This window comes from Athene noctua, chromosome 2 (genome assembly GCF_965140245.1).
Source record: "Athene noctua chromosome 2, bAthNoc1.hap1.1, whole genome shotgun sequence".
In the NCBI taxonomy this organism is placed as follows: domain Eukaryota; kingdom Metazoa; phylum Chordata; class Aves; order Strigiformes; family Strigidae; genus Athene; species Athene noctua.
In genome coordinates, this window is record NC_134038.1 from 149781056 (window position 1) to 149904667 (window position 123612).

General features: G+C 39.0%; 1 protein-coding gene and 1 pseudogene across 1 annotated transcript; both read left to right on the forward strand.

Annotated features, from left to right (window-relative positions):
* Positions 1-381: 381 nt before the first annotated feature.
* LOC141956707 (collagen alpha-4(VI) chain-like) lies at positions 382-44200 on the forward strand. The gene is given in 39 exon segments (XM_074897511.1): positions 382-414; positions 531-768; positions 1365-1427; positions 1430-1758; positions 1761-1888; positions 2214-2257; positions 2260-2674; positions 2676-2724; positions 2726-2765; positions 6517-6866; positions 9889-9967; positions 10561-10706; positions 10798-10890; positions 12325-12378; positions 14638-14709; positions 15195-15221; positions 17660-17704; positions 17941-17994; positions 18240-18302; positions 19281-19346; positions 20466-20519; positions 21451-21486; positions 25520-25582; positions 26404-26466; positions 27354-27416; positions 28993-29055; positions 29497-29547; positions 31441-31476; positions 31594-31656; positions 31971-32033; positions 34264-34299; positions 35129-35165; positions 35702-35713; positions 35822-36315; positions 38254-38344; positions 39551-40222; positions 41098-41191; positions 41413-41684; positions 43588-44200. Coding segments are annotated over 39 exon segments (4824 nt in total). The 3' UTR covers positions 43761-44200.
* A 12506-nt stretch (positions 44201-56706) lies between these two features.
* On the forward strand, positions 56707-92602 carry LOC141956708 (collagen alpha-6(VI) chain-like; annotated as a pseudogene).
* The last annotated feature ends 31010 nt before the right edge of the window (positions 92603-123612 follow it).

The following is a 123612-nucleotide window of genomic DNA, read 5'->3' on the forward strand; positions in this document are numbered from 1 at the left end:
GCAGAGGTCAGTGTGTATACCTCTACTAGTTTTTCTCAATGAAGAGAAAAGGTCAGGGGTTAGAATTTATGCTGGTAGTTAGGCACTTGGCGTTAATACTCTTCTCCATCACTGTTACACTGAAGGATGCATTTAGGTCCAGTTTCATTTGTCTTGCATCTGATATGCCCTCCAGATACATACATCTTTTTTCGCTGACTGTAAGTGAAGTTAGAATCAATTTGTTCATATTCTGGTGCCTCCTCTGATATTCAGAGGGACTGTCTTTGCTTTGCAGCAGCTCTTCACGGACTTGTCATGAAGGTAGGAGTATTCTGAAGTGCTCACATGGGTTGAGTTCTTAATGCAACCTAGATTCCAGTAGTGATGTAGAAGACACTAATGGAGTTAATGGAGGATCAAAGGAATGGAATGGTAAATCATGCAGCCACACTCCTACAGTCAGAAGTAGAGAATTTGGTGGAAGGAGCATGAAACTTTATCTACATAAACACTGTCAGATGTAGAGTTTCTCAAGACATTTTTCTTAGGACTGGATCCAGAGACAGTATCATGGAGGCAGCCTAGAAGTTAAAAGAGATGAAGGTAAAGCTGTCTCAGCTGATGTTGGATTCTTTTATATGGAAGAAGAAAAGGTGAGAGTCTCTTCTAGCATGAGTTCCCAGACTTATGAAGGGGAGAACATTGACTTTCTCCATCAAAACATTGTCAGTGATATGGAAGCCTCACTTCAGAAGCTTTATGACCTTGGTCCAAATGTGTCAGCTGGTATGAGGTATCACCAGAGCAAAACTAGCAGCCTGAGTAGCTTCTAACTCATGGTAATCCAGAATACCTTCTCAGGTGGCTGTGAGGGAAGATCAGAGTGCAAATGGCTGGCAGCTGTGCTTTTACAGAGGCGCTATGGGGACAAAATATTTACCACCTTTGGCTGTGTGGTGGCAATACTTGCCTATGCACAGTTTGTTCTAATTACCTGCACTAACCAAGGGGAGCAGGGCAGTAGTCTAGAGGGGTTGGCTGGTGTGGAATTGCCTGTTCTGACAGGATATTTTTTTTTTTTTTTTTAAGTAAATGTCCATAGGAGAAATTGTATTTAACTACAGAATAACTTTCCTAACATCCTGGGGTGTCCTGATTAGCAGTCACTCTGCAGGAGAGTAGGAAAAGCATTTGTCTTGCAGACTTTCCTGTAGCGTGGCCAAGGGGCCAGATAAGGTATGGTGCTTATCATCAGGGTAAGAGGTGCCCCGCTTAGAGCAAGGCTCAGGGGTCAGGCTCAGACACTGGAGGTCACAGTCAGAGGTCAGGGTTAAGATTTAGGATCAGGCTTACAGGCTAGGGGTCCCATAGCCCCCATGTAGTGCATAGATCATATAGTGTTACAGACCTGCAATTCAAAAATGTATAGTGACTCAGAGTAGTTAATGAGTGGTTGAGGTGGATATAGTTCAGTTTGGTGTTTTGGTCTGTAGTTCCAAGTGGGAGATGCGTTTCTCACTGAATTCATCTTCCCCTGGGTCTCAGAGCAGAGAAGCCTCTGCCAGGTCAGCCCTTCACAGCTTTGCCAGGCAGAGTCTTGGTGGGCATGCATCTTCCCTTGCTTCTGCTAGGATCCTTATTCTTACTGGTGAACCAGCTGTACCACTGGATAGAGCCAACCTTCCCATGGCCATGAAAGCTTTGAAAGGAGGTGGAATCAATGTAACTACTGTTGGAGTGAACAAAACAAGCAGAGCAGAACTTGAAGAGATTACTCTGAAGGTCACGAAAGATTGCTCTTTGCACCGGGCTGTGATGCATTGCCAATAAAAATGCTAGGGAACCCTACTTTTGCAAGGAAAATGACTTGCCAGAATTCTCTCCACTTCAGGGTTACCAACATGCTGTCTTTCTCCACGACAGTCATGCAGTTCAAGCATTTTTTTTCCTCACAATGGCCCTTCAGGTAGCAAGAGCATGAGTGTGGTGAGTGGGGTAGTTTGACTTACTACTAGGTAATGTCTGGTCTTTTGTTACAAACTCTGTCTTGTTATGATTCTCCCAGCTGTTCTTTTAGATGATATGTAAAGATCTGTGATTTCTTCTGCAAGTTAATAGTGGAAAAGGATGGATTTTATCTATGCGTGGAAGGTCTCTGGTAACAGAGGTCACGGGTTGGCCTTGCATGGCCTTACTGTGAACAGCTGCTGTGACTAACTGCAGGGAACAAGGACAGATTTGGTATTCCTGATAGACAGATCAGAAAGCATATCAAAATATCTGTCATGAAGACCTTTGTGGTGGAAGTTGTGGACAGCTTTGCTATCTCTAGAGACAGAGAACATGTTGGAATAGTCCAGTACAGCCAAGAGCCCCAGAAAGAATTTTCTCTTAATGAGTTTTATACTAACACTATGATAAAGGAACAGATCAAAAGAATAAAGCAATTGCAGTCCTCTGTGTTCACTAGAAAAGGGCTGAGGCTTGCCCAGAGCCTTTTCCAGCCTGCTGATGGAGACTGTAGGAGCCGGGGAGTCTCACAGAACCTTGTAGTAAATACAGGTGAGTACTCTGCTGACATGGTGGAGGATACAGCAGTGACTTTGAGAGGTGATAGGATCCATGTCTTTGCAGTTGGCATAAGGATTTTAAATTCCTTTGAGCTGCTTTTAACAGCTGGTGGTGCAAGGACAGTTCCCAGTGGAAAAGCTTGATGCGCTGAAAACCATCAAGAGGAGAATTTTTCAATCAGGTCTGTGAATCCAAACATCTCCCTGGCCAGGGTAACTAACATAAACATTTTGTTGGGTATATAATGGTGAATATCCACAAGGCTACATGCAGTCCCTGATTAAAGTACCTGAGCTAGTTGGACAGCAATGCAACTCCTTTACCAAAGAATACTGCTCAGGTTACTCCGTCTTGCAACTTTCTAGACTTGTACCTTGCTTCAGTCAAGAACTGTTACATTCTTTCCTATGGTAAATAGCTTCTGAGGTAAGACAGTGCTTCACATCTACTATTCATAGCTCCTCAGTGTCTGAAAGGAGCCAGAGCAGATATGCCCAAGGTATCCTAATCAAAAGAGAGTAACAGACATTTTCATGATATTTAAAAAAGAGCCTTCCAAAAACCTAACTTTGTCATCTACAGCTGACCATACTGCTTCAGTGGGACTGTCAGCAGCAAGTGTTGACAAAAAATTTAAGTCTCACAGAGGCACTGTGGAGAGGGGGTGTGAGAAAATCCATCCTTGGATATGTGGGACGTGCGAGCAGCAAATCCACAGTAATGCTGAGATGCTACCCAAAAGCTTTCCCTATATATGAGACATCAGGTGGTGTCTCTTACTACATCTTCTTGGTAGCAACAGTAACTTGGATGCCACAAAACCTGAGAAGCTCCCAGCACCAAAGAAAATAAAGGTTCAGTATTGCCTTTGATTAATGTAGCAACTTTTATCAAATGTCAGATGCTGGTTTTATTCTGACTTGGTGTTGCAGTATCAGTCACCTTGTCATGTGGGAAGATTGAAGCAGAAAACATACACAATTGCTCTTTAAAATGACACATTCATGCCAATTATGTAGTAATACAATACTGTAGACGTGTTTGTTATGTTGCAAAAAGAAAAAATGTAGTGAATGGCAAATCAAAAGCTGAGCTCTTAGTCTGCTGAAGGTGAGGGAGCCCTACTGTGGTATGACTGGATGGCATTGATCGGGGATAGCAGGAGACAGTTCTGGAGCAGTTCTCTCTGTGCCCATCCTTACAGGGACTGTGTCTGTCCTTTAAAGCTCCTTGTTGTCTTCCCTGTGTTTTCACCATATAGGTGATGTTTTATACATCTTGGATACATGCTCACTGTTCTCCTTGTTATGCCATAAAATTGATTCAACCCAGTTGTCTGGGTTCCATTCCTTTAATGACCAGAAACTTACTGCGGGAAAAGAAAACTGGGATGACCACATTGCTTGTCTAAGGCTTTTTGTAACAACAGCTGAACAAATAGGTAACTTTGCTTTTCCTGCCCTCTGGGCCCATGAGATCTTAAACATCCCAAAACTGGCTGGTGTTTACTGGGGTGCTGGGGGCCAAAATGAAGAGTTGAGCCTCCCCTCCTAAAGCCAGAAGCTCCTCTCTGTGTGAATTATATTTACTCGAGTGGTTTTCAGAGGAGGACAGCTGGGCCTGTTTCAGTATGAGCTCTGCATCCCCACCCCCTCTTTTTCCCATCAAGAGCTGAACAAACCTCTAGCTGAAAAGGCATCCCCCGGCTCCTGAAAGCAGAGAATGAGAGAGGGCTGCTGTGGGAGTGCAGTGCCATGGAACAGCGTGACCGTGGCTGATGCTGTAGCACCTCCTGGTGTTTCGTGGCCAGAGAACAGGGAGATTTAACGAAAGATACAGCAGTAAACTATATCTATACAGGCACACTTGTTTAGATAGAGAGAAGTTAAGGAAAGCACATTGCTTTGATCTCACCGATGCATGTAATTTTTGTTAATTTCTGCATAAATTTGTCTCATAAAGCAAAGATCAACTTCCCGTGAAGCCTGTTTTATCTTGTTCTGTCATCTGTTTTCCTATATTTGCTGACCTTCTTTTCTGTAATAAGTCTTAGTTCCCCTTTCTCCGGTCACCTTCTCTTAAACTGCCAGATTTTTTAGATTTAAAAAACTGTAATCAAGGTACCGAACATCAACAGAGGAAAAAGATACCTTTGCAGCAGTTAAGATGGGGCAATTTAGCAGTGTGGATGTGTGTGGGAGAACAGATGATTAGAAAAAGATTAGTTAGCTGCACAAAAGTGTTTACCACAAAAATAAATAGACATTGTCAACAGAGTATTGGGTACCTGCCAGAAGCTGTTGTACAGTCTCACGCACAAGATGGAAGCACAGAAGGGAATGCTTTACTGCTGTTTTCGTATTATTGCTGGTACACTGGGGAGTTGGCAGGGAATGTTTTAAGACCTAGGCAGTGTGGATGACCAATTGTCAGGGCTAAACTACTAACTCCAGGGTTGCCCTTTGCACTGCCTAGAAACTATGCGATTAAAAAGACCCAGATGTTAGAAAAATGTTTCTCATTGTGAAAACATACTGTGTATGGGCTGGACATGAACACATACTGGAAGAAATAGCTAATAAAATTTATGTTCATGGAGATGTTTAATAAGAACCATCCTGCACAATTAGAGAAGTGTTGTTCCCTGAACTGATGATAGTCTTTGTATCATGGATGTTCTGTCAATCTTGAAATCAGATGTGCAGCCTTATGACCTGGCTAAGGGGCGTGTCTGAGGGGGATGTGTGCAGACAGATATGTGTGTATAGATATATTTAACTGTTTAAGAGAAGTTTTTTCTTTCCAGACTAAGCAGAAAAGCTGTATAGATTTCTTATGTTGCTCTGAGGCCTGAATGTTGGATTTTTTAGCCATAAAAGCTCATTCAATGTGACCTTTTACATTTAAAGATTTTCATGCTGCTTATCAGCAAATCACACCCTCTAGGGGGCAGTTTGTACTGCAAGTGAAAATACTGAAACGGAACAATGGCCACTCAGATAAAATTATTTCTGGATGTATTTGGTTAGAGCTGAACACATTAATCTTTTTCATGAGTGAGGGAAAACTTGGAAAACTGTAATGAAGCTTATATCAAATAATGGTCGACAGGAATTAGCCCAAACTAGCAAACATGGAAAACAATCTTGTGTTTGATAAGTGTTTCAGAGTCAGTAGGTGAAGAAGGAAGAAAATTAGGGAGAGTACTGTTTTACAGATAAAATTGCATGCCTCTCACTTCCTTACAGAGATACAACAATAGATGATACTTTATCTGGGGGCACAGAATAAGATTGAGCATGACACATGAAGAATCGAGGTACTGAAGAAATAAGCCAAGTGGTTTAGCTGCTTAATGAAGGCAAGATGATTTGGGATGGGGGAGGGATTAACCACATCACCGTATTTGCTGTTATTATCAGGAGCTATGCAAGCAATTCTGTAACTGAGGTAGCCCTCACCATACAGCAGCTGTAATTCATAGTGGATATATGACATTGCATAGGCAATGCTGCCTCTTTCTCTCATGTTTGTTGCTTTGGTCTATTGTTCTACATTTGTGTGCATCATCTGGTCTTGTGACAAAGTGATAAAGTCATCAAGCTTCCCATTGGAATTGGAATATGTGTTGCACATTCTCAGTTGGTAGCAAAGCTCATGGAAATATTTGCAAGTTTAGGCCCTTTGAGGACATTTGACAGCTGGACAACAGTGACCTGTTCTGCAGTTTGGGTATGTATACACATCTAGTAACGTAGTCCTTAGTATCTGCAAATTCATATAGCCCCACTGAAACTGGTGGACTGATGGTATTTTATGTTTATGGAAAACCTTTCTCACTGATTCTGACTTCTGGTTTTAAATCTACCCTATTGAATTTTGTTCCACTCCTGTGATTCTTACAAAAGACAAGATCATAAATAGTGTATGTTTGTGGTTTCTCCTTTCTTTTACTTTTTTCAGATTGTGACATAGATCTTTCTGTAGCAATTGATATTTCAAGGCGTATGCAGCCGGCATCCACAGTGCTTCTGAAACAGAAATTGCAAGCATTCCTCCCCAAGCTTTTACTCCAGATGAAATTGCTGCCAAATACCAGCTGTAATGCTGGTTCTCCAGTCAACATTAGATTCAAATTCCAAGTATTGACACAGACCAGACAATTCATCTTTGACTCTGATTTTGAAGACTATAATGAAGAGATCATCCAGAGGTTCTTAGATGCACAGGCCACTGTGGACACCTACCTGAATGCACACTTCTTCCAGGCACTTGAGGAGAAGTTCTTTAGTGTGACCTCTGCTGAAGTTAAGGTAATTTAATGGTATGAACATATAAGTTGGAAAAATTATGCAGTTTGATGTTTACAGACTCTGATGCTGAGTGCTTCAGGAAGACAAAAAGTGAGTTCGGGAGCTGGTGAATCCAATAAGCAGAATCACAGAATGGTTGAGGTTGGAAGGAACCTCTGGAAGTCACCTTGTCCTCCATGCTCAAGGGAGGGTCAGCTAGAGCAGGCTGCCTAGGACTGTGTTCAGATGGCTTTTGAGCGTCTTCAAGAATAGAGACTCCACAACCTCTCTAGGTAACAAGTGCCCATGCTCAGTCACCCTGATGGTAAAAACATGTTTCTTTATGGTTATATAGAACCTCCTGGTCTGTCATTCCCCCTGATATAACTGCATATATCAGTTCTGATTCCCTAGGCACTCCTGCAGAGAGCTGGTATCCAGAATGTTTGGGTTAATACATATGATCATGAGTATACATACAGAAAACTTTCTTATATCTACCACAGAATGTACTTTGAGTAATGGAAACAGTTCTCCTTTAGAAACTCTAAATCCTGATCCCAAATCTCTGTCCAGAATAATGACAGCACTAAGAAGAAGGCGCAGAAACCATCATTCAAGAAATTTGTTTACAGAATTTTATTTGTGTAGTTAATTTGTCAGATAATTTCAAATAACAAAGCTGAGTTCTGCTCATGGATAACCAATGATCAGGAAAACATGCATAGACGGTGCAGTTAATTCATCCTTCTTGAACCAGGGTGAAGGAAGAAGCAGAGTTGATCGAATGCCTTCTGAAGTGAATGGGGAATCCTTCCCCTTAGGTGAAAGAAAGTTAGATCTCATCAGAGTGTTTCAGGGTCATTGCCCTCACAGTTTATTTTTAATAAGACACTGACTCAGTAAACACTGAGCATGTTCTGTAGTAGTTGTTTGAATATTATCACTTACTAAGGTCTCCATGCAGGAAGACCTTCCTAGTGAGGAAGGACAAGTTAGCCCTTGCAAAATACGAGGGGTTTCCTCTGTGAACCTTATTTTAATTTTCAGATGTTAATTTTAATCTGTTGTGGAGCAAGAAAGTCACATTGTTATGAGTTCCCCTGCTTTCAGATGAAAGTTGGTGATCTGTTTTTTACTGCATTTGCATACATATAGCTTACTGATTCAGGCTGTAATTTGGTGCATATTTAATAATAATTTTTCCCAAAAATTTCTTAAAATGTAATTTTATTCTGAATGGGGAACATGACCACATACGATTTTGCTTCTTTTGGGCCTTAGTAGAGAGAACTTGTTTGACATACATGTAAAAGTCGTGATTTTTAAAAATTTTTCTTCTAATTGCCAATTCTGTTAGATCCCTGAGGAAGATTAGAGTTAAGCAAGGCTTCTTTCTGCATTATTACTGTAAATAAATAAGCTGCATATCTCAACACTTTACCAGTGGATTAATATTCCTTTCTGATGTTGTTTATGTGCAAATTGAAAATACAAGACTTTATCATGTACATGAAATCACAGTCTTCCTAGGATCCTGAGCGGTAACATGCTTGTCCTGTAAAGATTATTAGCTATCAACTTCATCAGGTATAGTGATTCACTGTTGTTTGCATTTCCTCTTTTCTTTATTATTTTTTTTCAGCACAAGAGTTAGACCAGCATGTTTGACAAAGTAAGACTCAGATATCTTCCAACAAGAGTTTTATATAATAAAAGCTTTGTAAACATATACAATGCTGCCCACACTAACACTTCACATTCCCGCCCCCCCCCCCCCCCCCCCCATGTTTTTAAAATAAAAGATTGCCAGAAAAGAAGCATCAAGACCAAATCTGCAATGTTGTTTCTAACAGTCTGTGATGTGTTTAACCATTTATGGTCCAGCTCTCCACTGCATCACACTCTGCTTGAGCAAATGTAGAATCAATCCCAGGGCATCCATATTGGATGTTTGGGAACTTTCCACTGCCAAAAACAGTTAACTCTGCCCATTTTTAAACTCTGGTCTCCTTGCTGCTTTAGAACAGAAGTGGGATAATTGATCTGGCAGTCACTTCATTTGCCTTTGTCACCTGTGAAAAGATGTACCTTAACAGAAGTGACAGATTTCTCACTGGTTGAAGCTGTGCATTGTATAGGGAATGTAAAATAAGGATGGGAGGGATGGAGCTCTAGCTGTGCTTGTCCACTTGTGTGTCAGAGGGTTTAGGAGGACTTAAAATCATTATGACTGGGGACAGGAGACAGTCTGCACAGTTAAGTGCAGCCTCTTTCTGAGAAACCTAATCCACTGGATGAGCAAGGCCTGAGAAGATTTCTGCTGGTTTGAAGGGGGAAGCTGAGCAGAGAAATGGGAAAGGACTGGTAGCTTGAAGGGGAACTGTAAGAAATTGTACTTTCTTCAGCCTTGAAAGAGGCTTAACTATAGCTCTTTGGCCTGAAAAGGTGGGAATGTAGCCAATACAAAGGGTCAGGATTAGTGTCCTTGTGTGAGCTAAGCCTTATGTGTCTTAACAAGGAAAGATATGGCAGAGTGGAGCAGGGTGATGCACGGCTGATGTAGAAAGGGCAAGGGGACATAAGCATCTGTGGGGAGGGAGGATTGGACCCAGAGAGGACGCACTTCCTGGTGTGGTTCGGTTAGCCAACTGGAGCTGCTCTTGCAGAAAGGAAAATTTTTGTTTGCTCTAAGTTCTTCTCCACATTCACATATAGGAGAACTCTTCTGATATCAGAGAAAACTCTTCAGTGGATAAGTCACAGCAGAATTGGCCTTCCACCTAGCATACTAAGTGAAGACAGATACAATTGAAAGCAGTGCTATGAACTGGTCAGCAAGACAAGTCTCTCAAATGAGAACGCTCACAGGGAAGAGAGGCTTTTATGTTCTGTTCTCCTTGCTCCTCAGCACTTTTTCCAGCACATGTTTCAGATGTACCATGGTTCAGTGCAATTTGACTACCACATAGCCCGTTTTCAAGGCAAACTGTACTTTTTTGTCTCTTCTCAATTGAATTGGCATTGCTCCCTTTTCTGACAGGTTCTGTTAGTATTTTCAGATGGGCTGGATGATTCTCTGGAAGATCTCAGAGAAGCAGCTGACTCTCTTCGCCTTAAAGGTATTACAGTACTGCATTGATGCTCCAGCCTCCTACTACCTGTGGCCCAATGTATTGCTTCCATGCTGCACCTTTTCCACACAACATTACCTCCCCACACTCACATGGCATTCCTCAGGGGTCACTGGGAGAGTGTTTGCTTCTCCATGTGAACCAGTGTACACGATGGCTTGACACTGTTTGGCAGATGATGGCAGAAACATGCCTAGGGGTGCAGAGGGCCTGGGATGGTTCTGGTTTCTGGAGTCCAGATCCAGCAGCTGGGGCAGTTCAGGGCAGCCCCTCTCACTGATGAGCAGAGCACCAGAGGTTAGACCCAACTCTGACTTCTGCAGGAGCAATCAGTTTTACACTTCTGTTTGGGCACTGAGTAGCAGCCTGGTCTGACAAATGGGGAGAGAATTTGATTGGAAAATTACTGGTCTGTTTTTTTCTCTTGTACAATGTTCTCAATAACCTGATTTGTTTTAACATACTGTGTTGAAGCCATGAAATGTAATTCTTTCAGAGAACTGCTGTTATTCACAATGATACTGTTGGTTAAATAATATAGTTCAGGCATTCACCACTTTATGTCTATGCTTACATTGAAGGTCTTGATGCGCTTCTATTAGTTGGCCTGGACAATACGCAGAACTTGACTGAACTTCGAGAGATAGAGTTTGGCAGAGGGTTTGGATACAATGAACCTCTGAGTATTGGGTTTGCAGAAATTGCAAACATCTTGCAGAGAAACCTTGTAAGTTCTGTGATATAAACTAAAGGGAGAAAAAAATCAGTCTTTGTTTTATGATTAATATACATAAATGAAATGCTTCTTGTCTTTTCAGGATACTGTTGCAGAAAGGAAATGCTGTAAAGTTGTTTGTAAATGCCTTGGAGAAAACGGTGATCAAGGTGGCCACGGAAGTCCTGGAATAAAGGTAGGAGAGCTAAGATAGACATTACTTAAGATTTGCTTTATTTTTCAAATTTTTGTAATGTTTCAGAGCATGCATGCATGTGCCTGTGACCTTTGCTATTAGGAAAGATGAAGGAGAAACATGAAATGTGATCATTTCTCTGTTGCATGTTCCTACTACAAAAGTATTTTTGTAGTGAAAATCATTCACACATATAAAAATCATTAAGCACTCTGCTTCACCAATTCAGTAGAAAATGGAGAGAGATTAAAAAAATTATGTCTGATTACCCAAGAAGCTTATTAGCCATTGTGAATGAGAAACTTCCAGCTGACAAGCTAAGAGTAGAAAATAATTCTTCTTTGCCACGTGTGAGCCTTATCCTTTTGTGCCTCTGGTTATTCCAAATGTTTCTTCTTATCCAATACAGTACTAATTGACATTATTTCCTTTAAAATTTGATACTGTCTGTTTTAAGCATTTTGAATATTACAGATATTGCCACTTCTACACATCCTAATTTTTATTTTATTAAGGTTTTTAGTGTATGTAGTTTCCATTTGACTACTATTCATTCCATCGTTTCTACTTATTCCAGTAACATACTAAGTAAATTACACCTGTAGTTCACACTCTTCAGTTATGTGCTTGCAGATAAATGAATTTTTGGTTATCTGTTAGCAAAAGTATGATCTTCTAACATTTATTTATAAACCAATTTACTGATTTCTTCCATTTCTCTTGTTGGTTTTCTTACATTTTTCTGTTTTACTAAAATGTCTAGATTAACATGCTTAGACAAAACCGTGTTCAGAATATAGACATAGTTGTTTTGCAGGTGGACAGGCATGATGCCTAAGTTGTACAGCCTCCAGTTGTAGAAGCCTGTTTTTGCACACAAATTCACGTCTCATTTTTGTTCATTTTCATTCCTAGAAATTCCTTTTGTTTTTGCCCTGAGGGTATGGGTTTGCATGACTTCAAATACAAAGTTGCAGTATTCCTAGAAGTCTTTGTGGGATATTGCAATATCTTCGTCCTAACAAGTTTTCAGCTCCTTAATTTTTTCATTGCGTCTTAGAATTTCATTACTGTGTAATGCTTCCTTTTCCAAATCACTAAGGAAGATTTTTAATGTGACTAAATATCCAAATGAACTTTGTTAGCCCATCAGGCAGTTTCCTGAAATAACATACAGAAATTTTGTATTGAACATTATGGTCTGAGTTTTTGGGGGGATTTTTTTAGGTTTTTTTATTTGACAGCCATGTCAAGTATGCAGGACTGTGCAGAGTATCTGTGTAAATGTAGCTGATGCAGCCTACCCTCCTCAGCATAGCCAGTTCTAATTTTCAGGAAATGTTTTCTATCTCCATGTGCAGAGTAATCTGATAGAAAGTAACCCTGTGTGCTTGGAGAACAGTGTTACTTATCTCTTAAGTTCCTGTTTTTCAGGGAAGTACAGGTTACAGAGGATCTCCTGGCCATCCTGGTGAGGAAGGTGGGATTGTAAGTAAACATTATTCCTTCCTGCTAAAATGATGTTGGTTGGTGCCTGAACCTGTCCGCACTTACTCATTTACTCAGTGCTCATCGATGTGTTTAAGCAAGTAAATATATAACTTGATTCTCTGTGCATTTGCACCCCACCATAGTTAGTAACAACTTCTAATGCAGAAACAGAATCAATTAGAAAGAATCACACAACAGCATTTTATGTGGCATATTTATGACTAACTCGTACACGCATTTTTCATGACTGTACCAGATTCTGTGCTCATAGTTCTTATAGAAAAAGACATCCCTTCCCTTCTTAGCATGAGTGAATATCTTATGACTGGATAACAAAGCTAAATTTTGTCGTGTGTTTTGCTGATATACAAATCTTTTATGGTGTCCTGTTCCTGACATGAACATAATGTGCATAAGCCACAGCTCAACCCACTAGGAGTATTACTTTCTCTTTTGCTGTCTAGAAACAAACAAATATCCTGCAAAGAAAAAGACATATTTTCCTTAGCACCATAAGCATAGAACTAGATTTACAACACTGCGCCCGTGACATGAATATTACTCTTAAATACAGGTGAGAAGCCTGCAAACAAAAGAATCAGCTGGGGATTTCTCTCTGTATGTAACTGTAAAATCCACATTGGAGTAGTCCCAGTTCTCACAGTAGATTGGTCAGTCTGAATTTGCCTTTGGTGAGGCAGCCTGGGACAAGCCTACTGTATATTCAGAGAAAGGAAGTAATGGAAAAGAACAGTTGTTATCTGGTGTTATCAAGAAATGGTGTTGTGGTTTTACTATTTCTTTGGAATCACTGGCTGTAACTACTGGAGCAGTTTCCACATTTTTTTTTTTTTTTCAGGTGATCTGAGTTGCTGAACAATAGAATAAAATGTCACATAAGCAAATTCCAGAATGACTTTAAAATATTTATGTTATTCAGAAATAGGACTACTTTCACATCCTTTCACAGTTAAGAATGACATGATAGAAGTAGAGATTAAAATTCAAACCCTGAGTGTTTTTCAAAATGGGAAACATTTTGAACATATTGAAATGGGATGCCCCAAACTTTTCACCACAGCATTTTGAATGGAAAGATTCTAAACCTTGTACTTTTGAAGTGGCGAAGGGGTGAAAACAATTTTTTTTGTGTGTGTATGAAATTGAATTTCTATTTTTTAATTTCTGAGAACCCAGAATAATATTCTAGAACAGATAAATTATGGAAGTCTTGTTTCTGAGTTTTCAGGTCCTTTCATTTTCCTTCTCTTTACTGTGGAAGGATGAGAAGTTATGTCTACACTTTCAGAAACTTTCTTCATCTCTTGTGTGTGAAGCCTATAAATTGTACATTTTCCTTGTTTAGCTAATTTTTTTTCCATCCACAAGATAAGAATTCAAAACATCCAAACCACTTGAATGTAGTGAATGCACAGCAGAAAGCAGACTGCTGATAATGGGCTACAGAAGATGCCCCAAGGAAAGGAGGTTGAAGAGATCATGCTGGACAGCTTTAGTTTATCATGATGTAGTACATAGCTCAGGAATTAGTCTTAATGTTTCACATAGGCAATGCAGCCAGCCCAAAATGCTTAAACATCTGTTTTTTCATACTGTAGTGTGGTTCTGTGGCACCATTGTCTAACCTAAGCTAGAATGTGATTCATGTTGCTTTTCTGCTAGTTTCAAGGGACCTTCCTTTAAAGATGAGAAAAGAAAGAGAATGGTCTCTGTGCTTCTGATCTTAGGCTCTTCAAGTTTGTCTTCCCTTTTGCATGGTAGTAGAGGAAATCTCATGTTTACTGTGTGTTCTCATTTTGTTTATCATTGTTTAACTTTTTAGACAGCAATTTTAAGGGAATCTGCTGGGAGATGCTGCTCTGTTTCCAGTTTTTTAAGAACTTTTATCCTAACCTGGTTGATAATAGGTTCAGAGATCAGTGACTAGAGGAAAGTCATTCAATATTCAGCTAAACAACAACCCACCAGAAGGCCTACCTTCAAGTACAGAGATTTCGGTCAGGGATTGGTGGTCCAATATACAACATGTCAGGATAGGGAGAGCAGACAACCAGGTGCAACTCAAATTAGTAATTGACTGTTCTCTTATGACCCGTATGAACATCTCATCCTTCCAGTTGTGTCCTCAGTGCAGTGAATGGTGATATAATTCTGTCTTGCTTTAATCTTATATGATGAATTAATGAGTAGCCATCATTGTATGGATGAGTTTGAATATTCTCTTCTGTTTCTTAGGGGGAGAGAGGCCCAGTTGGTTTCAATGGGACTCAAGGAGACAGGGGATGTCCAGGTGCCAGAGGCCATAAGGCAAGTATATCACTTTGAAGTGTTTCCTAATTTTGTTTTCCACAAGGCTCCTTTCTGTACTGAGGACAAATGCCTGTGCTGTCTTCCCGAAGCATGGATGGACAGCAAGACCCAGCTGTGAGAACAGCAGACAATTTTTGCTGTCTTTTTTTGAGAAGTACTTTGTATAACTGAAGCATGGTCAAATTGCTAAGGAGTTTGCTGACTCAGCAACTTGCCAGTGACTTTTTCCACCACCAAATCCAGACTGGCCTTAGTTAAAGCTATAAAGCTTTACATAACGGGAAAGAAAATGAAGGCTATACTGTCTTCTCACAGGAAAGGGGTCAATCCCGTATGTGGCAGTAGGGGGTTTTACAGTAGGGACTACAAATACTAAGCCCAGCATGCCTCTGCCCAGCAAGCAGCATGCTGTTGTGCTCTTATTCTCAAGCTTAATAAAAACACTTTCACCAAATTTCATCTGTGTTTATTTTCAATTTCAGGGGGCCAGAGGATATAGAGGAAGTCAGGTATGTGTTTTCATGTGTGATCAGTTTTCTTTGAGATCAGCGTTCTGCTTCCTTTTAAGTTCATATTACCTTATAATTTGAAAATATCAGCAAGGAAGGAAAACAGTGTAAGAACTTCAGAATATTTAATGTACTTTTGCTATGGTTGTATAAAAATGGATTTAAGTGAGCTGTTAGGTTAAAAACTGTCAGCGTTGTATTTTTAGCATGGTTGCAGTCATAGTTGATTTAGTCTGACAGGAAAGGAATTTATTTACTGGCTATTTTAATAATCTGTCAAGGTAGTAATTCTTGTCAGCTGAATCTCATCCTAATTGTTGAGGAAGCAAAGCAAAAAGAGGAAAAAAAGATTGTGACTAATATTTATTACTGATTTAGACAGCATTTTCACTGAATCGTTATTGGCCCTTTTTTGATATCTATCTTATCTTCAGCTGTTTTTGTCATCCATTGATCTTGCAATTCTGCTTATTTAACCTTTCAAACATAGCTGTTCATCAAATATATTGTCACCAATTCATTAATAAAATGTGAAGCCTGGAAGACAATGATCTAATACGACAATATTAGTTCCCAAGAGCAATTCAAATGAATTCAAATTGTATTGGGTATTTTGATACAAAACCACTCCTAGAAAAGATTTAAGAGCCTCAAAGACTCAGAGGATATTTGCTTCCAGACCTGAGCAGCTGTACATGTGAGAAAGTTCAGAGGGTGTTTCTGATACCTCAGCTCTATTTAAAACACTGCTCTGTACTGACTTTTTAAATCCTCCCATGTGTTTTTCTTCTGTTTTCCATTTTCTGCTCTGTTCCCTGCAGTAATTTGTCCTCCTTTAAAATATCTGAATTACCTGATTATGGAAGAGGGAGAGTGCTTGATAATGATTTTGACTAAGTTGAATTTTACAGTAGAACTTACTAGGAGCACAAACTCTACTGAAGTCCAATGAATATGTAAATGTCTTCACCGTGTTGTGTCATTATATACACTAATTTTATTTTAACTAAAAATATGAAGCTTTCAGCACATGAAAAATGTGATTCAATACTGCTAACTTAGTAAGGTTATGAGGCAGTTTATTGCAGTTTGCAAGGCATTTTAGTACAGCTATTTAGAGAAAAAAAGACAATACTGAATATTTAGTACTACAAAGTTTCGCTCAGATTTTGTGAAGCAGAACATGAGTGGGGGAAAAATGAAGGCTTGTATAAAAGTCACGATTTCTTACTGCTCAAAATTTTTCTGGAATACTTATTCAAGAAATTCTTGTTAAGTATTACTCGTACTAAAATGTACAGCCAGCTAATTTTTATTGTAGTGAATGAAAAATTTCCTCAGGAACTTTAACTAAGTGGTTTTGTAAAGTCAATATACCATCAAAACCTACAAAGCAATTGTGTCCGTAGTCTCTGTCAAAGTGAGACTCTTGTTGGTTTAGCTAGCATTTACAACATTCTCTTGTGCCACTTCCAGTGATTTGTTGAATATCTTTTCAGCTTTCAGGGTAGTGGTCTCTGCTGATTTAGTTTCGTACTGCAAATAAAAACATCACAGTTAATTCCTTCATTTTTATCCTAGTAAAGAAAGACAGAAACATCACTTCAAAGTATCCTTTAAAAGTTGAGTGTGTTGTTTGGCCAGGTCTAAAACATTGTGGAGCATATATAAACAAGATAAGGTTCTAGCAGTTATAACTCCATTCAGAATCCTCGCTCTTCATCTGAACAACAAATTAACATCTCAAACTCCCTAAGGTTAGGATGGGTGTTTTGTGAGAAAATGGCTTCCACAAATGGTTGCAATGTGATTTGTTTTTGCAGACAAAGGAACAAGAAGAGCAGTGTGTGTTTGAGTGGGAATGTAGCTGCTGTTTATGTAGCAAGCATCACATTGCTGAGGCAGTAATGAAGATTCTTTAACAAGTCCTAAAGCCTAAGATTAGTCTCCTGTAATTGTTTTTATCATGGTTATTCCTTCTAGCTTTTCAATGCACTGTTCACAGTATAAAATTATTTAAAAAAAAGAAGCACAATACACACACATGATGGTTGACACCAGAATTAGAAGATTATCAGATACTAGTAATTACATTTTGGAATATATCTAGATTTTGAAGGCGCTGCAGTTGGGAAAAAGATCTGAAAACTAACAGATGGAAAAGCAGAATTCAAATCCTGATTAAGATCTGTAGTTTTAATAACCATTGTTCTTATTAAGTGTTCTTAATCATTATTTGTTTTAGAAGTTAATAATTAATTAAAAATCGGAATTATTAATTCCTATTTTTAATTATTATTCTTTCTAGTCATCAAAAACCACTATTCTTAATCAAGTTTCCAAAAGCAGGGTGAGCGCTTCTTCCCTTGCTCAAAGGGGCAAGTGGACTGATGCTAATGGTTTGTTGTTTGTTTTTTTTTTTTGGCTTATTGCTACAGGGTGAACATGGTGAGAATGGATTTGATGGCACTGCTGGAGAGCAGGTAATTGTTGCTTTAAATGTGCAGTGCGATTAAAGACACCAACCTCAGGGTTCAAAAGTACAGATTTTTATGCCTTTGAATGGGCTTTAATCCTGAACAGAAATTCTGTTGTTTAGTATTTAGAGTTGCATATCTGCCTGAAGCTGGATTCTGCCACACAAAATTTGGGAACCACATTTCACAGAAGGAACAACCATTAATTTTTTTTCTTGTTTCTTCACCCTTTGTGAGTCTAGGGAGAACATGGATTTCCTGGACCTTCTGGAGAGAAAGGCAACATGGGAAAACGGGTGAAGTATCCTTTATAGTAATGTTTAGATTTTATGGAAACATATTTCCAAAGTGTAATGCTGTCTGTAATGCCTATGAGTTGTTTCTAATAGCTGCCTGTTCTCTAATATGATGTGGCTCCTGTTGTAATTCTGTGTAGCTCCACTGGCTTAAACAGATCTGTGTTCTGTTATCTGGTCTTCCTCTACCACAGATACTGTTTCTACCTGTATCCAAATTGCTTGTGCTCTTTTTATGAATTTAGGGCAGAAAAGGCCCCAGAGGAGAACCAGGTGAACGAGGAGAATCTGGTCTAAGAGGAGATCACGTAAGTGTATTCCTTCTTTTTTCTTAGGTTGCACTGATTCATGTCTGGATTTTTGTGATGTACCTGCCTGAAATATATGTGGTTTGAAAAGTTTATCACAATCCTAGATGTTGCAGTACTCTGCAAGAAGTATGGCATATTCCAGGAGTCCTGAATGCCTTAGATGCAGATGGACTGAAGCAGGTGTTTAAGCCTTGGGTCTCCTGCTCGTTTCTTGCATTTTTAGTCATTTGTTTGTTTATTTTTACTGTGAGCAACATAACTCCTTTTGGAGCTATTTAGTCCTCCCTGATGGTCCCCACCCTACAGATGAATTTCTGGATCACTTGAAAACCTTGTGCACTGACTCTTGGTTAGCAATCTATAACGCTGCAAAGGCAAATTACGTCTTCATGCTGACGTATTTTTCCTTGCATGCTCCAGAGCCCTGTATAAATGTAGTCTCTGATGACTAAAATTTCAATGGAGACAACACATTTCTTGTATCACCACTATAAGTTTTCTCACACATATTCCAAAGACCTTTGTTACAAACAGTCAAATATAGTGTTGACTCCTGTCTTCTAATGCTTATTAAAAAAGAATCAGGTGTCATGGTAACTTGCCTCTTTGAGAGATCAGGATTTCACCTGTGTCTAGCATTAAGTGGCTAAATGGAACTCCATTCTAGTGTAACCCCAACTGACACTAACTAGTTGTGATCTTGATTAACTATACCCAAACAACCAGAACATCTTCACATTTTCAGAGTTTAATTTGTTGCCTATTAGTAATATTTCTTTGCAAAAGAAATTGTGGGCTTTGCAGAACTTCCTATATAGTGTTGTTCCACGTATCTTCATTTAAAATAGTCTTTGTATTTTTTGTTGGCTGCAATGACAAATCTCATTTAATCCTATTTCTTTATGTTGCCCCTGTACTCAAAGTGATAAAGGTGCGGTCACTGAAAATGCTGAGCTTTCTGCTTAACTTTTCCAGGGAGATCCTGGGACTACCAATAATGTCCCTGGTCCTAAGGGTGAAAAGGGAAACTCAGCACGGCAGGTAAGCAAGTAGTTCTTTACTATGGAGGGAGAATTTGGGTAATTGATAGGTTCTATTGGCTGTCCAGTGACTAAGCAGCTCTTTTCCTGTTTTGTATTTTGCCTTTAGCGTATGTCTGCAACACAGAAAGCTTTGAGAAGTGCTTGGTAGTGTAAAAAAAAAAAAAAAAAAAGTTACAAAGACTATGGAAATATTCCAATAATATAGAGGTAAGGGAAGATAGGATTTAGTATAAATATATTATTCTACCACAAATTTGCATCACCACCCTCAGAGGCTTCTAGTAATGGGTTGTATGGATGCCATTAAAAACCATGCTGGGAAAAATGCATTGGGTATCAGCAGGCTGTACTCATTTTACTATGGGGAACTGCTGTTTCCTCAGGGTGGTGGATAAACTCCATTTTGACCTGTATCTAGAACATAGGATCTGGGATGTGTGCTTATACAGTGATATCTGAATTTTTAAGAGGTGCTTGAGTGATACTGCAAGAAAAAAAAACATAATAGAAAAGCACAGCCCATTTTACCAGTGCACTTTTTGGAAAGAATAACCAAAGATAGTAAATATCAGACAGTAGGATATAGGTGATGGTGGATGAAAGCTTAAGAGGGTGAGAACTAGCAAGATGTGAGAGAAATCCTCTATTTTACAAGTTTGTGTCTGAACAGCTAGGGTTGTGTGAACATGTTCAGACACGTGTGTGCATATATGTCTATGAACAGTGTGTTGAAAGCAGCAGAAAAACTGTGAGGGTCACTCTTTGGAGAATAATTGCGTTTTGATGACTTTTTGGAGAAAATTTGATGATGTTTGTTTCATCTTAAGATGTCCGTCTGGAAGGCTGAAGTCAACAAAAATGATTTCACAAAAGACTTGACCAAGTATCAGCTCTTAGTAACTGATGGATTGGAAATCCAAAGCAAGCATTATCTCTTTGGTTTATAATTTTTCAGTGTAAATGATTTGCAGAAAGCAAGAATCGGCATTTAACATGTTACAACTGGTTGCAATGGAATTACTTAGGAGAAGAAACAAAGAATGAATGTATAAAGAATGTGTAAGTATAAGAAAAAGAAAGAGCATTTCAAGAACTTGTTCATTACTTTGTTTTGCAGGGAGACCCAGGACCACATGGACTCCAAGGAGAGCAGGGTGATGATGGCCCTGATGTAAGAACAGTAATCAGTACAGGGCAGAAGTAACTGATACAGTGGGGTTCCCATTGAGAAAACCAAATTTTCTCTCTTCCTTTTATCCCACACTTAAAACTCCTGCACAGAAAAGGAACATAAATCTTCTAAAATTTTCATAGTGAAACATATTTGGCTTTGAATTTAGTATCTTATGTGTATTGCAATGTGTTTTGGTTTTTTTAAAAATCAGGAATTTACTGTCCTATAATTTCAGGTCTAATTCATGTGAAAGTTACAACCCTTAAACTCAATGCAACCTTTTCTATGAGCCTTAATTGCGTCATAATTTCACCATAAATACATCTATCCCTTCTTCCTCCTTGTGACTGCAAGTTCCCTGAGCCTGTTTAAACCTATATAAAGACCGACTAGCAGCTGAGCTGCCCTTTTCAATCCACTAGAGACTGGATCTTATGAAGTCACCTCTGCTAGTCTGTCAGAATGGTGCCTAATGCCAAAGTCTGGAGTAATGATCACTCCTCAGTTAGGCTGCAGAAACATCCTAAAGGCCTCTAGTGATGTGAGGTTTAACAGTAATGTTCACTAGTACTGCTGAGCAGTGTGCAGTGGGAAGTGGTGCAGACCTCATAACTCAGAGGGAGAGAAGAGGGCTCTTGTTCTTTTATTTCAGCCAAGGGGCAACTAACCTGGAAGGTGTTTTCCAGAATTTTGTTGAGATGGCTTTCCTCTGCACTCACTGAGGGTCTAAAGCCTTTTTTTTGGATAAGGCTTACTTGTGTAAGAATTTCTGTCCAAAATCCACCCTTTTCTCATTGTTCTTTGGAAGTAATCTCTGCTTTCTATAACCTGTATTTGATTGTATTTTGTAATGTATTTTATTATAAACTGTTGTTTCACATTTTGCTCAGTGTTCTGGATTGTAATCTCTCATGCTGCTCCTTTCTAGGGTGCAGCTGGTCGAAGAGGCCCCCCAGGTCTAAAGGTGAGTGGCTGACACTGCTGCTACATGTCTATATGCAGCTACATGTGCACTCTGAGCATTTGCCCCTCTTAAGGGAGAAATTTCAGTGTGATTCAAGACACATATGTTTAACAATCAAAAGTCTATTTCCAGCCAAGGTAGCCTTTGGATCTCAGGTATATGTACCAGAGGCCATCCTGACTTGAAGGATTTAGAATTGGAAAGCTTTCATTGAAATAAAAGGACAGTTACTTTTATTATTATTGCAAATGTGGGAGTGTAAATAGAGAAGACCATTGCTAAAGATGACAGGAATGAGTAGTCAGGCTGCATTCTTGCAGCATAAGGCCAAAAGTCTGACAGTTTTTTTCCTCCTTTGCTGCCTGCACAGAGATACATTCATGACGCGCATATGCAGCAGAGGCAAAATTAAGGCAAGTTCTAAAAAATGCTTTATGAAAATATAAACACAAATGAGTATTATTACTTGAAGCTCTGAAAATTGACTCGAAGCATATAAAAGAATCAAGATTTTGAAAACAATTTAGTTTCCCAAGTATATATCTAAGAGAATATAGTGTAGTTTGAATGCTTTTATAGGATGTAAGGAATAGGTGAACCCCAGTACATGCTGACTGATCATTCCAGAAAGATCCTCTGGTGGAAAATTCTCCCATGTCATTGTTAGGTGGTAGCCCTGGTTTTCCTAGACTTACACCCATGAAACCACTATGAAAGGAAACTTTCCTGAGATGTAATTGATAAAGATATCACAGTCATTCTCTTCAGTGAAGTTTTAGATAATGTTCTTGGAAATCTTGTTTGTCTCAATATAAATTACAAAATATGGTTATCAAAGAAAATGTAAAAGCAGATATATTCAAGAGTGAAAGTAAAAAGATTCTAGGAACCTGAGAAAATGAAGATTTTTAAAATTTATTTTAAATTTTTTTTAGGAAAGGATAAACATTTTCCTTTGTCCATCATCCTGGCAGGAATCTATAACATCTAAAACCATGACTCCCATACATCTGCTTGCAAGATCTATCCCTTATCTCTATCCTATTGCTTGCTTTCTCAAGTACAGGTTGTATGATCACCCCAGGAAACACATTGCTCTTGTACAAGTAGTTTAAATTTGACCCAGTCTCTCTGCAAAGTTAACACAGATAAGGAAGATAATGTATGCCTTGGTATAGCATTTCCCCTTTATCTTAGTGCATGTAAACCCAGGGAAACGTCACAATTTCATCTGTGACACTGTTATTACCTGCAGGATGAAATACGTCTTGTAATTCTGCCCTGTGTTGGAGAACATAAGAAATCCATTTCTTAAGTAATTATGTAGCTTTGTGCTTGCTTTTTTTTTTTTTTTTCAATTTGATTGCTGCTGAACTCTAAAAATTTTTGTTTGCATTTTTCTGTCAGGTACCAGCAGAAAGAAATAATCCAAGTGAGCTATGAGGGTAACAGGTCAAAAAATTTAAGTCTGTGGAGATGGATTTGTACCTTATCTTTGTTGTACTAACAAGCAGGAGAACTTGGCCCCCTCCCCCAGTCACGAGGCTACCCTTTTGTAATGTGGTAGGGAACAAGAGAGATGACTGAACCTTGTAGCAGAAATCCTTTTTTGCAGGACGAGGCCAGAGTCAAGACACACACCAATATGGTTAACAGTCATGCTCCAAACTTCATTAGAAAGCAAGTCTTTATATATTCTTGTGCATGCTAAAAATAGCAGCAAGCCCTTATATACTTGTTGCTACCTTGCATTACTCTGCGTATGCTTATTTCAAAAAATAGCTCTCCTCGGTACTTTCCACAAACATTGCTACCCACACGCAACCAGTAGATAAGTTCCTGCTTTTGGTAATTCCAATGAGTCCCTTCTTTATCACTTTCTTCCTTAATAAGCACTTTCTTTTCTGAACCTCACAGCAACAGAGAACTTCCAAACTGTTTACATTTAAGTACTTGATGACCAGCTTTAACTTCTAAAAGCATAACAAAAACCATCTGTGTGGGTCAGTAGGCATTGGAAGCTAGGTCCCAACCCATGTTCAGAGCACAGTTTGTGTAAATAACCTGTACACTGAAGAGGTGTAAAAAGTGAATGACAAAGAGAACTGCCCTCTTCTGTCTTCCACATCTCCTGGAGGAACTAGATGGAATGTAAACCCTGCAATATGACACTGGCATCCATCCTTGGGTGAGATTTTGGGTACGGTGTCCTCCCACCAAGATCTCTTGTATGGCAGGGTGTTGCAGAGCTAGCACAGCTTTGTGAAAACTTCACTGTGCAGGCTTCCTGGTGTCCCAGGGCCCGGAAGCAGAACTGTGCAGTCCTAATGTTTGTAGGGTCTTTAAGGCCCTTCTGTGGACTGCAGGATCCAGCTCTAAGGAAATATGATACAGCCAGTCCTTCTGGAGAGGAGAGTTTTGTGGTGGAGTGGAATAGAATGGCAATGAATCCCTTTTTCAGACAAAGATAGGTATTGGTGGTGATGTACTCAGAGACAAATAATCAAATTACAGGCAGTCAGCCAGAATTCACCCAGCTAATGCTTAAGGACTTGTAATGGGTTTGGCTGTTAATAAAAGGCACTGAAATAACTCTGTCATCAACAAAAAGTTGTTAACTTCCCTTCCAGTCATCACGAACACACCACTTTTCATCATATCCTGAAAAGGACAGTTTCCCAGGACTTCTAGTTCCAATTGTCTGTTGCTTTTTCTGATAAAAGGGAGACTAATTTTTTGAAATAGCTTAAAAAAAAAAAGCACAGCTAGCCATTTTACACAGTCAGTAGTAGTCAGCGGGTGGAAGGATCAGAAGGTGTGGTGTAGCCTGAGAGTCACAGACAAGGATAACACTGTGTTCTGAAAGCAAAGCAAAGCAAAATACTGAAGACACAAAGGAGAATAAACTAAAGGAACACATGACAGAGAGGAAAAAGAAAAGGGTGGTGGTGGTGGAGTAAAAGCAACAACAACTCTTCTGGGTTTGATTCAAAGTTAAAGTAGCTGAAAACTTTCTATTGGTTTTTGATTCCAGTAGAGTGTGCCTAAGGAATTTTTTCTTTTTCTTTGCAGTCAAAGTGATTTTTGTGGAAATTATTTCTATTTGATTTTTTTACAGCTGGCATAAACTTGGCATCATTCTAGTAACTGATTTTTCATTTTACAGTATTGTTACTGTGGCTACAAATAAGTCTGCTAAAATGCCATTTTTTTCTTTTTTTCTTTTTTTTTTTTTTTGCTATTGCTATCTTTCATTTCATTCATATGGTAGAGAATGGAAGTTCAGCCTTTTGAATGAAGTTTTCCTCAGGAGATTTTTTCCAGAACCACCTGTTTCCCAAGAATCTTCAGACATACGTTTATAATTTCTCCAGTGAAAGGAGATCTCCAAGGCCTGGAATATCTTGGTGCTAATTATCACAATTTTACTCAATCAAGCAGACAGCACATATTTCTTATGGATGTCAGTCAAACTGGCTCATCCTCAGATGGCAACTTTATGTAGGTGGGAACTGGGAAAGGATTTTTTTTTTCCATCATCAAGGAAGATTTGACTTACCTCACTGAGTAACCAGAGTGAAAGATGGGGAGTATAAAGACATCTAATCCTAGGATGAATTGTGAAGTCATGGTTTCCCCTCAGAGTAGTTCTCCATGGATAACAGTGAAGACGCTCTGGCCTCGTGGTTCTTGCTTCATGACTTCTCATGGGCTCTGCAGTGAACAAGTGTAATGCAGGAATATTGCGGAGACCATGGTGTAAAATGCAAAGCAGATAGAACAGACCTCTTGCACTTCAGCTTTCATATTCATCATGCACTCTAAAGAACAAAAAAAGCTACTCGACTCTTGCTTTTTAATTGAGTTTTCTTCAACAGGAATTTGAAGCTGCTTGAAAGCTGTTTGGGAGCATTGAAAAACATTTTATAAACTGAAACTGCGCAGATATTAAGTTATTATCTGTTGATGTACATATGACAGGTGTTAATTTGTTTGGTTTGTTGTTTTTTTTGTTTTGTTTTTGTTCTGGCAGGGTGAGCAAGGAGATTTGGGGGAAGCAGGTTACCCAGGAAACCCTGGTCTTCCAGGCCCACAGGTAACTAAAAGAACTTCTGAGTTGTTTTTATATTAACTATGGAGAAGGTGATTTGTCTGTCTTGATCTTTTGTTCTTCTTTCGAAATAATTTGTTTACTTCAACTTGTGAATATCATGAGTAAAATTCTTCCTTGGCAAATCTCCTCTGTAACCCTATGGAATTAAATGTGGTAAGTTTCCCTTTTGGTTTATGTGGGTGCAGCTTCTAGTGAAATGAAAATAGGAAAGTGAATATCAGAAATAAGTAATTTAACCAACACATTTCTAGCTTACAGGATATTATCAAGCAGATATCTTCAAAATGAATTCATTAGAAATTGCTAGCAATAAGTGCATAAAACCTATTGCACTTTTGAGTGTACTGTGCTTACAGCATGCATTAAATTATGAAAATAATATACTGATTGACAAAACCAATGAGGAAGGCTTTGTGTTTTAAAAATTTGCTCGGCGGAATCATTTTGAAGAGAATTATCATCATAGACTGCTTACAATAGCTTCCAGTTTTAAGATGCTCTTAAATGCTCTAAAGATGCTCTTAAGTTTTAAGATCTAGGCATCTGGAGAAAGTGTGCCTAGTTGATATGCTCCCTCAGTATCTTAGACCACAGTGACTCTCTGAACATGGTCCTCAGGCAGTGACCATCTCAGCTGTGCCACACAGGCAAATCCTTACAACCAAACAGCCAGAAGTTTCACCTGTGCATTAAGGCTTTTGAAACAGACACTTGGATTCTGGTCATTGCAACAATCTAATCTTTGTTGTAAGGCTATCAACACTGAACTGACTTTTTTGTTTTCAACGGCTTTTTTACACCAGGGCCCAAGAGGACTACAAGGAATCAGAGGACCTCCAGGACCACAAGGCATGCCAGGCCCTCTGGTTAGCTTTAAATATATTGTGCTGTACACATTAGGGCTTTTCATTCTCAGCATTGATATTATTCTTATAACAGGTTTTTTTTAAATGAAATTTGTAGAAAGAAGAAATGGGGGATTTTTCAGTGTAGTACTTAAGGAAACATTTGCAACCTCATATGATAAAATAACAGCCTTAAAAAGTTTAGGTGGGTGAATAGGAAGTGAACTTCAGCATTACCAAGATTTTTGCATGAGTGCACAGAAAAGCCTTAGCTCTAGATTACACTTTCAGTTCTGTAGTACCAGGACTATTACCATGGCTTGCAACATGTATAAATACAAATGTACGGTGGTGTAGTTGAAAGCAAAGTTAGATAATGATCAGGTTCCATTAAAGTGTGGCCTGTGAGGTTTAATGCTAGGGTATGATGAGGTTGTATCTATTGAGCACTGCCTGCTGAACTTCTCACTTGTGTGATGCTGTTGATTTTGGGGGCTGATTTTGGGTGTAACTCAGGACTAGAATGTCCTACTCTGTCAGTCTTGGCCATCTGCTTCGGTCATGTAATGATGCTCGTGCTTACACACCCATTTGTATGTGTGTATATATATATATATATTCATCTTGTTTGTGCAACTGTACATGTATTCACTAGGAATCTATGTAGACAGAAAATAACATTCATGTCATACTTAATAACATTTTGAGAATTTTAAAGAAGTCATAAAGAAAACATGCAATAACTGAGTTGATAGCTTGATCAGGAACTCTTACTGTCCTCAAAAGCCTGTTAATGTGCTAATATTTCTACTGATTCTGTAATAATTTCAAGTGGCATTGAAACTTTGAGTGCAGTGAGCCCTTGATTTCTTCATTGTGCACCTTTTAACTGATACTTCTGATTACAGGCTAGTCTGGGGGCTCCGGGTTCACCTGGCTCTGTTGGGAAGTTAGGTGCAAGAGGAGCAAAGGTAAAGATTTTTAAAGTACCTTATTGTAGCAATCTAATAGTATCATTCGTTCCAGAATATGACTGAAGGAGCATGAGCTAACACTTGTGTTGTTCCTATGGAATGTGTGAAGAATGTTAAGTTTTATAGACACTTTTAGACTGCATGGGAAGGCAAATGATGTGTTCAAGGTAATCTTGCAGGTATTGGAGCTATACTAAGAAGATTTTAGTGTTGCCATGACTGCTGTTCTAATTGCTGTTGTGGTCATGGTTCTCAGTGGGGCCTGACTTCTCACCAAAAGCAGTAGGGATAAGGCAGTGCTGACCCTTGAGCTTGTTTTATGATTCCTAGAATCTGTCCAACCCATTGAAAATATGTACCAGGTAATCATAGAATCATAGAATATCTCCAGTTGGAAGGGACCTATGGGAGTCATCGGGTCCAACTCCTTGCTCCTTGCAGGGCTGCCTAAAACTAAACTGTATGATTAAGAGTGTTGTCCAGATGCTCCTTGAACTCTGACAGACTTGGTGCTGTGACCATTCCCTGGGGAGCCTGTTCCAGTGTTCAGACACGCTCTCGGTGAAGAACCTTTTCCTAACATCCATGCTGAACTTATCAGTTCAGTGAAGCATAGTTGCTATTTTAACCTTTTGTTCCAAAGATTCTTAACGAGTTCAAGGAACCTTGGCTGTTACAGTGTCTATTGTACAGCAACGAATATCTTGAGAACTGAATCAACATGAAGTTAAACAGGAAATCTTATACTAATAGGTGGTCCACATTATGGTTCACTTATAATAAATGTTATCTCTTACTTTCATTAATGTGAGATTTACTTTATTTAATCAAAATAATTCATTTTAGGTGTTGTTGCGTCTTTGAATCTAAAAGGCATAAGTAATAACAGTTAGCTAATCTTTTCAGTCTCTTTGAAGGGTTATTACATTCAGTGACAGAGAGGTACCAGAAGGTCAAAGTGCTACTATGAAAAGAGTCACTGTGTGAAAACATACCGTGAAACAGTGACAAAAATTGGGAAGAGGCATAGGAATTTAATCCATCATAAATTCAGTTTTCTCAGTCTGGTTTTGTGCTTTTTAATATTGGGGTTATTGTTAGAAGAAAGTTCATTAAGAAAGTGAGAACTAAAACATGAACTGAAAAAAAGAAAACTTGCAAGAGGACTAAGAGCACAGTGCAGACAGCCTGCCTGAGAAATATTATCTTCTATCAGCTAATGCATCAGGTTGGTAGAATTTCAGGTTATGTCCTGCTACCATTAATACAAGTTTTTCCAGAAAACACTCTTTTCACTGGTAATTCTATACAACAATGGGAGTTTTCTTGAATGAAGGCCTTCGGGGTTTAGCTGCATGAATGCTCAGCTTATTCTGATTTGCCAAGTGCTTTCCAGTTCCACTGCCAGGAACCTTCCATGAGACACAGTCTGTAATGAAATGCTTTCAACTGGCATCAAGTAGTTCACAAAATGTATAAGCACACTTCAGTCTAGCAGACAAGTTTACATTTCAGAAAGAAGAATTCTCCTGAATGAGACAAACTAATGCCTTTTATTTTTCAATTATAACAGGGTGAACCTGGTGACCCGGGAGATAAGGGCCCAGTGGGACCAGCTGGATGGAGAGGCAAGCCTGTGAGTCTTTCTGCCCTAATTCAGGGCCCCTGTAGTTTAACACCCATCCAGCTGAATCAGTACAGTTCATTCCCTTCTATTTTCTCTATTTGATACTACTAAAACTATTTCACATTTTGTTCTCAGTTTCCTTATGGACTCCAGATTCCTTGTGGGCTAGAGAGAATATCTTTCCCTTTAGGTTCTCTGGGACAGAGAGAATATGCTATGGGTAGGGCACACAGTGGGGAAGAATTGTGGCCTTGATCCTTGTTTTCTCTCTACAGATTTTGCCACCACTTGCTACTGGTTTTGAACTGTGTTGTGATAACTTGTTCTGTTTCATCAGTTTTAGCAGCCTGGGTACCTCATTGTAACAGGATGTCTTTATTCTGAAATGGAACTGGATGTAAATCAAATCCTCTATTAAAAGCTAATTCATGATATATTCAACCTGTGCAGGGCATGGATGGCAGAGACGCCTATGGTCCTGAAGGAAGCAAAGGAGCAAAGGTGAGTGCTTAGAGTCAGGATGTCTCACAGTCTTCATTCTGCAGTGTCAAATCAAACATCATCATTCGTAGTTGATTCAAAAGCAATGTAAGACACAGTCACAGTGCATTTCTGAGTTTCAGGAAGAGGCTCAGGCTTCCCACGACCATCCTTACAATAGGATATTCTTTTGAGAACCTCTCTCTCTTACTCTTTCCCTTGATGTATGTATATGCATTTTGGGGATTGTACTTGGAGTACACAGTGCTTTCTCCCCACTTCAGTCAGCTTGACTAGCCACTCTTGTTGGCAAGCATTGGTGGGCCAGCCACTTTGGACTCCTAATTTTTCTTTCAGAGGAGTAATTCCTTGACTACTAAGGTGAGGGTAATACTCTCCAAACATCCTCCCCGTTTTAATGTGAAATATTCTTATGCTCCTGTGGTCAGCAATAAGCTCTGAGGAATAATCTCTGGATAGCTACATATTTAGAAGTTCTTATAATTCCCTTCACAGCCCTGAAAAAAAATAGCAGTGAAATGCCTACTTCTCTAAAAACATACAAGAATCCAGCTAAAATAAAAAGTATGCAGAAAAGATGAGGTCAGAATCATGGTACCAGTGACATCAATGGGTCAGTTTGTGAGCAAAATGGTCAGGATGCTGGAAACAGCTGCAGTCCTCCTTTCAAAGAGTTTGTGTAGTGTTACAGTACTAGTCCTCTCCTGTTGCTTGTGAAAGAGGCCCAGTGGATCTCACAATGAAGGCCTATCTGTTTCACTCACCCTTTTTGTGGGAGAAGCATAGTACTGTAGAAAAGGTATGTAAGGCTTCCCAGGAGCCTCTCCAGCTGATGAGCTCCTTTTTCTAAAATGTTTTTTTATTAAAATGACTCTTGGTGCTTCTTATTATCCAATCTCTTTCCTTACCTTCTTAGCCCCAACACTTTCCTTTGATGGGAGAGTTTCACAGGTTACATGTATGTTATATGCAAGACTAATTCTTTTAATCTTTTGGAATTTCCCACTTGGTCATTTCAGGGAACATTCTCTTTGTTACAAGAAATGAGGAAAAAAGCTTTCTGCTAAAACTTCTTGTTATTATTCATCATTTTAAAGGATTGACTTAAAGCCTTTCTTGTATACTGATGTGTCTGCCCAAGGTTTGTCAGGGCCTGAAATAATAAATAAAAACAAGCAAAACCCCAATTCAACACAGAATAGTGATCCAGAAAGAGTTGGTTTACCCTGATAGCTAAGAGAATAGCCTTTAGTATAGGTTTTACTTCAGGTTTCTATTAATTATACAAGTTTACGGCCACATTACACTCTCTTTGATGTAATGTGGGATCTATGTGCATGTAATTTTCTAGCAATTGTAGGATAAGGTCATATGATATTTGACAAGCATGTCCACCTTCTCTAGAAAGAACTTTTAAAACAAGGACATACATTAAGTAGAGTAAATTCTGACAGTTATTCTAATGTCACTTAATGAAGCAACTTCTAATATGCCAACAAAATACTATGGTATCACTATTTAGTATGGAGGGTACAACATTTTGAAACTGCATTCGGACACTGAGTTATCAATGTTATATTTATGCTCATTGATCGTGAATTCCACTGTATGTTACTAGGACGCATAAATAAGTTTTGATAAAAAGCTTATTTGAGAAATGAAATACTCTTGAAAATTCAGAAACTTGGAAATTTTTAAAATGCTCTTCCTTTAAATGAACAGGGTGTTAATCTAAAATGGTGTCATTTGAGACCAGATTAGTAGCCACTGTTAGTTGAGCGTGCTGTAATGCTAAGAATAATTGTGAAATTGGTTTTGATTTTAAGGCATCAAATGCTAAGCATATCACAATGTTCTAGATTCTTATTAAGTCTTTGTCCTTTCTTTTGGTAGGGAGAATCTGGATTGATAGGATATCCTGGTCCAGAGGTATGATTAAATGGGCATGTTTGCTTTCTTTATGTCTTGTTTTGCATTATTGTGGTTATCTGTCTTTCTATCTGTCTTCTCCTTTCCTATGAAGTTTTGGATTTCATTAATTTTCAGGGAGAAGATGGAGACCCAGGCATTCCAGGAGCTGAAGGACCCAAAGGAGTTAGGGGTAGAAGAGTAAGGATGATTAAATCTTTTAACTCTGTGAAGACATCTATAAGTAAAGCCCTTATGTCTTATGTGTTTCCTCACTAAAAATGTTTGAAATTGATTCCCACTCTGATCTTTTATTGCCAAATCCAGGGGAAGAGGTCTTGAGAAAATACAGGTCTAAGTCTTTAGAGATATTAGTTGTTAATAATTCTTAGGGGTAGTAGTCTATGTAAATGCAGGATCAAACTCACAGTTTAGTTATAGAAGTTTTTCCTCTTCTGAAATTCTGCACCTGTGTGGGCAACTATAAAGAATAAAACTTGTGTTTCTGTTTTTAGGGTAATGCTGGCACACCAGGTTCCCTGGGAGATCCAGGGGACCAAGGGCCATCAGGACCTGTGGTAACATATTTTTATTTTAAAAAGTCACTCTTAGATTGCTCTTAAACTTGCTATTAGACTAATGAAATATTTAATAATGTTTCATGTGGTAAACTGTGCGTGATCAGTCTGGCAGTTACATCTTCCCTGTGGATGTGTGTGCACAAGAGCACCTGTTGTTGGAAATGAAACTTCAACAATACAATGCAGGACAGAATTTCTTCCACAGTATTTGGTATTGTCTTTAGGCTGAGTAAATATCTAAAAAAGAAGAGAGTACTAAAATGCAGAACTGGATTGTTCTGCAGAAAGTCAATGTCTTTTTCATTTAAAAAGAAAAGCCATTTAAAATCAGACTTGCAATTGCAGGCGTGCACTTAAAGCTTAAACTGACTGTAACATGTTAATCCTTATAAACAAGTAGATATCTTGATGTATTTTTGTGTGTATGTACTTTTGTGTGTTGTACTTTTCCAGTGTCTGTGATCTGCATTTTATACCACAAAAAGTTTTATTCTCTAAGCAGGGAAAAGGATGGTGGATTTCAGTAGGATTTAGGACTAACACTGTAGGCAGTTGGGAAAATCCCTGTATGTGTCTGTTTTATCTTGCAGCAGTTCTGCAAATCAGCTCCATAGTGACCAGAAACAATTCCTACTGTTAATTGTTTTCTTGTTAAACTTTATTAAGCCTACTCTTTCAGTTTAAATGTTGAACATTATTGATAACAGTATCTTTATATACTTGCAACTTAAAAAACAGTTTAATTTTTTTTGTCATTACACTGTGCTGGTCAATGAATGTACCTGGACCACTTTGTTTTATGATGCTGGGCACAAGAATGGCCAAGAGTGTCTGCTGGAATGCATTGCCCTCCCTGCTGCTTGGCTGCTCTCATACGTTAAAAGACAGACCTGATGTATGCTGATGAGTCCAGCTGTTGGCTTTGCCAATCCATGTTCAAGAAGTCTTCAGAGAGATTTTAAGCTCAAGATCTCCTCTTTAGATGTAGAATTGAGAGTGGAGCCTGGGAGGTATGGGCTTGGTAGGATTGTTGTAGTAGCAGTGCATCAGTGAAATGGGAAAGTGGGAATTCTATGGGAAGTGGAAGAGATAGGGATGAAGGAAGAGGTACAAGTAGTAGGCAGGGCCAGACAAAACAGGCCTGTTTTACCCATCCTTCCTAACTTAGTGGCATGATTTATCCCTGTAGGTCAAGTCTGCACAGCTCAGTCACCACCACTAAGCTGCTGCAAAAGCATTCATTAGGGCTCAGGCAATTCACAGTTAACTCTTGCTGAATAGTACAAGAGAAGAACGGAGACCTACTGGGAAATGTAAGAAGATAAAAGCATGGAATGGCTGTGATGGTGCTAGCAGCAAGACAGCAGAGGAGACAAGGAAGGTAGCTCAGGTGGGAGATGGAGGCATGGAAGGTTAACTGCAGGGGGAAAAACTGAACATGGAGATGAGGTTGTAATTTGGGGATGTGAGGAGGTATATGATTTTGGTAAACTGTAGTGTTATGGTAGAGAGAGGCTAAGGTAAAGGTTGTGGGATGTGGAGTTCAAGTTTTTCTGGTATATCTCATAGCAGCCCCTTGAAAGTAAGTGAAAATTTTCAGTAGTCTTGCTACACATCTGAATTGCACACATGATGAAAACTCTTAAGCTGCCTTGAAAAAAGGTTATTTTCCCTGTATTTTGTTCCAGTTGCAAAGATTAAACAATACTTTTATTTTGAAAAAACGGTACTTGGAGTCCTGGCATTTGCCTACAGCTCCCAAGGAAAAGGCTGCAGAGTAGCCAAAGCTAGCTAGACTGGTTGAGCAGTCATGATGTATGTATGATCTGCAGGATTTTACCCTGCAAGAGGAGAAGGCAAGCGTATCACATGTCAGAGGTCAAAAAAACCCGTAAGGTGCAGATTACTGAACCACAGACAGAAATTGCTGTTTTGAAGAGAAATCCAATTCTGAATTATACTGGTCCTCAAGGGCAACAAGTATCAAACATTTATAAAACCATTAAGGCAACTGGACTGAGAAATAGGTCTGAGAAGTAGTCTACAACTCTGTTTGGAACAGGTCCACAGAAATCTGTGCTGGAAGCTGATGTCTCCTCATCATTCACGTTCACAAATGGTTGTCAGGGAAGCACTGTATGCCTGCATTTTTTTTGGGCTACAGAATAATAGATGGGAATACATTATCACGGTCTGATTTTCTGGACCTATGTTTAATCTGTTTCAGGGTGCCAAGGGACCAATGGGCACCTTTTTAATGGAAGTAAGTAATCACCTTACAGCTAACTGCACACTACATGGAATTAACAGTTTTAGCCTTCCATTTATAAGCACTGAGTGTAGTGATCACAATTAGCTGTTATAAAACAGTATCCTTTTCAAATACTTGTCAGATTGCAGCGGGTTCTTCTGTTCTGCACATAAACAAGTAATGAGAAACAATTATGCATATGGATTAATGTCACATCCAAACTTTTACAAACTGTTAGATCGTTAATATTCCTTTATCTGTTTCCGTATTCACATTAGTTTACACACCAGCTCAAGTTTAGGGTTACTTTTTAATCCTCTTGTAAAGGCAGGCTTTTCCTCAGCAACAGCTGTTTTCACTGGGAATAGCAGGGCAGGATTTGCTCAGAATCCTGATCCCATGTAAAACAAACACTTCTGAGTAAAGGCTCCATCTAAACCTTACATGGACAACACCTGCAGGTGTGTTGTGGGTCCTCTACTCCTTTGTGGACCTCACTTTTGTGAGTTGGTGTTGAAATGCCCATTCTCCCATGGAAGTGCCATTGCCTGATGACCTCCTAGATCAGATTATTACACAAAATAAAGATTGGATAGCTGACTGCTTAATACTCCAGAGCATGATTAAATGCCAACAGAGCATGTCTGCAAAAAACACTTATTTTTTGCAGCAGGAGCAGTACTTGAAATAGAGAGGAACTGGAATGTGTGAATCTGGATTTATTGTAGTGAAAGTTAGTTGAGGGGCTGCAATATGACCTTCGGCTCAAACCAACAGTAAGATTCCCAGTCCGGGATTTGCCTTTAATTGCCTTTTTTTTTTTTTTTTTTTCCTCCTGCAGCCTTGTGAACTTGTGAATTTTACACGAAAAAACTGCCGTAAGTAGCCTAGTCACTCTTCTCAAATGGAATAGCCTCCATTGGAAACCCTGTAGGCTGGTAGTTTGTGTCTGGGTTCAATTTGATGATGACTAGTAGTTATTAACTATGAGGGTTTTTTCAGTAGGTGTGTGAAGCAGACTTATGCTTTTTGCTTATTTTGTCTATCTTGTAATTACAAAAGCTGTAACAAATGTTTCTATTCCTCATTTAAGATTGAATTTGGCATTATGCCAACCCCCTTTGGAGAATTCTCTGAGAGAAGACAATATTTATACATCACCTGACCACTAGATTTGGAGTATTCATTCTCTGACTTGTGTGCTCAGCAGAACCCAGAACAATTTCTTTAATTCTCATCCAGTAAAACCGCACTATTTTGAGATTGTGGAAGAAGAGCATTGTCTTTCACTGACAGATTCTGTCACTTGTCTGAGCTTTGAATTAGGCTCTTTAGTGAAAGCATGTGAATATGTCACTATTTTAATGAGTATGAGTCAAAAATAATTTATTTGCTCTCCAACTCTTCATTCCAGCTTGCTCATCAGGTAAGTCCACCTGGCCTTGGCATGTCCTTTTTTTTTTTTTTTATAGACTTGAAGAAAAAACTAACAATGTTTGAGTTGTGGAAAGGTTCTCACATTTTTTTTTTTAACATACAGATGCATGCCCAGTTTATCCAACTGAAGTGGTGTTTGCCTTCGATATGTCTGAAGATGTTACACCAGCTGCATTTGAAAGGATGAGGACCATTGTTATGTTTTTGCTGAAGACCATTAAGATCAGTGAAAGCAATTGTCCAACAGGTGCTCGTGTGTCTGTTGTTTCTTTCAACACCAATACACGCTATCTCATCCGATTCTCAGATTTTCAAAAAAACAACTTGCTGCTACAAGCAATTCAGAGAATACCACTAGAGAGATCCACTGGAAAACGTAATATTGGGGCAGCCATGAGATTTGTTGCAAGAAATGTCTTCAAACGTGTTCGTCAGGGCATCCTTGCAAGAAAAGTTGCCCTGTTTTTTGCCAATGGTCCATCGCAAGATGATGTTGCCATCAGCACAGCTGCACTTGAGTTGAGTGCCTTGGACATCACTCCAGTGGTTATTGCCTTCAGTGAAGTGCCAAATATCAGACGTGCCTTCTCAGTAAGTGGACGATAGAAAATTGAGTCAGTCACCCATTTGCTTAGTGTCTGCTAGTGTTTGAGTAAAGCATGCTCTCGAGCCCCTAAATTCTACAGGAACTGTCCAACCCCTTATTAGTAACCTTTAATATACCCCTTTTCATTTTAACAAAGAAACACTGATTCACTTGACCATAATGATCACCATCTGACCTCTTTCTGCACATGAATTATTTATGACTTGTGCTTTTAGGCCAGATCACAGAATTTCAATAACATTGTGTTAATTCCACTTGGTTACCTATGCCATTTATCTTTGGAAGTTTTGACATGTACTAACCATTTAATTAACAAACTGTGGCCCTAGTTTCTAGAAAAAGTAGTAGTAGAAGGCCTCAAGTACACCAGGGTTTTTTTCAAAAGAAAATGAAATTAAGCAAACCCCCTTTTGATAGCTGCATTGCCATTAGTACAGGAGAAAATTTATAACTTTTGTTTTAAAATATGACTTCATGTACTAAAAAATAATAAACAAAAAACCCAATCTATTTTACCAGGTACCAAAAGAAACAATTCTAAGTTTCTTTAATGTTTCATAATATGGGTACCAGGTTGTCTCTCTTTTCAATTTATTTTTGTATCATCTGTGCTGAGTTTTAACTTTTTCAAATAAAATCCCTTCCAGCTGCTGTTTCTTCAAAACTATCCTTTAGAAGGAAACTGTATTTACTTACATGTGACCAGAAGAGGAAAACTTGGAAGCTAAGTTCTGACCTAGTAGCATCTAAGTCAGCCCTTTAATCTTCATATTATGTTTATTCTCATGCAGTCTCATATTAGTCAATTCCCATATTTATCAAGCTGAATGTTAACTTAGTGGAATGAAAAATTTCTGCTGGCATATGAGAAGGAAGCTTATAGTTTATTCACTGCGTTGCTCCACAGGATAAACAGGAGCAAGCGTCAGTATTTTGCTTACTTAGTATAAGCAGATTACGAATCCGAATGCATATAACAACATCTGGTATTTACAAAGGTGCCGACTTCCCATAAATCAGTTTTCAGAGTAGAAAATTTTAAAAAAGCTGCTTAACAGGGGGAAAGGCAAAAAATTCACTGCCCAGATCTCCTTTAGGGTTCCACTGATGAGAAGACAACCAACTTCACCACAACCACCCCCCAAGAAAATAGAACTTCCCTTTCTTTCAGATGGACTTCTGCCCTTGCAGTTAGGAGGTGATTTAATCTTCATGATCCTACCAGCCTGTAGCCACAGATACTTACTGGCTTTGGTTAGTTTGCTTTAGGAGCCTCAGTTTAGAGATAAGTTAAACAGTCATTGCCAATTCTAATTGCTTTGAAGAGGCCTATATCTAACATCCTGTACAGACATTGATCAGAAGTTAATTGTGTTGTGTTTGTATATAACACACATAAAGCTTAAGTTTAATGAAAAGAAGTTATTATCTCTTTTCTCCCCATTTTGGCTTATCTGTATATATGGTTTGTTTCCTGCAATATTACGATATTTTACAGCCATTCTTATTTATCTTGGTCCACAAGGAAATGTTTTTTTTTCCCTTGAATCATGTTTGGATGGGGTTGAGTGGTCAGTGAAATTGTAGGATGTTGTTGGAGCTTCTTCAGGGTTCCTCAAGCACTTCTGTGGTCAAATCTTCTACTGGGCAAGACTGTCTTTCTTCAGCTGATCACAGGCTGAAGACTGTTCTTATGCTAGCATTTTCTCTCTTAAGAAAACGTTTTCACTGTGGAAGATTTCTCTTTATCCCAGAAAGAGCTGAGATAGGAGATCCTGTCCTTTTTTCTGTAACACCCTACTGCTAAAAGAAAAGAAAGTGATAGACCTTCACTGGCCAAAAAAAAAAAAAAAAGTCAACGTAATTTACCTATGCTTTGCCTATCTTTTTAATGTTGCTTTTGTACCTGTTTTAAAACATAGATCGATGATACTAGAAGATTTCAATTATTTGTTTGGGAAAGACAACAGGATGAAAGTTTGGAAAGCATCACATATTGTACACTTTGCTTCGGTAAGATATTTTAAAAATTCCAGTTTGTTGTATTGGTCCTTTTACTCTTTCAATAACAAATCCTGGAGATTTTATTTTGCAGTGTATTGGGGAATTTTTATGGTACCCCTTAAACACATTTGTGCTTAAATGTAAAAAAAAATAATAAAGTAACAAGCAATGCATTGGGCAGAGTCCTACTGCCACAAGTGGGACTACAAGTGGTCTGCAAAGATGCATTAAGAGCTAATTCCTTACGTATACTTGCACCAGCACCAATACCATCAGTGGTTGCATGGGGCAGCTCAGACCAGCTCTACTGCCCAAAGGTGGCCACTGAGTGCTCCCACTCCAGGATGGCTACAAGACAATGCAGTGTTTGTTTTTTGTCATTGCCAAGAGAAACTTCACTCCCTTACAGGGAGTTGTTCTGTCTCTGGCATTCCTGTTTCCAGCCAGTTTAACCCTTTCTGAAATAGGGACTTCTTGACCTCCATGCCAGGTTGTTCCTTGGTTACAGTTTACCACTGCTGAGAAGTTACAATTTGAATTTCCCCTTCAGTGGATGGTAAGAATTAGAATCTCAGACCCACAAAAGCTGTTTAATTAGTTGCTGTCTCAGCCATGTGAAATGAATTATTGTGTTTGGCACTTCCTTTTTAACAGAAATGTACTTAAAATAGCATTATGATTCTGGGAAACCAGGATCATTTACTGTAAATTTTTATTGTAGTTGAGAACTGTCAATGTTATGTTAATAGTTGGATTAGGTGATATTCAAGGTCTTTTCCAACCTAGGTGATTCTGTGATTCTGTGAAACTCTACATTGTGACTGGGGGAGAAGCCACTAAATTATAATATTTCAGAACTCTGAACAGTGGTCTGAGATGAAAACTAGAGGTTGTTGCAGTGTCCTTTACAGTGTTTAGATTTTGACAGAAGAAAATTCCTCGAGGGAGCTCTTATCTGTTAAAGTTTTACCTTATGAACATTTTTTGCTCTTATGCCTGAATAATTTCCCAGGGTATCTCAAAACCCTGATCAGAAAGACTCATCTGTTTTTCCCTACTAGAACAACAAGACTTCAGGTTACCAAATTGATTTTTTTCAAACCAAAATTTAAGAAAAATAAAATAGATTAACAGGACTGTGTGAATTTTTTTCTTGAACTTTTGCTTTTGTTGTATTGCTAAATAGTTTGCTGCCTATTGGCTCTTCCTCTCTAGACAAATGCAAACCAAGTACCAACTGTGAGGTGCCCTTTTCTCCTGCTGTTCAGATGGATATGGATATCACTTACATCATGGACAGCTCTCGTAGCATCAGCAGTGAAGAGTTTCAGAGAGCCAAAGACTTTGTGAGCAACATGCTGGATCAGTTTGTCGTTTCCTCACAGCCAAACGACTCTTATGGAGGCATCAGAGTGGCACTGGTGCAGCAGGCTCCCAGGGGCTTCTTGCCTGACAGAAACCAGACCCCTGTGGCCTTGGAGTTTGATCTAGTCACATACAGCAATAAAGATTTGATGAAGAAACATATTCAGGAATCTGTTCACCAGCTGGAAGGGCCATCAGCCATTGCTTCTGCACTACAGTGGACAGTTGAAAATGTATTCTTTAAAGCCCCCAGACAAAGAAAACACAGGGTCATATTTTCAATAGTTGGAAGCAAAACAAGCACATGGGACAGAGAGAAGCTGAGAGAGATTTCACTTGGAGCCAAGTGCCAAGGATTCACATTGTTCACTCTTGCGCTTGGCAGTGATGTGAGTGACAATGAGCTGATGGAGCTGTCAAGCTCCCCCACAGACCAGCACTTACTGACATTGGGCAGGGTTTCGACATCTGAGATGGTGTATGCTCAGAGGTTTAGCCGGACATTCCTAAATCTTCTACAACGTAAGTAGCACACAATGGCGTTTGCTTAAGTTATGAAAAGCAAGAGGAATGCTGCGTAGGAGAAGGTAGTCAGTATGTATGCACTATCGTATCAAGTCATAATTTAGCTAGCCAATCTTTCATCTTCAGTTTGCCGCAGATTCTGGACAGTAATGAAAGGGCCAGTAATGACAGAACAGCATTATATTCTAATGGTGCCTTAGGCCAAAGGCTTAAGTAGTTTTTTCCCTCAAGTTTCTATTTAACGTGTGACTTTGTTGGCCCCACTTTCACTAAAGACAGACCATTCTTCAGTGAAGAGAACAGAGTTATGTTCCTGATTTAGGTCTACGTTTTTCCTCTTACTATTGGCAAGTCTAGATTTACTGAGCTGTTTATGCCTGTTTAGACTTCGGGGCAGATACAGGTTTAAACATTTAGCAAATCTGGCTTTAACTGTCTACTGCAATTATTCCCCCTCTGTAGTGCAGAGAAAGAACTTCTTCACTTTTCAAGACACATTCATGCAGATTAGCAGGCCCTAGGTGCTTTGAAATACAAGCAAGAGAATATAGAGAAGGAAGTTGTCACTGATTTAAAATCCTCATCAGAAGCATGTACTTAGAGATGTCAAAGTTTCTATAGAAGGATCAATAGTGTATTACAGAGCAAGACAAAAGTAATAAAAGGTTGTTTCAGGAGTCATTTTCATCTAGCTGATCTCTAACATATTTTTCTTTTTCCCGGACATAGTGCCAGTCACTCTAGATATTGTTTGTTACTTATTAGAAGATGCAAATTCCAGTTCATAACAAAAAAAAGGTAGTACTTTTTATTAAACATTGGGGTTTGGAGGACTTCAAAACTCAGCCATGGTATCTGTGCTTTCCCCACAGAAGAAATTAACAGTTATCCTTCACCTGAACTTCAGGAAGAGTGTGAAAACTTAGATCAGGAAGACATACAACAGCAACTGTCTACAACTGAAAGGTTTGGAAATTCCTTTTAAGTTTTTGAGCATGTATCTCCGAACATAAGATTTTTTTCCTTTGGGTTAGTGGTTATATTCAAAGTAGCTTTAATAGAAACAGGATCAGGATCAAAAATGTTTTTCACAGTGTTCAGAAGGAATGAATCAGATGCATTTTTCAAGGCCATACTGATCCTTAAATACGTTTTTTTGTTTTTTTTTTTTCCCCTCTCCTTGGAAGGATGCCTTTTCCTGGAACTGATGGAACTGGTTATGGTCATGGTTTAGAAGACATTGAAAGAACTGAAAGTAGTGTCCTGGAGAATGTTATAGAGACCACCACAGAACCTATGTACACAATGCCAGAAATGAGATATGGTTATGAGGAGAATCAGTATTTTACAGAGGAAGATGTGGAAGGAGAAAAGCCACAAGAGTATGGAGAAGCTCAGGAGGAGAATGAGGAAAACTTACAGACAACGGTAGAAACTAGAGCTGCCTATAGTGATTATGGTATGATTTTAGAATATTAAAATCTTTTTTAATTCATTACAAAGACCCTAAATTGTGAAAGGCTCAGTTGAGTATTTATACATTATGAAGCATTTCTATTCATTATATTTTCCAAAGTGTTTTGTTACCATACATTTGTATTCAGTCCAAATCTATACGGTAAGAGTTTGTAATTAAAGGCTGAATTGCAGGTGTCATTATGGCTTCAGCTTTGATTTGTAACTTTTTGTAATAAGGTATTATTAAGTTCTAACCTGCTTTACTAAAACAGCTGATCATTTTAAGTCTCCAAGTTGCACTATAATCACTGAGTTACTCCTGTTGCTAACTTAGCTCAGCGTGGAGGAACTAAGTATATCTCTGCTGCAGTCTGTTCCCATATGAAGAACAGGATCCCTCAGCAGGAGGTATCCTATCAAAAGATATATTCTTCATGTTTTTTACTTTGCTTCCTAATTAAGCCTTTTTCTTCGCAGATTTGCCATTTGATACAATAGGTATGGGAGGCTGATTGTAAGACAATTTGCCACCCATTCTTCTAAAACAATTGAGTGTTTTCATTGTTTAGATTACAATTGGAGAGAATTTCTTTGAAAAAAAATGCCATAGCGTCTGCATAACTTTGGATGTGGCAGCTCATTTTTACAGTTGCCATCTCTTTGTTTTTCATCCCTCTCCACTCAAAAAATGATTCAAGAATGTCTGGTAGCCCCATCCTGATGAGAGAGGACCAATGCTTTTGCAAAACTGTGTTAATATTTGCTCTTTAATTAAGAGCTAATGTACCTCTGGGAATGCCACACATCCACAGTGCATGACAGACTTGCTCAGCACAGATGGAATTGGTCCAGTTACCTAACTGCATGTGTTCAGTCTTGAATCAGTGCTCCCATTAACCAGTTCATGAACACTGTGGTCACACAGAGGATTCAGTAGCATGAAGATATGTTATTGTTTATACTTTACAAACAAAGTATTTCCTGTGAGGAAGTAGTCAGGGTCATTGCACTGATGTTGTGAGCAGTGACCTAAGCCACTTAAGGAAGATGTATGAATGGCCATTCCCAATCCTGAGCTGTGATTAGTGACCCAACAGTTTACTTCTAAAAACATGTAGCACAGTTCCAGAACTTGCTTTTTGGGAGATGTGATCTATTGCTTGAGATTACTGTTGATTAGGAGGAGAAGGCTATTTCATTATAAAACTTTAGTTTGAGTAGTCGTATCAGTATTTTGCTTTACTTCTCAGTGTTTCCCCCTCAGTGTCATACAGATACCCAAGTCCAGAGCAGCTTTTCTGACTTTGAGTAACTCTGAGTCTACATTGGTGAAAGCTGTTAGATCTGTACTTACTGAATACCAGATTGCTTCAAAGTATGCTACTCTCGTCTACTTTTGGGCTAATTTATGCAATATAAATCTCTATTACTCTGGAATTTGGCTAGGAGACTATCATGGATAATTTAACCATCTATGTGTATGCTTATTTATGAAGTTTTACTGATGGATATCAGTATAACAAGTTGGAATACAGAGGAGGGACATTTTGAAAAACCTTATTTACCTAGTCACTATAGACCAGGTATAATTTTTTTTTTTTTTACAGTAATTTTAGTGAAAAGTTTATGTTAAAAGACTAAAGAACTTTTAGCATTCTTTCTGTTTATGCCATTGAAAATCTAGTTGTTTCAGACATTCTTTCTGGTGTAATCAGTCATAAGAAGAGGGGCTTCAGACCATGCTGGCACTGCGGGTTTCTGAATGAATACTTAGTGAATCTTTGTAAGACCTTGAACACTGGCTACCTCTTTCATCTGCCAGTTTACACATTTGTCTGAAATTACAATGCTGAGAAGGGTGGATCTTTCTTCCATTAAATCTGTCTTTTATTTCTCTTTTCCAGATGCATGTGGCCTTGCTCAAGATAGCGGAGAATGTGAGAATTACGTTCTGAAGTGGTACTACGACAAAGAGCAGAAAACGTGTAGTCAGTTCTGGTATGGGGGCTGTGGAGGCAATAAAAATAGATTTGAAACACAAGAAGAATGTGGATCCTTGTGTATAGAGTCTTCCTAATCCAGAGACACGTAAATTGCTTTAATTTGTTAGTTACACTATCAGGGTGATGGGCAAAAGGGTTTGAAAGCTTTACATAGTAACTCAGATCCCACATTTCATTTGAAAGATATACTTGATTGTAAAGTTATTATCTAGTAACCTAATAATGAAAATAAAATTTAAAACTATTTCTCAGTTGATTTAACGTGTTGAGTACTGAGAAACTTGTTAGCTAAGAGCGTATTGTTTAAAAAGCATAAAAGTATTGAAACTTGACTTTCTTCCATAAAAAACAAAATGTGCACTTTCTAAATATACTGAAAAAATGAAACAATACCTCAGAGATTTTAATGAAATAACGTTGGGTGCAAGACACTAATGCCAAAATGTTTTGATGCATTCGCTTACATTTATCCTGCTTACAGAAAACGCCAAAAAGCATATAGCTCTCAAATGACATTGACTTACTAGAATTCACTTCACTTTGATTTAGAGTATTTTCTATCATAAAGTCATCCTTGGCTTCTTAATTTTTTTCTGAATAATCCAACATGATAATAAAATCAATCATTCTCAAATATTTCACTTCTGCTGTTAGTTCTTGAAACAGATGTAAGCATATTGTCATAGTGTGCCTTCTCATATGTAAATAAACAGTCATCCCTTTCCCTTGTTACCAAAGGTTAGACAAGCGCATTCATTTTAGAACATTAGATTTCTGTGATTGCCCTTGAGGGGAAAAAATAAGTCCTGAGGATGTCTTCTGATTAAAAGTAATAACTGCAATGCCCTGCAGAAAGGTAGGACTTAGCTGAGCTAAGTGTACTCTGCTGACTTACCCAAACTCTGCTGTTGCCCGTATTATGTCTGGGGAAATGATGGTGCATTTAAGTTTGTCACCTTGGGCCACTTTTTGTAGAGGTGGCTCTGCTCACCTGGAATTTTGTTCTTCTCTCTATTTGTCTACAACGTGATAGATAAAATATCTCTAATACATTTGCATGGACTTGCTGGCCAAGGGTTTCTCAACAGACTTTTAAGGAACATACATGAATTTGGATTTCCAGAGCCTGCTGATTCTGGCTCACGCAGAGGGAGTCTGTTATGAATAGTGACTTTGAACAGAGGGTGAGGCTCTGCCAGCCTCAGGACTATAATAATAATGCTGAGCAACTCAGTGCTAAAGGTGACAGTGTCACCCTTAGCTCAGCTGACAAAGGGTCAAAATATCTCATGGATTCCTGCTACTGACTCAAACTCCGAGTGGGGACAGGTGAGTTGATGAAGCCATTGGTTTTTCACCTTTGGATATTCTCGCAACAGAATGGGACTGCTGTGGAGTGGGAGGTACTCTACACTCTGTTTCTGTTCTTTTTCTACAGTTGTGACTGGGAAATGGTACTTAAGGAGGACACTGCAGCTGTCTGTTTGGGGGCTAGATGTGATCTACTTACTTTGTGTAGCAATAAATTGAACCTGTGTTTGCTTTTTACCACAATATGTGCAGTGCTTTTAATTCTGAAGTGTTTAATATCTAGCTTTCCAAAATGCTGCTCTCTAATAGCTGTTTCTCCACAGATGCTGCCAGTTGGCAGTAGTTTCTGTCCTCATTTAAAATCAATGGCTCCCTCCCCTTAAGTCAGGTGTACATGAGAAGTGAGTTTCCCTTTTTTGGAGAACTAGGTCACTTCTTACACAAGACTCACAGAAATCTTTTCTCTAAGACAGAACAGCTTGGCAGTTTGATCTCCTATTTTCTTTAGAGCTTTAATGCTCTCATTTTGTCCAGGTAAGTGAATAATTCTTTTGCTTGGAAGGGAGAAGTAAAAAAATCAAACATTTCTGTTGTTGTAGCAGAAGCAATTTTTGGTGTCTCAGGTTTTCTTTGACCCAGGAGACGTGGGGTCCCCTGATGGATCTCAGCTGCCAGAAATCCGTCTCTTATTATCTGGGGCTAGTCTTGCTGCTGGCTCAAAATTCTTGTTCTTCAGTGAGGAAAGCATCCTGCTGGCTGTGATCCTCCCTCCTTGATAAGGAGAAATTTATGTCTGTGTGGACTGACTGGCTCATGTTTTCTATGCACACATCTTCCATCTCATTGCCTCAGACAGGCTGGTTGAATCATCCATCTGGAGCAATGCATGATAAGACCAACCAGTTGCCCCCCTTGAAGAATGACTCTCAAAGCCTCCTAATCTGTTTTTCCTTCTTCTTTCACCCCTGGCATAAATCCCCTGGGCTCTTTTCCAAAGGGAGGAATATGCTAGCTACTGCAGGATGCTTGGGGGTCTATTGTCTAACCCCTCTCTCATCCTTGTGGTTGTGTCAGGTGGTCCAGCAAGCAGCATTTGCAGGCTTTTTTTTCAGACATATGGAATACTGTAGGAATTCGGATGAGTTACACAAGGTAACATGAAAAGAATTATCTTGCAGGCAACTGACTAGACTTCTCTGCTGCATTTCATGGAGTTGTGAAATATAAGCATTCAGCAGATGGTAAAATGTTTTTGTGAAATCTTAAATTCTAATGCCAGTGAAATATTCTGGTATTGCTGCTTCTAAGCACTGAACAGACATTTGTGAGAAATCTCGGTGCTGAATTTTGTATACTGTTTGAGTTGAGGCTGTACTTTTGGTGCTGTGGGCGCTTAAACTTCAGAACATTGCTCTAGGTAACGGAGTACCTAGCACCTACTTTTTTTGAACCCTTGACGTTCTTTTTAGTGGCTGTGGTGTAAATGTATGGTGGAACTGTAAAAGGATGGCCTGTGTACGGTACAGCGTGTAGTGATCTCCTCAGGTCACTAGGAGCCCTTCCTCCCAGCCTGTCCCCTCAGTGCCTTTGTGCAGCTACGGTTACATAGCCTGTGCTACCATATGTCCTCTGCAGCTGGCTCCAGTTTGAAAGTGGTTTCAACATTGCAGCTCAAAGCCTTTGTGCCAGTGCTAATAAACCCTGCTTTTTAAAACCAAATTAATTAATACAGGAATTGCTGTCCATTAACAAAGTAGAAATTGGGATATGACTCTTTGTACTGCGATATGACTGTCTGCCAAGAGATAACATTCTCTCCTCTAATAAAAGCAGTCCTCTGAAGAGGTATGTGCTGCTCAGTTGAGTGAATTAAGAGCAGCCTCTCCCTGCTGAATCCCCAGTTCCCACCAAACTATAAAAGAAACATGAACCTCTCAGAAGTAGCAAGAAAGTGGCTTCTTTATGGATGTTGTCAGAGGCTGTATTCTGAGTCAAGTCACACACTTAGACATCTGTTTAGGGAGCAATTTAATTTTGCCACAGTAAACCTGTGTGTGATGTTTATGCTGCTGAGGGCCTTAGTTAACACAATCTGTAGTTTAAAAAGTGCAAGAAGGTAGATCTACTAAACCTAATCCTATTACTGTCGTATGTCAACCCAAATGCACATATTTTATCTGAATTTTGTAATCCAGAGTATCTGAATTCTGAGGCTCAATCCTCTGACAAGGAAGCTGATCAACAGAGAACAGATATCCCTGGGATGAAAACACTGCCTCTGAGTTCTGCTGAATGAAAGTGAGTAAATTTAATGCCCTTGCTTATTTGGTTATTTTTTGTTACAAGGGTTATAATGATGTGAAAATGCTCATAATCTAGTACTAATTTGTAAAAGGTTTCAGATTGCATTTTATACAAATTAGACCTGGTAATTCATATCTTTATTAATTTAATGGGGCCAGATTGTGTTGAAGAGAGAGAAAAGATCTGAAGCATGTTTGAAGGAAAAGCATTCAGCTTTCTGGCTTTGTGTTATTTTCTAGCTCCTACTGCAGAATCTGGCTGTGTATCTCACAGATGGATTGACCAGTTTTTTTAATGAGAAAGGAGCCCAGCTTATCTAAAACACGTAAGGGGTAAATTTTATCTTTTGTAACAAAGCTAGTACATGTCCTGGCTGTAATTGGAACCCAGTGTGAGTGGAATGCAAGTCTTATGCTCTTCCTCGAAGCATGAGGTGAATGCCATTGCATCTTGGCAAGGTGCAATGCATGTGCAGAATTTGAATGGGGTTGGCAGTTACCAATATGTAAGAAGTCAGTGTTGCCCTTTTTACTGACCCATAGAGCCTTGATGCTTGCAGGGTTGCTGGTAGTGGCCTGGTGCTGTTTCTCAGCACGTGACAGACCTTCAAGAATCCCAGGTCCTGGAGACCAGGGGGTTAATCTGGAGCAAGGAGGAACTACCTTTGGTGGAAGAGGATCAGGTCAGGGAACGCTTAAGCAAACTGGATATATATAAGTCCATGGGCCCTGATGGGGTGCACCCATGAGGCAGCTGAAAGATTTAATTGGGAGGCCACTCTTGATAATCTTCAATCAATCATGGAAACTGGGAGAAATGCCCAAAGATTGGAAGAAAGTAGATGTCACTCCTGTCTTCAAGAAGGGCAAAAAGGAGGACCCAGGGAACTACAGGCCACTCAGCCTCACCTTGATCCCTGGGAAGGTGATGGAGCAGCTAATCCTAGAAACCATTCCAGGCACATGAAAGACAAGAAAATAATCAGGAGTAATCAGTATGGATTAATCAAGGGGAAAAGTCATGCTTGACAAACTTCTGTGATGAAATGACTGGCCTGGTAGATGAGGAGAGAGCAGTGGATATTGTCTGCCTAGATTTCAGTAAGGCCTTTGACACTAGAGGTCTGTGTAGACAAGATATTCATGTGTGAGCTGGATGAGCAGGGAGGTGGACTGAAAACTGGTTGGTTGGCTGGACCCAGGGGATGATAATCAGCAATGCAACATCTGGTTGAAGGCCAGTAACTAACAGTGTACCACAGGGGTCAATACTCGGTCCAGTCCAGTTTAACATCTTTATTAATGGTCTGGATGGGGCAGAGTTTACCCTCAGCAAACCTGCAGATGACATAAAACTGGAAGAAGTGGCTGCTATGCCAGAGGGTCCTGTTCCCATCTGGAAAGACCTGGGCAGGTTGGAAAAATATGCTGATGGGAACCTTACGAAATTGTTCAAGAAAAAGAATGAATTCAACAGCTCCTTTCTCATTTTTCATCCAATATTAGATCAACAAAGGGAAGTGCAAACTCCTGCACCTGGGCAGTAAAAATACCCTGCACCAACAATATGCTGGGGAACACCCAGCTGGAAAGCAGCTTTGCAGAAAAAGACCTGAGGGTCCTGATGGACAGAGAGTTGAACTTGAGCCAGCAATGTGCTCTTGTGGCAAAGGCACATGGAATCGTGGGCTGCGTTAGTTAAAGTATTGCCAGCAGATGGAGGGGGTGATCTTTCCTTTCTACTCAGCACTGGTGAGGCCACACCTGGAGTACTGTGTCCAGTCCTGGGATCGCCACTACAAGAACAACGCGGGCACGCTGGAGAGACCAGCAAAAGGCCACAAGGATGATGAGGGAACTGGAGCACCTCACATATGAGGAAAGGCTGAGAGAGCTGTAACTGTTCAGCCTAGAGAAGAGAAGGGTCAGGAGAGACTCTTATAAATCTATATAAATACCTGAAGGGAGGGTGCAAAGAATACAGAGCCAAGCTCTTTTCAGAGATGTCCCGTGACAGTATAAGAGGCAATTGGCACCAGCTGAAGCACAGCAGGTTCCCTCTGAACATCAGGAACCACTTTTTTGCTGTAAGAGTGATTGAGTACTGACACAGGTTGCCTAGAGAAGTTGTGGAGTCTCTCTCCCTGGAGATATTAAAAAGTCATCTGGACACAGTCCTAGGCAACTGGCTCTAGGTGGCCCTACTTGAGTAGGTGGGTTGGACCAGATGACTTCTGGAGGTCCATTTCAGCCTCAGCCATGCCATGATGCTGTGATTCTGTGTCCGTGTAACTACTGCTTCTGTGGGAACTCTTCTAACTGCCAACAGTTAACTACAGCAACTTCTTTCTTGTTGAGACACGGTAAAACAATTTGTCATGAGAGCAAACTAGCTATTGCGATTAGGAATTTTTGCACAAAAAATTACATAAAACCATTAGCAGGGCTTTGTGCAGTTAATTGGACAGAGAACTTTCATCTGTGTGGCAGTCAGGAAGCTCTCTTCTCTTTACCACAGGGGCTCTCAATATTTTTTCTTGTTTTTCCGTTTCCTTGCTACCTCTCTCACCGAGGCTTAAACTAACATGTTTTCCTTAATGACTAATCCCACATGTCCATAATGGAGCAAAATAGCCTCATTTGTCATTTTGGAACATTCAAGTAAAATTCTCCCATAATGCATGCAAGTGCATGGAATCATAGCTGAACAAGGTAGTGTCATCCAAAGGCTGCTTAGAATGAACTGTTCAGACCTCTGAAGCAAACTGAGGGCTTGGAGGGAGCTGTGTTTACTTTTAGAATTAAGTTACTTTGTGCTAAGTAGGATGTGCAACACCACCATCCACCCTTGCTTTTTAACAGGTTGTATACATATATATAATACACGCACACATGTACGCAAGCTCTGAATATTGACTTTCCTAGTCGACCCTGCCCTTGGCTGCTGCAGAATAATTCTGCTGCCTACAGTGAATCCAGCTGGAAAACGTACTTCCAGCAGCAACTGCATATTCTAGTATTCAGCCACTGTCATAAAAGATACATAGAAGTTTCCTGTTAAATAAGAATGTTGTGGTTTTAATTCAGGTGGCAGCCAAACACCACTCAGTCTCCTCTGCCTTGAGGGATGGAGGGTGAGAATTGGAGTGGTAAAGGTAGGGAGACTTGTAGGTAGAGAATATAAAAGTTTAATAATTGAAATAACAATAATAGAAAGTACACATGGGTAATGCACAATGTGATTGGTCACCACCTGCCGAATGATACCCAGCTCCTTCCTGGCTAGCAGTCCTGGAGGAGCCAAGATCCTGAAACAGCAATCCTGGAAGCGAGAGAGAGCCACCCACTTCCTGGCTCACCCTCCTCTGTATACTGAGTGTGATGTTACATGATGTGGAATATTTCGTTGTCCAGTTTGGGTCCGGTGCTCTGGCCCTGCTCCCTCCCAGCGTCTTGTACACCTGCACACTAGCAGGACATGGGAAGTTGGAAAGTCCTTGATTTCTTAGCAACAGCTGAAAACATCAGTGTATTATCAACATTATTCTCATACCAAATGCCATACTGAATCCGAACCACAGCATTATTCTAGCTACTAAGAAGAAAAATTAACTCTATTCCAACCAAAACCAGGACAAATAATTTTTAATTATAACCAGCAGAACATTTACAGTACTTGCTTCCTCTTCACTCAAGAACTGTTCTGTGTATCTTGCCACAAGCAACCAATTTTAGCAGGGTTTTCTGTAGCTGAACAGGGAGCAGCTGGACACATCATGCTTTATTGATGCATGACAAGCCAACTCAGAGAGTCCAGGGGAGGGACATGAATGACTCCGTACTGAGAACTACTGCAAAGAAAAAGATTTCCCTGTGATTCATATCTGTGCTTAGTAGCTTTGTCTTCCAGTGGACGGGGTGTGGTGCCCTGGGCCAGCCCCACTGCCTGCTTTGCCTTTGCGATGGCAAGCTTGAAGCTTTATTTACTAGGAATGAATTGTTGCATAGTGCCTGAGGTATCTTAATCTTCAATATTGCTGAGGACCTGCTGTCTGCACACCTGTGGGTAGCAGTACTAACTGGGAGGTCACTGCATCTGGTATGACTCATTTCTGCCCAGACTACTTTCTTTCTGAGTGAATGATTGTTTCACCCTCCAGGGATGTTTGTCAGCAGTTTTCAAGACCTTAGGGAAAATCAAGAATTACTTATGTCCAAATCCCATCCCCCCTTTTGGAATAAAAAAATCTTACTGCTAGCTCTAAAGTGTGTCTAATAGAAGATCATTTTCATTTCATTTGAGAAATACTGGTGTTTGTGATAAACCAGGAACTGTTTGATGTCTTTATCAAACTAAAACTTCTGTTAGATAGAAGCTGTGTATTACATCTTTCCAGATATATATTGGAAGCCTGTACAAATAGCTGAGAACACATGAACAACCAGTTAACTTAGATCTACAGCAAGGGAGGGCAAGGGTTTACTGTAACAGTGATGTGTAGAAAAAGATCAAGTGTTCTCTGGGAGAATCTAAGGGAGAAGTTACATGATTCATCTTCTTTAATTAGTTTTCTTGGCTAATTTAAGCCACAGCTTTAAGTTCTGAAAGATTCCCTTTTCTTCACACTTTCAGTAACAAGAAGTCTTTGAGTTGCCACAGAATTCCCAAGGCAAGGCAGTGCTAGCAGCCGTGACCCCAGGAAAGGGCATTTCTGAAGGGCTATCAGGAGCCAACTCTCTAGATAATTACTGTTGAAATTCAGGACTGCCAGAGCTGGCAAAAAACGATCTAGTGAAAGATCATGTTGCAATTAATCTTATCCCTTTTCTGGTTCTGTCTCCCTGTCTCAACTGTGCCTAACTTACCCCCAGTATCTGTGATGGAGTGCAGTAGGCTCTGCCAGACTCCTTAAATTAGCAGAGCCTGAGCTCCTGAGGAAACAAAGTGCTTGGCTGTAACCTTAGTTGAGTTTTTAAAGAGCTGCTGGCTTTATGCCCAGAAATATTGCATTACTGTAGTTTACACTAGAGTTTGTCCAAAGCTGACCAGCTCAGGTCAGAATCCCCTAGCCAAGCAGTGGGGAAAGGAACCATTACTAACAAATGCTATTATATCAGAATATATTGTTAGGGAAGCTACCAAAACATTCCTAAACTGCATTGAAGAAACAAGGGAGGGCACAGTAAATTCCAGAAGACTAAATCATGGCTACAGATTCTTCCCAATACCTTCCTTTCCCATCTGCATCATTCCTGGCCTGTTCAGGCTCAGCTTCTGCCAGGTGATTTATAGCCATGAGCCAATCTTTCTGGAGGCCTGTGTTACTGCAGAAGAAGTGTCAGTGTCCTATATGCCGTGAAAGGGAGGCAGAAATTTGTAGCACATGCTCGCAGAGTCCCAGAGACTCTATTCTGTGTCAGATTGATGCATTCAGCAGAGGTGGAACAGAGACAGCTTTCTTTGCAAGCATCTCATGAGACTGGTATACTGTTATCCCTCACAAAAAAACCCCCAAAAAACAACCCAACACCAACAAAACTCAAACCACTGAAATACTGTGATTTTGAAGGAAGCTCAAGTAAACCCTCTGAAGGTGAAACACAACTAGGGGACAACATACATCTCCTCCATAAATCTCCACTGGAGAATATCTCTGTGATTTTCCCTTTGTGAGGTGCAGTCTGTGAGCAAACATGATGTGACTTGTTTACTTGTACTCCACCTACCCCTGGATCCAGAAAGCATTTCAGGATTTTGATAAATCAAGGCTTCAATTTACTATCAAATTCCTATCATGGTGAATTTCCTTTGAAATCAGTGGAGATAAGTAGTTCTGTCAGGCCCATCACTCTATGGGATTACAGTAAAAAAATATTTCCTATGTCCAACAACTTGTATTAAAAAAAAAATTTCCAATTGCTTACAAATACTCTACAACTCTACAAATATTTTAGATAGCCCCAAAGGCTCTAGATAGATTTAGAAAGCTTTATATAGATTTTCTATTTATAGCACCAAATTTTAGGCTTAAAATCAACAGATTTCTGTATGTTCCATAGACACAGAGCAGCTGCAGCTTTTGCCTAACTGTTCATCATCCATATACTAAATCTGTTTTAAATTCCAGTAAGTCACTGTGATATTACAGATGTATTGAATTTTGGGAAGTAAAACTATGAAAGTACTGTCCAAGAATGCAGGATAGCAAGGCCAGAAATGCCATGGTGTTAGCGGGGCATTCAGAGCCAGTGAATCTCTGTAGCAGCCTGTTTATTTTCCCTTAGATATTAAAATGATACTGTGCCGATGCCACATCCCCAACCAGTTTGGCCAAGACTTGAAAAATAGTGTCTGGTGATGTCAAGATGTTAGTGCCAGGTAGGGAAGAGAGCACCAGCAGCCATGAAGATCCTGAAGGAGCTGATGGCCCCTGCCTCGCTGCTCTGGATGCACAGGGCTGAGGGACGCTGTGGATGACTGCCCTGCTGCAAACCCAGAAGAGGGATGTCATGGAGGAGCCAGATGTGAATTTCAGAGCTGCTGCTCCTGATGTCTGAAGCAGCTCAGCCCTGAAGGTCAGCTTGGTGCTTGGTCCAGAGAAAAAAGGGGTGGGAGGTAGGGGAGGGAAAAGGGAAAGAATAGGAGGAGGGGAAGACAAGAACTATGGGGTTTTTTTTGAGGCTTCCAGACCACCAGAATGTATCTATTTAATACCACTGTGGGAGGATTTTCCATAGCCAATTAATTGAAACCCCATAAAAGGCTATCAGTCTCCATAAGCCATTTAGAGACCCTGATGGTCTGAAACATTCCAGTCAGACACCTTTCCCTTTGTCTGGTAAGTGTTATAAACTGTCTCTTCTGCTCATCAGAAAAGGTTTTCTTTTAAAAAAGTAGCAAAAAAAACCCTCTCCTTATGAAAATTTTGTCCCTTCATATTCATTTTCTAATATGTGGCTCTGCCAAAGCTTTGATTTACATTTCTGAAATTATTACTGATTTTCCATAAAAGCTATTGGATTTGTTCTGGGTTTGTCTTTTTTCCCTCTCTTTCTCCCTCTGTACTATGAGTATATATTCATGTTTAATTGTGAACACATACACACGTAGGCTACACTAGCACTCAGGATTTTGAAAGGGTGGTGAATTAAGGAAAAGTCTTTTGGATTATATCTATTATACACACTAAGGCAGTTATGTGTGAATAGTGGTAAAATCTTACAGAGCTCCAGCACTTAATAAAAGCAATGTTATTATAGGAGATGATGATATCCACTGTTATTAATCATGTTTGCTCTAATGGCCTAGCTCTGAGAACAGTTCTAGGTGATACTTTTCTTCAAAGTTTAAATATTTAAAATGTAACTGAAAACAAATTCAGTTGGACTTGATAAATAGAAAAAGTTCAGTTCTGTGAGTGGAAGGAAGAAAGAATAGTCTATGTAATGACAATGCATGGAAATCAGTAGTGGGTATCACTTCCCAGGACACCTGACTGAAAAACGTAAAAGAACAAATATAAACATAACAATGAACATTAGACTTACATGTCTTACCCTATTACATAAGGAGAACCTGGAAAAAATATCACTTCCAAGGGCACTGTAAGAGCAGGAAGAGGTTATATAGGCTGTCTTTTGCTGATGGTGTCCGCTGTGATGCCTCACAGAGATTTGTGCTCTCTTGTGGCCGGCAGGGCTTCACAAAGATTTGGCCTCTGGTTAGTAGAGTTTTTTAAACAGCTACCCACCTGCTTGCTAAGATCTTCCAGGAGACAGAACCCTCCCGCTTCTTTGCCCCTCTGGAGGAATTGCTCACTCCAGTCCTGGCTGGTGGACCATGCCCTGGCAGCACTGGCATTGTGCTTTTTTTGCTTCTCTTCCTCTCTGTTATGGGGAGAATCCTGACTGCAGCACCAGAGCTCCCTGAAACTCCTTGGGCAAAACTATGGAGAACTTCGGCTCAGTTGTGCAGAAACAGAGAATCATTTAACTCCTCCCACAGTGACTTAGGGCTGACTAACTTGTTTTATTATACTCCTTCCAGGGGGAACCTGCTGTCTTTCCAAATTATGCCAGTTGCTTCCTAATTATTTGTATATAAATATATGTGTGTTTGTATACATATATTTGGTAAATAACATACTAATAATACTGAAAATAAATGTATTGTTGCAGCAAGGATTCTGTCATCAGTAGACAGATAGGGACCAATTCTTCTTTTTTGTCTTTGTACCTGCCCTCTATGACATAAAGGATGAAAGAATAGGTTAGAGATTAAAAACAGCAGCCTTAAATACAGTCTGAACCTTGTGATTTCTAAATGTTGGGAGCATGTGTGTGCCTTCACCCTTTTCTTTCTTTGGGCTTACTTGTCTTAATTCTTAAGAAACTAACCTCCCTTTCTTCATGCAAGTTTGCTTTGTACCTAAAAACATTGCTCAGTAATATGAAATTTCTCCTTCAAGAAGCTTTTAAAAGCAGGTAGATTTAACACTATGTCTGTGTCCATTCAGAGGGGCAGGTATCCCTAAATTAATTATACTTTTTAGCCTTTGTGCACAATTATTTTGAAGTTTCGCAGTAGCATTATTTGAGTACTTTGATTATCACCTTATTTCACAGAGGATAAAAAATGGAAGGTATTTCTAATAATCCTGCATTTGCTCTGCTATGCCTGAGGGCAGAAGTTCAAATCAGGTATTTAATAAGCTCCTCATTTTTTATGAAATAGATGGAACTTTTATGACTTGTCAGATAAAATGAAAAGAAACGAAAACAAGCACAGTTTATACTCATTTCAGCTATTGCTTCAGATTCCATTGATACTAAAACTTTCTTAAAGTGAGCATGGGCTAAACAATATTCTCAGTTATACTGTAAATCAAGAGCAGATCTCTTAAGGATGATGGAGGTTTACTGGAATTTTGCCATATATGTGAAATAGCAGTAAAAGACAAGAATAGTGAGTTACACAAACATGATACCCCATTTCAGCTATCTGAAGTGACAGCAAAGTTTTCTTGCAGAGCTGCTTTCCAAAACTTTCAGCACCTGGCACCTGGAGATGCTCATTTTCCTTTAGTACTGGGCAAGGACTGCTCCCACTGATCTTAGAGATTTTTTAACATCAGCTTTTTCAGTGTTCCTCCTTAGAAGACAGGGACTGAAACCTAGCTCTTCTACACTCCTGCAAGAGACTGCTTTATCAATGCTGCCAGGAAAAGGATGAAATGTGTCTTTCCAGGAATTTTTAGGGGGAAGTATCAAATGACTTAGAGCAGCCCCGCAGGTCCCTGGTGATGAAACTAATCCAAGGCTGAGCCGGGCAGTGGCGTGGTGGGCTGGGGTCCAGGTGAGGAAGGTGCCAGGCTGTTGCATGGCTGCAGCATACTGCAGGGATGGGATGGACCGAGAGCAAGGGACCAACCTGCAGTGCAACCCCCAGAGGCAAAGGACAGAGGATCCAGGTGGGGCTTCTCCAGGACCTTTCTTACTCAGCTCATCCTTGCAGGTGAGGTTTTCCCAGGAACCTGACCCAGCCTACAGAGCTGCTGGCACCAGCTCCGACTCCAAGTGCGGGCAGCTGTGGGTGTAGTAATGCCATAAAGCAGGATGTTTATGGGCATGGACAGATCATAGCCTGACGTTGGGGGGAATATTTACAGCATAACTTACTTAAGATTTCCTATGAAAGACTAGAAATCATTCCTGTCAGTCCCATTGAGAGTAATGATAAATTTCAGTATTCTAATGACAAAAAAATCAATCAGAAAAGTTGGACTATATTGCATTATATTTCCAAATGTTAGGTTAACGTTTGTGTAGCATTTAAAAAGGAACATCAGTTAGCAAATGTTTCATCTGGACTTGGGGCTAAATATCAGGTTCTGAACACTAGTTCAATATCGTATGTTTGATCTGTAATGTATATTGTGTGGTCTGTACAGAGAGGCAGCTGGAAGAGGGAGAAAAGAAAAGAGCAGAATATTACCTGTGGGCTTTTCCTTGATGGAGTAGGCTCCTTACCATTCAGCTGGACTAAGGCAATAGCTCTATGGCAGATAAAATGGGAAGATTGCTTGTAGGTTTAATCTTTTCCCTCCCCTCTTTAGACTCTTACCTTTTAAGCATCTGTATTGCATTTCTGAATATAGGTTTTGGCGTATGCAGTAGACTCTGCATTGGAGCTTTAGTGCGAGCTGTATTTCTTCCCTAACTGCATCCTCTGTGGGAGCTCTAAGAGAGTCAATAAGTATGCAGGCTCTTGAGCAGCACCATAAATTTCTGTGCTGAAGATCAGACTTTGCTGACGTAGAGTACTTCTTACAGACATTATGACCATGCATAATTTTCATATTTCAGTTTCTGGTAGTAGAGTTCCACAGGATGAATTTGTTTGCAGGGAATTATAAAACATTACTCTGAGATCAGGGCAGGTTTTTATTACTTTTAAAATATTTGTCAGATAGGGGGTCTTAAACCATGCAATCCTTACATGGAATAAACATTATATTCCTGGAGGAGTTCTAGCATCCAGAGAGACATTAGGAAGCAAAGCAGGGCAAGAGGTATGATTTGTTACAGGAGAGAGTGATCATGCCAAGTGATCTCATGTCTCATTTCAGGCAGTCCCTGTGCAGTTGTGCTGCCTGGAGGAAGTGTGACTTTTGCTGCTTTGAGCATTTCTGGCTGGCAGTTGTTTTGTCCAGCTGCCTAAACTCTCCTTGGTAAGAGCTGAAAAGTAAAAGAAATATTACTTTTTTAGCTGTGTTCAAATATCCTAAATCTGGATAAAACATAGGATAAAGCTGTTTTCCAACCTTGTCTGAAAGGGCTATGGTAGACAAAGGATGTCTAAACTTTTTCAGTGGAAAGTCTCAAATAACTCTAAACATAGTGAAACAATGAATTCTCCTGTATCAGACAGACACACAGAGACCAGAATGATCACTGCAAAGGTAGGAAAGCATAAACTGCAAATTTCCTGAGCAATGTTAAATTATACTTCATCTTGCACGATAACTACAGGTTTGTCTTTAATGACTTTCTAATTTTTCCCATGGGAACTTTGTGTCATGCAGAAACAAGGTGGTAAAATTGGTGCTGATAGTAGTTTTGAACCTGCCAACTTCTAAATGATGGATTTTGTAGCCTTGTTGTGTGTTTTATTCCATTCTTTGAAAAATTTGTTTTCATTTCCATAACAACTGGTATTAAAGGGTCTGTGAAGAATTACTTAATTTGAGCAGAACTCCTGGGGGGGGGTGTGTTGATATATGGAATATTTCAAAATGTGAAAGATTTTGAAATATGAACTGAATCTATGACCTTGATATTTGTAACTGAAAGAGGGCACAGGAGTAATAGAGGTAATGTAAAGAATTCATTTCCTTGATAAGAAATGTAAGATCTCAGCATTTCCTCATAATGAAGTTGCAGTCTGATATTGAGGAAGCACTGATGTGGCAGCCTCTGTTAAAGTCAGCAAGAACTTCAGATGTTGATCGAGTCAACATTTGTCTAGAACCCCATTAGTTAAATGCTGTAACAGTGAAAAGGCCTTTTAAAAAGTAAAAACTATGTAAACCAAGTTCTAGGTATGGAAATTGTTCGAGATTTTCTATTTCTGTTCCTTGACTATTGCTGAGTGAGCACTATGCCACTTTATTGCTTCAGCATTGTGTTCTTTGTGTCTAGAGACTTAGTTAAAAATGGTTATTGCTGTGTTTTTGTGTGGCCTTCGCAGATACTAAAGATACTGTCCTGTTGCTTCCTGGCCAACAGGACACAGAAAATTACACATTTCCTTACATGAAAGACTTTATTAGCAAATTGATATACAGTCTGCCACTGGAATCTAACCAACACCATCTTGCACTTGTCCAGTACAACGATGATGATGATGTTCATGAAGAGTTTGAACTGGACACATATAAACCAAAAAAGCATATGTTGGTACACGTACAAGAAATGCAGGCATTGCAAGGTGGGCTGCTAAAAACTGGCAATACCGTCTGTTACATTTATGTAAGATATTTTTAAGAACCGGTTGATGGAGTAGAAATCAGGTGTTAGTGGTCCTCTCTTCTTTGCCTTCTGGAGATGATGTGGAAGAGTCAGCGAAAATGTTACCAGACACTGGAGTAAAAGCGATAGCCCTTGGGATACATGAAGCTGTGATAAAACAACTGAGCTTGATGGCTACCCAGTTATTCTTTTATTATTTTCCTAGGGAATGGGACATCCCTATGTTTTCTAAAAATGCCTCCAATATTATTGCAGAGTTCCAAATGGATAACATTAAAAAAGTAGAAGGTAAGAAAATAAAGTGGGAGATTACATTTAAGGACGTAGACCTTCCATCTGATGGTAGCCGCTCTAGGCCTCATGTGCTTGCTTACTTCCGACAATGTTCAAGATACACAGGCTGATAAAAACCAAAGAACAGGATTGTGTTAGCCAGGGTATTAAATACTTTACCTAGCCTTAGCATGTTTAAAAACAGGGAAGGAGGAGTATGGATGAAATGGACATACTTTCATGCCCATGAAGTTTTACACTTGGCATTGTTCTTAAGACTTGGTGCTTTTACATGTGTAGGTGTGCACCAGGCACTTGTACTCTCTGATACTAAAAGGATTGGGGAGAAAGAAGTAATCTTTTTTGCGTTTACTCATTGGTAATTGATACAACTAGTATCTTAATAAAATGCAACTCCTTATGAGGCCATGGACCTTCCCTAATTGGTAGAGGAATGAATAGTCTTTGAGGACCTTAGGCAAGTGTGAATTAAAAGAATTATATTAGACTCTCCATTATCAAATCCTTAATGGTACAGCTGAGAAACATACTTTTCACATAGCATTGAAATTAGGTTTGGGTATTGGGATTTTTCTTATATATATGTATCAGATGTGTGATTAAAAAATAAATAAACTCCCCTGTACTTGCAGATTTTTAACATGCATGGTCCAGTCAATATCCTTACATATATATCTTCTGGATCCATACACTAGAAAATACAGACAAGAGTTGAAGTTACAAGAATATGCTTCATATAAAAACCATAAACACTTCTGCTATTATATCTCCTAGCTTTTCTGCTCTTTTTGTCCTTTATTTTAACTTAAGATGAGGGTTTATCAGTTTGTCTTTCAGTAGCTTGTCATCTCTGGCTAAAAATAATTTTTACAAGCTTGCTTTACTTTAAAGCAGAAAACCTTGCCTTAGGAAAAAAACCAACAGTCCGTAGTTAGTTAATTATAGAAATTTCATAGAAGAAGGCCACTAACATTGCTTTATTCTCATCCTTTTTCCACTGCAGTATGTGATGGAGACTTGGTTGCTGACATTGTGTTTATAGTTGATCATGGTACTTCAAAGTCAAACTTTGAAGAATTAAAAAAAATCCTGCAAAACCTAACATCCTCATTTGACATGAAGGAGAAATGTGTAAGAATTGCCCCGGTGATGTACACTGATGGACAAGAAGTGGTGTCTTGTCTGAAAACAGACACAAACAGAGCTGAAATTCTGCAGATAATACAGACCTTTCTGCTGGGTCAGGAAAAACCAACACTGGTGCAGCTATTAATGTCACAAGGCTAAAACTCTTTACTGAAAGAGCTGGGAAAAGAAAGAAGCAAGAGGTGTAGAGCAAATAGCCGTTCTGGTCACTCACAGACTCTCAAGACCATGTGAGTGATGTTACTACTCTTCTGCAGAGAAGTGGTGTGACAGTGTTTGCCATAGGTGTTGAAGATGCTTCTGCTTAACAGGTGGTCCACATAGTCTCTTATCTTCAAGAGCAGGATGTTACCAGTCTCAAGATGTTTTCTGATCTGTAAAAGCAAAATACAATTTTTCAGAAGAACCTCTTGAACCAAATACAAAATGAATTCTATGTCCACTTTGAAAGAAAAGAGATTCTCAAAACAGGTAAAACTTCCAAATAACTTTGATTCTTTCCAGGTTAAGGGGTTTTAACTGAAGAGTATCCTAAACTACGATTGAGGTTTTGAGAACCTTCTGATGTTCTCAAACTGAACTTTTCAGTTTGAACCTTTAGGATGAGGAATTTCTATTTGAAGTTTGTGATAGTTTTAAGCCCTGCCGGGACCGGAGACTACGTTGCCATTGTCCCTCCAGCACCCTCGGACACAAGTAGCGCACAAACCCTGGGTTAAAATAAGGAGAAATTTAATACAACAGTGTAATAAACAATCTGAACAACAACAGTAGCAATGATAACAACAATAAATAGTAATAACAGTAACCAAGACAAAAGATATACAGAGAAATACCGCAGTGAACACAGCCAGCTCGCCGTGCGTGCTTCCCATGACCAAAGCCACAAAGGAAAGCTTCCCACGCTGCTGCGCCAGACCTGACATCAGCATAGTATGAATAACCCGGCTGGAGATCCCTTCCCCCTCTCTGCTGGGGAAACTTAACCCTATCCTAGCTGAACCAGGACAAGTTGAACATGGATTCACATTTTATTCATTAGCATACTGCTAAATTCAGTAGTAGTAAAAGCTTGTTGGTTTGTACCATTATTTAATAGGAAGGACTAATACTGGCAGAAACATCAACTGTTCCTGTTAGAGAGTAAGTTAAACACCTACTAAGGCACTGTTAGAGCTTGATCTGTTGGAAGATCCTGTGTCTGAATGAGATTTCCCTAGGAATTTTAACCTTCCAATCAGTCTACTACCCTTTATTTTGATCCAACCTAGAAAATAGATGAGAATGTGTACATCATGGGGATCTGGGCAGATCTTAAGCCATCAGAGTGTATGTCCCAATAAAATGAAGTGGCTGAAGTTTTCAGACTGGTCTAGAAGTAGTAATAACAATAGAGTAACCTTAGATATTTTATTTAAAATTACCCATGGATTTTGCCTATGAGCACTATAAATCAGTGGTTTCCTGCTGTGGACTATCAGAACGTTAAGTGGACTCCTGCTGGTCCATGGAACTTTATTCAACAGTAAAACCTGTCATACTGGTTAAATGCTTTACATGGCTATGTAGTTATGCATGATGAATTCAGATGGTTGATTCTAGTTGTAACTGGAAGTTTGAGAATTGCAGGAGGTAGTTGCTTAAAAGCATTTCAGATGTGTTTGAAAACACCCAAGTTATCAATTCTGTTTTCTGTAGGGAAAGTGGTCATATAGCCACGGATAAATAGTGTTTTGTTTCTTGCTGCCAAGCCTAAGATGCCTAGCAGGTTAAGTTTGCTAACTTTTTTGTTACCAGAAAGAGAGTTTATCCATGTATTAGTTTATTATGTATTATAAAAGGAGTGGAGATAGATGATCTGTCCATGCACACAACTGTGATGTAATGGAGACTTTCTCATTCCGCGTAGGATGTCTGAACACAGAAGCAGCTGATATTTATTTGCTCATTGATGGTTCATCAAGTCTTGAGTTCTTGGATTTTGTGGATACAAAGAATTTTTTGAAGGAAATGATTAGGCTGTTTGACATAGGAATTAATAAAGTTCAGTTTGAACTTGTGCAGTTCTCACATTTCAGTGAACCAGAGTTCGAACTTAATAAATGATTTGATAAAAGGGATTGAAAATATTTGGCAAATAGATGGAAACACCAGTACAGGGAGAGCTCTAGCTTAAATGAAGCCATTGTTTGAAAAGGCCAGGAGGCAACAAGGAGTTACAGTGCCCTGCCATCTAGTTCTTCTCACAGACAGAAGGTCACAAGACAGTATGAAGGAACCAGCCATGAAACTCAGGGAAGACCAGATTAACATTTATCCCACTGGTGTGAGGGAGACTAGTATAACTCAGCATTATGAGATTGCAGGAGTGAAAAACAGAGTGTATTTTGTACATAATTATGACTTGGTGAAAGACATTAAAAATGAAGTTGTCAGAGAGATCTGTACCATGGATGGTAAGATCATGCTTTCACTTGGTCCTGACAACACAGAAAATAAGCAGATTCCTTTTGATTTGATAGGGAAATTCTGTCACGAATAATGTAAGATACCTTCTTTCTAGTTTGAACAATTTCACTGTCAGTCCATTGAAGTTTTCAGAGGGTGATGGTGATTTTTGTGTAGTTTAAATGTTGGCCAATATCATGAAAAGGTCTTATTTCCAGAAAACATCAAGCAACTCTTGCCTGTATATTACAGACTTTATTCTCTGGTTGCCCAGAGCAGTTATGGATGCCCTGTCTTTGGAAGCGTTTGAGGTCAGGGTGCTCAGGGCTTTGAGCAACATGATTTAGTAAAAGATAACCCTACTCATGGCAGGGGGTTGAAGTAGATGATCTTTAAAAGTCCCTTCAGCCCAAACCATTCTTTGATTCCATGATTCTATGAAATTGAGCTACCAGTGTCAAAGGCACCCAAAATCACATATTGCTATAGAACATCTAGGTCTGTGAATGTAACTAAATTTGAACATACCTTTCTTAAAGCTAGCTATTGAGCCTGCTGTTTTCCTTATCTCAGACAAGACAGTCTCTTTTATCAGGTGTGGATAGGCACAGCATATTCCTCAAATCGGATTCTAGAACTGAGATGTATGGAAGTCAAAATAAGACAGTTTTACAGTTTAAAGTAATGATGTAGAAATAAGTATTCTCTAAATGGTAGCTTTTCGGCCAGCATTCACTAGGAAACAAGCAAAGGTTGTGTTGCACTAATACCTCCATCCCCTGTTTATTTCTTACTGTATAAAACATTAATGAAAAACATGTTTAAATGTGCTCCACCAGTGTGCAGTCTGTCTGTTTTACCTATCTATTGTTTGGCTCGCCTCTTTCTGTAAAACAGGTTGCTGTTTCCTACCTCACTGAAATGAAGAGAAAATTCTCAGGTTTCTCAGGCTCTAAAACTTGACCAGCATCAGGCTTTAGATTTTTATTTTAGGAATTTCTTGCTGATCTTAAGATGCTGTTTCAATTGCTTGGCTGTGATTTAATGGTTGATGTAATTTTGATGCTGAATAATTGCAACTGATGAAATTGGTAATGCCCTTGTTGAGATCTGAGGGAGTGAAGTATTTTAGTCACAGTCATAACATCAATGAGCTAATAAAATCTAGAGTTTGAAAAGGCTTATGCTGATTTTTTTCTTTATTTTCTGCTTCTGAGGTTATTCTGTTTAACCTGTTTATGTATTTTTGCAAAAAAATGTAAAAAAGGCTAAGTTTAAAAATATCTTTTTCCCTGACAGTCTGCAAGGAAGTGAAAGCTAATGTCATGTTTCTAGTGGACAGTTCTGCAAGTATTGGAAATGAGAATTTTCTGAAAAAGAAAAACTTCATGAGAGAGCTGGTGAACAGAACAGATGTTGATGCAAACAGAGTGCAGATTGGTGTTGTCCAGTTCAGCCACAAACCAAAGGAAGAGTTCAAGCTGAACACCTACTCCACCAAAAGAGATATCCTCAGTACTACTGATCGGACATCCCCCTTTCAGTCTACCACACTGACAGAAGCACTGAAAGTCTTGCTTAAATACTTTCAAGCCAGTCACATCACACAGTTAAAAAGTTCTCATCCAGATCACAGATCGGGAATCACAAGATGAAGTTAAAGCCCCTGCCACAATACTCCAAGATAAAGGTATTATCACCTGCTCTGTTGGAGTTTTTAACGCAAACAAAACTCAGCTTGAAGAGATTCGTGTGATGCAAGAGATAGCATTCTATATTGAAAATTTTGATATTCTAAGCCAGATAAAAACAGTCTCATTTTTGACATTTGCCATAGCCCGTAGCCTCCTGACAATAGTATGGTAACTTTCAGTGATTTATCAATGCATGAGCAATCATGGGGTTTTGATTCTGAACTTGTTATGATCAAGTGTCTCAGTCACAGAGCTGGCTGCCTCTCTCTCCTAGTGTTAGTTTTTCCCATGAAAATTCTTAGCTTCCCACTGCTCCCAGGGGGCACTTCACAGGACTCCTGGTCTACCGCTCTGGGTCACAGGGCTCTGACCCCACTCTGTTCACATCGCCCCAGGTCCAGCTGAGCACGGGTGCTCTGATTCTTCTCTTGGGTGTGTGAGATTAGCCACCTGCATGGAAAAGTATGGGTATCCACCTATGTGAATAAAACTTACATCCTTCACTCACTCCTTCCTTTGAAGTCTGTTATCTCATTGTGCACACCTTTCAGCTGCTGTTTCTGTGGACTCCACAAAGGGACAAGAAAGGGAGCTTCTGATGACTCAGTCTCATTCTTTTTTGAGTAACAGTGTTGGAAGGGCCCACAGCATCACTGAATGCAGTTCTCTGGGGCCAGAGACAACTAGGGTGCAATCAGTATCTTTGGCAATTGTACATTAGTAATCACATTTGAAATCTTTTATTCTTCTGTGTTCCTAGATGTTGTCCTTTCTGAACAAAACCAATCAAGAATTCAAGCCATTCTCTTCTTGTATTTAATTTCCCCCCCCCCTATGCAGATTAAATGAATGTAGTCGTATTAAACCACATGGGCAGAAAAGCTTGCGTACAGTATATATAACCTTTACAGACCTGGCCAACTAAGTGAACTGGATTATTTTTTTTTTCTTGGGATGATACCTTTAGCTGAGGGTGTAAATGAGGAAAGCTGTCAGGTTGTGAAAAGAAGCAGATGGGTGTTCTACTGCTGTGGGTTTTCGTGGATCTTAGCCATGGTTGCAAACATGACATAGGATTTTAAAAACCACTTGAGTGGTAGCTATGCGTTGTCTGACTCAGTTGCACTAAGGCATACCATATTGCTGTGGTGGTGCAAAAGACTTCAATTCCTGTGTTCAGTTTTGGGCCCCTCACTACAAAAAGGACATTGAATGACTCGAGCGTGTCCAGAGAAGGGCAACGAAGCTGGTGCAGGGTCTGGAGCACAGGTCGTACAGGGAGCGGCTGAGGGAACTGGGGGTGTTTAGTCTGGAGAAGAGGAGGCTGAGGGGAGACCTCATCGCCCTCTACAGCTCCCTGAAAGGAGGGTGCAGAGAGCTGGGGATGAGTCTCTTTAACCAAGTAACAAGCGATAGGACAAGAGGGAATGGCCTCAAGTTGCACCAGGGAAGGTTTAGACTGGATATCAGGAAGCATTTCTTTCCAGAAGGGGTTGTTAGGCGTTGGAATGGGCTGCCCAGGGAGGTGGTGGAGTCCCCATCCCTGGAGGGGTTTAAGAGTAGAGATGACATAGCGCTGAGGGATCTGGTGTAGTTGGGAACTGTCAGTGTTAGGTTAATGGTTGGACTAGGTGATCTTCAAGGTCTTTTCCAACCTAGACAATTCTGTGATTCTGTGACTTCAGTGGGTGTGTACTTTTGAATCTCTCTCTGCTGTATGAAGATAGAACACAGAATAGCTTGCTAAAACTTGGATTCAAAGTTGTTTCTTCAGTCATGGAAATTGCAGTCATTTAAAAGAGGTGGGGTTAACTGTTTTCTTCAGTACTGAAGTCTACTCAGCATCCAATTTCTGAGCTTTCGCAACTCCCTTTCTTTACCTAGGCATGTGGGGGTGGAGGCAGAGGGGAAGAGTGGAGACAAGAGCAAAGCATAAGGCATGCAAGGGTGATTTATTCAGTCAGTGTTCGGACATGTGGCTATGTCTTTGCACTACTGCAATGCAGAACTTGTAACTAAGGAGAGTTTTTTTAAGTACTGCTGCAATTAGCCAAGATGTTAAGCATCATTTTTTCTTCTCAGCAGTTTTGGAAAAGGTATCAGTAGTTTATGTCGCGAGAAAGATCAGGTGGAAACAGGGAAGCTTGAAATAGATGAGTCACCAGTTATCTTCTGTGCTGCTCTGTATGTCTGCAGCTGGGAGAACACTGCCCTTCAGAGGGACCAGACTGTTCTCCTATCAGGGAGTAAGCTGGAGGAGGGGTACAGCAGTAACTTGCAACACTGGGACTGTAGGAGACAAACCCACTGCTATGTTTAATTCAGATATGAAATAAACTTTTGGATTTTTTTTCTGCTAGATGTTAAGTATGAACTGACACAATGTGTTGTATGCAAGAGGGGGAAAAGTTTCAGTTAATATTCATATCCCATGGAAGGATAGCTTTAGATATTGTAAGCTAATAGAAATATTTCTAGATTATCAACTGAAATACAACAGTTTCTGTTTCCTCTATAAGCCCTATACTGTGGTGTCCACAGCAAAAGGATAGCATTTTTGATAACTAGGAAAACGTTCAGTTTAGTCTAACTGCTCTGGTTACTGGAATTGTGAAGTTCCCACCAAACAGTCTCAGAAGCAACAAGAAATCTGTCATATATGCAACTTATTGATAGTAACATGACAGTTATCTGTGCAAACACCATTCATTTAGCAAAGTTATATAGACTTTGCATAGAACTCTGGGAAATGGACTTTAGTTATAACAGTAAGATTCTGCATAATTTTACATATGAAATCCTCACTTTTCTCAATTTGCTTTTACAGAATGCAGAAGAGTGGAACACTTAAATGTTGTGTTATGGACAGCTCTGGAAGCATAAGCTCCTCAGTACCAGACTATGAAAGACTTCATGATTGCCCTGGTGAAACAATCTGATGTCGGCCCAGATGGAGTTCATTTTGGAGCAGTAACATAATCTGGTAAACCAGTAGTGGTCAATAAGAACACTACAAAACTGGGGATTACTGAGGCTATCCGAAGGGTGAACTCTCCAGGACAAATGATTTACATGGCAAAGGCATTGGTCCATTCAGAAACGTTCTCCACTGAAGAACATGGCACCTGCAAGAGCAAAGGACTTCCCCAGGTTCTGATAGTGAGAAGTGATGGGGAATCCCATGATAAAGCCATGCTGGATGATGTGGCCCAGAGATTAAGGAAAAAGGAATTACTATCTATGCAGCTGGAGTAGAAGGAGCAAATCAAAATGAGCATCCGACAGTGGCTGGATCAGAGAATAACTGTTTCTGTGTGGATAACAGGGCTTTAGAACTTAACTGCAAACATAAATAATATATGTGATATTTCAGTACCAGATAAGTGTATACTCACTATTGGCTGTTGTGTTCAACTTCTTTCCCTACAACTGTTTGAAGGAAAGCCTTGCAAAAGCATCTATGATTTAAATTACAATCATCTCTGTTTTCTGCTTCTTTGATTCAGCTCTCGTAGCGGCTACTATTTCCTACTCCTTTTGCCATCTTTCTGAATTGAAGAAACTATGGCTGCTCTGTTTATTTGGACGTTGGTCCTTTTGGGCTATGGTAAGCATGCTGAGAGTGATTTGGTTGTCAGATGGGGAGACACCTCATCTATGAATCCTGAAGAGTCTCCATTTTGTACATACACATAAGGTGGGATTTATCTTACTTAGCTTTAGCTGTCTATAGCTGTCATGTCTAGTCACTGTAGTTTCCCTTTCTAAGCAATCTTCATGCTACCTTCATGCTTTAGGCATTTGCATGAGGCTGAGATGAAAAATGCCCTTGCCCTGTGGATGTTTGTTTAAGCCAATGTCGCTTTGTTTGCTCAGTAGGGAAGAGGGAAGTGTACCTATGGTTACGCTGCAACGTACATGCTTACAGGAGTATGTTTTGTGTTCTGGGACTAGATGTCTGGATTTCCATGTCCATTGCATTTTATGTACTTTGTTTTTGTAGATCTATTTGTTGGTTGTTTTTTGAGGTTTTTTTGTCAAGATGACTAGTAGGATGTGGGATGTAGAGGCAGGCCTACTAATGATAGACATAGACTTGTATACTTTATTAATAATATATTTTCCTTTATCTTCTGCACACTGTCCAAAGAAAGCACATGTTATTTTCCTGGTGGATAGTTCCAGAAACACAGATGAAGAAAACTTCAAGATAATGATAAACTTTGTGACAAGTGTAATCAATCCAGCTGTAATTGTTCAAAATACCAAAATTGACTTTGCATTGTATGGTGCTGTCTGTAAAGAAGAGTTCAACCTAGGCACTTTTCCAAACAGATCAGAACAAGAATTTAAAATTCAAAGCATCAAGAAAATTAAAGGATACCGAAGTAATATTGAAAATGCACTTGAGAAAGTGAAACTCAACTTCCAACCAGAAAAGGGTAGGAGAATACATTAAAATATCTAATAGATTTTACTGGTAATCATGGCTGGATGAACAGCCAGTACAACGGCAAGAGCAGCAGAAAGCCTGAGGAGGAAAGGTGTTGATATATATGCCACAGGTATGGGAAATGTTGACCAGTCCCAGCTAACACAGATAACTGGATCATTAAGTAGGAAACATGCCATTGATGATTTTTCTAACTTGAAGACTATTAAAAAAAGACTGGCTGATGTTATTTGTGAGGATAATAATAGAAAAGGTAAATATCCCTGAACCAAACTGTTCTAAGATCTCCATGTGCTCCTTTAAGTATGCTTCCCAGTTAGAGTGGTTCTTCAGAATATATTTGGTTGATCTCCCGCAACACTCTGAAAACAGAACAGAAAAATTTTTCTGACTCACATGAAGATAATGATCTCTGTGGAATAAATACATCCACTCTGAAATTGCTGAAAGAAATAACCCAGATGTTTTCTCATTGTTCCCTCTGTAGAATAAAGGATATGAGCTGACAAATAACACCCATGTCAGTTTGCATTGTGTTATCATCTCCCTTGCTGCCCATGCAAATAATCTCCTTCCCTGGTACATAAGGTAGTTCCTACTTTCACCCCTTAGGAAGGGTAAAAATACACAGGAGAACAGTTACTGTGAATTTAGTAAATTTTCTGTGAGCTCACACCCTACTTTAGTCCTCATTAACTTATCCATGTACTTATGTTCTCACTTCTGCAAATTTGAACTGATTGTTTGAGATCACAAAACCCAGGCTTGAAGATTTTAGTTTTAATTGTTTAAACTTCTGAGCTTTAGAGTGTATAATTTTCATTTGCTTCCTTACTCAAAGTACAGCTTTAATACTTTCAAATAGGTTTTGCTTCTGGGTTCACAGCACCTGTGATGCCATATCATCCAAACACTAATTTTAGAAAGTTAAAAGCAGTTACAACTATTGCAGAGCAGAAATGAAGTACTACTATCAAGGCGTGATTCTTAAAAATGTGTATTTTCTCTTCTCCTGAGTTGCAGACAGAAATAATATGAGGAAGACATTAATCTCATGGAATACCCATGCAGTGACTCATACTACAGATTAGAGTGACCTTACATCTAATTAAACAAGGGACATGGTGGCAGTAATTCTCATTTTGTGGCATGTGCTTTCATTTCACTTCAGATTTTCCCCTCACCTCACAATGCAGTGAGAAATTATGCTAAAATGCGTATTGAGAGTTGGAGGCCCTTGCTCTGCCTGCTAAATGTGCAGAGCTGTGAATGTGAATGTGCACCATGAATGTGCAAGTACAGGTAAAAAGCATGATGAGGAACAAAGAAGGGAAGTGATTTGGTATTAACCCAAATCTTAAACATGAGGCATATCATTACTTCTAAAGTAATGAGAATACTACAGCAGTTATGTGTTAACTCTCCAGCATGACATGTTAAAAACAAATAGCCTTCTGATATTCCAAATCATACCTGCTCAACTGCATGTAGCTGGGGAATAAGGGGAAGGAAGGGACAAAAACCGCTGAACTAAGAAATGCCTCCAGCAAAATAATTTCTGAAATTGGTGCTGACATTGCTATTAAGAAGGATGGGTTCTCAGATTTGTTATGTAAGGGTAATTACAGAACACATTTTCAGTAAATCCCCATTTAGGGGTTTTTGACAGTTTTATCTATGCAATATGCTTTTAATTTCCACAATTTTTCTCTAGAAATTAAAAATTCATCTGAGTGGGTTTATGATGAACATGTGTCTAAGTGAATTTGAGACCTAAAGATCAACTTTAGATAATCTACCTGAAGCTTGGAGATGACAGATTCAAGAAGCTCCTGCCTACTTAGCTGATGTGCGTTTGTCTCCCCTCGTTGTGTATTTTTCTTTTCTGTTTTGCTTTACCTGAAATGAAAATTGTACAATACATTTATTTATGATTTTCCCAACAGTAGTTTGTTTTGTGGATATTACTGTGAGATTGGGCATGTCATCACAGAGGGAAGGCCACCCCTTATTTCATGGACAGACCAAACTGGAAAAGCATTTCCCTGAGGTTTTGCAAGCCCTCCTGTCTCTAAGGGATGTGAGCTGCAATGTTGGGTCCAAGGCACAGAAGCGTGGCTGTTCAAGTGAAGAATACTGTTATTCCAATATCCACAAAGTTCTGCATTGGCAGTGAATATCTCCTGCATAACCTGTCAGATCAAGAGATCATCCCAGCTTAACATTGAATTCTTGCAGTCACTCTGGAAAATATTTCAGAATGAGGATGAGACCTGACAAAAGGTAATGTGATGACTTAGGCAAAATCCTTTGTTCAAAATCATGTAATAAAGATTGAAATACAGTTGTTCTTTGCTTATGTGTGATTTAAATTTTCTCTTTTACGTTTTTTTTAGGTATTACTTGTGTTTTCAGATGGCGTGGATGAGGACTTAAAAGCATTCGAACAAATAGCTGGAGGAGAGTATCTGCTTCAGAAAAGTCAGACTGTTTCATTTTTCAGGTGGCCTAGCAATGGAGTGGGAAGAGGTATTTAAGTTTTTCTGCAGAAGAGCAGAGGGCGTTGTAGTCCCAGATGCCCAGTCAATACAAACCAGAATAGCTCTGTTGAAGTGAGATTGACAATGCCAGGTAAGACTGTCCTAGCTTGGCCTATACCTTTGTCTGCGGCCAGTAGTGGAAGTTTCAGAAAACACAGTAATGTGTGAAGTAAAGTGAACAGTAATGCTTCTTTGGGATGACTTCTCCATTTAGAGATTTTATGATTTGAAACAATCTTTCTTACAATGTTTAACTGACTTTCTCACAGCCACACATATCTGTGCCCTTCTGGCTTGCACAAGAGACCATCATGCAAGAGACAGTGAAAAACAGAACTGGAGATGAAAGGGCTAGATTTGCTAAAAGGAGACGCAAAGGGCTTCCCAACTGGTACCACACCCTTTGGTGTGTGCTTGTCCCTCATCCCACACAGATATCTGCTGTTTCATGCCTATTGTCTCTCTTTTCCCAGCAACAACCTTGCAAAGAATTCCCTCTTCTGAACAGCAGACAAGTGGCAAGAAGAGCTATAGTGAAGTACAAGGGTGACAAGAGCAGGCAGTAAAATGGAGCATAGCAGTCATTTCAGCAAAGATGCTATTAACTGCAGAGCAATAACAATGGGGAAAACATGAGACTTCTTTTGGCACTACGGCAGCCACATGGGAAAGATGAGAAGATCCATAGGTATACCTAACAGCTCAGCTGTACCAGAGACTGTGTTCCTTGGGGTGGTGTGTGTTGTTGGTCCTATGTTGATAAGCAAATTTGGTGTAGGAAGGTGATTTAGGATTGAGTTTTAAAATATGTTTGAAGATAAATATGGTCCTAGGTTTGGGTGGGTTTTATTTGTTTTTGTGTTTTTTTTTTTTTTTTTTTTTCTTGGGGCTGTGCAGCATCATTTAGCTAGACACTACTTTCATCTCTGTTCAAGTGAATCAGGAGTCTGTCTGCTAGATTCAGGGAACTTAAAATTTACTCAGAGTAAATTCAGTTTGTTTGGATTTGAATCTGCTGATATTGCCAGCTGTGTTGTACAGCTGTGTAAAAGGGACCCAGGACCAAGCGAGAAACTTGGAAAAGTACTGCTTGTTGCTGTTGCTGTGACTAGCATATTCCTCTGTGCATCTGGCTTCTTCCTTCCCTAATCCTCACCCTGGAATCCCGATGTAACTGCATTTTCAAATGAATTGTTGCCTCTCTGTGTTTTTCCCTTACAAAAGGAAATAGACGGCTCCCTGTTGTTTCTCTGAATGATCTGAGTTCAAAGTGAGTGCTTCAGGACATTACTGCATTGGATATGTCTTTGCCTCTTGCTTTGCAGCCCGAGGAAGTGTCTTGTGGCCACAGGCTTACTCTAATTTCACACCGGTGTCGTTCTGGATCAGTGTAAAGACATGCATTCTTACAGCAAAGCTGCGATGGAGAAATGGATTTCAGAGCTGTAATTTCTCTGATGCCTACCTCAGCTTTAGATCTGCTATTGTAGCAGACGGAATGATGACTTGGAGCTACCGATGTTTGTTATTATTTTAATGTAAAAAGAAGTGCAACCTAAAGCTTCTGTTTTTCCTGAGAGCTAAATAATTAAGTGAATATTTATGTTGACACCCAAATCAACCATGTGATCTTGAATCATTATTCAGATAGGAAGATTTTTATGTTGAGACTTTTATTGGCTCTTCATTGTCACTAGCACCTCATTTGAATCACTTACAGAGTTGTATACCATCAAAAGAGTGGCTTTTACAGCTGTCATTTCGAATAGATATCATTCATCTTCTTCATGATGCATGTATATATATGAGGTACAGAAACGGTTTTTCAGTGGAACTGATATTTATATTGATATTTATTATAATTAGGTTTGGATGGCCTTATAACTGTTGTCTGGAAGGAGACTCCAAATTTCAAAACTGAGTTTTGGAAAAGAGTTTGAATGTGGAACTCAGATACTGGCATGATGGACATCACTAGCAGGCTATTCAAGTTCTTGGTAAGTTACTTGATAAAGAACCAATGCACGCAGTAAGATCTTGGCTAAAAGAACTGCCTGCTAAGACCGTAAGTATCAAGTTTGGTAAATATGACTATAACAAAAGAGTCATGCTGTTAATAGAGCATAAATTTCATTTGTATTCTTATGGTGAGTGTTTCCAGAAGAGCAGGAATAGAGCTATGAGAAAATTTTTGTAAAATATGTTTTCATCTGCAGTAACTTATTTTTAAGAACAATATTGCTGAAAGGACCTGCTGCTCTTTGTCTTACAAATATACGAGGGAAGAAGGTGAAATTGGAGATATTGAAAAACTAGGGATGGGGGAAAACTAGGGATAAAGGTAAGAGTGCATCCTAGCTTTGTATTGCTAAGTTTAAGTTGTCAATAATGATGGGCTGCATGTGGAAAAAAAATCACTCCCTAGGGTCCCCACCTGCAGGTGCCACAGCTTGTGATGAATGCAATGCACAAAAATTATTCTGCAAGTGAATGCAATGCTGCTGGTGAGTGTAATCAGTATTCAGTGATGGGTTTTACCTCTGAGAAGGCCTCTTGTCCAGCCTGATGCTATTACCTTACAGAACAGCAAGAAGAGCTGTGGATAACTAAAGCAGATTTTTTTTTCTGAGCTTCTCTTAAGCTGCAAATAGATTTCCAATAGTCCCCTTCAGCTGGACTGAGTGATTTAAGTGAGAACGAAACTGTCTCTTTGAGACTGCTTGTCACTGAGATATAAGATGATGATAAATATAATGGAGAAATTTTGTCTTAAAATCAAAATATCTAGCTCCTTTACTTGTGTTGGTAATTTTAAATCTAAGCCAGCTGATTCTTTCACTGTTAGCTGTCTGCTATTGACTGCTTTGGAAAAAGGCAAGAGGATGACTATGTTTGTCTACCTATGTTTTATGGCATGATTTTGGTATATCTTCCAAAATCACAATATACCCTGTCTAACAATGCAGGAGGAGGAATCAGTCATCAGTTATGAGTGGTGTGGAGGTTGGGGTTGATGAGCTCATCTAAAGATTCTAATACTGGTTTTGCTTAGCAACCTTCCTACTTTCCCCTAGAATGTGTGTCTTTCAGACATCTCTATTCAGAGCCATCAGGTAGTTCCTAAAGTCTTCTTGTGTTCCTAATGACTGCATTTTTTGACAGTGTTGGAGCAACTAAGGGTATCAATTGATAATTTCTGTAGGAATTCCTGAAAGAACCAAGATCTCATGAGGACATTGCATTTCATTTCAATAGTAAAGGTTTCTATTAAAGTCAACGGAAAGATGCCAGTGAAATGCTACAGGCTAGGGATTAAAAGTTGCTATACGAACAAGCAAAATACTTTAAGTGAAGTTATTTGTCTTTTGATTTATTTTTTTTTTATTAACTAGATGTCCAGTTAAGGAATGCAGAGCCCTCCTAAACCTCAGACATCTGTGACTTTTCTTGTATTCTTTTCCTTTGATGTAGTTAAGAAATAGTGGAAAATTCTCTACTGTATTTCAGTAGTGTAACACTGAATTCTATTCAATTTTAAGTAACTTATTTTGACAACTTCCATAATAATTGAGAGTTCTGTCAAATGTGTGCATTAATTCTAAATAAAAACATGACCTATCGTGGATATTTGAAGAATATACCTTTTCAAACCATCAGGAATGAAAATATGGTAGCAGAATGTCCTCTGTAAAAATGGAACATTACATTATATATACAGTCCCCGTGTCCCTGTGGACAAACATGTTGACTGGTCACTCAATAGTGGGTGTTGTTTCTCACCTGTATGTTTCAGCAGCCATCAACATTGCTGCTGGAGGCTTCAGATTTTCTGCCTCCAGCAGCTGACAAAATGGGCAGCTCACAGTTATATAATGTTAGTTCATGTATCCTTTTTGAGCAGCCATAGCTTTATTTTTCCCTCTAGTTCTCTGCTTTCCCACAGTTAAAGAATTCCCTTGAGTGTTTCCATGCTTATCATCTCATCCCCTGCACAGCATCTCTTCTGTCCTTGATTCTGCTTTCATTATAAACATCAAGCAAAGTCCAAGATAGGTCTGCAGGTGCACTCACAGGACAGCTATGCCCTGCTGCTATTTCTAATGCTCTGCCAGGCCAGATAGTGGGTTCCTGCCTTGCCAGGGCAAATCACAGCCTTTGTCACCTGCCAACACAGTGCCTGTGGTCTGATATTTTGAATAATGCTGTGAGTTTTCACAGGAAACTGAGTGAGCATAGAAAAAACTGCTCCTTTGCAGCCTCAGTTCACAACCAGAACAAATTTTGCTGCTCCAAAGGACAAAGTACCCATCAACACCTTGCAGGGTAACACTTTGCAGTGCTGATGACTAAGGGGTAAAATCTGAGGGATCAGACACTCTTTTTAGCCTTTCCTCTCTCAGGAGGGAATATATATGAAGGCTTTTCACTTTCCAAAATGCTCTCACAAAATCTTGTGCCAGGGTCAGCGCTTCCCCTACCTGGCAGCATACCCTCGGTACACAGAAGAAAACAGCTACTCACATGAAGACCTACTTCAGAATTCAGTATAATGGCTGTTGTGCCAGGCTAGATTTTCACTCTCCAAACATTACCCTATTGCAAAACAGGCCTCGGAATTCAGGGAGGAGCTTCTTTTTGGCCTATGAATCTTTTTTTTTTTTTTTGCACAGGGGAAGGGGAATGAGAGATTGAAAGAATGTTCTCTCTTATCCTCTGTGCTATACAAGGGTCATTCAATTCTGAAACATTAGGAGCCCTCATTAAGCCTGTGCTGAGACTCAAAGCCCAGGACAGCTGTTTCTGGTGCAGCTCTCATCTCTGTGGTATCATTGGACAGTGGAAGTACCCACCTTGGATTCAGAACGGTTTGTTTCCTAAAACAGTTCTCATAAATCATACAAGCTATTATCCACACAATTTATTTGTTTACTAGTATCCCTCTTTCCTCCTGGGCTCCAAACTAGGGTGAACAGTGCACTCTCAACTCATATAAAGATGTTATATGAACTCCTTCAAAAATAATTGGACTACAATTAAAAAAAGAGAACAACGTTAATTCAGAAACATTAAGACATTTTTTAGGTTTTGTTTTCATAAGGAGTATAATCTGAAAAGAGGTTGGTTTCTAAAAATCTGCCTGGATCACTCAAGGAAGGCCTCTGTGTAGAAGTGTTTCCTGGCTAACATCTATTTGGGGATTAATTTTTAAAGTACACTCCTTTCTTACCAGGACAGATACCAGACTCTCTTGAATCAAATACTTAGTTAGGCTTATGTCAAAAGAAATAGCTTGGGGTAGTCATGTTTTATTCTGTGGGTAGCAATTGCTTTTGATCTTCCTCAACATACTTTCTTGCTCACCCAGATTGACAAATGTGGAGACATTAAAACAATCATTCTCATGCTAGTGTGGAGAAGCTCCAGTCATACAATCATCGTTTGGGGTGGAAGGGACCTTTGAAGATCACCTAGTCCTACCCCTCTCACCAGCAAAGACAGAAGAGCAATTGATTGACTACTATGGATACAAAAGACATTCAAGAAGAAACTATTTGAATGAGAGGAAGCCAATAACACTTATTTTCTACCCAAACCAATTCAACATTCTTCATAAAATGCAAAATAATCATTTATATATGACAGATTATGAATCTTGTACAAGATTTATTTTTTCTCCTATCAGCTTTTAAAGATTCAGTACTTAAGGTATATCTCAGTGTTGTCTTGAAATGTTTAATTAGTTACTGGAGACTCTTTAAAACTTTGGAAGAGATTTTCCTGAGACCTACAGTGAAAGAAAATTGTTCACCCTGGAGCATCTAGTAAAAACATTGGGCCACCTTCAAATCTAAATGTGGGACAAGTAATGCATTAGTGATGACTTAAACTGTTAGTAACATCAGGGGAAGCATTAGGAGAAAAATGATCAGGAAAGTTGTTTGTTATTCAAGTTTTCAGCAGTGTTTGAAGCCCAGAGTAAGCAGAGGGACAGAATATACAAAGAACAATATATTGGCCCATTTAGTTTTTCCAGAATTCCCCAATAGTTTCTGAAGGTCACCCAAGTATTAGGGCATTATTATCTCTTATCTTTTAACTTCAGGGGCCCAATGATGTTAAAGACAACCTGGGATATCTTGAAGATGAAGAAGAACCGGTAAGTTATAACACCTTAAAAAACCTGTGTTTGTGAAAACTAAAACTTTTGAGCAGGGGAAAAAAAAAAAAAAAAAAAGTGCATCTAAACTAGCTGGATAGTTCTATAACCTTTCAAGTTGAGAACTCCCTCACATCACTCAAATAAAACAGAAGCAAGATCATACAATTTTCAATAACGTTTCTTGGGTTATAATGGATATATATTACAACAACCTGATTACCTTGTGTATGTGGCTGGGTGAGTGCCTGCTTAGCAAAGCTATTTGGGAACTTATTTTTATTCCTGTAGAAGGCTTCTACAAAAAGTTTTTTTGTTTTCCTCTTCCGTTGTGTGTGTATTTTCCTAAGTTGTTACTGAAAAATCAAAACCAGTCTTGTGATGCGCAGAAACAAACTCTAGAACTCGGATAGAGTTATAAAGCAGGTATGTTTGTTCTGGCTGGGGTGCAAGGGGATTTCTCCACAAAGCTTGCACACTGTCTCAGCAAGTAGCCAAATATTTATTACTCCAAAACATACATATTCATTAGGAAAGGCCGGGTTATTACAATTAGTTCGGGGAATAGGTGTGATTATTAGAATTATTTCTCAGAACTCATTTACATAGTCTGAGCATGCGTAGTATAAATAGAGGGAGGGTCTTTGGTGGTCAAGGGAAGAAGTACAAGGTCTTCTTCATGGTGTCTGGTCTTTCCAGGGCATGCTCTGTGAAACGCAGTCCGAAGTCCCGGTGTCTTCCTAAATCGGTGGGATCATCCTCCCTAGACGGTATCTCTGTGTCCTTTTGTTCGGGTTCCCCTTATTTTAGTCTGCCTAAGTGCTCATTGAGGGCTTTGAGGCTGCTATCAGCGAGTTGTCTTTTGACTTCATACCCCTGGGCTACCTGCTACTTTCTTATCATAGCCAATCCACTAACTGTCTGCTAGGCTACGCTGAATCCACAGAACAGTCTGGGCAAGCAGGATTCTTAAGCAACATTCAGAAATCATCAGATGTTGCTGTAAGTAAATAATTTGCAAGGAAAGTGGTCCTTTCTTTGTATCACTTGTTCTGGGGAAACTAAAACTAAACAAGTGGAGACAAAACCAGACATTTTCTGCAGAAGAAACTGTAAATCAGCCAGTTCTGGGCAGTCAAGACCAGCTCTTTAATCTAAGCATCCATTTTTAGATATTTTTGTTTGTATCCAAATTAGACATGTTCTTTGAAGGCCATCCAAACCATAACCTTTTGATTTGATCCAAGTGTAATGTTTTTTAATGCTGGTAGGTTGCTGAAACCAAAAACATGAAAGGGAAAGAGACTGAAAAGTGTACTGCAAGGCTATGACTATCTCTCAGATTGATGGATGTGTTTGTTTGCTCCCAAAAGACCAAACAGTTTTCATCTGTATAGCTTTTGTTTCAAATTAAAAAAAAACAACAACCAAACAACAAACCAACCAAGTGGTAAACGAGCAGTAAAAACAGGTAAAAGACCCATCAGTGGAAACTAAAAGTAACTTCAGTGACAGTAAGGAAGTAGCACAGCAATGTAATGGATATTAGAGAAGAACATGGCCCAGGCTCTCATCAGGAGGATGCTGTTCTGTCAGTGTGGTCAGCCAGTTTGTAAACTCTGGAAGATCACTCACTCAAGAGCAAGTCTTGATACGTCAAGCTGCAGTACTCCAAAACCAGGCTTGTGGATGGATAACGGCATCATCATATTGTATTTGCTTTACTTTCATCATATTATGCAGGAAGAAACTTTTTTGTGGAAATCCTGTCAGCCAGACCCACAAATATTAGTTCTGCACTGTGAGATTTCTGCAGTTGTATGTAGTTTCAAATTTATGATGCACTTATATAGGGATAGATTTTTGCAGGAGTCAGATTTGTCAAAATGGTAGCTGGAGATTTGGAATTGTAAACATAATGTGAATATTAACAAAACAATGATGTGGCTAAAAAGAAGTCAAAATTATAACAGGGAAGATAAAAAATATTTTAACATTTGCTAGGTGTCATGATTTGAGCCCAAAGGGCAACTGAGCACCACACAGCTGTTCATTAACCCCTTTCCCCTCAGTGTTGGGAAGGACTAAAAAGAATCAAAAGATTCAGGAATGGAGATAAGGACAGAAAGGGGTCATTAACCTATTAAGGGTCATAGGCAAAAGACATGTTTGTTAGGGGAAGGAAAAAGGACATCACTTTAATTCAAAACACTAATGATAGCAACACTTAATGGACAGAACTGAGTAGTGAGAAGAGTTACTATATCTTAGAAACACCTCCCTGCACCCCTCCCTTCTTTCCAGGCTCAATTTTGTTTCCGATTTCTCTGCCTCCTCCCCCACTGGCACAGGGGCAGGGGATGGGGGTGCAGGCGATCCCACGCTTCTTCCTGCAAGGTGGTTGGGAATCACTCTGCACTCTTCTCCTGCTCCACGTGGCATCCCTCTCACAGGAGACAGTCCTCCACAAACTCTCTGCAGTGAGTCCTCCCCACGGGATGCATTCTTCTCGAGATGCTCTGGTGTAGGTCACCCCCACGTGTTGCGGTCCTCCCAGCACCAAACTACAACCGTGGAGGCTGCTTCTTCTCACAGAGTCCTGGGGTTCCTCCCGTGACCTCCATGGGTGTCAGGAGGGCGGCCTTGACATCTCCACAGGATACAGGGGGGCTCTGCTCTGGTGCACCTGCTCCCCTTCCTCCTCCTCCCTTCCACTGACCTCCATGTTCCCATAGGTGTCCTCCTCGTAACTCCTCCTCAAAGCCTCTCAGGTTCCCCTTCTTAAATACATTATTGCAGAGGCACAGCCACCACCGCTAACTGGCTTGGCCTCAGCCAGAGGCAAGTCCAACTTTGAGGGGGGCAAGCTTCAAGAAGTTTCTCACAGGGGCCCACCCTTGTAGCCCCCTCTCCTGCTACCAAAACCCCTGCCACGCAAACTCAGTACACTAGGATGCTGCTGATATATTTGATCGTTCATAGGAGGTTACTGAATTATGAGGATGTTGCAGCTGCACATTTCTCTATTGTTGCAGCTTCTTTAATCCGCAGTCAACCAGGGACTTTACTGGAGATACAGTTCTTGAGAAGGTTGCATTCCAAGACTACAGGACCAGATGTCTCTAATGGCAAAGCTGTCTGCCAGCTTATGTAAACCTCACATAAATTTAAACAATTGGATTCTTCTTTGCTTTCTTTCAGGGCCCAAGATGACCACCTGAACCACAAGGAAGACAAAGCACATGGGGTGTCCAGACAAAAAAGGTTTAAAGGTTGAACAAAAATTCTGAAAATACTATTTCATTGTGATTTAGAATAATCCTTCAATGTTTTTATTACATATTTTTCTAACTTATGCCATCTTTTTTCTTTTCGGGGGTTTTGAGGAATTGTTGGAAAAAAAGTTACATTATGAATATAGACAGTCTGAGTTTGTGAATGTGGTATTCTTTAGGGCTTTTTCCTGCACTAAATAGAGATTTTAAGAGTTTTGCAGAGATGGCAGTGAGTGTTGTCAATATTACTCTTTTTTTTTTTTTTTTTTTTAGGCTACTTTGGAGATGTCTGCTGCAGTGCCCAGTTTATGATTGTGCCTAGAGAAACATATGAGAAACAAAACTTCAAATATTAATTCCTGTGTTTAGTGTTTTTTTTTTTGTGTGTGTGTTGTTTGTTTTTTTTTTTTTAATCTTGGTCTTGTTGGAGTTTGTAAATGTGCACTGGTTGTTTATATGAAAACTTTGTGCACATTTATATTATTTCAGGGTGGCAGTGAGGAAGATGGAAGTGATGGAATTAGAGGATAAGAGGTACATTATTTCTTTCTTTTGCCTTTTTGACCTCAAAGTTACTAAGTGATAAAAATGAATCAAGATACCATCTTTTGTCTTTAAGGGATCTCCTGGGGTTCCTGGAAAGGAGAAAAGGGTGACCTTGGATATCTGGTAACATTTTGTTATCTTTTATTGGTCAGTGTTGGATTTAAGAACAATAGTATAGCTATTTCATGAAACTGTCCCTGTGAGAAATGTCTTTAATAAACTCTCGAGCACAAGGAGTAGACTTTGTACTGCAAAGTTATTTGCACATTTTTTGTTTGAATTCCTATCAGGAGAGTTATTATAGGATTTCCAGCGTCTGAAGAAGAGCGAACTGCTGATGAATAGACAGCAGGTATTTTGTAAATAGGGTATATACCCAGAAAATAGTTGCCTGTAGGATATTTCTATTTAAAAGAAAATTTGAGGGATAATTAGATCTGCACCTTACAGCCTTCTAGGTGGGCATTTTCTCATACTTACTGAGTGATCAAGTAATTTCTATATATGACTAATTTTTATGTGGTTAAAGGTAGATACGAAGCCTCCTACCTCTGTAGTACCCCGACAGGTTCACATACATGAGACAAGAGGGTTATTTATTATCTGTGTTTGCCAACATCAGATAACTGTTTTTTCATAAAGCATGGAGCAGCCCTGTTGCCTTTCCGCTTACCATGCAGTCTGAAACAAGGTGTGAGTTAGGACTCCAAAAGGCAAAAAGAGATACTGCCCTGTGGCGACTTTAGTAGACAGTTGGAGAATTGACCATTTGTTTTTTCCCCTGATGACATGCCATTTGTAGAAAGGCTAACTGAGGCAAAAAAACCTCAGCCTGGTAGACAGTGAACATTTTGACTTGTTCCGTGTAACAGAAACAATACTCAGTGTGAACCAAGTTGATAGTTCAGGTGATCAGTTACAGTTCAGCCTCCATAATTCAATGCCTACCGTTAGGAATGGCAGGCAGTCATCATGCTGGTCTGTTCATGAACAGTTTGAGCTTGAAGGAGCAGCAACTAGATACCAGTTTCAAGTGTGGAAAACAGTACTCTCAAATAGCTGCTTGGTACCTCACTTCCAGAAGAAACTGTCTTACCCTTTCTGCCCTTGTACAGGTGCCCAGGGAGGCACAGGGCTGATTGCTACTCAGAACACACTGGTTATTCACAGATGAGGCACCATTACATTCAAAACATGAAATGTATGTTAGCATAGGCCTTTCAGTGATGTAGTCTACAAAGTTCTTTGATATTTGGAATGATTTCTGTTTCATTGCAATAAGTATTTTGAATTTATTTTTTCTTATTATTAATGTAGAATTTGAAGCTACAGTTTAGTTGGGGACAACCTTGGTGCTGTAGAGTCATGGTCTCCATAAAGCTTTTTTAGTATCAAGCATAATACACTGGGACTATTGTGACCTACCCTGCTTCTGAGGCGAGCACCAAATTTGGAACAAACTTTGTTTTGGACTGTAAAAGTCCTGTAGGTCACTCACATATGTCCTCTTCGCTGTTCTGGTGCCAAATTCCAAGATCGTCATGGAAAAGAAAAACTGGGGTTTACTTGTTTTTTTCAGAGACCACTAAACATTCAAGTGTAGATAATATTTTTTCTGTTGTGTGCTTATACATAAAAATGCTTTTTGTCCTGAGAACAAGACTCTTAAAGCAATGTTTTCTGCAGGCATGGAATGCTTGCTGTTATTTTGGAAAGACATCTTGAATGCTTCTGTGATGTGACAGTTAACTGATTTTATATGCAGTCTTATTTAAAGATATGTTTCCCAGCAAACAATTTACCATGGGAACTAACTGCTTATCTTTATCTTTCTCTGCCAATAATGAGCTGAGCAGGCTTCAGTTTGACTTATGAAGCATGTCTCTTGATTGAATTTCACTTATTTTTGTCAGGTCTGTCCAAAAGGTGTCCAGTTTTCTTATGGTTTTCAGTGTTTTGTGAACAGTCCTAGGTGCTTTGATTGAACGTGCTGTGTAGATGTTAATGTGTTTATTTTCAAGTGTGGTGTTCAATGACCAAAAAGGAAAATCAATTGTTGTGCTGTGTGAGGTGGGATACAGCCACCAATTAGTGACTAGGAATCATGTCTGACCACTTTCTTTCCTTGCTTAGTATTTGCAAACCTTTTCTTAACGAAATCTTGCATCAGAAATTTTTAAACAATATATTGTGTGTTGGCTTATGACACCCAGGACAGCTATTGTGTTCTTAACAAGTCCCTAGAGACTCCTCTCCTCCCTCTAGCAGAATTGCCATTATATTCTAGGAAGTGGAGTCCACCCTGATAGAAAAAACATCTGAGATTCAAATAGTTGGATCAGCAGCAGAGGAAGGAGAGAGGCAGAAGCAGAGAGCCATGGGTAGACTTTCCCGGGAACACAGGGCTGGTCACAGAACCACATTAAGAGCAAAGGATTAGTCAAACTGCTTAATCGATTAGACTTCATTTTGTCCCACTTTCTTTCCTGCTGTAATTCACCACAAGGGAACTGCCTCTTGTTCTGTTAATATCATTTTTCCCCAGGAATGAATGCCACGTGGTTACACAGTTCTTTATAAAGCTCTTTGTTGCCAATAATATTTTTGTTATCTGACCATACGTTTATTTTTGTCTGGAAATAAACTTTCAATTTCCTCATAATCTAAAGTAGCCCATGCTAGATAGGGTGTAATTTGAAGCATTTCAGTTGTAAATGCATTCCTGTATTATAGAAAGACATTTTATTCCTCTATATTCATGGCATTATTATTTGAAAGGAATCTAGTCTGTGGCCCTTCAATCTTTTCACTCAAGTTAACTGCTCCAGTTTTCATTTCTCTATCACATTATGGGATAAGCTGGTCTGGGCCCTGGAGAAAGCATTGCCTTTTTCTGATGTCCCTTCCCCTAACAACTCCATGATCTGCAAAACAGAGAATTTCTAACAGTTCTACTCTGTGTTTTAGAATACAAATATTTAATTCACACCATTCCAATCCTCACCTAAGTCCACTGAACAACGCTCCATGTGGCTGGGTGTTTGTTATTCTTGTTGTAAAAGAAATAAAGTTACTGCAGTTGTTTGACAGCTTTATGGATGGTATCCCTAGCTACAGTACTCTCACTGGCGTAAGCCTTACTTAGGACATACTCAAATCAATTTCCAGCCCCACTCCACACATTTGTAAATAACCTGAGAGATGATAGAGAGAGAAATCTCCATGTATCTGTTCTATATAGAGAAAAATGTGCTTGTCAGTGCATCCATTGTCAAGAGAACACAGATCACTTTTCCTCTTCATAACACTGTAATGAGACTTGTTTGTTTGAAAAGATGCTAAAGCAATGGAGAGGGCTCTTTCTTCCTGCCTGTGAATTTTCTACACCTGTTTAAAAAAAAATGAAAAGTTGCATGTGCTTCTTTAGAAACACATTAGTTCTTGGTCTTTGAGATCTGTTACATACAAAGGTCACATTCAGTAACAGAAGGCATCTATCACAGCTTCTGGAAGCCAGCTGTGAAGGGCTGGGAGGGTATTTCTGCCTTTGCTCTGATGTATCATCCAAACACCACATCTGTTGATTTTCTTCAGAAAATTCTTAGAATAGCGTGGCTTTCTTCAGAATAGTGTGACAGCTGCTCTTTGGCTACAAATATGAGGCCAAAATGCTAACCTGGCTTGCTCAAGCAAAGTTCCCGTTGCTACTGATGCACTGTAATAGTGGTCAGTATTTTGCCTTGCAGGTTTTTAAGTGGCCAATTTGATGGACAGCTGCTAGCACTTTTGTTAAGATATTTTTGCTAGGTATAGAGTATAAGGACAGATAATAGTACTTGTTTGGAACTGATAGAAAAAAAGATTGACATGATGAAGACTAGAAAAAAATGTGCCATCCCAATAAAAGTAATAATGGCCTCTGTTTTTAAAGCTTCTGCTGTTTATGGGAGAGGAACGGAGGAGTGTGCTATTTTGCAAATAGGAAACTAAGTTTTATTTACATTGACTGTCTAATCCCCGCCAAATGCCTGGATGAAGGCACTTAGTTGGTACTATAGGAGTTGATTATTGCCTTTCGGCAGCCAGGCATTTTTGAGAGAGGGCACTAAAGGATGTGGCAAAGTTTGGTTAAGCCAAACTCTTGTTATATCAAAAATACCTACACTGGATTAAAGTCCTGGAGAAAATAGGATCATGTTCTCTGACCCACTTCCAAGACAAGTTCTATCGATATCCTCAATTTTAACTTACAAGTAATAAAATAGCACCTACAGTTTTCTTCTGTTTAGCGTCCTCCTTCTTAGACATTCTGTTCAACTGTGGGTTGCGGATGAATCCCAGAATCAAACAGGAAGCTTGAAGTGGAGGTTGAAGCTGGTCTTACTGATACGTCGTCTTGTGTGTTATCTGGAAGTTCAACTTTTTCCTGGAAACTTGAGGGCTCCTTTCTATGGGAGAACTGTAAGGCGATATAGATAGTGGTTATGTAACCTAAAAATTTTACGGCATTAGTGGATTTTATAAAATGTAAGTCCAACCTGATGAAGAATCTGTGTTTTTTTTTCTCAGTTTTCTTATTTTACATTATAGTATTTTTCTCCTTTTGTTTAATTTGGAATGAACCAGGAACTGTGGGTCTGGCAGGGGCTCCTGGAGCTCCTGGGAAACAGTAATGAAAGCAAGGTTCCCTCAGTTAAATTAATGTATTAATTTTGTTTGTTTAATTCCCTCCCTTAATGTTGCTGATTTAAAAATGACTTGCCTATTCCGTTCTTGGAATCCACATCTGAAACTATTTCCCAGGCAAAGGTCCAGGGGATGTCTGCAGGATCAATCTCTTGATCTGAGTAGCAACTATGTGTTGAAGTTTAGATAAGCATTATTGTGGGGTTTTTTTGGATGTCAGTTTGCAAGCACAGCCAGCACAGTATGCATGGCTCAGGCCACAGCTGCACAGAGCTTTTCAAGAGTGTAAGCTTTTTAGATCTGGACTTTTTCTTATTTGAAAAGCCTCTGTCAACTAGAAAGTTCAGGGAAACAGAGTTTTAAATTAATTTTGTTTCATCTCTTAAACCTTTAGATGTAACTTTTACTCTTTGGATAGTTTGTTACTTTTGTAAATTGATAAACTGGTATCATTTGCATAGTAAACCATGTTGTGTTGTGTAGTTCTTCCATTAGGACCTAACAGCTCATGTTTATTTGATTTACTATCAAAAGATATTGTAAGCTCTGTGCCAGGACAAAATAACCATTAAAGGGTGAGGGGGAAAACTTTATATAGCCAGAGATCAGAAGAAGTGATTCAAATAAAAGTATTATAATAGAGTTACTGTGTTCCCTTTGAAGTCAAACTTTCAGAATCATGATAAGCTGAGAATCCAAAAAATAAATGCCTCACAAAATTAAGAGTGACAATCTTTATGGTTAAAGTGTAAGGCATTTGAAGTGTTTTATTTATGTATTTTAGGGTGTGTAGGATATCTCAAAGTAAACAGTGGTAATTTTTCATAGACATAAATTTTGGGTGTCTCAGGATATACACAAAACTTCTTTTGGGTGAGATCTTTCAGTCTAGTGTTTGCACTTCTAAATAAAGGATAAATACAAAGTGGCTTTTAATGTAAAAGTTGGGTTTAAGGTACCTTTTTTGCTTGCAGTCCTGAGGCTGTTTATCTGATTTTATAAATGTTAAGCAAGTAGCTCACAGGTAATAGTGTTGTTATATCTTCTTTCTCCTTTGTATATTTGTAAATGAGTGTGTGGGGTTTGTCAGCTGGTATAGTCAATTAGTTATTCCACAGGATGAAGGAAATTCTTCCATGACTTTTGAAATTGGATTGTAAGACTGTAAGCTGACTTTCTGGAGCCAGTGATTTTACCCCTTTAATACTCATCATTTCTCATCATTTAATAGAGGCTGTTTGACCTGATACTAGAGATGTTTTGTTCTTTGGTTTGGAAATCATATTTTCTTTGAAAAATCTAGTTGTCTCTCCATATTATGTATTCCTTTCAGTCTGTATTTAGAGAGTTGAAGAAGGACCTTCAATACAGTATTTCACATTTCCTTTGCAGAACCTCATTTGGAAATTCATGGTATCCCTTTAACTAAGCATGACTCAAATGACTATGGGAATGGATTACTTAACTTTATTTTTAATAGGGACAACCTAGTGATCCTAGACGAAAAGAAGAAAGAGATCCATATGGTTTGCATGGAAGGCAGGCTTGTACTTCTATTTTTATCCTTATGCTGCTTATTTTGACGACACCAGACCTAAAGCGGAACACTTGTCCTGTCCTCTCCTGAAAGATGTGTAACTTCAGAAGAATTTCAGTTTGGTCAGTTAAGACCTGATATTAAGTGCAATAACAGAGAGACTATAGCTTTTATTCTTTCAGAATAACTGAGAGAATATACATTTTAAACTAATTGTTGCTGTGAGTCTCCTAACAATTATATTGCAGTTATTCTGAATGAATACAGATGTGAATTATGAGTGCAGATATGATCCCAAACCTTTGGTACATTCTACTGTAATATTACAATATTTCTATTAATAGTATTGGGAATAAATATCATTTGAGTTAGTAATCAGAGAATGACCAGTTGCTTTAGGTTTTTGAGTTTGAAACTTTCTTTCTCTGATATTTTGCAATATGGTTCTACTTGTGCTGGTTTTGAAGAGAGCATAAACAATAGTTTGACTGGTTTCTAGTAGTAGTAGTACAAAAAAAAAAAAAGGTTTCTTTTGGTTTAATAGTTTTCTGAACATAAAAAGCATAGTTGATAATTTATAAAGTAAGATAACAAACTAGCTTGTTGTGTGTTTCTATGTTTCTAAATCCAGGTAATTCATTCTGGCAGTCGTTATTTAATGAGGTTGTGTTTGATACATACCAACCATTAATATCCCTGTGGGCTTGTTACGAATTTTAGGTTTCTTGTATTGAAATGCCAAAATACATTTAGCTTGGAAAAAGTTCTTTTGGCCCTCCTCTGTTTTGCAGAAAAAAGTGGTATTTATAGAAGTTTTTGATAGGACTTGTTTTCCTAATAGGAAGTCCAAGGTTCCTCAAAATATTACAAGTGGAGGATTTCCTTCAGTTATTTTATTAGGTAATACAGTAATGGCAACTGAGTGAAGCAACAGATCTCTATCCCATGGAAAAACAAAACACTTTTTTTTTAATTATTATTATTATTTTTTCCCCAACTCAGATTACAACTTTAAAAATCAGACTTTCCAGAAAAAGAATGAAACTGTTTTTCAAGCTGAATGTGAAGTATAGAGAATAAAAACAATTAAAATTCTGGATGATCAGATTGCGTAAATAGGACTGAGCTGTGAAATTGGTATTACACATTAGGCTTCAGCTAATAAGGCTGCTTAACATCTATACTCCCTGTGGATGCAGAGCTATGGCCACAGCAAAAGCAGAGTCATTCTGCTGAATGTCATGGCTTGGAGACAATGTGGGCAAGTTGCGTGCCAGATGTCTGACCCACACCTTCCTAGTAAATGGCCGTTTGTGTATGGAATAAAGAATAGGGAGTGCCTCATGTCCTGATAGTTTGCTGACTGATACATATTCCCCCATAGATGCAGAAAATCTGACAGGTACTTGTTGATATCACCAGACATTTTCAATATTCTGTGCACAAAAATTGCCTGTTAATATTTTCTCCAATATTTTTACTTACACAGTAATTAGGGAGTGATTAGAAGTTTTCTTAAATAAATTGAACTGCCAACTCTTCACTGTTCTCATGGGAAATCAATGTGTGCCTTAGTAAACAAGTAGATAAATCACATACTGGAAGCAGCACACTTCTTCCATAGAGAAGGTATTATTTAGAGAGAATACACCAACAGTATGGTTTTGGCACATTAGAGGGAGAAGTTTTTTCACTTTTGTGAAACAAGATGTTGCATGTCTTTTGTTATCTTATGATGCCACATTAAAGTAACAGCTGTATCTCATTTTCTTTTTCCCTGATAAAAAAATCATTGGCTGGTCATTGTGTAGGTTTGGTTTGGGGTTTTTCATGAATCCATGACTATTTTTTTGTGTCCAATCTTTCATATGCCTGTGTTTCAGTGGAAAAATGCCGTTGTAATCCCTTGAGAAGTTTGCATTTTTATCAGAAGACCTGTTTTTCACATTTTCATTACCTTTTTTTCCAATTAACCAGGGTGAAGCTGAGGATGAGGGAATTGCAGGGGAATGTGGACTAAAAGGGTATAGAGGCAGAATGGCAGGTGTCTTATCATTTTTGTTCTTTAATGGATTTTTTTTTTCTTTAAACAGGCTCCTCCTTGATGTGCTGATTGCACCCTTGTGTTGATTTTTAGATGTTATATCTGTCATTTTCAAAGGCTGCTAATGTTGGCCGTGCTCTGTCACTGTGTATGTTACACTAAACAGAAGCAACGACCATTTCTGAATTTCCTGTTGCTGTTACAGTTCACTTTCCTTTTGTGCCTTTTAAATAAAAAAACATTCTAGAAGAAATTTGCTGGTTTAAGAGAAGTGTGATGATCCCATTTATTCTCCATTAACTTTTTTGTCCTGATTTTTCTGGCTTCTTGTGAGTTTCTTTCTCCCTTTTTTTGTCAAAGCTGAATATTAACTTCGGATCTCCTCTGTTCTATCACAGGCTAACGAATGCTGGCCGCTCCCTACAGAAAGGAGAGCTTGTAGCTGTGGGTGGTAACAAACCAGGAAGAGTTCAGTCCCACTGAACACTTCACTCAGCACTGCTTTTCCAAAAATGTCAGAAATCAAACAAGGCTCTTGACATCAAAAGCAAAGATGTGCATGTGCTGGTTTTATTCTGAGGATTGCATTTCTAAATGGGCTTTGAACATATTGGAGAAATAATACACTTAACAAAAATGAGCTGAACTACTAGAAGAAAATGGATGTTTTGATGCTATCCAGTTTGTTCATCTGTTAAAAGTAAAAATTGTGTCAGACCTGATGCTCTTCTTTCTTATTTTTCATTTGCACTAAGTCAGTGGAACTTAAGCATGTAGCAAATAAAGGAAGAAGAAAGGAAATCTGCTGATTTCCAATAGAAAATATAAATTGCCTGTGTATGTTCTTTGAATAACACATATGTAATATGCTACTATTCTTAGGGTGTTCCAGAACCTGTTGGTCTGGAAGGCAGTCCAGGAGACAGGGCATCTCCAGGACACAAGGTAAGACCTAGACTCAATATATTTTGCTGTTACTGGAAAATACATTTGTTCTTTTTAATTTTGAAAGGAAACTAAGGAATGAAACAAAACATTTTCTTCCTGTTATGGTGGTCTGGAGTAGGAATATGTGCAGTGTTCTCATGGTTCTGATGACTGCCATTGATGTGTTGTTCATATATTGTAAATTGCATGACTGTTTTACAGTGTGAATTTCCATATTTTATTAAATAAAAAAGATTGAAAATTCATCTGTATGTAAGCCCAAATCAGGTACTTCTGTATGCAAATGGCTAATTGTATACCTATAAATGTAATTTTCATAAGTCACCATCTAAATGCCTAGCCTTCTGCATGTTTGAAAAGTGTACCTGACTCATAGTTTAAGCCTCTCCTTTTAACTAATGCAAGGGACAATGCTTACTGTATTTTTTGGCTGTCAGTGGCACAGTAAATTCTGCAATTACGTGGTTCTAACAAACCCTTTAGAAGAACCATTGTGGGAGTTCAGTGTTGTGTATCTTAAGTCTCAAATGAAAGAGACTCACTTTGGAAATACTTATTCCCTCTTCAACATTCAGTGTTACAAATTCAACACGGTATGAAAGAGACATTGGGTTCGCTTTTCTCATTACTTTTTACCACTGCTATGAAGTCTGCAGCTTATGCTAAGCTGAAAGTTTCACTGTACATCTTTGTCAGATAGGAAATGATATGCTGTGAATTTCATACATCTTCAAAATAGGATCATAGCTGAAATTAGCTGCAACTGCAATGTACAAAAATTCCTCAAAGTACTAGAGGTCTGTACTTGCAAATAAAAATACTGATCTTTTCTCACCCTTACTGAAGTAAAAATGTACACGGATAAAAAGTAGTGGAAACCTTCAGTTCTACTGTCGATTTTCAATATCCCCAAATCATGGTAGACATTAATAAAATATATAAAAATCTATAATGCAATCAGCCATTGGATTTGGTAGTTGGTTTTGTTTTTTTTTTTTTTTTTCCCCCTGTGATTACTAAAATATCTTAGCAATTAAGTGAGATGAAGATAACATTACTGTAATATTTTTTCTTCTCCTCTCCTCTCCTCTCCTCTCCTCTCCTCTCCTCTCCTCTCCTCTCCTCTCCTCTCCTCTCCTCTCCTCTCCTCTCCTCTCCTCTCCTCTCCTCTCCTCTCCCTCTCCCTCTCCCTCTCCCTCTCCCTCTCCCTCTCCCTCTCCCTCTCCCTCTCCCTCTCCCTCTCCCTCTCCCTCTCCCTCTCCCTCTCCCTCTCCCTCTCCCTCTCCCTCTCCCTCTCCCATATATCTTTTTTGTTCTTGTCCACAGCCATGTGAATTCATTGACTACATCTGCAAACACAGCTGTAAGCGTTCAATCTTGCTTTGATATCATAAGCTCAAGTATTCCTACTTGCTTTCTTCCCTGTCTTATTAATATCACACTGGTTCCGTGTTCAGTGTGCCTGTAAATTTATGGTCTTAGCAGACAGGTGCTTGAAAAATGAATTCAGGGCCCAGAATGTAAAACATTTTTGTCAGTTTTTTAGAATAACTACTTTTGCCAAAGTTACTGTAATATAATTTCTTAGAAACATTAAGTATCTCGGTATCCAGTGGTTCCATTTACTGTGAAGTAAGTCTGCATTATTTTTCCCTAGTATAGCTATCCTAACTTCTTAGAAATGACCATGCCAAATAGTGGTAGTTTCTACAACTAATGGTATATCTCTAAACTCCTGTAGAAACCCTTCAATCAAAATGTTTGGCCTAGAGCAGGGCCAGGTCCTGCTTGTCCTTTTACTCTGTTCTCCAGTAAAACCAAAGGGAGTTTTGCAAGCATACACAGCAGTGGAAAACATGCACCCTAAGTCACTGAAAGTCTTAAAATCTGCAGAACCAGGGAAACTAAATTAATTGTGTCTTCCACCGGTGACTTCTGCTTTTATTTTTAAAACTCTTCAGATGCAAAATTTTTCAATTAAACTTTCTCTTTCTTTAGCTTGCCAGGATGGTGAGTACTGCTTACTCCTGTGTTACTGTTACTGGATAGGCAGAGTGGTGGTGGTCATCTGTCAAACGGACCTAGCAGAGATCTCATGAGTTGTGAACTACTTTGCCTTTGTAGTATTAGGCTCCACTCAACCAAACATTCTGAGTTGTGTGTTCCCTTCACAGAGGTTAAATCCTATGTTGAGAATCAGGTGTTTACTGAATTGGAGCTTTAGTTTGTTAATCCATGTGTAGGATTAATTTAGCTACCTAAAATGCAAGTCACCAGTTGCTTCCTCTGCAGTTTATCTCTCTCCACTAACGATTCAGTGAGAATAAACATCGATATTCATAGCTGTGGTTGCATCTTTGGATGCTACAGTGTGTTGTGAACTGTTCATGTGAAGGTAGGTAGGAGAAACTGAACTGAAAAAGAGCATTTAAAAGTCGATGCGGTTCCCTCAAATCTTTCAGATATCACAGATTTCTATTTGCAGTAAAGGTTCACAGACCTTCTTAGTGCCTTATCATTTTGTTTCACCAGTATTTGATTTAACCCCATTGGAAAGTATTGTTGGCAATAGCATGAGTTCCCTCCTTTGTAATTTTCCCCTATTATCTATGTGGTGGTGTTCAGTTCCTGTGCATACTCTTTTTTGTTGTTTCTTTCTACTTGTCCCTGAGAGATATAGCTACTTTATCCTACTCTGACCCTTCATACTTCTAATTATCTTGCAGCTTCAGCACTGCAGATTATTTTTTTTCCTAGTCTCTTCTGTGACCTTCTTTACTGTTCTTAACTTCACTCCCATCGGTTCCTCCACTGCTTTACATCGAGCTGCCAAATAATTTTACCACACCCATTAATTAAAAACTTGATTTTCTTTATTTGTTATTATTTCAATACTGCTCTCTTTATGTTTACTTTCATTTTTTTTTCCTTCCTAACTATCCTCTTTCCATTATGGCTCAACATTCCTCAGTACTTGCTGTGTTCCATGCCTAAATGTTTCTGATAGTCGTTATGTATAGGAAATGATAATGGATTTTTGTCCTGCACTGAATTTGGCTAGAATGGTGAGTATTCTCCTCCTTTCATGAGTGCTAGATAAATTATCAGCTTATTACTGTAGCTACGTACCTACTATAGCCTGTGGTTTTTAAATTACATTTTTCTTCATGCTGCAGCCGATTATTTTCTTCAACATAATTTCTGCTTTTAGATGTAATATTGTGGCTGGAATAATTACAAGATGAAATGTGTTTTACTCCAAAAGTGTCACATGCATTATCAAATATTAACAGTGCTCCTAGGAATAATAATAGCGCCAAATGAGTATCTGAGCTGTATGGCAGTACCTGACTTAGTATAGGCCTACACTGTGCTCAAGAGGAGCTTTTAAAGGGAATATTGTGCGCTGGAAATACAGGATACTTCTACGCAATCCAGTGCAGACTGTTGCAAGCTCACTCCGAGTTCTGCTTCTGCAAGCACACCCAGCAAGGGGGGCACAGACTGCAGCAGACTCACATCCCACCGGTTCAGAGTGCAGGTGAATGTGGAGCCTGTCAGAATTTGGACAAAACCTAAGATCATTTCTACTCCTAGCCCTGTTGTTGTCCTGCTTGGGTGATGCTGGAAAAGCCACTTCTACTCTCTGTGCTGCAGCCTCTTCATCTGTAAAATAGTGCTAATATAATTTAGTACAATTTTCCAAATATCATCGTAAAACCTCTCCGTAAGAATGAGCAATTTGTACTCTTCTGTGCCTCACCTCAGTATAAAATGGGCAGATTTTTGCCTGGCTCCTTCTTTTTCTTTGTGCACGTATCAAGAGCAGGATGTAGTTTAGCATTGTATCATTTTATGTATGTCTTTTACGTGCATCACTCTCCAAGTCTGAGAATCAAGGAAACAAAATAATTTGGGGGTGTTTTTTGTTTCCTAGGAAAACTGAAATTCCTGATATATCCAACACAACTGGTGTTTGCCTTGGATACCTCTAGGACACTCACTCCTGAGACATGAACTAATGAGAGAGGTTATAACAGTGATAGTGACTGATGCCAGAATCAGAAACAGAAACTGCCCAGTGGGAGCAGAGTCACTGTTGTTTCCCACAGCTCAGTTACCCAACACCTGATCCACTTCACAGAGTTTCACAACAAGAATAAACTACTGAGCACCCTAAAAACCATTTCTTACCAGAGATCCTCCAGTGAACAGAAACTTGATGTGTGATGAGATTTATTCCAAGAATGTTTTCAACAGAACTCTACAGGGTCTTAATGTGAGAAAAATAGCTGGGTTTTTCAGCCATGGACCAGCTGCAGATGCATCTTCTGTTAAACAAGCTGACCTGGGGATGAGTGCAGTAGAAGCCATTTCAGTAGTTAACTGCTTATGAAAATACACCCCATATCTCCCAAGCTTTCCTTGTAAGAAATTTCCTAAACTTTTCTGCTTTATGCTCAGTAATGTTAGTTTCAAACAAGAAACCTTAAATGTACTAGGTCATGCTTATCCCACATGTAATGTTATTGAGCTTAGTGACTCACCTGTATCAAACTTTGATCCATATTCTGCACACAAATAGCTGTCAGTTAGTCTTTAGTGATGCTAATGAAAGGTGTGGAAATACTGGAGATTTTATAAGAATACCTTAGCAGACCCCAACAAAGATAATGTGTGCAGACCATAAAATACATGGGTAACTTTGTAGAGGAGAGATTTTGTGGTCAATAATTTTCTGATTAAATCATCTGTTACAACTCTAATCTTTTGGAACTATTCCCATCTGCTTATAATCCCGTGAAGCAGATAATGGAACAACAGGTTCTCAGCTCTCTAGATGCTGCACTCCAAAACAGTAAAAACTCACAGAATGTGTTTTGTAAAGAAACCTTCGATGTACCAGAAAGTCTTGTACAATAAAGGGCTAGGTGCAAATTTCTTGTTTTACCACTTGGCAAAGAAGCTACCAAAAGAGGGTGGAATTAGGCAAAATTCTTCTAATGCATAATAAATTATTAAGAGTTAAAACCACCTGTTGTTCTTCATACTAACATTTCCATAGCTTTTAATGTATAGGAAATATGTGTAGCAATGAATAGAAAGAAAAAAATCAAAGAACTAAAATAGTCAATGCTAGGTGAAATGCTATTAATGTCTGATATTGGCATGTTTGCATGCTCAGTTTTTTCAAGAACTAGCCATAGGAATAGTTAAAAGATAACAACTGTCTGTGGTTTTCCTGTTGCCTGGACTTCAGGAGTCAACCCTTATGAGGATAAAAATCTAGTGTTTTAACACTGGAGATTTCTGAAGAAGAAAATTCTTCCAGTGCACCTGGAGCATGTTCTATGCCTCCTTCTCATGGCCCTGTTAGTAGCTATGTAAATGATCTTCATCAAGGGGATAAATGCAGCATTAGTGGAGGACATCCACTTTCTCTGCCAAGGATACTAGAGATTCTAAAAACAGTTCCTCAGATTAAAAGGCAAGCCTTATTTTCTAGGCCAATGTGACTTGAGAGCTTTTACTGGGGCTCCTTTTCACCATCCTTTTGGAATGCTCTTTCCTAGAAACAAATGCAGTGTGAGTAGTGAAGGAGTGTGGTCATCTCTCCCAAGGTCTGTATATTGTGCTTTCCTGGCAACATATTTCAGAAGCTGTCTCTTCAGTGGCAAATGGTTCATGTACTGGAATTTGTTTTTCTATGAAGTAATGATGAAATGAGTTCGCGGGCTTTATCTCAGAGAGTGCTTATCTTTTAGTTTAAGTCTCACTTTCTTACCTAGGATCAACACAATTAAAGATTCTTCTCTGTCTATTCCATTATCTCTTTGCTTCCAAGTTTCTTCCCTAATTGTAAATCAATTGTCCTGACAGTCACTTCTGCAAAGGAAATGAGATTACATACTTGGAGACACAAAGTTAGGAGTAGACTTGTGTTTGTTGTTTGGATTTTCAGTATTCTGGAATATGGCAGACATTGGCTGGAGGTTTTGTCCCAGAAATATCTATGGCAGTTCAAGGTTTGTACTCCTCTTGGTGTTTGGGGAGGTGCCCTAAAACCACTGAAATGTATGAACATAGGTCAATATGTATGGAACTCTGTAAGAATAGAGGGGGTAATTTCCTAAAACCTTGGGTTACCAGCACTGTACTATCTTGCTAAAGACTCTTAGGTGGATGTTTAAATACCAAATGTATAAACAGGCCAGTGCTAGTGATGTATGAAGATGTACATCTCCAAAGTACGTCTCTGCCTAGCATCATATTTCTATCAGTTGTGAAGATGTTCATGATCAAGAATGCCAGTAAGTCCTTCCCTTGCTGCTTCTTTCATGGGCGCCTGGGAAGTTAAATGTATGAAGTATCATTCTGAAAAAGCTTTTTAGAGTGTGCTCTGTCTCAAGGCTGTGTGCCTGCCAGGTGTCCTGTTTTGCTTTGTGCTGTCTCATGTTGGATGAGGTTCCCTGTTGGAAGGAACTGGGTGAAGAAGGAATGGTGTGGAGCTGCTGCTTCAAGAAAAGAAACCCTGTAAAATGCCTCTGCTCATCTGCTCTGGTACAGACCAATCTTCTCTTAAGTAGATGTGTCTGTCCTACTTTCACCTATGAGCAGATGCACATTCACTTTACTAAAGATGTTCTCAGGAGCATAAGTAGCATTTTGCTACCTGATGTGCTTTCCTTTTGTGATGTTATTGCCCGTTCTCTGACACTTTTCTAAAGCAAATGGATGAAAGGCTGATAACTGGGCTTCTGCCATCTTGCCTTAGGAGCACAGTGCAGGGAAGGGACCCTGGGAAAAGGCTTACTGTGAGACAGGGCATCTGACCCAGTTCACGCACCATTTTCAGAAAGGAGAAACTGTGAAACAGCATGAGCATAGGAAGCCCTTGGAGCTGGAAGACATAGCTCAGCTGAGTAACTTGGCTACTTAGTTGGATGTTGTGGCCCACATTGCAATGTCTCCTATTCATTGTTGCGATAACTGTATTAGAGTTGCATTATTAAGGTAGATGGCCCTTATCACTGGTGACTTCAAAATCTTCAAGCCAACAAACTGTTTTTCTTTGCAAAGTATGAGGTGAATCAGTGGCGCCCATAGAGCAGCTAATGAAAATTTAAAACCTGTTCTGTGTTGGTTTCTGCCTTTTTCTTATATTTTAAGTAATAAAGTTCCCCATTATTAGAAGTCACATTGCTCTTAATAGGTCATTCTGTACAAGTACTGCAGGTAGACTTTATTGTCTAAAATAAATTGCTATATACTGCAAGTTCACTAAAGTATGGAATAATTTTTACTATTCTGCTGTTTAGTTTCTGAAAAAATGTTATACTCGTCACATGCTGTAAAGAAAACATGTTAGAAAGGATTTCATAACTGTAGTGCTTCATTTAATACTATGAAGTGGTCCTATAGAGAAATGTGATTTGTGTATTATAAATGTCCTAGGAAATCATGTAATTTCATTTCAGACACAAAGGTCCAAATTCAATGACATACACTTGGCATTAAATAATATGTGATGGAGTGAGGGTGTATTTCTATGGAATAATGTAAAAAAGATCGCGCAACTATAAACTTGGTGTTGAGAGCAAATTATTTTTCTGTCTGGTGAGGAATGAACAAAAAGATATACGAAAAAAGAATTGTGAGCAAGACATGGAAGATTTTTACATTAAGAAAATGGAGTTATTGATTTATATCATGTTAATGATCATCAAACAGAATACAGGACCTTGTAGAAATTATAATACTGCTACATAAGAAGGATTTTATGAATTTAAAGGCTATAGTTCTTTCTTTCTTCCCTACCTTACAAAGTAAAACTGTTGTTTTAAAATTGATTAGGTTGTGTTTCTCTAACATGCAGTTGAAAGTCATGGAGCAATGTCCAAGGTTATTTTAGGCTATTAGGTTTTTATTCTGACTTGCATAATTAAATAATGTTATCTGGGAAAAAAACCTTCCATGTCACACATAGTCTATTAAAAGATTATATTAGGTACAGTGGGACTCATGGAAAACCCCAAAGAGGGACTGTGTTTCTCATTTAAACTGAAATAGTCCCATTTCTGTGGTTTCTACTGCAGATGAGTTATCTGAAATGGAAACCTCTTCCTTTTCCTCAAGTGTGAGGCTCAGCTTGGAGGTTTACAGATGAGAAACTGAAGCTTACTGAATATCTCTCTTCTTGTGCATATGCCTCAGGCCTCCTTATGAGAGCAAGCCCACCAGGATCTAACCTGCCACTTCTTTGATATTCACTAGATTTGACTTATTTCCTAAAACATTCATTGTCTTAATCCAAAAACATGTGACTTCTTTTTAAAACCAATGAATTTAAAAAATCGATGTAAAAGGTCATGTAGCTTTGTTAAGGTGTATGTACAATGGGATCCAGTACAGTTTTAAACTTTGTTCACCTTGCAAAATCTTCACAAGGTGCCAGTGATTACTGCTGCTGCTTCCTCTGGGTGAGAAGTCACATCCTAGGCAGATAGGAAGTTTACTGTCTTTCTCCCTTCTGTAAATGTGAGGAAGTTCATTGCAAGTTTTATCTGTTGGAACAGAGCAAGTGGTGTGAGAGGGCAGACCCAGGGCACAGGCAAAACAAAGAACCAATGTTGCTGTTTAAAATCTTTCTGTAAGGAAAAACAATAGTTGTCCAGACACAAAGTTCATAAGCAAGAATGGAGGTTATCAAAAAATCTGGTACCAAATGTCCTGGAAGTCTCCCAGGGGTTTTGGCCCAGACAGAAGATATTCTGGTCATTACATTCCCTGTATTTATGCCAGTGAACTCAAAAATGCTCCCTTTGTTTATTCTGAAGGGAAGACTTGTTGGTGTAACTCCTGAAAGTTGAACTGTAATGATGGATACAGAGGAAGGAAGGAAGGAAGGAAGGAAGGAAGGAAGGAAGGAAGGAAGGTAGGTTGGTTGGTTGGTTGGTTGGTTTGTTTTTGCTTCCCCAAAGTAACCACAGCTCTTAAAGGTATTATTGGTGCAGATAAAGCTCTAACTGTTGTTTATCACCGCTTATCACTGTCGTTTCTTTTAAGCTGTGAGAGAACCCAGGCAGACATACCCATTGAAGGGTTTGTGCCTTGGCACAAGGACACAGGAAGGTGTGGAGCTTTTGTGGATTCAGACAAATAGTGCTATAAAAACTATTCTGATCTCTTTCCCATGAGGTGCATAAATATAGATATCTAGCAGAACCAGGGTGTCTGTAAGATAAGGAACTTCTTTTTAGGAGGTTGACAAGGCTCTGTGCAGTTTCATGTGTATGTCAGACTTCACTGGCAGAGTTTATTACAGTTTATGCTCAGTTTAGTAATATATAATAATGTATGGAAACAATAAATATGTATACATATCTAAACATGGATAGATGATCATGAAATATGTAAGATTTTTGTCAATATCATGATTTGATTTCCTTTTGTGTCCATCAGAAGCTTTAAAAAATATTTTAAGAAGAAACAGCTGTATTCAAATCCAAGTGTTGAAGTAATATTTTTAGGAGGACAAGAAATCCAGTATCAGAAACCCTTGGTAGTGTTTTAGATAGGTCCCAACTTTGCAAGAGGTTGCTGCATGTGAGACACACAGCCATCAACTCAAACTGCTTAGTTTGCTTTTTCTGTAGATAATTTTTCTACCTGAAGCTTTTGCCAGACATTTTGATCTTGTTAAATATTTTACATATGAAAATCTTTGTATGTCATGCATTGTGTCACACTCTGAGAATGCAGAATTTTCGCTGGGATCTGTCAACTGAGGATCTAGCATAGATACAGACAGATAGGAAGTCTTCTGATTGTTTCACAATAGCACCAGAAAAATGATTTTATCTCATTTTAGGTCTTAATTAGGAGCAAGTCTATAAGATTACCACAACCGAGGTGGGTGCAGTGTCTGCTGTGCATCCCTCTCCCCCCTCACCAATGGGTCTTCTGGGCCAAGTTTATACAGTAAATTTACACTTCATGAACAGCAAGAAGTCATAGAGCACATATTCAGCAGTACTTACCTGCTGTCTTCTTTTTTTTTTTTTTTTTTTTTTTCATAGATGGATGACTCTGGGTTGTTTCAGGTGCTAAATGTTCATGGTGGACAATATAATGAAGCATTGCAATGACTTCAGCTCTGCACTTCGTGCTATGGTGAGACCAATACAATATTCTGAATTGTCATTAAAGAACAAATACAGTATTATGTAGAGTTGCCTAGTGAAGAGCAGTGAGATAAGCAGAAGGACTGAGGCATTCCTCTGGCCTTACATAGCCATAGCAAAATTATTTGACCTTGTTTCTTACTGCTGTGTTGAATTCCTAAGTAGAATCTGGTTCCAGTGAACATTATTTACTAGCAACTTCTCATTGCTTTCTCATGGCTGCCAAATCCATTTCAAATAGAAATACTTCAATTGGAAGAATGTGTTTGTTCACCTTAAGCTTCATCAAATGTGGTGTTAAACATCTAGAGCCATATTCTTGCTCCTGTCTTTTTTTGGGACCTTCTACCTAGGATGAGCACCTGCTTTTCTTTCAGGGTATTTGAATATTTATCTGACCAGAATGCCTGGCTGAAAAGAGTACATGTACTTGAATTGCATCCTAAAAACAAGTGTTAATTACATGTAACAGAGCAAAGCTACCAGTGTCCTTCAGCTTTAAAACCTTGCCTGACAAAATTTACTAAACTTTAAGAAGCTGTAGCAGTGATAATCAATGCCTCTTCTGTGAAACCAGTATCTTTCCAGACCAGTGAAGCCAGGCAATAGGGCTAGAACCTACAATCCTTCTCTCCTTCCTTTTTCTTATTCTTCAGAAGATCATTTCTGGTCTTTCCATCACTGTGTAAAGCTGGAGAGTACCCCTTTTCATAGCTACTGGGACACACAGTGGTCAGAAAGACAGATAAAGTATCAACAGGGAATATGTCATTTCGTGACAGCTAATGGTCTGATAATCGTGGCATGTGAGGTCCTCTGACTCCTTTATGATGAATCTGTGCAGTGCAGCAGCTGTTAGCACACCTAAGAGCATGATAGAAAGACTTGATATTCTGCTGGAATCTGGACAATCTGCTTGTGTGTCTGAGTTGGATTTACTTTTCATAGAAAGGAGTTTGAAAGATTAGCAGAAGTTTTAAAAGTCTTGACTGCAGTCATTTGGCAAGTTTTGGAATATCGAACAACTTTGACTCTTGACAAGAGTCCTCAAAAATTTGGTGAAGGTCACCAATATCACGAAGTCTTTCTTCTGCGAAGAGCATCATTGTGAAGATTGACCCTTATGCTTTCAGCAATACTCGGAGAAATTGCAATTCTGAAAATGTCATTTTCTTTTCTTGACGCAAAGTGCTTTTTCAAAAAGCATTGATTTCTCCTCTTGGTGCCAAAATATTTTAGGTTTCCCCAAAGAGCTTCCAGTAGTTGTATTAGTCAACTCCTACTGACCTTCAATGGGATCTAGGTACTTCTGCCTCATGATCCAGCTTCAGAAGTTCAAGACCTAACTTTTTTGCTACTGTTTGTCAAATGAAAACGAGAACAGACTAATGATTGCCTGTATTCTCTACAAAGTGTGTTTAGTTGTGAATACAGACCACATAAAAACATTGGATGCTATGCTATTCATTGACTTTGTTAGTGGCTTTTACCTAAAAAGTCAGAACAACTTACTAAATAAATAAGTAATATAGTGTAAATATAATTCTCACAGTCATCTAAACTTATGTTTATTTAGGTCCCTCATGTTTTCACTGAAGTTAATTGTAATTTTTCCTATTGATGGGTGCAGAATCAGACCATCATAGCATCCATCTTTTTATATATAGTGTTTGTGATATGTGTATAAAATTAGTGAAGTCACTTGATTTCCAGCTATTCTTTGGTAAATGTTAAGCTTTGCCAAAATCTTCTAAATCCCACGATACTAATGAATTTTGTTACTGTCTTCTGAACAGGTGAAAACAACTCAACAGGTGAGAACTCAAGACAAAGTGTAGCAGACTCTACTTTCAGAGCCAAAGACCTGTGTAAGTCCATTACATAATTATTTGAATATTGGGGGGTTAGTGGTGAGTAAACTTTGCTTTCAGAGAATTCTCCTCATTGGGTGTTTTCAACAAGTTTTTTGTTTGATAGGTTAAAAGTCTGCTTGATTAGCAAAGATAAAGAGTGGAACTAGACCATAATAAACACATTAGAAATCAACAGCATACTATGTTATGTTTTAAAACAACTCTAAAATTGTTGTACAAAATTAATTATATCCCTTGTATTATTTTTTGCATTTTAAACATACCTTTGTGGTCACCCAAAACTGTACATTGTGCCCTTCTGCCATAATATATGTTAATATTAAAATGCTACTTTTTGGTTACATGAGGGCTTAAATGGAATGAGAAAAGAGAAATCAGAACTGAGAAAATCAGTCGCTGATGGCAGCCAGTTTTGTGACTCCTCCTGCCAAAGACATTGGTTGGATCTGAAACTGAATCAAAGGGCAAAGGGCTCACTTTCAATGCAGAGATCTACGAGGGAACTGCCCAGTAGGGGATACACTGGAAAAATGCTGCTAAAGGACTGCGAGGCACATGAAGGCAGTATGAACTATGAAGATTCCAAGCCATTGTCTTCAGGGTTACTTCCCTGAAGCACAACTAAGAACAATGTGAAATTTTCTGAAATTTTCCTGATTTGCATTACTGCTGTGTAGAGCATAAGAATCTCAGTTATGTAGGCAGGCACATTGTCAGCTTGTGTCTACTTGTTAGAGAAGCTTTAGCATGGACCTGGGGAAGAATCTGAATTCTTGGATTAGAAAAAAATGCTGATGATAATGAGAAAAATCAAAGGTTTTAAAATCCTTTCCTCCTGTTCTTAGAGGACAATAGCTAGAGCAGCTGGTTGGGAGTTCTGGTTTCTGCTTTATTATGTTTAGAAACATCATCCCTTATTTGCTGTCACCCTGTTCTGAGTTTTCTCCAGCAGCAGTTCACATATACATTAGCTTGGATCATGGCTGATAATGGCAGTATCCTTGACTTGTAATAATCAGCTTTGTTTCTTATTCTCACTGATGTCTGTGTTTTCTTGAGAGTTATGTATACATTGCTCTGCACTTTTGTGCACTGTGCAAAAGTATTTCTAATCTTCACTCACTTTTTTTTTTTTTTTTTTAATTATACATAGATCAGTTTTAAATACTTCGTTTTCCAAGTTAAGTGACTGCAACCAGTCAGGAAAGAGAACATTGTTCTGATTCCAAGCAAAAGTGTGTCTTTTCTTGTTCTGTGTATAAAGAGGTAGCAGTTCTCTTAAATGGCATTTTTTAAGGTGGGAAAAGAACGTGACAGCTGAATTTTTTTTTGTTGTTTCCAGCCTATTAAATTGTAATTTCAGCTTGTTTGTATTTCCGTTATAATTAGGCATTCAGTTCTGTCAACAGGCTTCAGCAATTTTCTCTAGAAATTCACTTCCCTTCTGACTTAGAAGGAGCTACCTGTCAATGTTTTATCACCACACATCCTGACTGTGTCCTGTGTTTACCTTAAAACAGAAAAGATATCTGCAGACCATGTCACCAGAGAGGCTACTTCATTCACTCCTCCCTGGTACTCAAGAGGATCATTGCAGCCTGACAGAAAATATACTTCTTTAAGAACAAGAGTTTGCACCAAGAAGAAACAAAACTGAAGTAACTAGAAATTTGAAGTACAATTTTCAGAAACGTGAAGCTCTCCAGCCCAGCTCAAGACAGTGGGGACTGTGGGTGAAAGAAAGAAACAAGAAGGGAAAATAGTAACATCGTTACACCAACTAGCCCTACATGGATCGTAATGCATCCTTGCAATACCAAGTGGAACGAAGGGGACTTCTTCTCCAGCTGTTTCAAGCTGATCTTTTCACTACTTTTCTCCTTCTCTATCAGCAAGTGAATGATTCACATACATCTCTGTCCATTTTCTGACAGAACCCTCTCTAAGGGGACTGGAAAGCTTGATGCTTTCTGTACTCACGTGCTGTCTCTTCCCAGCTAGCTTTTTAAAGCAGTGAGTTGCATTTTGGTCTCTCTCATCTCCACGTTCTTTCTAAAATTTTAAGTGAATACAAACTGAACCGCAGAGTAGATATCAGAATAGTCAGTAGATTCTTAGCTAAAAGGAGCAGACCTTGTTCTGGAAAAAGTCCTGCAAGTCATTCTTAAGTTTTTCTTGAATTGAGTTTCCTGAGAATGGGTTTGGGGTTTTTTCAAACAAATGTTAAATCATGCTTCATAGCTTTTTCCTGAATTCTCTCTAGCTTTCATGACCTTCCCAAGATACAGGTATCATGTCGTAAGAAGAAAATAGTCAGTACCATGAAGAGTCAAAATGGCTTTCCCATGAAATTTTCTGCTACTCATCATCCATTAAGAATGCATTAGCAATATTTGCTGAAATCATGATCTGATGATGGCTCTTTTAAAAACTGCTAGATGAGAAGTTATTTTTAGCAATATCTACTATGAAAAATGCAGAGATGAATGCAGAGAGAAACTTAGTCAGTGGGAGGCCAGAAGTCAGGGATTTCAGTTTCTTCAGAGAGAGATTTAGAGGGAGTGTATCAGACTATGTTAGATTAATTGCAGATGGAGTACATGGATTCTCCACTTTTCCTATCCTTAGCTTTTTCACTTTTCTTTTCCTCTTGCATTCTTAAGGGGGGAAAATGGCTTGTGTTTTGTTGTTAGGGACAATAATGCTCCACAGTGATTCCCATCTATTTCCATCCCAGGGTCCTATAGCTCATTAAGTCTGTAGGCTCAATCAAGCATATGAGATGGGAAGAGATGTCCTCAATGAAATACTTGCTGTCTTAAATACAAAGAGCATGCCAAAGATGGGGAGAAATGACTGAACAAATAAATTCCTGTGTCCATAAGGAGCTGTTTTAGTTTATTATACATTGCTTCTCAGATATCTGGGAAGGGGAAAGGAATGTGCCCCCCTTAAAAGGCACACACTAACCTAGACGACAGACAGAAGCAGTTCATGATTTCACTCTGGAAGTATACTACATTTGAAAGAGGTCTTTCTCTTCAATGTTTCAGAGAACAAGATCACTAGAAAGATACTTGTTTCAAAACTACAGTACGTGTCTCTCATGCCTCAGAGATTTAAAAGATTTCCATTGCTTTCAGAAACCTGAAAATGTACTTGAGGTCTGATGTTAATATGTAGCCTCTGTACTGCACAGATGAGGCTGTTCAGTGCATCTGGGCTCTTTACTGGTGCTAACTGGTTTGCAAGGTTCATGAACTTTGTGTTTTATTTTTTCTGTTGCTATTAAGCTGCATTGCAGGATTTCCATTTATCTCGATGGCTCTGCTATAACATGTATGTACTTCCTTATTCTGCACAAAAAGCATCCACAGAACAATTTATTGCAGATGAAAGTAACTGCAGAGTAAAAAATTCAGAACTTCAAAGTAAAAATTACATTTGGTATCTTTGTGAGATAGCATGTGTATATCCCCTTTGCAATTTACAGCATCATTCATGCCTCACAAAATGGAATTGTCCCTCGGAGGTTCAAGAATCTGCAAAATGTGAGGGTAGAGTGCAAGAAAAAAGAGTTTTCTTTATCTTCCAATAATCCTTGTGAGGAGCTGGGCTGTAATGGTGTTACAGAAAAACGATACAGAAAAAGAGATTTGTAAAGAGAGAAGACGTTTGTTGCATTTGAGTTATGTAACTTCAAGTAATCATAAAAGTGAAGAACATAATGACTGCTCAAAGGTTGCGCATTTTGTGAAGCTTTAGGCAATGATTTTGTTAAATTAACAGCTAGAAATGAGCATCTGCCCATAGCTCTTTAGAGCTTCTTAATTATAATATGTCCAACACAGATTTTCATCTTCTTTTTATAGATAAAGCTAAAAATTTTAGGAAAATAAGGAGTCCATTTTGATATTGTTAAAATTGCCAACTACTTCACACATTACATTCTTTAATTTGGAAACATGCTGTACCCAATACAAGGAAGAATGGTTTTAAAATTCTGCTCCAAAACAAAAAATATTTTAACTATATCAGAATTGCCAGTAGAAATACTTTGGACATATCTTAGGTCTATAATAACGAGTTTTTTGCTGATCTAAGCTTCTCTTAAAAGTAAGTCACTGGACCTATTTTACAAAAGGAATCTACCCTTATGTTTACAAAAGAGATTCTTTTCCATGTTTTTTCTGTAAAAGAAGAATTGGATCTGGGTATTCATAAAAGACTTGTTACTGTTAGAAACTGTGAGGTGAGTATGGGGGAATAAGGAAACAGTACACTATCCATTCTACTGTTCAAGAAGTCTTTTATAAATAAAATAGAGAATGAGCACCACCACATTTGAAAAAATGCTTTCTCCAGTGCAGAGTTCCCTGGTTTTCTTCTCTGTTCATTTAAATGGAAAAGGGTAAAAAAATAGTTAATACTCTAACTGAAAACAGTTGCATCCTTGGCCAAGCTAGGAGGGAAAGGAGGAAAAGGCTGGAAAGTGAGGTTCTCCCATTCTGCTCTCTCCCATCACCCCAGCTGTCCTTGCTTCTTCCCATAAGCATATTCCCAGCATCTTTTCCTCTTCTCTTTCCTTGCTTTTTCACAGCACAGTTGAACACTGAAATCTATTTAATTTATAGTTCTACCAGTTCTTGTTCTTTTAAGCCCTTCTCTTTGCTCTATCACAGTCAAAGAAAATAATTCAGAAAAAAATGATCATTTATAATAAAAAATTTGCATCTATTTTAACTATGTCACAAAACCCCCAAACCAACAGAACAAAAACTCACTAAGTACTTAAGAGATGTATTAATTCTTTGCCACAGCTGAAGTTAAGTCCCTCTGCTCCTATCTTTGTGAAGAACACCATTGATTCTTGCTTCACATGTCTTAACATGTCTTCTTCTAGCACAGAAGCTCTTGAACTTTCATGGTGATGACTGCACTGTAAAACCTAAGGAATCTCTAAAAGGAAATGGAGGCATATAATCATCCATTGCCATGGTTGGGTATTTGTGATGTGTGTCCTGGATCGCACAGGTTGCAGCTGAGCTCACACTCTACTCTTCCTCTCAACAGGGCATTAAATTTGTCTCTAGCCTCTGTACTGCTGGTCATCTTTGTAAAGTCTGCAGAAATTTCACACCTTTGAGACTTCTACCTGTCTGTCACATTTAGTTCAGGTAGGCCAACATGTTCACAATTCTACTGTGACAAGATAGATGGACAGACACTGTAACAATACTAACCTTATTTTCATTGGAAAAAAGGCAAAAAAGAACTGTAGAAAAATATAATCAGTACACTCCACTCTCCCTTCTCAAAATGGCCAAATTTTCATTGCACATATGGAAAACTTTCTCTTTAAAACTAACCCAGTTCATCAGAATCTGAAGAATTTTACAGGCCGTCATATTTTTAAACTAAAAAGAAAACCTGGATTGAAGCAGGAAAGGGATTTCCAGATAATTTTCTTTATCTAAACTGTCCAATAAGAGCTGGTCCAGAAATGTATTTCATAATTTATGTCATACTTTAATAAACTCGTGGTTCTGGATTATCGCTGCACATCTGTAGGAGCAGTGCCAAGCAGCCCAGCATTGTCTTCTGTGTTGGTCACCTCATTACTCTAGCAGAAAAATAATTTGTGATAAGAAGCCTGGGGAGATATTAATGCAGATAAAAGAACAATGTTGCACGTAATTTTAAAGCAAAAAAACCCAGTTGTCATGGTCCTTCTGACCAGCTCACAACACATCCTTACATCCACGGGTTGTACATGTATCTAATGCTGCTTATGCTTTAAGCTCTGAAGTTTGAGTCCTTTGTGCTTGCTGTGAAAGTAACCACAGCACTACCTGTGATTATGTGATTTCCTGTGGCTGGTTTGTACCGACTGACTCACTATAGTATAATTTCTTAGAACACATTCACTACACACAATAGAGCATAAAATGCTCGTTCTTTCCAAACTATACAGAAAAGCCAACGGGTGTCCTAGCACAGTCCTTCTTGTCATCTGATACACTGATATGCATGGACTTTTGTGGTATGTGTTACTTTTCAGTATGAGGAATGAAGTGTACTTGAGTCTGATGAAAAAGTGTCATTGAATGCCAGGGGCTTTTTCTTTCACTCAATCTTTTTAAGGCTTAAGACATAATGACCTTTTCCTGCTTCAGTCTTAGATTAAAATTTTGGCTTGTACTAGTTAGTACAAAGCTATACGTTAATACACAGCATGTTACCTTTTTATTGTGAGATGGTGACTTACAAATTTTGAAAGTCAAGTGTTCTGTTTCCCTAGGCAATCCCCTTTTCATTCTGCCCTGTGTATTTCACTCAGCTGACATTTAGAAATAGATAATTTTCAAAATTTGCTTTTACAAACCATTCAGGAGAGTTTCCTGATTTTGCACATTATTCCTTTTTTCACTTCTACTCTTTTTTTCTTTTTTTTTTCTTCCATTTTCAGATACTAAGGCACTCCTGCAATTTTTGTTTGAGAAGTCATTCTTTTAAAACTGTGCACAAGCAAGATATCAGAAAGAAGGGTTTTTTAAACGTAGCTTGAAATAGATGTCTTTGCTTATGTATCCCAAAATTGCAAGAAGTAGTAGTAAAAATATGTATGTCCAAACCTGGTTAGTAATAAACTCGGGGGAATGAAGAAGAGAAGACTGAACTACATTCTGGTGGCTGCTGCTGGCAATAAACCAGATGGTTAGGGCCTGACTTCCATTTCCATTCTTTTTCTAAGCATACTGCCCTCTTTGGCACAAACACAGCTTTCACTGAGATTGTATAAACCATGTTGGAAGTGGACCCTCTATACTGCATCTCACTGGAAGATCTGATATTTAGACAGAACTGCCAAGGTAAATCTCATCTTGAAGAGATTAGTGGGAAGCCCAAGCTCATATTTTTGATTAAAAATTTTGACATGCTGAAGACAATAGAAGATGATTGGGTCCTTGCCATCACCACTCCTGAATATGGTAAGTTCTACAATTTACTGTAACTCATGTTGATCTGTGTATTTATGAATTCATTTCAGATTCAATGGTCAGTATTTTAATGAGGTAAACAACAAAATGTGTCTTGTTCTTTCAGTGCCACCTTTTCACACAGTGTATACATGGATAAAATTCATTTCATTTGCAGTTCAGCCCATCTGACCCAGTTTCCTTCAAAGATGTACTATTTTCCGTATGATCATCTGCAATGGTAACATCAGCCCTCCTTGATTTGGGGGTTGAGAGCAAAGTTATGTCTGTAACTCAGCTTGCTTGCATAATTCTCAATCCTTTGAGTCCCCTGTGATTTTTAGTCATACTCATCCTCTTCTTTCTTTCCATAAACCCTTGAAATACACTTTCTTTGGCAGTCTTTTTCTGTGTACCTAAGAATATTGGCTTCTTTCTTCTTAATTATGCTAGCAAACTCTCTTGTTATAGTGTCTTCCCAACAGACTATACTTGGTCTCTCTTACTAAATCACTTCTAGGTAGTAGCCATGGAATGTGTTGTAACAGTATTCCATTTCAGTTTCTTCTAGTCTCAGTCTCTGATTCTCTCCTTCAAAACCCAGCTTTTACTGATATGTGTAGATGATGGTTTTTCTGTGTCATTATCTCCTTTGAAGCTGACCCTTTGAAGAAATCAGTGAGCAATGGACATCATGAGAAAACAGGCTTCATTTCAGTCATTACCCCCACCCTGCAATCTAGAGTATGTGTCAAAATTATGTCAGCTGGAATATAAGGGTCTCTTGCAAACCAACCAGCACAGCACAACCTCATCACAGTAGAGGATGGAAACCAGTGACTTTTAACACCTTACTTTTCCCACTCCTTGGTAGAGAAGAAAATCTGGACTATTATTTCCAGGGGTAGAAAAAGAACATTTGCTTCTGCTTTCAGAGCTGTTGCCAGCTTTACTTTACTTGCAGTGCTAACGGTTTTCCCTCTCTTCCAGAATTGAAGGCACTGGGCTGCCTCATGGCAGCTGGTCTAATTTTGACAAGAAGTAAAGTACCTGAGCAGAGCTACCTCTTTGCTTTCTCTATGGTCAGGATATACTCCCCCATGATAGTTTAAAGATGGAAGGCAAGGGGATTTGTGATCCTGGCTGGATTTTTAAAATCTCAGAATAGCCAGGTAATTCATAACAGTCTTGTTAACATTGAAACACTTATGTTTTGCTGGAAGGCTGAATTCCATTCAGGAAGCTGTTTAAATAAAAATATAATTTTCTCATCCACTGTACAGAAATCTGTGCACACAAATATTTTTTTTTTTTTTCCCACAGGCCATCCCTGTCAGAAAATTCATGCTAGAGTTATTGCAAAATCACATCTTTAATTTTCAACATGCCATTTTTTATATAGCAGTTTTGTGATTAATAGCCCTTAATGGATTATCTTTTTTTTGCTCTGAATTTATTTAATTATTTGAATGCAGGCAAACCTTTGGTGTTCACCACAGCCCAAAGCCATGAGCTTCATCATTTAATTATATGTTTTATGAAATAATACCTTCTTTTGTACATGTTTATCTCATCTTTTATTTTATACTCTGTAGTTCTCACATTATGAGAGCAAGCAAATAGTTATTGCCTATTCAGTTTTCCCTGTGTCATTACTTATTTGCAGATCTCTGTTATCTCTTTCTTTGGGTTTCTATTGTTCAGATGTAGACTCCTAGTCTAGTTAATTATTCTTTATATGGAAACCATTCTTTACCCATAATAGACTTTCTCTGTGCCTCCCATAGTTGTATTATATATGTTTCATTATTAGGGGAAAGTACTGCATACATTATTCACAGTAAGATAGTACTATGGATTTGTTCATTGGTGTATTATCCTATTATTTCCCTGATAATTTCTAACACTCATTTTAACTTGTGGATCAATACCAAGCACGGAGTTCATATTTTTATAGGACTGTCTGTTATAACTCCAACATTTTTTTCCCGAATGAGCCAGCAATATGTGCTTGCAGCTCAGAAAGCAAACACTATCCTTGGCTGCACCAAGAGAAGTGTGACCAGCAGGTTAAGGGAGGGGATTCTCCCCCTCTACTCTACTCTCATGAGAACCCACCTGCAGTACTGTGTTCAGCTGTGGAGCCTCCAGGATAAGAAGGACATGGACCAAATGGGTCCAGAGGAGGCCATGAAGATGATCAGGGACTAGAGCACCTCCATTATGAGGACAGGCTGAGAGAGATGGGGTTGTTCAGCCTGGAGAAGGGAAGGCTCCGGGGAGACCTTATAGTGGCCTTCCAGTACTTAAAGGGGGCTACAGGAAAGATGGGGAGGGATTCTTTATTAGGGAGTGCAGGGATAGGATAAGGGGTTTTAAACTGAAAGAGAGTAGGTTTAGATATAAGGAAGAAATTCTTTACCATGAAGGGTGGTGAGGCCCTGGCACAGGTTTCCCAGAGAAGCTGTGGCTGCCCCTCCCTGGCAGTGTTCAAGGCCAGGTTGGACGGGGCTTTGAGCAACCTGGGCTAGTGGAAGGTGTCCCTGCCCGTGGCAGGGGGGTGGAACTGGATGGTCTTTAAGGTCCCTTCCAACCCAAATTATTCTGTGATTCATTCTATTATATGAACTGTTTCATTCCTGGTGCCATTTAAAACATATCACCCTTTAGATGAATATTTTCTGCTTTTGGCAATTTACTACTGCTTGAAACCTCTCCTATCAACTTGGCAGATGTTTCAAGCAGGCAGATCCTCTGGCACATCACCTACATGTACAGAAAAGGGACAGGATTCTAGCATAGGAACCTCCCTGAAAACCTCCATGGTGAACCCAGATACAAAGTACTCATGTAATTATTTGCCATGGCTTTGTTTTCTTTGAAATCTTCTTTTGCACATTCATCAATTATTTGCCATACAGACTGTCAGATTCTCATTCCTGATATATTTGAAAAGGGTTTTTTATTTGGTTTTATGTTTTAAAAACTTTTCTTCCTTAGAATATATTTTGCCTTGCCTTGTATTTTTATATATGGTTGAAGTGCTAAGGCTTGGACAACCGGCCCAAGCCAGAGTTGACCTATAGATGAATCCTGTATATTTTATAACTGAAACCATTGTGCTAGTAGGTGTTGTACTAGGTTATAACAAACCACCTATGCTGATGTAAAAAGTGCCAAACTGTTGAAGTATTGAAGCCAGAACAACAGGCCCTGAGCCAAAGGTGCTAACTTGGTATGTAATCATTAAAGAATTATGTATGCTTACTAGTGAAAGATGCAGCTTAGACAGAATATAATCAGTAGTGAGGATGAAATGCTGAGAGAATGTATCCAGCTTTCCTTTCTCAGCCTTGTTCAAGGCTGAGAACCCAAGTATCTGGCCTTGTTAGAAACTCCCGTGGTTCTCCCACCCAAGCCCTGGCCAGGCTTTGGGTGGAATCCAACAGGAGAATAAAACCAGAAATTTTCTGCTCAAAACAAAGGTGCCAGCTATTCTGGCTTGTCAATCTCTGGTATATAAGGCTGAGCCCGTTTGTAGCGACTTTGGAAGCCTCACCTATGGGTGTAGGCACCGCGTAGGATTTCCCACTTGTCGGGACAGGCTCTCCAAACCCTCGCTGTAACCGGGGCTGCCCAGCCACTGTGGGGCTGGGTGTTGGCAACGTGGTGACGGATCTATACAAGTGGTGATGGATCTTTCTTAATCACGATTCTCTCTCTCATGTAGTAATGATCTGATGCATTACTCTGTATTTCCCTATTTGTTTGCTTTAAGTACATTATTATGTTTTTTCTTACTGCATGTTTCCTATATTACTCTGTTACATTATTTGGTTATCACCAGTAAAATATGCCTACTCTTTTCACTCTGGTATCTGAGTTTAATTAGTACCCTTAATCAGCAAAACAATGGTTTCCAAAGTTTACTGTAACTTACACTATTTGAAAGGTTTCTTTTCCCTCATAGTAGCCTTTATTATGCTGGTGTGAATGTGTTATCTCAAAATGTCATCTTTGTTTAAATGTCACATGTCAGTAAGATGTCATCATCATGGCAGTTAAATGGAGTCTTTCATTGCTGGGCTTTCACCTTTGCAGCCTCTGTAATTTCCTTTAGCACACCACAGATGGGATCATCTTTCTGGTAAGAAAATCTATGTCCTGGGATTCTGTCCCTTCAGTCTCCTTTTGAGTTCTGCCAACTTCTGCTGCAGGCGTAATCTGAGGATACAAAGCTTTTATTGACATCAAACCAGAGGAAACATCACTGCAAATATCAAACTCTTTCAGATCCATTCTCCACTGCCCTGGTCTTTCTTTTAAATATTCTGCCAAAACCTGTCTAATTTTAACTGTCAGCAATGTGGTATCAGTTTAAATGAAGACCATCTTTCCTGAAGAAGCTACAAAATTTTCCCCATACTTACTGAATCTCAGTTCTTCTTCTTTACACCATTCTCCCATCAAGATATCATCTCTTTCTGGCATTGTGCATGATTCTGGAAAAACATTTTGTAAAATATTATTGTGCTAGTCCTGGCCCTTTGCCACCTTTTCATAAACCCAAATTTTAACTCCATAATATGTTTCCTGTAATCTGTCATAGCTGTCCACACAACAATTCAACCACTGGGCCCTCTCCAGATTTCCTAAGAGCCCATTTGGACACCTTGTATTATGTTTGCACAGTGACCAGACAAGGCACCCTCCAGTCTTCTTCAGCATTATAAACCTGGTTATCACCTACCAAATGTTATCAGTTGGAGTCCCCATCCCATGTTGCTTCGTTTGGATTTGTTTGTCTTTTTGCTGCCCAGACCTGTCTGACTTCTCTTGTTTTGACCTAACTATGCTCTTAAGGATGGAGAGAATGTCAGTTTTTTGCCCCTGCAGTTAAGCTGTCCTTTACTTGTTGGCTCACTGTTTGCTATACCTGAACCATAGGAATTTTCTGACTTCCACATTTACATATGTGGCCAGACTTCTGAACCAAAGATTACCTAACAAGGCTGCTTTCCTTGATTAGCTGTTAGTGCTCCTATTTAATTAAGGGTGATTAATTGGCTGTCACAATGTCCTGTATTTTTGTGTAAAATTCCTAAAACAATTTTGTACTTGAGGGTTTGGGATTAATTTATCCAGCTGCTTAAAATGTGTAAATGTGTTTTGAACTGTGAGTGAAACACTAAGTTCCTGGGCTCTGAGATGCTTTTGATGAAATATTGATGAAATTTGCTGAGTTGTAAATGCTGTTTCTGTAGGCTTGGGAAGGAGAATAGGGACTGAATCAATGTTGCTACGGTGAAAACACAACACAGATTAGAATTAAACACAGATTCTGAATTACATAAGACAGCACTTCCACTTTAGCCAGAAGCTTTCCCTGTTATAGGGAACACAGTGATTTAGTAGGTGGAAAATTGATGTTAGTAACAGGGTAGTATTCTTTGAAGATAATTTATAAGGTTTTTAATAAATATTATTGGGTAACACTACTTTTGTTTTCCTTTTTTGGTTAGCTTGTTGGAAAAGTGAGTATCGTTTGTGACAATTAAAGTTGATTTGCATTTTAACATGTTTTAAGCAAAGCTAAACATCTTAAATTCCACTAACTAAATCCCACTCTTGTCTAAGCTGATACCTGAGTTTTGTCAGCTCCTGCCAGCCCAGCTACAGCTAATCTGTGGAGGGCAGAGCTCAATGGCAGCGGTTGTATAGGGGAATCAATCATTATACTCCTTGTCTGTCATCTCACCATTTGTTAATTTATTAAACATTTCCTCTAAGAGCAAGAAATTTATCCTTTATTTCCTATTTCATGGCCTGTCCCTCAGCTTTCTTTGTTACACTTTAAATTTTAATACAGCCATTGGCATTGCTTTACCTCTGTTAATGAGGGTTTCTTTTAAACATATACTCTGTCTGCTTCTGTCACCTTTTGCATTCACGCTGCTTAGGGAAATGCAGGTGAATGTTTTTTTCCATACTCTGACTCTGACTTCCTCTCAGCCTTTTGCAGTTCCTTGCCATCATCCCCTGACTCTTTATTCCCTATTCTGAAGCTGCATCAAAATTTAGTTTTTCTGATAAATCAAAGAAATGACCTGACAATAACAAAATGAAACGTAAAGGAGTCAAACACAAGTTACTGCTCTTAACAGTGAGGAATTGTATAAATTAAGATGAGTAGTAGCAACAATATAGAAAGATTTGGTTGCTTCAGCCGTCAGGAAGCAAATCTGTCTCAACAGCACAGTGTGGTGAAAGCCCCAGATCTCACCCTGCAGTGCATTGACCAAACTGTTGCACGTAAGACACAAGAAGGTACTTTGTATATTTGGAGCGCAGTGACAGGTGTTTGTTAGGTGCCACACAATGCTGGAAATGTAGACAGACTGCAGTGAGTATTTGTCACTGAGTGCCATTTTGCAGTAAGTACCATAGGGAAGGTCTGAATAATTTGATTTCACTTAGCCTAAATATAAAGGTGATAGCAAGGAATAGCAGTGGGCATGGTAAGTCTTCTCTGTGGTATGTTGAAGAAGAAAAGTGAAGGGCAAAGCAAGAAGAAATCTGCAGAATTTACAGCAAAAATATGTAAATCAGACATGAAAGGGAAGTGGCAAGGGTCATCATCAGTAGAGTAAATCAATGTTTGCTGGGGATGCTGCGAGCTTTCCTTTTCTGGTGGCTCATTAAGAACATATTATACAAATGTCTCTCAGGAACAGTATAGGTATATTGATCCTGCTTAAGGCAAAAGGACACACTGGATAAGCTCTTTCCTCCTTTTACAATTCCTGATCTCCCCGTCTTTCCTTAAACTGCCTAATTCCCTGCTTCTGACTGTCCTGCCTTTCCTGCTAAACTAGCCAGTCACTAATGCTATCCCTGTTATTTCTTGCAGAATGCTGTAACTGCAGTCATTGAAAACACTGGCATGGATTTGGGCAAGTAAATGAGCTGTACACCTTGGAAGCTTCTTTGCTGGGAACTGTACAAGTGTTAGGAGCTGATAAGCACAGCTCTGTGCAGTGAATAATGTTACTGTTTAAGAAGCTACTGTGTCTCCAGAAAATTGTCTTTCCCTGAACTCTAAGAAATTAAGTGCTGCAGACTTCCCCTTTTCATCTGTCTATGGTGCAGCAGTGCAGTGTGGTTGTATTTTCCTTACCCTGATCTGAAGGTGTACCTGATCTCAAATAAGCCAGCTCTGATTTTAAAAGTTCAGGACTACAAAAACTAGGCAATGACAGAGAAAACCTCACTGTCTTCCTGAGGTGTGGCCCAGCATGCAGCAGTATTTTTCCATGTGATGAGTCCTCAGTGCAGTATATTGTGGGTCTGTGGATCAAAATGGTAGTAAACATGTGAGCAAAAACGCCTGCTTTTATTAATCCTTGTGATTTGTGACTCTCTGCTCTTGGCTTCAGATATGCCATCATGCCCTATGCCTCCAAATGACATGGTGTTTGCCTTGGACTATTCACACAGAAGCCACACCTCAGAAATTTGAAAGAATGAGAGGAATTATAATTGTAATAGTCAACGTCATCAAAATCAGAGACAGTGACTTCCCTGCAGGAGCCAGAGTCATTGTTGTCTCCTACACCTTGGCTGTCCATAACCTGGTCTGCTTCTCAGAGTCCTACAACAAGAATAAACACCTCAGAGGTCATAAAAATCTGGACTATCAGAGATCCTCAGGTGGATGTAGTATTGGCAATACACTGAGGTTGCTGCCCAAAACTTTTTAAAGTTAATTGTCTGAGGTCCTAACAGAAGGAAAAGCTGTGTATTTCAGCTGGATCCCACCACAAATATATCTTCTGTGAAACAAGTCCTGAAGTAGAATGAATTGGATATTTTTTCTGTTGCTTTTGCTTTTAATGATATCCCCAGCAATGAGAAAGTGTTTGAGGTAATAAAGTTGCTTACTATTGTTTTGTTTTTTTCAGTCAGGCTAAGAAAGATGTAGAAGAGGACAGCTTGACAGTTTAACACAGCAATGTGGAAGGGGGAAGGGGAAGATTACAAGCAGAACTGCAGGTTTCCATTCGGAATTATTTTTATTGCATTACAAGAATCAAAACTCTTGAATCTGAACATTGATAGTTAAGAAAACTTAAGGTGCCTAGAGAATAGCCTGAATCTGTCTGCTGAGAGCATAAATTGATAACAAAGCTTTTAATTGTACCCCCAAAATATCGTGGTTTTCCCACTACTCTTTTCATGCTTGCCTTCCTCCCTCTCTCTTTCTCCATATCTAATCAATTGTGGTGTGTGTTAGTGGGTTAACAACAGTGTTTATAAGGTTTTTTGCAAGCCATGCCTTTAACAACTTCCTGCCAATTCTTACAGGGTTGTGTAAACCCCTGTGTCCTCTGACCACTTCTCATAACTCGGATTAGTCCTTTCAACTGCTGTCTGTGCTGAGTGCTGCAGGGATTCATGGCTGCTCACCAGGGGAGTGTATTTCTTATTTTTCTTACATTTCTTTCTCTTTCAACCTTGAGCTCTGACCCCCGTGTAGTAATTCTGCATTACTGCTTGCTTTTCCATTTTTTGCTATCAATGTAAGCTCCTGTGAAAGGCTGTCTAACAACTGGTGAGAATGCTTTATTTTAAAATATTATTTATAACCTTTGGGGACCATATTCATCCTAGATGTGACTGGTGTAACAGGGAGTTTACCTAAAGATGAAATGAGTGCACAGTGTGTAGTTTTTGGATCAGAATGTTAGGTAAAAAATTGTGTACAATAAAACCCCAAATATATGATGTGCAGAGATCCCCAAATAAGTTTGAAACTGAGCAGCATACTGTATTATAATATGTATTGCACATAGTATTTTCCCGTAAAGACATGCAGCAATAATACATTTTCTCCAGAAGAACTGAACGCTTTCAAGCTGCTGTCAAAACATGACATTTCCCAGCCAACAAGTCCATGAATACAACTGATTTCAGAATTGTGGTAGGTGTCTTGTTACGGTAGATTCTGAGCCATTCCTGAAACCATCCTCTGTGCTGCAGTAAGGGTAGCTGTTAGAGCATCTTGTACTTCTGTTGATTGCAATGCTTTATTGTTTAATTGCCCATCCAGTGTTTACTACCTCAGAGAGAGTTTTCTATATTAATTTCAGTGGATATATCTTCTGACCCTCCGTTAACATTAAGGGGGAGCATAGCTCAGAATGCAGCTAATCTCCCAGGAATAGTTTGCAGGGTGGATATGAAACCTTGTCAGAAACTAAGCATGTGCAAGATCATAGTCTTCATTGTTTCCTTTTAATGTACTTTAACTTTTTTTATACAGAGAAGTGCTAATTAATTTATGTTCTTTTACAGACAAGTGCAATCTGGTTCTCTATCCTTGTAAACATTACAGGTGTTTCCCACCCCAGGAATATGTGAACACTGCTGTCATCTTGGGTAGTTCATGGAAAATTATCAGCAATGAACTCCAAAACATTATAGAGCTCCTGAACAAAACATGATGCTTTGGAAGTCTCCCATCAGCATAGTGAAGATGATAGAGTAGTTATGGTGAGACATCATGGTCTTCCAGGAGCAAATCAAAATCAGGTGGAATTAGAAATTTTATCTTGTAAACTACAATGCTAAAGAATTAATGAGAGTGCATGTTACAGAATCACCCCAATGGCTGAATGGAGAGGCTACTCTTGGCTTTGCCAGAAAATGGACAGTTAAAAATATTTTCCCAAAACTACCAGTCAGAGAAACTGCACAGTTATTGTTGTTTATCTGGTGGAGAATCCACTGAAATCCAGTTAAAAGTGGAAGTAATTTTCTTCCCATTGCCATTTTCCTGCGATATCTGTTCATATTGTGGTTTTGTATTTGTTTTTAATTAATGAACAGCGACTGTTGACCCTGTAATATGTTCGTAAAAAGATCACATCAAAGGCTTCTCATGGCATGAGCCACAAAGAGATGTGAAGGATGTATAAAATGGGAGGCAGTCTCTTTTCTTTAATGTTTAACCACTCAGCAGATTCTTGATAGAATAGGCTCAGAGGAAATAGCATACTGTAACTGATCCAGCGCCTTGTCTCTCCACTATGGTCATCAAATAGATGTTGGAAAGAAATAATTTTTTAAAATAACTTGAACAACTTTGATCTCTAGGCAAACATTAAAAATTTAACTGCAGCTCTGTTAACCATTGCTTCCCATGGGCGTGAATAATTTGTGTTAGGAATGTTGTGTATGAAGACAAAAAAGATGCTTTTAAATCTAACAGGAGGATAACTTTGAGAAAGAGAGTAATATGGGCAACATAATAACAAATAGTGGAGAAATGCACCCTTGATATTGCTCAAGCTTAAGTGCATCAATATTATCAACAGTAGAAAATCAAAACCTACGAAAGTGAGTTCAAATTCTGATGATACATTTGATGGTAAACTTGATTTCTTTGTTCTGCTTTCTTGACAGGTTCTTTCAACAGCTACCAGCCAGAAAATCTTAATGAGAGGCAGAGCACACACAGCCTCCAGCGACCCAACCACTAGCCAACAGACCCAAGGGTCTTGTGAGTCCAGACATTCATCTTTTTGATTTGACATAGGTAGGAGGAGTGGAGATCATGCACCAGACCACTTGCTTCCAAGAAAAGTTTGATGCTGCAGCATCGATGTGGGTGCTCACGTGCATGTGCGCTAACCTGTGTGTGTGCGCACATACTTTCCTTTCATATTGGTGTTGTTCCTTTTACACTGGGGCCCTCTGTGGTGAGCTATGTTTACTTTGGATGGTTGAAAATGGAACAGGAAACATAAAGCCCCGTTCAGATTGTGGGCAAAGTGGGCAGTTGTTTGTGGTGGGAAATTGCTGTCCTGTGCCAAGCAGCCCCATTGCCATGGCAGAGGAGAGAGGCTCAGTAGTGTTAGCACCAGCTGCTGACTTGCCCTTGCTTTAGCCACTGCCGAGGTGAGGAGGACAGGGTGTTTAGGAGCAGCTTTTAACCCTGTTGAGGCCACCTCTCCCTGTGGATAGCATCTTCAATTCCCCGCTTTGACAGCAGGCATAGAAAGCCATGCTCCTCTCCTTCCCCTCTCTGTCCTGACCACATCAGCAAGCTTTCATCCTTCCCCTTTCTTCTCCTCCCTGCCAGCATCGCAGGAGCTGCAAGACCCTTGCTAGTGCCAGGGAGAATGGAGGAGAGGCAGATTCTGGGTCAAAGCAATGGAAGTGGGCTGGAGGGGAGCTCCCACCAGGGAACAACATATAAGGGAGAGGAAGAGGAGCAGCAAGAGGTCTGACTTTGTGAAGGAGTGAGAAAGAAATGCCTTTAACTTGCATAACACTACCTACAGTTCCCAAACCCCCTCTGCCTAATTGATGTTATCCCACACTGTTGAAAAACCTTGACTTACCTCTTGCCAGAGACATAACTTTCTGCTGTCTGAAAGGTGTTTTGCAGGTGTTTGAATCTTCTTTATGAAATGTCCTGCAGCTGTGTGTTTTCTCTTTTCTGTTAAGGATGACTAGAAATTCAGCAAAGTGGCTCAGAGCGGATGAAGTGATAGTTTAAGGTGGCACACTGCACGTTCAACAAAAGAAAAGTACTGTGGGTGTGAGCTTTTCTATCCTTCTCTGTTTGGTATGATACAGTGAGTATGCTAAGTTTTGGGTTTAAATGTATACATCTAGACGCAGCCACAGGAAGTTATTTTCATTTCAGTGTATGAATAAAGCACGTGGTACTTTACAGTATGTATGAGTTTCTGTTCTTGAAATATAGTTTGATAGTCTTAAGACATGATGGGAGTTCTGATCTATATAACTCCTTGGGAGCTGCTGTGGGGCTTCTAGTTAGTTAGGGGTTTTTTTAATGTAGTCTTTTACTAAAAAAAACGTACTGAATTTTTATACACACACTCCTCTCTAGTAAGACAAAGACTCTGAGTTCAAGTGATTAAAAAAATTATGTAATATAAAAAAAAAAAGAGTAAAATATTTCTATATAGCAATTTGCTGAACTGAAAAAGACAAGGTAGTGCAAATAGATAAGAAATAATCAAAAATCCTTCTCAATTCATTGCATAGTTGATGAAGTGACCAAAAGTTTAACTGCTTTCAGAGAGACAGAATTTCTTTCCTTATATGTATTTGTGCTCTAGCCAGAAAGTGGTGAAAGATTGCCACAAAATCACTAGGGATACAAACTGTCATCTTCAGAGAACACAGGCTTTAAGTGCATTGATGCAGTTCTCCAAATTCTTGCAACTGGCTACAATGGTAGGAATTGTTTTACTGGAGCCCAAAGGCTAGCTCATGACGGTAGAGCATGCCTAACACCAGGTATTCAAATCAACAATGCCTACGTTCACCTAAAATATAAAAAACCCCTTCATATTCAATCATTCAAAATATTAACAGACTGTCCTCTCTTAAAAAACATGCCTTTGAACTGTTTATACAAAATAAAAGTAAAAAGGAAGAATCAAAATTCTAAAAGACAGCATCTCAGAAAGAGGAACGACCAAACCTGTAGCAGTTCTGCTGCCTGACAATGCTCACACTTCCAAGGCTAGGTCAAAGCTCATTTCCCTACAAGTGGTCCCACTGAAGGCCAACAAGATTTCTTATAAGAATGGACATCATGATTTTTTTACTCCACAGCATTACTATATATGGGCAAAAGCTGCACTCATACAGTTTACTGGTTATGAAGCTTCATTGCTTGCCCCAGTCTATAACCTTTTAATGATCACTGGAAAGTATTTTAATTTGTAGAGATAAGATTAGAAGACAAATTCTTTTTGTGCTATAGCCATACAAAAGTTTTGTGTTTGTATAATATCTTATAAGCTTCATATGATGTCAATGGATTATAATTCCTGAAAATAAAACCTGTTCTACTTCTTTCATCAAACTATTTTGTCAAAGGCCAAAACCATTAACCAACCAATGCAGCTGAAGTGGTGATTCCTTTCAGGTGTGTGAGGACCGGTTTAGAACTGCACAGTAGTACAAGTTTGACTTACCACCCTTTTCCTTGCTACTCTGCAATACAAGTAGATTGGGAAAGCCTACTTTATTCCCAGATTTGTACAACATAAAGAGGCACAATATTGAATCTCATACATAGTATCAGCTCCTCTATACAAGCAAAGAAAAAACTTCATTTAGCATAACAGAGCAGAGGTAATGAGAAGCAATGCAAAGAAATGTCATGCTGTTCTTGAGCTCACTTCCTCTTTTGAATGTGTTAAACTTAGGGCGATGTCTAGCTACTACACTAAATGATCCAAGTAATATAGTCTTTAATGAAAAGCAGGTAGAGTGTCTAAAAGCAGTCACCCTCAGCCAAGTTTCTTTTCCCAGGGAATTCTGAAGCTCTTTTTAAACAAGTCGCATTATTTCATGTGTTGTATTTTCAGAGAACCCAATTCACGTTAAGAGTGTTCCCTGCTTCCATTTTTTTCCAGCCACACTCAAAAA